Source organism: Poecilia mexicana, unplaced genomic scaffold, assembly GCF_051168715.1.
Source record: "Poecilia mexicana isolate PSO_F unplaced genomic scaffold, ASM5116871v1 scaffold_4, whole genome shotgun sequence".
NCBI classification, from domain to species: domain Eukaryota; kingdom Metazoa; phylum Chordata; class Actinopteri; order Cyprinodontiformes; family Poeciliidae; genus Poecilia; species Poecilia mexicana.
This window is the reverse complement of record NW_028263373.1, coordinates 12,066,611-12,178,480: the sequence shown is the minus strand read 5'-3', so window position 1 is coordinate 12,178,480 and position 111,870 is coordinate 12,066,611. Positions and strand designations below refer to the sequence as shown.

The 111,870-nt window shown below is 40.1% G+C and overlaps 9 protein-coding genes across 16 annotated transcripts; 4 read left to right on the top strand and 5 right to left on the bottom strand.

Annotated features, from left to right (window-relative positions):
- Nucleotides 1-3,469: 3,469 nt before the first annotated feature.
- lpla (lipoprotein lipase a) lies at nucleotides 3,470-11,879 on the bottom strand. The gene is made up of 10 exons (XM_015005654.2): nucleotides 11,530-11,879; nucleotides 10,630-10,835; nucleotides 9,266-9,445; nucleotides 8,683-8,794; nucleotides 7,726-7,968; nucleotides 7,087-7,329; nucleotides 6,343-6,463; nucleotides 5,016-5,198; nucleotides 4,824-4,931; nucleotides 3,470-4,737 (listed from the first exon to the last, which is right to left on the bottom strand). The coding sequence occupies exons 1-10, from the start codon at nucleotides 11,633-11,635 to the stop codon at nucleotides 4,686-4,688; spliced, it is 1,554 nt and encodes a 517-aa protein (XP_014861140.2). The 5' UTR covers nucleotides 11,636-11,879; the 3' UTR covers nucleotides 3,470-4,685.
- A 17,115-nt stretch (nucleotides 11,880-28,994) lies between these two features.
- safb (scaffold attachment factor B) lies at nucleotides 28,995-39,549 on the bottom strand. 3 transcript variants are annotated; one of them, XM_088004973.1, is made up of 20 exons: nucleotides 39,250-39,549; nucleotides 38,909-38,999; nucleotides 38,470-38,531; nucleotides 38,361-38,372; nucleotides 38,106-38,318; nucleotides 37,083-37,116; nucleotides 35,910-36,261; nucleotides 35,370-35,586; nucleotides 33,835-33,984; nucleotides 33,150-33,223; nucleotides 32,942-32,988; nucleotides 32,758-32,843; nucleotides 32,461-32,603; nucleotides 32,275-32,368; nucleotides 31,971-32,164; nucleotides 31,758-31,884; nucleotides 31,477-31,541; nucleotides 31,338-31,396; nucleotides 30,452-30,506; nucleotides 28,995-30,340 (listed from the first exon to the last, which is right to left on the bottom strand). In XM_088004973.1, the coding sequence occupies exons 1-20, from the start codon at nucleotides 39,400-39,402 to the stop codon at nucleotides 30,223-30,225; spliced, it is 2,346 nt and encodes a 781-aa protein (XP_087861099.1). In that variant the 5' UTR covers nucleotides 39,403-39,549; the 3' UTR covers nucleotides 28,995-30,222. The 3 variants fall into 3 exon arrangements, with proteins under 3 accessions (XP_087861099.1, XP_014863561.2, XP_087861098.1); XM_015008075.2 differs by having other exon boundaries at nucleotides 35,370-35,458; nucleotides 35,543-35,586; nucleotides 38,106-38,372; nucleotides 39,250-39,547; XM_088004972.1 differs by having other exon boundaries at nucleotides 38,106-38,372; nucleotides 39,250-39,548.
- Nucleotides 39,550-41,051: 1,502 nt separating this feature from the next.
- malt2 (MALT paracaspase 2) lies at nucleotides 41,052-52,529 on the bottom strand. The gene is made up of 17 exons (XM_015008074.2): nucleotides 51,549-52,529; nucleotides 51,061-51,215; nucleotides 50,711-50,877; nucleotides 49,219-49,349; nucleotides 48,975-49,131; nucleotides 48,694-48,872; nucleotides 47,459-47,555; nucleotides 47,114-47,164; nucleotides 46,842-46,934; nucleotides 46,557-46,760; nucleotides 45,557-45,734; nucleotides 45,407-45,481; nucleotides 45,178-45,305; nucleotides 44,326-44,475; nucleotides 44,074-44,231; nucleotides 42,629-42,766; nucleotides 41,052-41,923 (listed from the first exon to the last, which is right to left on the bottom strand). The coding sequence occupies exons 2-17, from the start codon at nucleotides 51,180-51,182 to the stop codon at nucleotides 41,492-41,494; spliced, it is 2,460 nt and encodes an 819-aa protein (XP_014863560.2). The 5' UTR covers nucleotides 51,183-51,215; nucleotides 51,549-52,529; the 3' UTR covers nucleotides 41,052-41,491.
- Nucleotides 52,530-52,661: 132 nt separating this feature from the next.
- mrpl54 (mitochondrial ribosomal protein L54) lies at nucleotides 52,662-54,861 on the bottom strand. The gene is made up of 3 exons (XM_015008069.2): nucleotides 54,633-54,861; nucleotides 54,262-54,418; nucleotides 52,662-53,160 (listed from the first exon to the last, which is right to left on the bottom strand). Exons 1-3 carry the CDS (start codon nucleotides 54,757-54,759, stop codon nucleotides 53,028-53,030), a joined length of 417 nt encoding a protein of 138 aa, XP_014863555.1. The 5' UTR covers nucleotides 54,760-54,861; the 3' UTR covers nucleotides 52,662-53,027.
- Nucleotides 54,862-54,949: 88 nt separating this feature from the next.
- Nucleotides 54,950-58,012, top strand: fam32a (family with sequence similarity 32 member A). Its single transcript, XM_015008071.2, has 4 exons — nucleotides 54,950-55,104; nucleotides 56,281-56,428; nucleotides 57,524-57,577; nucleotides 57,797-58,012. Exons 1-4 carry the CDS (start codon nucleotides 55,031-55,033, stop codon nucleotides 57,863-57,865), a joined length of 345 nt encoding a protein of 114 aa, XP_014863557.1. The 5' UTR covers nucleotides 54,950-55,030; the 3' UTR covers nucleotides 57,866-58,012.
- A 69-nt stretch (nucleotides 58,013-58,081) lies between these two features.
- fh (fumarate hydratase) lies at nucleotides 58,082-59,966 on the bottom strand. Its single transcript, XM_015008068.2, has one exon. It carries the CDS (start codon nucleotides 59,932-59,934, stop codon nucleotides 58,435-58,437), a length of 1,500 nt encoding a protein of 499 aa, XP_014863554.1. The 5' UTR covers nucleotides 59,935-59,966; the 3' UTR covers nucleotides 58,082-58,434.
- A 1,463-nt stretch (nucleotides 59,967-61,429) lies between these two features.
- Nucleotides 61,430-68,616, top strand: hdgfl2 (HDGF like 2). 2 transcript variants are annotated; one of them, XM_015008067.2, is made up of 16 exons: nucleotides 61,430-61,668; nucleotides 62,088-62,164; nucleotides 63,074-63,215; nucleotides 63,572-63,760; nucleotides 64,006-64,128; nucleotides 64,227-64,295; nucleotides 64,398-64,578; nucleotides 64,696-64,780; nucleotides 64,898-65,195; nucleotides 65,302-65,432; nucleotides 65,534-65,601; nucleotides 66,134-66,204; nucleotides 66,289-66,390; nucleotides 67,073-67,229; nucleotides 67,300-67,417; nucleotides 67,548-68,616. In XM_015008067.2, the coding sequence occupies exons 1-16, from the start codon at nucleotides 61,597-61,599 to the stop codon at nucleotides 67,645-67,647; spliced, it is 1,983 nt and encodes a 660-aa protein (XP_014863553.2). In that variant the 5' UTR covers nucleotides 61,430-61,596; the 3' UTR covers nucleotides 67,648-68,616. The 2 variants fall into 2 exon arrangements, with proteins under 2 accessions (XP_014863553.2, XP_014863551.2); XM_015008065.2 differs by having other exon boundaries at nucleotides 63,569-63,760.
- A 1,061-nt stretch (nucleotides 68,617-69,677) lies between these two features.
- Nucleotides 69,678-96,217, top strand: ap3d1 (adaptor related protein complex 3 subunit delta 1). Of its 5 annotated transcripts, XM_015008058.2 has the most exons (34): nucleotides 69,678-70,026; nucleotides 73,207-73,302; nucleotides 74,037-74,117; nucleotides 74,268-74,348; nucleotides 74,463-74,570; nucleotides 74,771-74,900; nucleotides 75,523-75,662; nucleotides 76,063-76,136; nucleotides 76,245-76,294; nucleotides 76,522-76,571; nucleotides 76,893-76,941; nucleotides 79,692-79,837; nucleotides 80,294-80,442; nucleotides 80,539-80,769; nucleotides 80,856-81,087; nucleotides 81,181-81,326; nucleotides 81,462-81,603; nucleotides 81,946-82,017; nucleotides 82,339-82,414; nucleotides 82,593-82,792; nucleotides 83,155-83,228; nucleotides 85,233-85,398; nucleotides 85,584-85,733; nucleotides 86,935-86,988; nucleotides 88,540-88,641; nucleotides 88,901-89,056; nucleotides 89,344-89,391; nucleotides 89,952-89,972; nucleotides 90,340-90,529; nucleotides 90,609-90,697; nucleotides 91,078-91,163; nucleotides 91,566-91,687; nucleotides 93,394-93,473; nucleotides 93,786-96,217. In XM_015008058.2, exons 1-34 carry the CDS (start codon nucleotides 69,931-69,933, stop codon nucleotides 93,879-93,881), a joined length of 3,783 nt encoding a protein of 1,260 aa, XP_014863544.2. In that variant the 5' UTR covers nucleotides 69,678-69,930; the 3' UTR covers nucleotides 93,882-96,217. The 5 variants fall into 5 exon arrangements, with proteins under 5 accessions (XP_014863544.2, XP_087861094.1, XP_087861096.1 ...); XM_088004968.1 differs by lacking the exon at nucleotides 93,786-96,217 and having other exon boundaries at nucleotides 93,394-93,764; XM_015008061.2 differs by lacking the exon at nucleotides 89,952-89,972 and having other exon boundaries at nucleotides 69,679-70,026.
- A 91-nt stretch (nucleotides 96,218-96,308) lies between these two features.
- cdc34a (cell division cycle 34 homolog (S. cerevisiae) a) lies at nucleotides 96,309-111,236 on the top strand. Its single transcript, XM_015008064.2, has 5 exons — nucleotides 96,309-97,237; nucleotides 106,261-106,347; nucleotides 106,894-106,991; nucleotides 108,430-108,564; nucleotides 108,659-111,236. Exons 1-5 carry the CDS (start codon nucleotides 97,055-97,057, stop codon nucleotides 108,879-108,881), a joined length of 726 nt encoding a protein of 241 aa, XP_014863550.1. The 5' UTR covers nucleotides 96,309-97,054; the 3' UTR covers nucleotides 108,882-111,236.
- Nucleotides 111,237-111,870: the final 634 nt, after the last annotated feature.

Below are 111,870 nucleotides of genomic sequence, written 5' to 3'. Positions count from 1 at the left end.
TACCTAAACCCTGAGTAGAAGTAAAGTAAAAGGAGAAAAAACAATTGAATGAATTAATCACAAAACATAGCAAAAAACATATCTAGTTTAAAAGCCTTTGTCTATTGTGAGTATCTATAAAGGAGCATTAATCAGTGCTAAAAACCTGTTTTAAAGCCCATTTATTTTCAAAGCTGTGGTGAGATTTCAGAAAAAATATATAAAAAAATAAGTTGGTGTTGAAGTCATGACAAAACTGGAGAAAATCAAGTTACTTCTCAAAATACATGAAAAATCGGCCATAATTGAACATTTGGATGAGATTTAAATTGGAGTTAAAGTAGAGAAGAGGATCACATTTATTAGACATTAAGTGATTAAAGTTTCTGTGATAAGAGCAGCAGCCTTTGACAGACAAAAATGCATTTTTTTAATACAATTTTTCTATATCTCACAAATTGTTGGAAATAATTGTTGGACCATATTTCTTGTTTATTTCACATTCATTAAAAACTCTCTGGTGCAACTATTTTTTAATATAAAATTGTTTAAAACCAACCCAGACTAATTTGCTGAAACAAATTCAACCACTCATGGGCCGGGATGAATCCCAGATGTTTCAGGATCATGACAACACCTCTGGGAATCACCGAAGGCCTATTATCTCCTGGTGTGACTAAGAGTCGTTAAACAACTCGGCACTTAACACCACTTATTTTGTAAACTTTTTTCCAATCAAATGTTATTCAAGGAAAAATAAAAAGCGTAATCTTTCCCAGCCCACAGCTGGAAAAACACCAAAACTTGAAATCACAACTTTAAGTGAGAAATGAAAGACCTCATTTGGACACCTATTAACAGTGTTTCCCCCATTCATTTGCCTGAGTTGTGATGTTCATAGATTGCTTTTAATTTGTTTATTATTGTCCCTGCAGTGCCTCAACTCCTGTTTTCTGCTTGGTTGAAGTTTGCAGAATTTTTCTTTAAGATATTAACTCTTCGTTTTGCTTTTTCTGTTCTATTATTATGTTGTCTATCAGTTACCCAAGACATTTTTTTCAATACTTTTCATGGTTAGTTTTGTTGATACACCGGATTCTGGACCATGCACTTCTGCTCTGTCTATTCTGGTCTCCTGTTTGTATTATTTTCAGGGAACATGATGAACATGTCAGCTGCTACTCTGATGACACCCACATTTATTAATTAATCAGTCCTTACTGACCAAATGAGTTAGAATATCTTCCATCTTGTTTTATAGGTTCCAATTATGTTTTAGGATTTTTTTTTCCCCCACTCATATTTGTCACGGTACAGTTTCATTACTTTTAGATAGAATTGGTTTTCTGGACCACAGCGATGAAACGTTGGATATCGGATTGTCTTTCCGTTAACAGGCCTTCGGAAAAGCAGCCTTTTATCAGCATCTCAAGTTTCCTGCACCAAACAAAAGCTAAAAACATAAGCTTTCATATTTTTATGCTGCTTATAGGTGCACAAAAAAACATCTTTTAATAAACAGTGCTGCAATGGATCTGTCAGCTTTCAGATTTTCTCTGTTTTTTCGTCACATTGTCGCTTTTGTCACGTTTAAATGATCATCAAAAAATCCCATCCATCCATCCATCCATTTTCTTTACACCTTTACCCCAAGAAAATACTAAAGGTTTTCAAATCGTCATTTAATTTCGGAAAGGAATGAAGTTATTTAAGCTTTAAATTGGTCCCATGTGAAAATGCAGTCACCACTCTTGGTAAATCATAAATAAGTTGTAATTAACCAAATTAATTGAGTTCAGTGACACCAGCCACACACAGGTTTGGTTTATTGAAACTGTTTTGGTCTTAATGGGGTTTTTTATGGTTGCTGTGGTTTTGTTCCGTTTTTCATGATTTTGCATATTTGGGCCCGTTTCTGATTTTTTGTGCAGCTCATCATAATTTCTGCTTAGTGCTTTTGTTTCATGTTCTTGTTTTCTTTCATTTTCCAGCTTTCCTTTTTTCCTGGTTTGTTTGGGAGCTGCATGGTAGACCTGGAGTCTTCTCTGTGGGTATGACGTCTTTAATTTGTTTTGTATCATTCATATTTTGTATTATTTGCAAGTAATTTTGTCTATTAATAGCCTTTTTGTATTCACATTGTATGTTATATAGTTTTGTATGTTATACAGATATGTAAATCTATTTAGCAATGGTTGTAATTAATGTCACAATGTTTGAAATGAATCTTGAATGGTGGTGCACTTCTTAAAACAGCTGCTTGGCATGAAGAAGGCCTCGGGTTCGAACCATATGGTGGGTTTGTAGGTTCTTTCTGGATACTCAGACTTTCTCTCACAGTCCAATTATTTGCATCTTAAGTTTCCTTGTCTCTTTCCGTTGTTTTCTTGTGAGTGTGTTCATGTTTCTTTGTGTTATCTTGTGATTGGTGACAGGCACCAGGAGACGGGCACTGGGCCCGCTGTGACCTTACATGGAGAAGTGGGTACAGGCAGCGGATTGATGGTTTGCATATATGAAGTACCAACCCTTGTTAAGAGGAAGCTGAGCCCTGACTAAACCATAAAATAACCTCACATAACCCATGCATCACGTAACTGAGGAGGGAGATTTTTTTTTTAATTTTAAATTCAGACTATCTTCTGACTAGAAAGCTGGAATGGAATAACCCCAGATTTTACTTCTTATGAAACGATGATTGCTTAACAATGATGTTTTCATATTCTTAACATAACTGTGAACCAGTCAAACTTTAACCCCTACTTAATGGCACCAACTACAGACATCGACACATGGCACCGACTGTCCAAATGCTGAAATTAATAATCCAGAACCTCTACACCAACAAACAAAATGCCAAAATCAGGCCATTTGCACATAGAAATTAATATCTGGTTCTGATTGGAACCAGGCTCTCAGAAACAGGCACCCATATTGCACATAGCGATCTTTAGTACTTCCTGTAGTAAATTTGATCTGTTTTGAGCTGCGATTTTTAGCCAGACATCCGTTTTGGGTTTGTTTCAGAATCTTGGCCTGCCGGAAATGGAGAAAAAAAAAGCATAAAGTTCTGGGATATTTTTGACTTTGTGTGCATATTACAAACACCAGTATCTTCAAGGAGTCCTTCATGAACCAAGCCTTGGTGAATTTTATCATTGGTGTTTGAAGGTCAAAAGGCACACAGCCTCAACTATTTTACAGATGACATGAAATTGTCCTCAAGAATTTCCTGATACTGGATAAGAGCTCTTACCCTCATTATCTTGCTCAGACTTGCAGAAGCTGTCAAGTTGTCGAGAGGTGAGATGAAAAGGCATGTATACTAACATTTTGTTCCAACTTAGAGCCTGTTTTGTTCATATATGGAGGAAAATCAGGGTCCACCTGATGAAAACACCACTTACACAGGCCCCTGGCAAACATCTGTGTCCAGCGTATTTATAAATTCAATAATTTTTCAAAAGCAACTTGAGCAGGAGAAAATATCTTGATCTGGGGTGTAGCTCTTTATTATACCATTCCTGGGCTCTTTCTATGAAACAGTGCACCGGATTCCGGTTCATTAAAAAAGTCAATGCTCTCGATAGCTGGCTCAGTCTAACCAACGCTCCCAAAGCTGTTTCCATGAAAAACATTTAAAAATGCTTCAATTATAGAAATACAAGCAGCATTGCAAGCCTGCCAACATATATTACAGCTTCATATACAAATATATAAATGTACAATCAATAAATACAGTGTGACGTCTTCGTCTTGAGATGTATGGAGAACATTAAGGCTTGTTTAATGTTTGGTGATTTTTTTTTTTTCTTTCTTTCTTTTAGGCTCAATTTGTGGTTCTGCGTAAAACTATGAGTTGGAACTCTGATTCTGGATAATTAAATGAATGGCTGTGATTCACTGTACTTAAAAATACTGAAATGAAAGAATGCAAATCACTAATATGGTGCAGTTTGACCATTCTTCACATCTTAAATGCTGACCAATGACACAAAACGCAGCAAAATCAAAGAACAAACAACACTTCAAGAGATTAGGTGTTAGCATGTGGCTCATGTTCAAAAGGAAAAGATCGCTGATTCTGATTACAGTATTTACAAGGAACACTACGATCGACTTCAGTAAATAGCGAAAGTTTCTTTGGTCCCTGTCGATTGTCGGTAATTAGTGGTTTAAAAAATGTAACTGTGGGCACAAAATGGTTGATTAGAAAACAAAAGCAAACACAGAAATGTGCCATGATTATGCCTATCACTAAGAATCATTTACAGGTCATCAATAATCCCAGTTCACATAGGCAAAGGAAACACAACATTTCAGGGTTGTGAAATTACATCAAAGTCAGTAAAAACAGTTCATACATGATACACAAGCATAAACAATGATTACAAAGCAGCAATAGCTACTTAAAATGGACAGTTGTTTAACAACAAAACAAAACAAGCACATCCTCAAAAACAAAACCAGTAACTTTTTTGCAGCAGCAGCAGAATTTGAAGAGAGACCCATGAAGTCAGAAGAAGACTGATTTCATAAACTGTGGATGAGGTTGGGCTGGTTTCAGGGCAGAAGTAGGAAGACGGGAGCTTTCACTAAGTGTCCAGGTGTCTGCACATGGTTCCCCAGTGTTTCTGTGTGCTGTCCATCTTTGGCTGCGCTGCTAGAGATGGATGATGATTCCGGTGAGTAATTTCAAGTTTTCTTCAAGCCTCGTTCTGACCAAAGAGACTACCCTGCGTCTTGAGTCTGTGCATCCTGGCGGGAAGAAAAGATTAAAACATCAGATTCGATCGGGTTTAGGTTCATCAGGATTTGAGTCTGTTGGGAGATGAGTGACTTACTGTCTTTCTTTACGGCTCAGTGTGTCTTCTTTTGACTTGACAAAGACTGCATTTTCCCCTCCCCTAACAAGGTAAGCAAACTCTCCTTCCTTTGCGTTAAAGATCACCCTGCAGTCACACAGATAATATATGTTCAGTCAACAATAAATACTTAATTCTTGAGTAAGTAAATGTTAGAGACCAGGAACTCACTTGGACTGAGTCTCGCCACATTTGATGCGGAGCTTTCGGAGGTGAAACTTGCTGCTGCCCCAAAGGTCGGACCAGCTGAAAAGTGCGTCCTTCTCCCAGCGAATCTTGACGATCATCAGGTCACCGATGTCCACGTCGGTGGTGATCAGGAAGGACGAGGTGCTGTTGCTGTCAAGGGAGGGCCTGATGGGTTGAAGTGGGAAATATGATCAGATATTGGCATATTTGATTAGTATGTATTAATATGTAAAGATTCACTGAGAAACTGGCTGCTGACCAGAATTCATACATTTTAAACTTAGCCTAAAAAATGAAATAATTTTTCTTATTATTGAATCCATTTTATCTATCGGATTAAGCTGATCACATTTCTCTTCACGGTAGAAGTAATGACTAGAGGAAGGAGATTGAAAGTTAGCTGTTTTTAGTCCCACTGACTTGTTGGAGTAATAAAACGCCTAAAAGCTGCAGGAGGCTTAGGTAAAGTAAGGGTCTACCTTTGCTAAAGGGAAAACAAATGGACAACTGGTTGCATTTTGTTATGCTAACCAAGATAACTCTGATAGTCGCTCTAACAGAAGATGCTATAAACCATTTAGATCATCCATTCTGCAGTCTTTTTGACTTTGGTAATATTAGTGAAATCCTGTTTAACTGTGAAACATCACCCATTCTCTAACACACACAGTGTGACGTCCCCTTCGGGTCCTGCTGTGCATTATTAATAATCGACCGTAGAAACACTGATAAAGGAATGAGTGATTTTACTAACATAAATCTAAAATCACATCCTCTTAAATATGAAGTTGTTTTTATTGTTAAGACAGAAATTATTTGTATTAAATGAATATATAGAGAAGAAAGGAATATATTTTGTTACAGTCCACTTCTGTATTTTGAGGTATACAAAATTATTAGCAACCTATAATCTGTATGTAAAAGAGTAAATTAAATACACTAATTTTGTATTATTTTTGCTCTGATTTTACTTATAGATACCCTTATCCACAAACATATATCCACAATATGTTTGTGGATTTTCAATGATGCAATTGAGAATTTTGCTTTTTTTTTTTAGTTTACTATGAATGTTTTATTATTAGGATATTTGTGCTTTAAGTTTAGTTTTCTTGGTAAAAAAAAAAAAAAAAAGCAGTTTGTAGTTTTTTTTTTTTAGAAATGATCTAAAATCAGAATTGCCATGTTTTCACAAAACCTGAAACCTGAAATCGGTCTTAGACCCTCATTTCCACCAACAAATGCTGGTGAACAACACTGTTGCAGAGTGGCATGTCTTTGTGTTGCACGCTCAGCTTCGTGTACGTACAGGACAAGCGGGATGTCCTCCTTCTCTCCGTGGGTTCCGTACAGTGAAATCTTGATTGGCTGCTCACTGAAGCTCTGTTTGTCCTTGCTGAAGAAGTGTGCCTTCACTTGGTAATGGAAAACTGCAGGATGGAAAGAAGATTCACTCTCAGTGAAATGATACATTTCTACTTAGGCTTTATTTAACCCTTGACTAGAGCTTTAGACACCGATTAGTATATTCTTGTTTGGCTTCAAGCATGCATGTGCAGACCCTTAGAAGCTCTTGAAACAGCTTGCTATTTATCAAGTAAATGTTTACACATTTGCTGATTTGTGATTTCTAAAAAAAAACAATGACAAAAAACTTTTCCACTGCCAAAGTAATGCACAGGTATCACTTTACTTCAGCATACTTTAGCAACTAAAATACCCATGACCTCATGAATGCACCGAGCTTGCTGTCCTTGTGAAGCTGTATCAAGTTTCCACAATCACTGTCGGGTCCAAGGAGACGCATTTACTCTAACCGCATCGAGTCACGGTAGCAAATAATCTGAGGATTACTTTTAATGAAGGCATGTGCACGATTTAACTCCCAATGATGCAGACTAAAGCATGTAAATCCAGGAAGACTTTTCTACTTTTCTTAGATGTTAAACAGATTCCCTTTCTGTTCTTGCAGTCAATATTCAAGTACAAATTTCCGTCTCCGTGGAAAAAGTCGAGTTTACTTTAGTTTCACACCGTTTCTGTGGAGATTTACCTTTGTAAGGCATCATATCCCGAGTCTTGAGGTACATCCTGGCACTGCGGGCCGTCCGGACCTTGTTGATGTTGTAGCCAAGCTTGTTGCATCGGTTCTTCCTGCAGCTCAGGCACATTCCCTTGTTGAAGGCGTCCTTGGAGTTGCAGCGGTAGGCCATGCTCTGCTGCTGGGTGTTCAGCAGCGAGTCAATGAACAAGTGGATGGAGCGCTCATGGGAGCATTTGATAAGCTGATCCATATCTGCAAACAAGAAGGCAAGAAGACTCTTCGGTTTTTGCAGATAAACGCTGGCGAAGGCTAAAAATTACTTCCTGGTGTTTGTTCTCCTTTTTTCATTCATAAACAGTCACAAACGAGGACCAGAAGGCATCCAACGCTATGTTCTGGTTTCTAAAAGCATGAAGCAACAAAATATTGAGGAAATACACCAGATATTTTTGCTCACTTCATGTTTTTAGCTTGGAATGTTATGATTGGAGGCAAAGACACTTTAACCTGCAACCATTTGTTTTAGCAAGCACCTGCCTGACTTCTGACTGAAATCTGCTAACAATATATTATTCCTAAGACTAGTATAATTAAAAAACAAAGCTAATTCATTGTCTCTAGAAGCCTGGGAGATTTTGAGTTACATACTTTGGAGGCCCTTGATCCCTTCTGATGCAATCCCCAGCAAGGTATTCTGGATGTCACAACCCGGTTGGAAGGTTCCTCCGTTAGGGTAAATGTCAATGTGGCCCACTGGCCTCTGGATGCCAATGCTGCGGTCTGGAGAGCCTCTGGTGTTGGTGTGCAGGACGTCCACAAACTGGGCATCGCCTCGGGACAGAGTGCTCTGCTCGTCTGCGTGCTCAAAGGTGGGACCGGCGGGATCCAGACCTGGGCACGAGAACAAAACAATCGATCAGCTGTGGAGATAAACGTGACTGGAGATAAAATGCTACCATTTGGAACCGTTGTGTTTCAAAGCATTAAAGGCTTGAAAGTCTGTTCTCAGTCTGACCTCCTTCTGATTGGTGCAGGCAAAAAAAAAAAAAAAAAAATGTTTGATGGTGCTTAATGGCCCACTGCTCTCAGATCTAGTAAACACACCATTATTTGAAGGAGGTCAGAGAGATTTTAAAGCTGGATCAACTTCATAGGAGCAAATTGGAGCTCTAAATCTGAAACAAATTGGCTGCATGCACACACACACACACACAATGGAGGCCTGGAATGTAGAGGCTGACAGACTCGGACGTACATACATGAAAGTACGCACCAATAACCTTAAGAACTCAATTTAATACTAAAATAACCAAACAGCATGTTAAAAACATGTAGTTACAACATTTTCACAACTTTATCTAGGTCTTTTTTTGAATTTAGATTATAACCCAACGTTCCTATATGTCAAAATTGAGTCAATTTTTCAAAGTCCTCGGCCGCCTTTAACCATTTTTAGCATATAAATACCATAGATCTAATACTTTATATGAAGTTATGTCATTAACGGATGGATTGATACTGAACCAAAACTGCAAAACCTTTAAATCAAACTGCTAACTTTTTCAAACTGTACAGGAATCCTGGTAGTCATTTAACAGGAGTCACCTGTGATCCTGCTGATCTTATGGTCAGTGAGGTCTCCAGCAATGCCGGCCACATGTGCTCCCAGACTGTATCCCAAAAGATGAATCCTCTCCCAGGGCAACTGCAGCTCTTTCTGCAAAGCAACAAAACAGGTCAGGCGTGTGCAAGGAACGCCTTAACACAATCGACAGGGAAGCCTGCAGAAATGCAAGCTGTACTTGGCAAGGCTCTGAAGCATTCTGCCCCAGGAATGAATGTGGGAAACAATCCAGAGAAAGGATTCGGTGCAATTTCATGCTATGCCAAATTCTAGACTGCTTTTAAAGTTTGAAGTTGCGTAAGCAAAGGGAAAGCTTTGGGCTGTTGCAAAAGCCGTGCCCTCACTAACACTAAGCCTCGCAGCGATAGCCGCAGACATGACTATAAAATGTGTTTATAGCCATTTAAAATCTCATAGCGTAGACAAACGCAACCACATGGCCTCATTGGGAACAGAGCATTACGGAGCAGATTTTAGCCAATAATGTGAACTCAACAATTGTCACATGTTATATTTACAGAACTCAAAAAGCTAATGCAGAGGGAGGGCGATCCAACGGCTCACCTGCAGCCAGGTAACGAACTTGGCCACGTCTCGGCCAACCAGCTTGGTGTAGGCTGCGGAGGTGGGGTAGTGCTGGTTGGCGCGGGTCAGCCAATCCACCACGATCACGTTTGCAGTTGGCACGCGCTCATACAGGGCGGACACCAGCTTGGGGACCCAGCTCTCAAACATCCCTGTTACCTGCAGGGCAAAACATAAAAGCAGCAGGTGAAACTGTGGCCCATGATGTTTGAACAAAAACATTTACCTGCATTTTTACAAAGTTTGCAGGTAAATGCCGATAGTCACGTTTTGTGCTGTTGATGCCTTATGTTTCAAAGAACTGTGAAACATAAGACTGTATTAATGTAACCAAGTAACACCAGTTTCTCATCGCGTTTGCACTGTCAAGGAATCGACTGGTATGAGAACCTTCACTATGCTAAATATGAGTAATAATCCTGAGCATCAACATGGTGTAGAAAAGGGAAGCAAAATCACTCAAACTGCTGTTAAGATTATATAGCATGTAATAGTTTGAGTATTGCTATCACAGTTTTTGTATTGTGCATCATAAATATTGAATGTGCACTACTTTCTAAGAGGTTATTGGACAGTATTTCATCCCTTTTGGTTTGCCAGTCTGCATTTTAAATGCCCAACACATGATGTGAGCTGGTTAATTAGTCAGGCTATCTGCTCTGATAGCCAAACTGAAGTCAGCTGGTGACCAGACATGCTGATCACAGCAGTGTGGGACTTTTTCATTTTCCACATCATAAACTGTCCACGTTTTCTGAGATTTTAACTATTTCTGAAATATTCCAAATTTGTCTTTTTTGTAAGCAAAGGCGTAAAACAATTATTATCGCCGTCTGACAGGTGGTGAACAGCAGCAGGTTAAAGGACAAAGCAGAGCTGGAGAAGACTCAACTTCTCTTGCATTTATTATCAATATTTCTTATTATTTGAGTGAGATCATGTTTTCATTCTCCCATTTTGTTTTACTTCCATAGTAGTTTAGCTTGTGCTGCAGAAAACATGTGACTGACAATGCACACATGGTCAGGTCAGTGTCTGAGGTCAGCTGCCATATGGCGTGGTTTATCCAGCACTGCCTCTGTGTTCTGTTGGAGACTGGCCAAGGTATCATCAGGTTCAAATTGTGCAGCATGACTGGTTTTAAATCAAATTACAGCAGAAGATGCATGCATGGACTGTGTGCCGTGTCCCCTCCACAGCTTGTGCTTTTTGCCATCATATGTTGCAGGACTTCTTTTTTTTTTTTTCTCAGTATCTGTGATGCATTTTTATGTTGCACTGCCTAAACATATCTGCGCAGAAGCTTTGTGCACACAAAAAAAGTTAGTTTCAGTGTTACTAACCGTCCAGCCATGTATCACAATGAAGGTCTGGGTTTCTGGGTTGAATGCGCACTCGGTGATGGTTTCTGGTCTGCCGGCCACCATGTAGCACATATCATCATCCGGGAGCTCGGCGGTGCGCAGGGAGAACTTGGACACGATGTCAGTGAAATCCGTCATCCATTCAGTGGTGGTTGGCACAGGCGCATCGGTGACTGTGCTGTTTCCTGTTGCAAAACAAACGGAGAGCGCAGCGGATCGTTGGGGTTAATCTGTTCTGTCAGGTTGGACAATTGGGATTTGTTCACGGAGAAGCATTTTAAATGCTAGTTGGCTGATTGTCCTTAATTGTGAACAACGTATTTTTTTTAAGTGACTAAATAAGGCGTGACAGTGTCGCCCCCTTTTGTCCTTTCTGAATCTTTACCGGGAAAACTCAATTTCTTGATATCACGATAGCATTTCTACATTTTTAATTAAACCAAATAACTGAATGCGGGTTTTTCAGTTTTCCTCTAAAGGAATCATTCTTAATGGGTCGGAGCGAGTGTTAAGAAGAGTCGGTCTAATTAAAATTCAACGCGCAAACTGTGCTCAACCTGAGTAAAACAGTTGTGTTTTATTAAATTCAAAGAAGAATAAACATTATTGTGTGAAGAAATTATTTTCTGTATCAACTTCAACCAACGTTTCCTCCCTCCTCTTATCTATCCTCAGACCAACAACAAAAAAAGCTCCTGCCTGCTGCTTTTCGTCACGCACACATGGAGCTGAATGCAGACCTGCGCTCTTTTTAAAGACGGGTTAATATCGGTCAAAAGTGGAGCAGCGTGCAGTAATAAACCTGCTATCCACATATTTATAACCTGCTTCTCGTTTTGTTCTGTTTAAAAGTCTCATCAGAATAAATGTGAGTCTTACCAAAAGCAGTTGAGTTGGCGGTGGGTTCGACATCTGAAGAAAAAGTTGCGTGGATGCTTCCCAAAGTTATCCAAATAGTCACAAAGCAAATCATTTCTTTTCCCATATTGTTACTGAGTTTTTCCTCTTGATTTGGATTTCTTGATTTTAAAGTTTTTTTGTTGGTTTTGGTTTTATTGTTTGTTTGTTTGGTTTTTTTTTGTTTTGTTTTTTTTGGTTGGTCGAATAGTTATGGATCCACTTAAACCCAAAGCACCGGTGACAAAGTGGTGAGCTGTTTGCGGTTTAAGGGTGAAGTTGCTTATGATCTGTAACATTTGCCGCTGCAGGTCATCTTAATGGGTGGCTTATTTGAATACTCAAGCGTGATTGGCTGGAAAGTTTTGGGGGGCGGAGACTAAACGCTGTCCCAGCTCTAAAAAAAAAAAAAAACCTAAGGAGGTTGGTCATCCTGCTGTGAGGAAAGCGGGGCCCCTGGCAGCCAAGCAGAAGGTTTCATTTACGGAGCAACATTAGTGTCAGCTCCCAACTGTCCGTGTGTCTGGTTTTAGTGATTACCCGACACTTTCCTTTGATCTGCTGCCAAAATGATGTGGTAATAGGTATTTTTGTCATGCATTAGGATATTAAAAGGTTTCTAACTAATTTAAAAAGCGCTCTTTGAACAAGTTATTGAAAGAAAACCTGATTCATTGTGTTTGTAGGAAACATTTTATTTTTAGGACAGCAAGGTTGTTAGCGCTGCTGCATTGCGGCAAAACAGGATGGAATCCTGGCCAAGACATTTTCTGCAGCAGGTTGGTTTTCCCCAGGTACTCCAGTTTCCTCCTGCAGTCCAAAAACCTGACTGTTGTTGGGTTAAATGACCTCTTGAATTTGTCCTTGATATGAGTGTGTGTGGTTTGGTTGTTTGCTTAGTGTATATTTGACTGTCCTGTGATGGACTTGTGACCTGTCCAGAGTGAAGCCCAACTCAAGCCTTGCACAGACATGTAGTCGGTTTAGACAATGGATGAATTTACTCTCAATTCTTTCATTTTATAAATATCTAATTCTGACAAAAGTGACAATGTTGGAAGAGATGCACCCAGGAGACCTGCAGCTATAATCGCAGCACATGTAGCACAGATTTTTATTTGGTTTTAAAAAACACATATAGTATGATCATCTCCGTACTGGACACTACTTTGTATAGGTATGTCACACAAAAACCCAAATAAAATGTTGTAAAGTTTTTTGTTGCAACATGTCAACATGTGGAAAAGTGTCAATAGTTTTCGAAAGGCACTGCAAAGACGTGCAACGAGCTCTAGAGCAAAATCTTGAATGATATTAAGAATTTATTATTGGGAGATCATGGAATAGGGCAAGTTTTCTTGATTTATTCAGAACTATTTAAATTTTCTGTTTGGCTGAAAAATCCAATCACTGAACAGCCGTAGTAATTCATTTTCTTCTGACCCATCTTCACCACCAGCCTTGGACCCAACCCATCACCCACCAGCCTCATCAGCAGCACATATTTCCTTGATGATGTACTGGTCATCTAAATTTTAAAACTCATTCCTCCGCAGTAGCTCTGAGGTCCCCAAACCCAAGCAGAACAAGTGATGGACATTTTCTGGCAGAAAGCTTCTCCACTTCCTTCAGCTCCTTCGTGTAACAGAAGTGAATCGGGAGTTTTGAGAGTCCCGCTTGGTCAGATCAGCTTTGAGCTGTGAGCCATGATGAGGAGACATGCAACATGAACCCATCAGAAAACTTTTATTGTTAATCATCTGCTAGACCACATGTCAAACTGCAGTCCTCCAACTTTTAGATGTTTCTCTGCTGCACCACACCTGAATAGAATAATCAGGTCATTAGCAAGGCTCTGGAGAACTTATCTACACAAGAAGGAGGCAATTAAGCCATTTGATTCCGGTGTTTTGTACCTGTGGCACATCTAAAAACTGCAGGACACCGGCCCTTGAGTGCTGGAGTTTGACACCCCTGTAAATCTATAAATGTGGACACTATAATCCGAAGCAGTCTTCTCAGACTGAGGAAAATATTCACTGTCCAACTGGCAAAGCTCCACTGCTCTGTGGGGCCTCACTGTAAGTGTGGGGGGGCCCAAGCAGCTGCTCTGTTAGCCTGAGCCTCATGTTCTATGGCATACACCGCCGCAGTTGCATTGTTACCCACTATAGAAGGAAGACAGATGTTTCCTGTGTACATTGACAAGAGGCAAAGGTTTAACATCACGTTTTCATGTTGAGAGGACTGTGTCACCTGAAACGCACAACTTATGACCTTTACTAAATGCAGAAATTACAGGGAAGACGAAGCAGAGAGCAACAAAATAAGATTAAAAGAAAAAAAAAAACTGTCTGTCTTTTCCCTTTGTAAAGAGGATGGGGCATTGTCGGTGGTGTGCTTTCAGACTGGGGCCCACTAATCCGTCCATACATTCAGGATCTCTCACATACATGAGAGCCGGGTGGGTGTGGAACACAGTCCCACTTTCTTATTGGCTGACCAAGACTGAAAGGATTTCCAGAAGAAACCTTCATACCTCTCGAGAAGGACATTCTCTCCTCATATCATGTCACGGGAAATAAAAACAAGATGTGGATACAGACACCATGCACGCTCGGTGCCTGCGCTTCAAGCGTTTTGCCCCGTCAGTTCACAGAGCCAGCTTCAGAACAAGACGCGAGTGTGAGTTACGAGATTTAGAGTTTAAAATTGACTGTTATGTCATTACATCACCCTGAAAGCGAAAAGCAGAGACTGATGGGGAATATAAAGTAGATGAAGCACTTTCATGATATTGCACAGAAAGATGCCATGTTTCTTAGCTGTGACAGTAAAGTGAAATGCGTCAAATGTGTTGTGCAGAAACACAGACATGTGACAAACCCTATCAATTACAAACTAAATATCACCCTCATGTCATGCTGCACAAAGCTTTTAACCCATGCCTCTTTCACTTTAGGCATTCAAAACCCATGTTGACGCTATCGGAGCTTTGGGGACATGGTGCATTATCCTGCCAGAAGTTTCCATCGGGAGATAAACTGTGTTCATAAAGTTAGCAACAAGTCTCAGGTAGGCTTTGAGTTCAAATCAGTATAGATTCATCCTACCCTGTTGTTTTATGCCAAATACCGACTCTACCATCCAAAAGATGCAGCTGAAAATGAGGTTTTCCACACCAGGTGGTAATCTTCGTGAACCTTTGTGAGCTGCATCAGTTTCTGGCTGTCTGGCAGCAGTGGCTCTACAGCCGCTGTAGCCCATCTGCTTCAAGGTTCGACATGTTCTTGGTTCAGAGACGGCATCCTTTCTGCTCCGGCATCTGGCATCAACAGGGCGGTTTTACCCGGTTTGAGTTTCAACGAGTTTCGCCTCGTCGAGATGCCCAAATGCTGTAATCTAATTGGCTAAATTGCTATTTGTGTTGTGTTCTTGCCTAATAGCGCGTGAGTCAATTCTGTTGGCAAAACATTTCTGACCGGTCAGGTCATGGGGTCACTGTGGGCCTGTTTTCTACTGACATACATCAGAGGTCGAATGAGCAGCTCACACAGGTTGATCCGAGTCACCAGCAGTCATGCGAACTCAGAGGTCCAAGCTGCTCTGGAGGAGTCAGGGGACGCGACGTTTAGCTGTTCTCTGCATCTACTGTAAATGACTGCAGCATGTCTGCATGTGTCTGTGGGGAAGGTAATGCTTATGGGCCGAGCAGAGGGTCCAACCCAGCAATTAGACAGAAGAGAAACGCCCGTTCCTTAGTTGGTGATTCCAGGTTCGATCTCTGCTCAGGGAAAGGCCAGCAATGATAACCGGCTAGGCAGAAATCCTGCGGTACACACCCAGCCTCCAAGTTATGTTGAAGTTCAGAGATGTGGGTTTTTTTGTTGTTGTTTTTTTTTTAGCTACTTTACCCAAACCTTTCTCAGCTGCTGGGAGGTTGTTGTGGCTCAGAAGAAATTGTGTCAGATAAATACAGTGAAAGCGGGCGGGTCAGAGATAGCGAGGGACTCAGAGGCCTGTAAAGACAGCTTCGTTTTTTTTTTTTTTTTTTGTTTTTTTTTTAAGGTCACAAATCACTCAGTTTGCTCTTCCTTGAAGGAAATCAAAGGGATCCTGACGGGAAAAAACACAGATTACCTCTGCTTTCCTGTTGCTCCTTTTGTCACGAGATGCTCACAAACCCAAAGAGAGCACATTTGTTTCACATTTACCCCATCTGCACAATCTGACTGTCTGAATCTGCTGCTTACCCGATCCGAGCCGCGCATCCAAACCCCATAAATACTGTGTTGGCTCTGTTCCGAGATTTTCAGATCTAGTTGCAAATATTTAAATTAGCAATAAATATTTTACATGTGTCCCTTTGTTGCCTCTCTCATGCCTGCAGGGTTTCCATGTGTTTACAGGATGTCAAAATGCTCCCTGGAGACACGCGAGCTCTGTAGGTGAAGCTGCAGGTGCGGCTGAAGTCTTTGTGACAACGTAGTTAAGTTATACGTTTTTAATGTGAGATGTAAACCTCGTGAACCTGTGTTGACAAACCTGCTGCCAAACACCCAAGGCTTGGAGCAAACAGCTATTTTGAAGAGGTGATTCTGGGAGAAACTAAAAAAGGGTTTCTAAGAACCATGCGGGTTGATTTTTTACTTCGTCACACATGGAGTGTGTCACTGTTTAAAATGCTACTCCATCCATCCAGCTTTCTTCTGAATGACAAAACCTCTCTCCTCCACATGCAGTAAAAGATAAACTTCCAACTCGCTTCCTCTTTTTTTTTATTTTTCATCTGTCAGCCCATGTCAGTATTGTAGCGGGGTGAATTCACACACAAAAAAATTTGATATCTAACTTGCGTGCTTGACGTAAAACACCGTGCTGCATGTGCAAGGCCATCCTCTGTTTTTATTCTCCTGTTGGGACTCTTGACACTGCGTTCCTCTTTATCTGGGTGTCTCCACCTTCATTTCTGTCTGCATATCTTCCAGGACACAACAGAAAACGAAAAAGACCTTCAAGAGAGGAGGTGTTAAGGTTGCATTTCCAGTGTTTGCTCCAATTAGCAGCAAACACGGTCCTTCTTTCCAGTGGCTCGTTCAGAGAGAAAAAGTCCCTCTGTGGGACAGAAAAGAAAGAGCGTCAGCACAGCAGGAGTTTACAAGCCCTTCACTAAAGACTCAATAAGGCTGCAAAATAAGCTGAACAAAGGCTATGAGAGAACATCGCCTTATTTCAGTCTTTTCTTCCCGGCTCGTGTGAAGACGTTTTAGCAGACCCTTTGCCAGCAGTTTAACAACTGAGCTACTTGTTGCATGAAGTTTAGTGGGAGTGCATGGGTTGATTGAATGCTTCAGAGTCACTTTCCTTCTTTTTTTTATGATCTCCCTTGTCAACACTTTGCAGTAAATAAACCAAATTTTCAGGTGGAAAAACGGCTCACAGGACACGGGAAACAGCTCAGACATATACACACACAGAAAAACTGTTTGGTAAATGTCCAAACTAAACAGAGAAAAAGAAACACACACACACACACACACAGCTATGCTTGAAGCATGTTGAAACTGACATCGACACACACAAATGTTATGATATAGCCACAAATTTCAATGTATTTTGACAAAGTAGAGCAAATTAGTAAAACTATTTATGTAGCATAATTGAACAGAAAAGTAGAGAAAGCTTTGCTTAAATAAAACATCCATGGGTCTTCCTCCAGATCACTAAAATGCTGTGAATTATCAGAAGCTTACAAAGCTAGGACATCATCAACATCATCGTCGTCGTCGTCGTCATGATCTGGGTTTCCTGATTTATCGAAAGCGGTGGTGCCAAACTCGTTTTCATTTCGGACCACATAAACATCACAAATGTCCTCAAAGCCTCCCAGTGACATGGCAAAATGTTTTGATGAAACCACCTGTTACCAAACTGCAGAAATATTATGCCCTCCTCTCCATTCGATGAGTACTTCTAAAAACAAAATAATATTGAACATTGAAGTAATTTGGCACTATACAAATAAAAACAATTTGATTTGACTGAGCTGTCCAAGATGTGAGCTGCAGGCTTTTAGTTTGGCACATTTGACCTAAAGGCGCAGTAACTTTATGTAGACTTCTGAATATGAACCAAGAAAACGTATAGAGTCATCCCAATCCCATCAGGCTTCAAGCAAAATAAATCTCTTTTAGTAATCTTAACTAAAAGACACTGATTTAATGTCAGACAAGTGACGAAAAAAAAATGTCAGTTTACACGGCGTATGCAAATAACTGGTTTTATGAGCAAACACACAGCGTAATGTACATGTTTCTGGCTGCATGTATGTTGTTCAAACATCTGCAGGCAATATCTCTCTCAGGACACACAGAGCTCCCTCTGTCCTTTACCCACTGTGACCAGTACACAGATACGTGTAACACACTCTTGCACGGTTGCATACATATCGATTGTACAAGCATTTTAGCACTTGTGTGGGCAGACCATCTGGATGTGCAGCCTGACCACTGCCCATATTTCATCAATGCACGCAGCTGTGCATGCATGCATGCAGCCCTGAGAAACCAGAGTTTCTCAAGCTACTTCTGATGTCACAACTGGAGGGACAAGAGGACGTTTCGTAAACACTCTGGTTTCATTTGCTCCAGAGGATGCCAGCGTCCGGGAGGCGGCGGCGGTGGAGGGCTGAGATTACACACAAGGACCTCTGACAGGCCTGATCAGCTATGTGGAAACTCATCTTATCTGAGTTGAAATTTTACATAAGCTGCTCATTTGATTTTTTTACTCAGTCAAGAGTGACATGTTCTTAAAGTTCAGGGTAATCCATGTGTGACCCTGGGACTGATTTTGTGTCCGGGCCTTCCAGCACAGGTTGGTTTGTTCAGAAAAATACTTAGAGTAGAAAATAAAACCTGCAAATCAAAATCATCTTATGATAGAAAATTTTAGGTATAAAACATCATTTTTTCTCTTTTAATAAGCATGATTTGTACATTTTCCTTATATTCTTGGAAGAAAAGGACTATATTTATCCAGGGATTTTTACTCAAAGCAAATTTTGGTGTGCATCCAAATCTGCTTGTAACTAACTTATTACACTTGAGTAAATCCACCAAGCAAGGCCCAAAGAATGGGTGCAAATCCTGCTCTTATCAGTGAGGCAGTTTTCAGTTTTCGCTGTTTTTTTAATTCTTGGGATGCATTTCATTTAATAAGGCAAACATGCAAAATAATTTTAACATTTTGGATCAACAACAATTTACACATCCCTTTCCTACAGAAAAATAACATTCTACTTAATCATTGTATGCTTAGTTTATTCCTGAGCAGGTAAAACAGGTCATAATATATTTTTCGTGGTTTTTGGAAATTACGCTCCTCCCTCCAAAAAATAGTTTTAACCTGACAATTTTGGACATTATTACAAAACGTTTGGACACCACTGTTACAGTTCCTTTGAAGAGTTTAAAAGGCATGCTACTCTGTGTTACTGACATCGTGGGGATTCCTACACACATCTACATCCCAGAATAGCACCCGACCCAAACTCTTGCCCGAGTTGTTCTTGAAATCTGCCTTTGAAATACAATCATGAAGCACTTTTATCCCCAAGGCTCCTGAATGACACAAGCCAAGAACTTCTGGGTTCTGGACCTCAATAAAAGAATCTATAAGTACGTGCCTGGATCGCTCTTCTGCTTTTGTTTCTTATGTTTGGTAAAATAGTCACAGCATTAAATTGTCTGCGAAAATTAATAAAAATAAATATAATAAGTTACAGACTGTTCCTAGCACTGTGCAATGATTAATACATGAATAATCCTCATGAATTAATAGTAATTAAAAATAATAGTGGATAAAAGGCTTCAGAACATTTATACCACAGCAGGTACGGAGAACCACAAAAGCAAAAATTAAATCATATACAAATCTATTAATCTCTCCATGTTAAATAAATAAAAAGTATAACATTTTATTTAAGTATTTATGTCAGCTTGAGTCATGCAGAACTGATCTGATCATTCCCATAGCAACAATCAGAAGCAAGACGTTGCGCCAGAAGTCCAGTGAGCTCACTGATGAGGTCATAGATGTACATCACAGTAGATCAAAGAAGTTCTAATGCTTGAATCCTGGAATCTCTAAGCATCAGTCAGGATCCAGACATTTCTTGGAGTTTCAGATTTGTGTAGAGCAGCAATGTTTAGTTTTGCGACGGCGCTTGTTCCCCTGATATTCCCGGTTGGTTGGGGCATTGGATATGCTGTGACTACTGGGATGAAGAAAGTGTGCGATCGTTTCTTTCCTGGGAAGGATGGCAACAAAGAATACGATCAGGATGAAGAAGACGATCTGTTTTGGAAAGGATTTCCATCCAGATACAAAGACCAAACCGACCCGGCTGGGGAGGATTGTTCTGAAAAGGCTTTGGACGTTGGGACCTCGGACTCCATCTCGTCCTCTGTACAAAACAGTACAGAGGATGACAGTACTGTCTCTGGACAAACCGACCCGGCTGGGGAGGTTTGTTCGGAGACGACAGTACACCGTGAGGGTGAGACAACAGTCGCAGAAAAATCTGACCTGGCTGGGGAAGATATGTCTGCGGCTGATCTCACAGCCAAAGCTTTGGTTTCGCTGGTCCCATCGCTTTCCTTACAGAAGAGTCCTCTGAAGGGCACTTTCTCAGGGTCCTTTGAAATACAAAGCTCCCCAGATAACAGTGTTGCTCATTTGTCCAACAAACCACCTCTAAATGTAAAGATTTCCGTAGCTGTCGATGTTTCCTGTTCTCCTGAAGATAATTCAGCAGCTAGCGTTGGCTCGGATCTGCCAGATGTAGGGAGGACATCTGCAGGACAAGGACAAGCTGAGGTGAACTTCTTCAAGTTCTCCGATGAGCTCCAGAACAGCTGGGTGAACGCTGCTTTCCAGAGCATCCTAAACCTGAACGTCACCAAGCGGTGTCTCGCTCAGGAAAGGGTTTTTCTGGAGGCATCGTCCATCCCCTGCTGTGGAAGTCTCATGGTTTCAGCTGTCCGTCAGCCCGGCAAGCATTTTTGTCAGAAAGACCTTTCCCCAGTTCTGATGGAGCTGAGGGAGAAGAAGCTGCCATCTGGCGTGGGAAAGGACTACGACATCAAAAGTTTGCTGGAGTCTGTGCTGGTCTGGCTGGATTCGTTTGGCGGCGACACAGAGAGAGAGTTGTACGACAACGACTCTTGCTCTAACTGTGGAGCCACTTCCCTCAGGCTCCTGAACAACGGCGCCCTGATTGCCCTTCCACCGATATTATTTTCAACCAGTATATCTATACTGCTTGAATACTGGTTGGATGTGGCATGCGAACGCCGTTGTTCAGGCTGCGGGTCACCCTGGCAGAAAAAACACTGTCTGGCCAATAACCAGGTGCTGGTGTTTTTTCTGCACAGGTTTACCAGGGAGTACCAAACAAAAGTCACTCAGACCATCGATGTGCCTGCAGAATGTGGGATGGAGACGTACCACCTGTCCTCCGTCATCTGTGGGGATCCAAAGCTAACAGACTTCTACTGCTATTTAATGAAAGGAGAACGAACCGTAAAGGCAGACAACGAGCATGTCTTCACTGCAGACAGTGACTGCAGTGAAGACATGTCCAAAAACGGTTTCATTTACATTTATGAGAAGAAATGATCAGACACCAGAGGTTACAGTTTCTCCAGCCCCTCCTCTAGAAGGTGATAAAGGTGCCTTTGGAGAGGAGCTAAAAATATTATAATTCGAAGAAGAAAAACATCCTAGAAGGCCTAATTAGTAACCATTTTGAGGCTGGAGAAATGTGACTGGGACCAAACGTGTCTGATTTAAATTTATAGGACAAAAGGATAAAAAGATTTGACAGGTTTCCTGTTTGCAGGTTTCTCTCCAGGCACTCCGGCTTCCTGCCACAGTCTGAAATCTCCACTGAAATGATCCAGTAGGTAGAGGTGGACCCGTGGATGTGGGTCTGGCGGGCGGCCCCGGTGCAGGGGACCCAGTCCCCCAGCAGCAGACTGGGCCCAAAAGGCCCAGTCTCCTGTTGGGGGGAGCACTGGGGTTAACACTGGGAAGCGGAACCTCGGACAGAGCACAGGGAGGCGGAGGAGCAGCAGGAGACTCTGGAGACGGCGGAGGAGCAGCAGGAGACTCTGGAGACGGCGGAGGAGCAGCAGGAGACTCTGGAGACGGCGGAGGAGCAGCGGGAGACTCTGGAGACGGCGGAGGAGCAGCGGGAGACTCTGGAGACGGAGCAGACTCAGGAGCAGCGGGACACTGCTGCTCCTGAGTCCTGATATATATATATATATATATATATATATATATATATATATATATATATATATATATATATATATATATATATATATATATATATATATATAGAGAGAGAGAGAGAGAGAGAGAGAGAGAGAGAGAGAGAGAGAGATATTTGTGTGTGCGTGGGTGTGTGTATGTGTTTGTGTATATGTATGTATTATATGTGTATATATGTGTGTGTGTCGATAGATAGATAGATAGATAGATAGATAGATAGATAGATAGATAGATAGATAGATAGATAGATAGATAGATAGATAGATAGATAGATAGATAGATAGATAGATAGATAGATAGATAGATAGATAGATAGATATCTACAACTAGACACATATGGAGAACCAAAACCGACATAAGAAATAAAAACATAAATATATGAATAAAAGAATAAATATATATCCGACATATATGAATAAAATGATAAAAATATAAATAAAATAAAATTATATATCGCCGACATCATAAGAAATAAAATAAAATAATAAATATATAAATAAAATACTAAATATATATCTGACATATTAAGAAATAAAAAAATAAATATAAAAATAAAGGAATATATATATATATATATATATATATATATATATATATATATATATATATATATATATATATATATATATATATATATATATATATATATATATATATATATATATATATATAAAACGGGCTGCACAGTTGGTAGAGCTGTTGCCTTGCAGCAAGAAGGTTCTGGGTTCGATTCTTTCTGCATGGAGTTTGCATGTTCTCCCTGTACATGGTGGGTTCTCTCTGGGTTCTCCAGCTTCCTCCCATAGTCCAAAACATGACTGTCAGGTTAATTGGTCTCTCTAAATTGGGCCCATGTAGGGCCCATGTGGGCTCTGGCCCTACACGGGCAAACCCATGTGGGGCCATCGTGGAAGCCGCGGACAAACCCATATGGTCTGCCCTCCTTTTCCCCACATGGGGCCCACCTAGGCATGCTGGCTGGGTAGCAACACGAACTGATTCGTATTTTTTCATAGTTAACATTTTTAACTGAATAAACATAATAATGACCTTTATATATAATAATAAACATTTCCACATATCTCCGATATCCACCGGACCCTCAGTTGCGTGTTATGTCAGCTGTTTGGGATTCCCCTCTGTTCTTACGTCACCGCGCTTTCTGTGGCTACCTGTCACATTCAACAGGTTGTATTCTCGTTCCCAGTCAGGGAAAACCCCCACAGGCTGCGATAAAAGAGCCAAGACAACCCAAATAGGGCATATTCAGGATTTAGTGGGAACACCAATATGCAGAAGCCTTATCTGATTGTTCATCCCCCAACCCCCAGGGTGCAACAAAATTTCCAAGTCTTGACCGGTCCGCGGTAATAAAAAGATTGGGGACCACTGATTTAGCACATGCTAGTGGCAGACACACGAAGGATCAGCACTTTTACTGTTACAGTTACCGTTTGAAAACTACCATAATCAGTTCTGTTAAATCTAATCTTGGCAACTTTTTCTTTTTCAACCCTAACAAATGTGATATTCAATTGACCTGTTATGACTCAAATTTTGGGTGTCCGCCCCCCTCTGCTGCTGCTGCATAGTTGTGGAAAACCCGGAGCGGCAGAGATATCTGCGGCTTATATGTGTATGTTTACCTGTTTATTAAAAAAAAAAAAAAAAAAAAAAAACTTTGGGGTTGTGACTCATAGTTTGGAAAATACAGACTATAATCCTTACTGGATTTTTTTCTGTGAAGAACTCAGAGAATATTATTTGATTATGCTTTCTAGAAAACAATATATTTTTACATTTAGGCACTCCTGCAAATGTCACACTTTTTCTGTTACAAACTGACTCCGGCCCCCCACCAGAGAAAGGAAAAGTTATGTGGCCCTCACAGGAAAAAGTTTGGGGACCCCTGCCATATAGGATGGGTGGCAACCCTAACTATAGTGTCTATTCTATGCGCCTTATAATCTGGTGCGCCTTATAGTGTGGAAAATATGGTAGTCCCAAGTTTTGTCTTTTATTGAATGTCCAAGACAAAGGTAAACAAAGGTAAAATAACTGAATAGGTGATCAACTCAAAACCACTTGCACCTTTTTACTCTCTCTGTCATTTAAGCACACCCGTTGCCATGGCAACCGCCTGCGCTCCACAAGCCGACCAGAGATTACGTTAAAAACATAACATTCAGTCCGTTACGATCAGGGGTGAAAATAGTTTTAAATTCTGAACACAGCGGTGGTTGATTAGTTAATTTTAAACTCCTGCTCTGCTAGTTTTTTTTGGTAATGGAACCGAAACGCACAGAATTGCGCAACACCTTGTTGAAACACTAATCACTGAGATTGTTATTGTTGTTGGGTCATTAATTTGAGCACGTTTTGCTGATTTTTTGTTGTTGTTGTTGTTGTTGTTCTTTAATAAAGTTATGAACGTTTTGATAAGGAATCGGAGGACGTCCTGGTCTCAGAATCCTGGCGGCGTTCAGTTTGTCACCCAGTGCCGAGATCGACTCAAAACCTTCCGTGATCGACTTAATGGGCCGCTGCTCTAGTAAAGCATTTCATAAACAATATGAAATGGGGAAAAAAAGTTATTTACTAACTGATTAAGTCGTGTTTTAGATTGTTCTTGAAAAACTAATCAGTCACGGCTGATTAGTGGCTGCACAGTGAACCCACTGATTTTTTTTACAGCAGACAGCCGCTCCTCTCTCTTGCAGGTACTGCGTACCCACGCTAAATCTTTTAGGGGTACGCAGTACCCGACAGTACCCTCTTACTTTCACCCCTGCATTTACATCCATAGACATGATCAGCGCACACAGCTTCAGATCTCAGGATGTGACGATGGCTGAATAGTTTATAGAGGACATCAGAAATCCCAGGAATCAGCTCTCACTGTGGATCATTCTTTGGGTGCAATATGGACAATAAAAAAAGCACACGTAAAAACAATGGGTTTGCAGACACATGCCAGGAAGACAACCGAGCAATCAAGGGTGGGAACAGGTAGGCAGAAAGGAAACATCTGTGTAGAGATAAACAACAACCAACAAGAAAAAAACAAAAACATTCAAATCAATTAACGCTGGATGAAAAAATAAACTATAAAGGCCGTTAAGAATAGCTCAGCATAAATCACTCAAAAACTTAAAGTCACCTCTTGAAATTAACCAAATAAACTATAACGTTTCAAAAGGATGCAGATCTCAAAACTAGACACACCAGTAACAAAATGAGGCAAAAAAAAAACTATTTTACACATATATTTAGACAAATACTTTGAACAATTCGAGTGGAAAACAACATTTTAGATCAAAGATAACAAAAAATAAAAAAGGTGTGCAACTGCATCTTTTAGATAGTCATAAGTTGTGAAGAGATTATAAATAATCTAAAGGATCTCCTGAAAACAAAGGTACCAGTTAGGAGGAGGATGGGGAAAAAAAATTCTTACAATTAGTTAGTAAAGTCAAAACAAAGTTTTGTGTTTTGTTTTGTTCAGCAGGGATGACTGGAGAAACTCTTCCACGGGGCTTTTTTTTTTTTTTTTTCTTTTTCCAGAGGTGGCCATTCCGGCTGCTTCGCATTCAACTGTGAACTGTTCCAGTTAAAGACGGATATCAGGCCTGCCAGGTCCGACCGGCACCCTCCTCCATCATCAGAGCCAACTCACCATCAGGCAGTGATCAGCTGACAGAGCCGGATCTCTCTTCACCCGAGCATCGCCCGCAGGTCGGATGAGACGACTCCAAAGTCTGCGAACAATTGTCTCGAGAACATCGGATTTATTCATGATGAGTGATTTGAAATTGATTCGTTTACTTATAAATCCTTTGCGCCATTTTTCTTGGTTTCGGTCATGCCAACAGCTCCTCTTCCTCAGCTGTGGAAACAGCAGGTTTGAATCTCAAAAGAATCCAATGAGCCACTTAGTCTGAAGTTCGCTGTCTTATTCTCACAGCAGGAGGTTTATCCTTCTCGTGCCACTCTGGCAGTCTGCCGCAGGGTTCCCACAAGAACTACTAAAATGAGATTATTTGCTTGTAAAAGAAAAAAACTGCTGTGTGCTCATCTAGTAACTGATGAATTTCTTGTTTTAAGGATTCAAACAGTTTAAAGTTCTCAAACTCAAAAATCCAACAATATTTTTTCAGTATGTAAGGAGCTACTTTTTTTATCCTGTGTGATGAAGATCCAATTTCAGCTTCACTTATAAACTCCCAGAAAACATTACAATTGTGAGAAAAGAACCTAATTTCTGTGTAGGCCTTTAGGCTGTTCATTTCCACCGCTGTCTCTCATGGAACATGCTTGATTTGGAAATCTTAGGGTTAGGACAACTATAAAAACTCTTTAGGCCTGCCGTTTGTGACGCTTACCATATTAGTGTATGATATGAGATGCTAAACACGCAGCAAAAATATCAACCCTTTAGCATTTTGCCTTTGTTTTTAGATGTTAATAAAACCTTCCTTACTAATAACAGAAATTTGGCAAAACTGAAATCAGAATCTGCTTAACGGTACGTTGAATCTTTTAAGATTTTAGATTTGAAATCAAAACCCAGATCAGTGAGTGTCAAATAAAAACTCACAGCCCAACTTTATTTATTCTTCAATGGGAAAATACATGTCACAGCTGCAAATGAAAAAAAAAAACCTTAAAAAAAAGAAAAAGCTAAATGTAAATTTGTTTAGAAATTATTTCCATGTGGTTTAGGGTGAAGAAGCGAACTCAGATTTTTCACTCCATCCCACGCAGACCACATGCAGTTGATGCTGTCATGATGAATGTGCATCTCCGACTGGGTGAGTCAAAGGCCGCGCTACATTTTAGCTAAATGTATTTTCCCTTCTTTCGTGTACAGTGAGGAGCCAGAGGACCAAAGTCTTTACAGCTAAACGCGGGAGCGCCGCCGCTCCTCTGACCTCTGCCTGTGTTGGAAGGATGTTGTCTCAGCTTTGTTGTGGTTCTGCTGGTGAGGAAGCTCCGGGCGGATCCTCCTGCGGTGGATCACACTAGAGTAACATTTAGGGCATCAGATCACATTTCAGCAGATTCTGCTGCCCACATGCAGTGGGAAACTGCTGAGATCCATCCGAACTGCTTCAGAAAATCTGATTGGCATAATGATATCAATCCTCGCATACAGCTGCTGAAGATTTCAGATTGGGCATGCCAGCATCAAATATTTTATTTATATATATATATATGTGTGTGTGTGTGTGTGTGTGTGTGTGTGTGTGTGTGTGTGTGTGTGTGTGTGTGTGTGTGTGTGTGTGTGTGTGTGTGTTGCAACAAATATCTGGCTTTTTGGATGACTCGTATCAGCTTCCCACTACTGTTGCAGATTAACCCATTGCACAGAGTAAAAGTGGTATAATTAGAAGTGAGCAACAGGAAATCATGACCAAATTAGGCTTTATGTTTTTGGTGCGTCTCTTGAAGGGAATCAATTATTAACGTTCCCATATCAGTTTGGTTTTAATGAAACACAAACATTGTTATTAAATCCATGTGTGCCTTGATGGCCCAGAACAATTAAACTAGACCAATGAAAACACAAAACAAAAATAAACCATGAGACATGAGTCACTACAGCTGATTATTCTTAATTAATTAATTGGAAACCATGCAAGTTGTATTTTTGCAGCTGCAGAAAAATTAGCTGCCCCCCACCCCACCGAATCAGAAAACACATCAGAGAAAAATAAACACAATCATGTTGAAGACAGCAGGAATCTGAGAAAATGAGGTTTCACAGCGAGGAGCCGACCCTGATGATCAGCCAAGCTGAGGTCTTTGCTCTGACCTCAGCTTGGCTCAATGGATGGACGCAAATTTCTGTCTTGTACCTCTGAGGAATCTGCAGCCATTCTAGCTGGTGTTTTTCTTCTCCCAGCGGTGCTTGTCATGTTGACCCTCCTACATCTGGTGGATTATTTGTAGTTGAGGAGTGGTCAGTCAAAGCCCTGCTTCTAAAAACTAACACTTTGTCATCTTCATAACATGCCCAGTGAGCCCCCTCCCTGCCCCCCCAACTCATTTCTCCTCCTTTTCTGCAGGACAGTTGCAGCCAGACTGGCGTTTTAGAGTCAGACACGTCGAACCCATGAAATGATGCTGGTTTAGGCATAACAGCATGCCTGGTTTAGGCATAAACAGGCATATATTTGAATCCTCCAAATATATTGGAGATTCAGCTTCTCCAATATATTTACATCAGGTGATTCCTACAAATATATGCTTGGTTGGGGGATATATTTATGGTCAGACACTGCTCTCTAGTGGTGGAAATAGGAAGTCAAACAGGAGATTTTTATGGAAAATAAATATAAAATAGAAAGAAAAACATTTGCTTTACTTCTTCAGTGAATACATAAATAAGTCCTTGCCTATATTTATTTAATTGTTTCGATTTGTCAGATAAATATTGAACTATTTCAGTTTATTTAAGTTTATTTCTGAATGACATGGTTAAGTTTATTCGCTAAAAACATTAAGGATTATTTTAGTGTCAAATTAATATTTTCTCTGCTGCACTGAACCATGAAATAACTCAGTTTGTCACTCTTGTGTTTCATGAACACCTTCTGATTGGTTGATCTGCACAAGTCAATTTTAGAACAACTATAATGTCCATGATTTAACACTGTCTGCTTTAATAAGTAGGGTTGACATAAAAAGTGAATTAAATAAAAACAGACAACTTTGAAACATTTAGCTGTACAGTTGAAGAATATATACAGGTTTTTAATTAAAAATACTATATTTTTAATCAGCGGACTTTTACATAAACCATAGAATTAATGAATCATACAGGTATTTGTGTCCAGTTTTAAATTGTTTGTGACACATCTAATCATTTATTAATAGAGTTGTTTATTGATCAAGTCCTATTATCTCAATACTTTGTGGATTCAAACAATGAAAAGTGTGTGATGTGGTTCAAATGACTGAAAAAGCCACGCAGCAGGTTAAAGACTTTTGTAACAGTAAAAGCTTTTCACAGCTGGTACATCCATTTTTGAGAAATTTCACCATAACATAGCATTTCAATTGACATGGAAAGCCTGAAGTTGGGCGTAGGTGACATTTCAAACTTTTGTTGATGAATTTTCCATTTTTATTTCAAAATAGGAATTTAGAGGAAGTTATACAAATGACTAAATAAGGTTTGATCCCATTTGTGTTTGTAAATTGTGAAACAACTCTATCTGGATGTCATTACAAAGCCAGCGCTCAACATGAATAACTGAGACCAGAGGTTAACATCGTCATACATTAACTTCAAAAAGCTAATTTATAAACCACTTTGTTTATGACAAAATTCAGAAGGCTGGGTTAAATGTAATGCTAATTGATTTGCACACATTTTACTTACAGTTCAACATTGACACAGACCAATCCCGGTTTCTGGTAGAAAATGTATTTCTAATAGGGAAATAAATAACGTGTTGCTGTAGCAGAGCTGCAATAAAACAATAGTCCTTACAGTTATAACACATCCGCTTCAGTCTGATGCACTTCAGTAATTCAAAAGGCCAGATACTGAGTCTAGCAAATTCATCTTTTCTTCAACAAAAACAAAACCTGTGCCTGAGTTGAGTTAGAGACTATAAAGTGAAGATTTGGAATCAAATGCTATTAACCAAACGTTATTGTTTCTCTCAACCAAACCTGGGAGAATTTTATTTTCAAGACAAGCACTACTAAAATGATGAAAATGTTTTTACTTTTTCCACCCTGTAAATTTAACAAGACATCAGCCTTTCTGAGCCGATTCAATTTTAAAACACTCTTCAATGAGAAACGGTAATACCCAAGCATTACAAAGTCAAGACAATCCTGACTTAACATTTTTTATTCATAATTCAGCATAAATTCCACTTGTAAATGGTGGAAAAAGCCAACAAGTACAGTTTAATGAATTGTGACACTTAAAACTCCTCATATAAACCTGTATTTCCTAGATTCAAAGTAAAAAAAAAGTTCCTGTTTCATAAAGAGAAACTTCTATTGATTAAAAATAATAAAACCTTGAACAAACAAAAACAGGGAGGACACTGGTGCTGAGGTTAGGTCCATGAAATCCAGGTGTTATAAGCATCTGAATTTATTACAGTCGGGGTGGATTCACAATGAAAATGGTCAATTTGTACAACTGACAACTACAGAGAAGATCACTACCAATTAAAACAAACCTAGCAGGAAAAATCATTAAAATGTATGGCAAAAAAATAAAATAAAATAAAAATGTTGTGACATCCATGAAAAAAAAAAAAAAAAAAAAAAAAAAGACCATTCAAAAACTGTACAACATCATGGGAGTCAGTAGCGTCGACCGAAAGCTCCTCCCTGGATGCCGCCGCCCTGCATCATCTGGTTCTGTCTGTTCAGAGCTCCAGACAGAGACTGAGACGTTCCTGTGTTCATGTAACCTCCACGACTGCAACACACGAGACACACACATGACTACGTCCTGGAACCTTCCAAGCCTCTGGGCTGCAGACGAGCAGACGAACTTAATATATGGAGTAAAAGCTCATGATCTGCTCACCCTGCCATTCCTCCACGTGGCATGTGGCTCTGGCCTGGAATGCCACCATCTCTACCTGGGTTCAGGAGAGCAAACAACCATCATCAGACGTTTTGGTCCAACATAGTAAAACTACCAGAACCAGTGGAAGTATTCACAGCCTTTACCATTTTTAACATTGTCATGCAAGAACAGAAGCTAGCATCCTTTTGTTACATTACTAGACTGTCTGCAGGTAAATAGATTAAAAAGCCTGTATAACATATATTGTTAATTATTTAGCTACAATTACAAATATATTAACTACGTGGCCACTTTAATATTGACAAATTAAATGTCTAAGTCATTAATTAAGAATTTAGTTCCTGCTTCTCCTCTGAACTGTTGGATACATTTTCTTTTCTTTATGTATAACAAGGTTCAACTCATTAGTCCATAGACTATTTTTAAAGAAAACGATGTGACAGAGCAAACATTACTTTCTGCAGAAGAGGCTAAATTCTGCTGGAGGCAGAAAACAATGAACACTAATATTTCATTGACAGAATCATGCAGTGGGATTTGCTTTTCCTTTGCACGAACATGGAAGCTGGTCAGAGCCTGATAGACTGAGCTAAATACATAATGAGAATCTAAGAGCGTCTGCAAGAGATTGAAGTTTTTAATTTCCAGTAGGACAATGACTAAATATACAGTTAAAGACACAATGTGAGTCTTCATGTGCTAGAACAACCAGTTGTAGCTTAACTGCAACAACGAAGAGCTCAAACAGAATTAACATGAATGAAATGGGTCGTTTCTTTTTTTATTTTTGTTTAAGTTTTCAAGGTATTGAAAATGCAGCCACTTATTTTACATCATGTTCAGTTTCAGGGTATGCAAGATATACAAGTTCACCAGCTGCTACCTTGCCACGGTCTGTCTCCATCCATCTTTCGGCCAGAGTCCCAGTCGCGGCCACCGTCCCTGAAAGAAAGAGAATTGACCTGGTGAACAGCAGATCGGAGCTTAACCAGAAGCTGGGGTCAAATCCAAGTGCTGCTCACCTTGGGTTCATGCGCTTGTCGTAGCCTCCGCCCCACGAATCTCTGCCGTGTCTGTCTGAGAAGTGCTGCACAAGACACACAAGTTATCGCCTTGCATTTCCCCGTGCATTTCTTCAAACCAAACTAAGCTGTTTTAAAGAAAGCTGTTCATTTTCTAGTTAGGTGTTCACAGCACTGCTGTGAGCTTAAAAGATTCAGAATGAAAGAAACGTTGTGATCAGACCCTCTGAACCTCGTTTTCTCCTGTTTTTACTACAAGATGAGGATCTCAGTCATCTCACCTGTCCGTCGTCTTGGAAACGGCCACGGTCTCTGTGGTCGAAGTCCTGGTAGCGATCCTGGCGACCGAAGTCTGAGCGGCCGAAACGGTCATCCATAGCCATGCGCTTGTCAGGCCAGTCGTCTTTTCTGGAAAAAAAAAGAAGTGACTACTGTGAGATGTATCTCATTTTGTTGACACAGATCCCGCTCCGGACGGTCACTGTGCTGTCTACCTGTCCATGTCGTACGGCCTCTTTACGGGCCGTCTGTCCTGTTCAAAGCGCAGCTGCTCCTGCTGCCTCCTCAGCTCCTCGCGCTCCCTCATTATCCTCTCCTGCTCGCGCCGCCGCTCGTACTCGATCCGCATCCTTTCCCGCTCCAGGAACTGGCGCTCCATCCGGTCTGCCTCCAGCCGCTGCTTCTCCACCTGACGACACAAACGTCCCCCATCAACAAACGGGTTTTTAGGATTTCATTATGAGGTGAAGTACGATTAAGATGTAAGGATATTTTGTAAAATTGTTACTCTGATCGGACCTCCAGCCAGCGCCGGTTATTCATCATCCTTTCCTCTCTTTCTCTGAACATTCGGATTCGCTCGCGCTCTGACGGGTTGTCACGATTGCGATCACTGTAGATGAAATGGAAATAAATTTAACCTCGTACCCCCAATGATGTTCAAGCTAAATAAAGCTCTTATTTTTATTTTTTACTTATCCTTACTTGAATCTGAATCTTTCAGCCTCCCTCATCTCCCTCTCTCGCTGCTTCTGTTTCTCCCTCTTTCTCTGCGCCTTGATTTGGGCAAACGTCAGGATGTCTTTTCTCTCTTTGCTGGAAGAGGCACGACTCCGGCTCTTAGAACTCTAAAGAAACGCGACGTGAGAAGCGTTAAAAATAAAAAGTCATCATATCTGTACACCATGAACTTCATAACAAGACATTTTCAAAATGGTAGAGGAAAAAGAGATCCAGAGTTTAAATATCTTTCAAAGTGAAGCAGCTGAGGGATTTTCTTACCCTCTCCCTGCTTTTGCTTTTGGTCTTGACGCTGACAACAGGCTCTCCCTTAGACTTGTCCATGACTACAGTCCTCTCATTTTGATCTGTGAATAAAAACAAATTGCTAAACTTTAGATGCTAAGTGACTTTTTATTTAAATTTGATTAATTTGTATTGAAGTTAAAAAAAAAAAAAAAATCACCTTTGTCATCTTTGCCCTCTCCTTCCGGTTTGTCATCCTTTTCAGACCTAGACAAATAAATGAAATCATTTTCAGCATCAACCTCATGCTTGACTTCAGTTTTCTGTAACTCATTCTTAATTTTTTACAAGATGAATAATTGGTAAAGCACCTTTTAAACAAACATTCAAGGCGAAGTTAGCACACCAAATGAATTTTGTATTCTTACTTGGAGTCAGTCGAGTGCCTCCTGTCGCTGGCAGCCTTGTCAGCCGGCTTTTTTCCGGCAGGCTCATTTTTAGCCTAAAATGAGAAAATATAAGTTCTTAAATAAAGAAGTCTTTTCTTTGCTTAAGAGTACTTTCTACTGATTTGACCTAAAATAATAAATATTCTGATTAAAACACAGTCACATAGTGAATATTCATATAGCTCCCAGCAACGTATGAGAAGAGGGAAACTCCCTTGGGGCATCTGAGCCTGCACAGTACAACATCTAGTGGAGATAAACGATGAATATAATATGCAACATTTATCCCCATGTCAACAGTTGATATAAACATTTTATTGATGTTTACAGGTACACAGGTATGGCCTGTTTCTGGGTATCATCCATGAAGTTGAAGAAAAATACTTGAAACATTTTTTAACCTTTATTTGAGATGCTGTCAATAGGACACTGTTTAGTTCAAATAAACAGGAGTTTAACGGCTACATTTCATTCTAATGTAACCATTAAACAAATTATACAAAGACTATCAGAACGTCTTCAGAGAGATTGGTTTGCGTGTTACTAAGGAGGAGTTTAGAGTGTTAAATTTGTTTCTGTTGTACAAATTCAAACCCGTACTGAAACGTGCAGCTGTCTCCACTACTATTTCTGTGAACGATAAACGTGACATTCGTATTCTTACCCGCTCCACAAAGATCATCTTGCCGTGCAGCTCGGTCCTGTGAAGGTGACTGATGCAGATGGTGGCCTCGTCTGAGGTAGACATGGTGACAAAGCCGAAGCACCGAGCCCCCGGGCTCTTAGCATTGGTCACCACCTTTACGCCAACAACCTGCATGGAAGACAATAAGACCAACAACAAACAATTACAAGTTTTAGTTTAGTTACATTTCAACTAATGTAGGATGGACAAAATTCAAGTGTAGAGTGCAAACTTTACTGGTTGTTTTCCTTAAAATGTTTTGTCTGAATGGTTGTTGATGGATTTTCATGTTTATATAGTAATATTTATTCAGAAAACCAGAGCTGTAAAATAATTCATAAATAGCCATAATTTCCAACATTTGTTTAATGTGTAAACATTAGACTTGTACCTGTTTGACAGAATGGGAGCACGTTTAAAAGGGTTGAATGTGAATACAGTCTCTGTCACAAGATGGATATCATTGGCTGAAGTGATTCAATTAAACATTTCAGAACAAAGAAGTCTGAGACTCTGAGAAACAGGGAAATACTTTTATATTTCATTACTTAATATGACAGCTCTCACTTTATGCCCCAGTCTAGTTTTGATTGGCCGAACAGTCTGCGAGGATGACTCCTCTCCCAGAAGCACATTTTTTCCGAGGAGTTAAGTTGTGAGACTCACCTGACTGCCTCAGGCAGACTGAAGAGTAATTGCAGAATCTGTTGCAAGATTTCGGTTCAGTTTTTCTTCATACACACTGAAGCTTTAGTAGCCTAAACATATAAACCTACTAAGGAAAGATTTTCTCTTTAGTCACTTGATTCTGATGTGATCCAAAGTGAGGAACCCTTTGACATCCACAAAGCCTGTATAAGGAGAGATAATTCACCTCGCAGCCTCATGAGCACCCTGCCGTACGCAGACCAAACCCCTGTTAGAGCAAAAAGTCAAATACTAAAAGTTGGTGGTAACCATAACAGGAAAGACTAGAGGCGATTCTGTGAGTGCTAAAATCTGGTTAAGTACGACATTTCTTCCTGTTCTATTGTGTCGGTTCTGTTGCTGAAAGCTGATGGTTTAAAGTTGGTTTCGAGGACTAATCTTCCATTTTCCACCTTTCTCCCTTTTAATTTAAGTAGGAATAAGAACTCAGTGCTTTAGGATTTGAACAGTTTAGGTAATAAGTATTTAAACATTTATTGCAGTTTACATTTTCAACTTATACAGAGGTTCGCAAATTAATTTGCATTGTTCATCTTTAGATTTGTTTGCCAAGTTAGTTAGTGCTTGATAATTAAATGTAACGAATGATTCTGTTATGATAACCCTCTCAAATACACTTCCTTTTTAACTGAATTGCCAATTATAAATGAAGTCTATAAATATGCAGAATTCTCCGGATTCTTCACTCAATGTCTAAGAGATTGCTCAAAGGGAAGGAAGTGAGTTCATCCTTTAGATTGATTTAGTAATATCCCTGATTTTTGGCCCTGAATTAATTTAGCATGTCTTCGCATTGCTACACTCACCTTGCCGTGTTTGCTGAATAGTGCCTTTAGATCAGTCGCTCTGCTGGTGGAAGAGAGACCACTGACCCACAGATTTCTGCTACTGCTCGCTGCAACGACAGATAAAAGATAAGTGAGCTTATGTACGCTAAAGACTTGGATGACAGGGAGAGAGAGAAAAAACAATCCTTCACCTTTTTCATCCTTTGTCTCCGTCTTGCCGTCTTTTTCTTCAGAGCTAGAAAGAAAGGAAAAAAATGTGAATAAACAAAAATAACAGAGCGTACCGGAACTCCTGACATATTTACACTTTTGTTATTAAGCGTTCATGTTTCAGTAAAGTGATTTAATGGTGAATAAATGACAATACACTCTCACATTCATTACTCATTAAATAGTAAAGCGAGACAGGTGAGTGCAGGGAATGACAAAATCATCACAACGCCGCAGGAAATGTTTCTTTTTTTTACCTCCAAAGAGCATCCAAATTTTTGAAATCACAAAAGGGCCAATGCAACAGAGATAGCCATTTTGGTTTCTAGTAGACAGAAAGCAACAAACCTCTTGTTCTGATCATCGCCCTCTACTGAAGAGGACTCTTTCAGTGCTGAGGTTGAATCCGCGGCAGCCTTATCCACAGTCTTCTCGTCCTTCTCACCCTTCTTAGACCCCTTTTCTGAATCAACAGATTCACCCGAGCCGCCCTGTTCGCTTACACTAACAGCCTGTGAGTTTTTGTTTTCAGAGTCAAGTGTCTCTTCTGGGACAGTATTCACATCCCCGGTCTCTTTGGCGTCATCCCCATCGGCAGATGCAGCGCTGCTGGCCTTGGCACCAGCGTTGGACACGCCATCTTCCCCTCCGGCGGCTTGCTCTTCTTCGGGGCTCTGGTCCTGGTCTTCTTTTAGTGGCTCTGATAAACAAGACCCGGCTACTTTGTTATTTTCTACGGATTTAACAGGAATAGAATGGCACAGAGTTTAATCACTTCTGAAACACATCAATGCTTAACGAGGAACTGGCAAGGCCTGGATTACGAAACTCATGGCCACCTGGCTGCGCTCTTAAAATGAAGTATTAAAACGAAGAAGACCCTAACCTAACAAAGAGACTGGAAGAGACCCCAAAGGCTGCAGAACGACCAATCAACTAAGGTGCGGCAAACACTTTGGTTCGTCTCTCGAGGAGAACCTCCCAGCACTAGTCACCTGATCCAACACACACAGATCGTGTTCAGCGCTGATGAGAGCCACAAAACCAGCTGTGCAGCAGCAGCCAAGGCTCGCTGCAGATCCGTCTTCTTCCAACAAGGCGCATCCAGGGATCCACGTTTTTTTTTTCTCAACAGAACTTCAGATCAACTTGAGTCGATTCGTCCAGATCATTTATGAATCACACAAATCTTATGGGATCTTCTTCATCTTAGTCTTCATGTGGCAAACCTAGAAACACTACAAGCAGCTGCAAAGGCTCAGTCGGCCCTCACCATAAGGAAAATGCAATTGCTGACCAAGTGCGTAAGACTGTTAACCACAGCTGTTTGAACAAATCAAAACAAATAATCTGTCCTTCTCAAGCAGTGATGATTTTTATTTCAATAGGTTAACAAACCTCTGGCGCAAAGTCAGCAATTTCCTTTGGGCTTCCAGTCTCTCCTTCTGGTTGTAACTAATCTGTTTGCAAATCCAAACTTGACACTAAAATGGCCCCTTGGTAGACCTTCTGCTTCAGTACCTGTCAGTCCTTCTTCAGCGCCGTCATCTGGATTCTGGAAGAAACCAAAACAGACTGATGAGGCGGTGGTCACTTTAACGTCTTTTCAGAACTTTTAGATGGACGTTAAACCAGGTTCTTCAACATCTTCAAAACGTTCCTATATTAAATGCGTTACATTTTTCCAGAGGTTGGTATAATATTCTGGAAATGTTTTTCAATACACACACACACACAAAAAATGTTTCCTTGCGTTCTTTACAATCTATACTGGACAAATTTTAGGACGTATCACTTCTGATGTGGTCTATGAAAAACAGAGGAAGACGTGTGAATATAATTAACAATAAAATTCGGTAACACTTTATTTGAAGGGGTATGTAGGGGATTTGAAGACTGACATGACACTGTCATAAACATGACATAATATCTCTCATGAACATCAAGAAGTCTTTATGAATGTTTATGACAATTTTCATGAAGAGTCATTCGGTAAATAATGACACTTTTAATGCAAAGTTGCTCTAAAAGTTGCATTGAAAGTCCATTAAAAATGCCAACTTTGCATTAAATTATCATAATTTACAAAATTATGCAAAGTTGGCACTATTAATGGACTTTCAATGCAACTTTTAGCGTAACTTTGCATTAAAAGTGTCATTATTTACCAAATGACACTTCATGATAACTGTCATAAACATTCATAAAGACTTCTTTATGTTCATGACAGTGTCATGTCAGTCTTATGCAAACCCCTTCAAATAAAGTGTTACCAAAAATCTTTGCGCTTTCAAGAAATTTTGATTTTTATCTTAAAAGAAATTGAGTAAAGAACAGCCTGAAAACAAACAGTTTTTCCTATTCAGTTCTCTTTCCTGCACAATTATCCACACAGTTGTAAAACTACAGTGGCAGATCTTATGCTTCTAACTTAATTTACTAGAACTTCATCCCTTTTACCCAACTGATAAATATGAGAAGTGAAATCTGAGCCGTTTTGATTAAAAGTCTTTGTAAGTTAAGCTGATAATCGTATCATCTTACCTCTGGACCTTGAGGCTCTTGTCCTGACCCAAACTCAGTGAAGTCGTTTTCATCCTCCAGCAACGCCTCGTCGTCTCTATCGTAATTTCCTTCATCGTCCATAGGGTCCCCTGTTGGCATCCCGCTTTCGTTCTCAGTCTCATCCAGAACATTCATGTCAAGGATGTCCATGTCCTGCATGTTCTCGTGGTCGTCCTGCATGTTCTCGTGGTCGTCCTGCATGTTCTCGTGGTCGTCCTGCATGTTCTCGTGGTCCAGAAAGTCTTCCTGAAAAGGACATATAAAAATCAATCCCACTATTTCTGCAATAAGAGCAGCATTTTAACTCGAGTAAAAAACAATTACTTTTCAAAAATAAACTTACTTGTCCATCACGCGAATCCTCCTCAAAAGGAACTTCTTCTGCTTCCTCGTCTTGCCGGGAATCTGGGGAGGAAATGTGTTTTTTCACACAGACATGAGATGGTGGTACAGTTAGCTATTAAACAAAATAAAACAGTACACCATCTGCAAATTCTAAGACTAAATTGTATTTTATAACAAGGTAAAATATATATATATATATTAAGGTTTTTGGAACAATTTTTAACACTCTACATGTCTGCCAGATTGTTTGTGGGGAAAAAACAGTATCATTACATGGAGATAAAAATATTCCGCATCACCTAATGGGGAAATACAAAATACAAAGTGTGCAGGGTGGCTGACAGCAAATATTCCCTCAGTAAATCACCAGCTGCAGGCCTGATTTATCCAACCAGTTGAATGACGTTAGCTAGTTACGCTTCCAGCAGTTGCCTTACCTTTGGCGGTACGCTTGGGTGTCGATTTTTTAGGGTTCGAGTCCGGAATGAGGACAATCTGATCTGGGTCTCCCCCTTCTTCCTCAATTGCCTGTTTGTGAATGATAAAGTAAAACAGATTAGCAGTGTGACTCTATAATAATAATAATACATTTGCAGACTCTCGAGATCTGCCCAGCTAGCCCAGCAAGCTAGAGGTGATAGCTTTCCGTTAAGATTGAGCTTCGAAAAATGCACTTGAAAAACTAACAGAAATACGGAGTCAAATACTGAGTGCGTTTTGCATAGCATTGCCTTCATAACACTGCGCTACAGTTTCGTTGAACAGGACAGAAGCTTACCCTTTTGAGGCGCTCCGACAGCACACTCTTTACGCCAGTTGTGTCGAGGTTTCGTTTCTTGAGCTCGGCCTTTAGGTCGATGACTCGCAGCTCCGACAGCTTACGGACCTCTGCGCCCTCCGGCATATCCACGTCACCGGACGGGTTTGCCATAGTTCTGCCCGAAAATATTTATAAACCCTTTAAACAGCCCTCAAAATAAATGTATTTTTCTTAGCGCTGCCTCACAAATGGAAGCACCGGACTTGCAAAACCGAGAGCAAAATGGCGAACGACTGGAGCCGAGATGACGTCAATGCGCATGCGTAATTCTGAACTGTTGCGGGAAGCCCGTCTGGGAGTCTGAGTAGTCAGACAAGAATACGGTCCAGATATTCTTCTTCTTCCACCTAAATAAAACTCATTTAGAGCGGCAAATGACTCAATTTTATTTACAATGTTAAGTTTTTTAAATAAAAAAATACACTTTTGCAAAAAGTGGAGACATATATTTTTCTTCTGTTGATATTTGTGGAAAATTATAAGAAACATAGTTTTCAACCTAAGAAAAACAGATCTAAAATATATATTTGTGGCACTTTTCGTATTGTTTACAATTCATGCAGTTACTCAGTGAAAAAAACAAACAAACAAATAAATTTATCTATTTTTTTAACTGTTTTTTTTCTTTATCATTTTTAACCAAAATCAGTAAGAGAAGAAAGATCATAAGATTCCTGCAAGTTGCAGACCCGTGGCTTCGCTAAACCAGGGGTCTCAAACCTCATTCCTCAAGGGCCAAATGTCTTCCTGCTCAATATTAGCTCATTAGAGGAGCTCTGCATGCTACTGAAACAGTTTCACCTTTTAATACAAGCGTGACAAAAGATACATCTATCATTAAAGAAAATACAAAACAGCAGATAGAGAAGCAAAGAAGACAACAACAGGGCAAGTCAGTTTTACAGTAAATATAAGCAAATCAGAAGCAAAAAGTATAATTAAGCAAAAATTGTGGCAGAAAGAAAAATGGAAGAATGGGATGAAGATAACAAAGGATAGGATTCAAAAGAGAGTAGAAAAGAGAAAAAGAAGAGAGGGGAAACTTTTAGTAAGATTAAGATTTGGACATACTGCACTCAACTACAGTTCACCTTTTAGAATACAGCAACATTACACAGGATACTGTGGAGAAAATGAAACAATGAAACATGTTATATTAGTTTGTAGAAGATGAGATAGAAAGGAGATTAATGGAGGAATTTAGAAGAAATAAAGAAGCATTTAATTTAATAAGAATACTATAAGGAAATTTAGATAGTAAAAAATATACAAATTGTAATTATTTTTTTGGGAAACAAAGTTAATTAATATAATATGATAATGTAGTATAAAAGACATTTTGAGCCATAAACAATATCAGCAGGTGGCGATAATGCAACCAGAAAGTTTATTGCCAACCAGCTAACTAAAATAATAAGCTCTTTCGGCTTCTCTTCTTTCCAATAACTCCCAGTTGGTATGCATTGGTAATAGCACTGAATTATTTTATGTGCATTATTGTATGCATTATTATCCTGGTTTTGTAATTGAAAAGGGTATGCAACAACATCACATCCAGTCCAAATGCATAAGAAGCTTGTAAAATGATGCTAAACTGACCAAACCAGATGAAGTCATACTACATTTTAATTGTTTAATTTGATCTTTAACTCAGTGTATTCAGTGTAGTATCATACAAATAAGAACAGGCTTATAACAAAAGAGGGGAAGTACAAATAAACATTAACTAAATGACAAAAAATATGTGTAGAAAAAATATCTATGTTGTATTTTTTTTATTTGTTATGCAATGCTTTTTATCGTATACAAAACATGGGAATAGTCTTAGTGCACATTATAAAATGATAATCTATCCATGTTCAAACATGTGCAATATGATCAATGCCATTTTTATACATGGTATGTACTGAATGCAAATCAGCAATTAGCCCCAGCCCAAAAGCATACGTTCATTTTCTATGAACCTGTGAGACGTTGGAGAGCATTGCAGAAAAAAACACATCATAATTAAAAACACTTGTGATTAACACCATACACAAAGATAATATTTATCTTTTACTCACAGTCTGTTTCATACATTTCATATTTTTGTTTATATTTAGATGAAAAAAAAAACAACAAAAAAACAACTCAGTATTAAATAGTTTGAAATGTTAATTTGCACAGAAAAACATGGAAATAATGTCCTAGAGTAAGATGCTTATAAAGAATGGAGGTTGTACATGTCACTAAATTTGTAGTTAATGTCATTGACTTGGCTGTGGGGCAAGCTTTTGCTGGCAGTCAGAGGTTGATGCGAATCCAATTCTCCCGGACTGTCGCTCTCCTCTGGTACGTTGGCACCCCTGAAAAAAGTCAGAGAGTCAGACTGGGAAACTGCGCTGCCAGTGTCTCCATAGTGTGGCCACGTGTTTGAGGGAGAATCGATGGAGGCAAAGGAGGAGCTCTCCGGGCAGCTGAAGGAGTCGAGGCTGGGGCCCGGGATGGCAGAGCAGCTGCTAGACGTTCGAGATTCGTGGAGGTTCAGCTTGGAGACCAAGGGTTTGCCCACCGAGACTGGCAGCCGCTCCACCACCTCTTCGTCCATGTTGGAATACGTGTAGTGAAGGCAGACGGTGAAGGTGAGGTCCCTCTGTGAGTTCAATGAATAGCAAAATGCCTTCTTTAGAAGAACAGCCTTGTGAAATGACTCAAACAAAAATATTTAACTGTGTCTTTATGAAAAGAATCATTCTAGAAAAGGCACTTCTAATTTTGCATCAGCATTACATCATTTATGTATTTATTGTATGTCTATATCAAATTATTGATTTTTTTCACTTTACACAATGAATGTAAATTTTTAAATGTCACGGTGTTGTGCAAAAGTCTTGAGTCATCCAATGTTTAATAAATGTATGCATCGCAAGAACATTGCGATTTTTAAGCGTAATACATTAGAAATAAACTCAAGGGACATAGAGTACAACTAATGTTCTGCACAAGGGGGTATACAATAGTTTGCTAATTTGCAACACCAGACCCTGGCTGGGCTTTTAACAAATAATTTAGCAAAGGTCCAAATTTAAATTAGATCTTAAGACCCTTTAACACAACCTGTATGTCAGAAAGATCAGGCTTTTCTTTATTTAAATGAATAAAACACAGCCATTGTCCAAGGAAAGCTTGGACAACAAATTGATTATGTCAACATTTAAAGATTACAAGAGCATCCGGGTCCTTGAAAGTAATGTATAACTAAATTCAAGGCTGGAAAAACAAGCTGCTGCAGATTTTTTTTCAAAGTAGACATTTTAATGTTTTCACCAAGATTTGTAAACACAAGCAGATGTCTGACCTTGAGTCTCTGCAGACTGCGGATGCGTGTGTAAAGACTGTGCTCCTCCAGTGAGGGGAGTTCCTCCTTAATCAGCAGCAAACAGCCGGCTTCAAGCAGAGTCTCCTGGTTACTCTTCTTCAGGTCAATGTCCACTTCCTGTGAAAGGAAAATCAGAAACATTGTGAAACTCCTGGCCCAGTTTTTGTGCTTTTTAAAGATGCACATCAGGTCTTTAAAGACCTAAGAGCGACCAAATGATTTTTGCTTTGGTTTTACTGGTTTTAAAAAGAATAATGTTACAAAACTCTCTCTATACACATTCTTCACGGAGTCATTCTTCTGTCATATCAAAACAGTTTAATGTTATTTTTCTGGGATGCTTAATATATTAGTATGAAATGTTAAATAAACTCTCAAAATTGTTAAAATCAAACATTAAATCAACTGAGCCAGTGTGTATAATTTTAAGCTGGTGGAGGTTCTGTCTGTTGACAAAATTCTTATCTTGGTCGTAAAAACCAACAGCAGAAATAAAATTGTGTGTCTTTAATTCAACTATAAAAACTTTATGATTATTTGTTCATCATGATAAGCTAATTCCTCTAAAAAGGTCATTTAGGGTTTTGTGGCCCAAGATAAAATTTTATTTGGTAGAAGCAACAACAAAAATGGCTTTGGACTGAAAAGAGTAAATAACATCTGCTTTACTATAAATTACTTTGAGTAATAGTCAATATGTCTAGAGGATGGATGTCTAGTAACAATTTATTAAGCTAGAATAAGCTTTTGGCACTTACTCTTTGCTACTTTGGTTATTAACTTTAGAAAATTGAGGTTTATAAAAAGATAGGGGGAAAATATTCCAACACAAGGTAACAAGAACTGTTGTTAAAGGGCAACAAGGAAGTTCATAAAACAAATAACTTTACGGTGAGTACCGTACAAGAAAGAGAAAAAAGATGCTCATAAAAATAACCTGATCTATTTTATGTGTCATTTGGGGCCATTCTGGACAGGCCAGTAGGTCTCTATCAGAATGAGAAAAAATAAATATATCCCTCCTAGTTTACTTCGTTTGTCTCCCCAAAGTCTTATTCATGAACCTCTTTTTGACATTAATTCATTAATAGTAAGAGGCTCTACCAGCAACGCAGCAGGATCCTTTTACTGGTTAAAAAGAAGTGCAAACATTTATAAAGATACCTTTAAAACAGGATTTAAGCATCAAATTGAAAGGGAAAAAAAAACTGCAATTAGTATTTTATAAACTTCCATGAAAATAGAAATGTAGGACATTACATTACTAAAGGTGACATCTTCCTCATACCCACTAGTTTTGATGCTTTTTATGATATCACTGAAACTTGATGAAAATAAGATTTAGTTTGGTGTTAATTTAGCTTCTATTTTGAAGTGCATAAAAAATCCTGGATCAGAATAAGTCGCCCCCAGGAGTCGCACACCTGTGGGAAGTCTGTAAGCTGAGCGCTGCAGGAATCTATCTCTGCAGGTTTCTCAAGTATCCGAGTGTAGATGACCATGATGTTGGAGAATTCTGCCGCAAACCCGAGCTGGACCTTCACACCGCAGTCAAAATTGAGGGAGCGACTCTCAGGCAGAACTGTTAAAACAAAAACATCCTTAAATTAGGCGATCTAAAAGTATAATGAGTAACTTTAGTAGCATGTAATCAATTGAGTTTTTCAATTTTCTACCATGAGCAATGGCCCACTGCAGATTCCGAGCCGAATCGGAGGCAGAACTGTCCAATGACTGAATGCGGTCAGTGAGGGAACGCCGCTCAGACAGGTTGCTGCGCAGCTCCAGAGCCTGCCTTCCTCTTGTAATCGCGCAGCGACCCATGTCTGGAAAGAATCAGCAACTTTGAATAAAAAGAAAATCTAAATCTCACCACCCTCAGCAGAACACAGGCACATTAGGATTTATATCCAGATTCATCTGAGTGAGGCAAAGATCCTATAAGAGGTGCTAAACGTTTTTAATTCACAATATACGCATAACATATTGAATATATCGTCATTAACTCTTGCTTAGTTCTGACGCATCATTCTGTCTGTCTGATTTCCGCCTCCTCTGACTCTGCACTAAGTAGCAAACAGAAGTCCACCCATTGTGATAACATGATCCACTTATCATGGACACATTAGAGGGACATTATTATCACAAAGATCGAAAAATAATTAGAGGATTTGCAGAAGTCTTTCTCTAGGTCACCAATATGCAACAGTGCATTCATTTGAAAAGCTTCTTGAGTTTTTGTGTTTGGTATGCACTGACCAAAGACACACCAATAACAAAGTAGAGTGTGTTATTAATGCTTTATAGTCATAAAACATGTATTTAGATGTGGTTTAACGTCTACAGGATCAATACCTGCAGGATACAAATCAATATCAGATCAATGTAATGTCATGAGGATCAGTCTTGGTCTAAGTGTGCTCTGTGTGCAAAAACGTCAGATATCAGATAACACTATTACACTATTATTACTATTTTGTAGCATAAGATGTGCAATATGCAAGCAGTGCTGACTGAGAGAGCTCTACCTTCGGCAACTCTGTCCAGCATCACGGTGACCTTCTCATCCTCACATACGTGCCGTTTGAGAAAGCTGATGAAGATGCCATTTGACACATCTTCTCTCTTTACCTCATACGCTTCAGCATCCACACATCTACACATGGCAAATTACACACAGGTGACAAGAAAAACACGCTAAAAAAAAAACAGACAACAATTTTGCATCAGAACAAGAGATCAAAACCAGCAACTTACGTGGCATAACCAAACACTATGTTGGCCGTGACTTTAAGTGTTCCCGGTTGGACGATCAACCCATCGTTTGGGTTTCTAGGAAAAGATGGGATTTCAAAAGTAAGCTGCATGGCATACACACATACTTTAATGACTAACCTATAGGCACACCTTTTGCGACACATGTCCAGCAGGAAGACATTGAGTCCAGTCTTTTTCTCTTGCATCCTGGTCAGTATGTTCTGCACACACAAGCAGTGTTTCGATGTGTAGGAAGCCGGAGCATCAATAGGAACCATGAAACTGTTGCCATAGTTCTCATAGCCATGACCGGCAAAATACAGCAGCCCTGCAGAAGTAAAGAACAATATCAAAAACATGCAGCTTAGTTCAAAAGTTTACATACAATTATCATAGATATGGACGTCACAGTAATTTTAGCCTTTAGCTTATTTATTTGAGTAGATATTTTTGAAGGGGAATGATGGTGCTGAACTCTTGTCGTGATTCTGGGGTGCTTTGAATGATTTGGGTTTCTACTTTGTAAGAATTACTTGAAGAAAAAAAGTGATTGGGGGATTGAAGGCGAGGCTTTGGGCAATCTTAATTTGACCTAAAATAAACAAAAATGATCTAACAGATCCATAAAAACTAATAAATAAGCAGGCATTAACATTCTGGGACCAACCTTAACCCAGTAAAAAAAAAATTGGGGTCTACGTTCAAATTTCTATCAAACATTTTAAATAAACTGTAGCAGTTTTACCAAGAACTAGTACCGTTTCCACTCAGCCAGATGTTTGTTGATGCCTACAAAAATACAATGGTTGAGGTGCAACTTGCTTACGAATATTTAATTAAATACAGGTGGAGACGTATTTGTATTTTTGAGCTCGTATTTACAAATTTCACCAGGTGTTAAATAGAGAAAATTCATATTAAATTCCAACTAATTCTTCTTTTGTAGATCATTGCAGTCGTGTGTTGTATTATCAATTATGTAAAAAAAAAACAAACAAACCAAAACACATTTCAAATAAACAATGAGTTTTACTTTTAAATGAATCCTGTTTAAAAAAAAAAAAAAAAAAAACTCATCCCACATTTTATTTAGCTGGACACAGACTCTCGAAGCATCCATTGCCGCATGAACAGAAATAAGTGGACTGACCGTAAACGCCCTTGTCGAGCAGCAGCAGGAACTCAGTAACGGCGCTTTTCATCTCCTGGCAGTTGAGGTCCAGCAGGGATACAACCTTAAAGTCCATCTGCCTGAGCAGGTTGGTCAGCTCGTGGACGTCAGAAATGGGAGCACTCAGCTGCTGGTGGTAGTGGTAGTGCATGTTGCCAATCAGGAGAGCAACTTTGTCTGTAGCTGAGTGGAATACGATGGTGGAACCGTGAAACCCACGACTTTTAATGTGGAGATACTCCATGCAGTTTGCGTAAAACTAACCATAGAAATTCTTGGCTGCTGGGGGAGGACAGGCTATCTGCTGCACTGGGTTTACTCCTGATCTGGTTGTCGACCTCTGGACTTCCTGAGACTCTGGCAACATAAAAAAAAAAAAAAAAAAGAAGGAAAGATGCATACCCATGTCTGTGTTACAGTTCTGACAAACAGAACATGAGAAACAGGAATACAGTATAATGAAGGGCAGAGGAAGTATATTACTGATGTAGTTCCTATATTTCCCCCTAAATATTCTAGCAGAAAGTACAGCATACCTAACCCCCGATCAACTTCTACCCAGGAGGCGTCTGTGACTGAACTCGGGCCTGCGTGACAAAACGGGAAGAGTTAGCTGTTGCAAAATGGTTCAGTGTGAAGCTGAACATGTGTAGTGTCAGATATTCGTTGCACTACTTAACGACAACAGTATGTTGTTGAAATCACTCAAATAATCATTGTTTTATATATATATATATATATATATATATATATATATATATATATATATATATATATATATATATATATATATATATATATATATATATATATATATATATATATATATATATATATATATATATAGTGATAGATGAGAGACAGGAGTAACTATGCCTCACCAATTGTCACTGTTGCCGTGTTGCTCCAGGCCTCGTGATACAAATTAAACACCTTGCATCTGTACTCCCCTCTGTGCTCTGTGGTCACACATGGGATCTAGGAAACAGTAGCAACTTACAGGAACAAGCTCATACAGAAACAAGGCCATCGTGTGACTTAAGTCTGGAAAGTTTTTGCTATTGCCCCAGACAGTCAGTCCAAAACCAAAACCACCTTGAGCAAATAACATAACTAAACAGGTAAATGGAAACAAACTGAAAGTATCAAGGAAATGGAGAAAAATCCATTAGCAACTATCAAATCTTTCACAAAAGCTAATATTAGAGGTACAAACCTTGGAAAAGATTGAGGTTTTTCCAAACTAATTTCAAGTAACAGAAACAAGGTTTCTGACAAGTAAGCTAAACATTTTACCCACCAATATATCCACTAGTTAGAAATGTAGTCAGTTTGCTGTCTAAAACAATTCAGGTCGCAAACTTAAAGCTCAGACTCAGCATGAGAATTTTGTCCTAAATGTTGCTCTATGGTCTCAATACAACTAAAGCTGTGAACTTATACCCAAAAGCAGAATTATGCTTTAAAATATTCCTTGACTTTCTTTAAATAAATAAATTAAAAAAAACATTTGGTGAACATTGAAAATTATTTCCTTCAGATAATGGTTATTCTCAGTGCTTTTAGGACAGCTTTTGATTCTTAATAACTACAAACTAATTTCATTTCTAATTTACTATGACTAAGCTTTCCTTATTTTAAGACGAGGATTTTAAACCAGTTAGACCTTTTTATTTTAACTATTATTACAAGATAATTCCAGTTAGGTCGAGTTATGAAACATATCCAGGGTCGTTGATTATTACGAAAAGGTTAACCTGGATTTTTATCGGTATTGTTGATCTTAATGCAGCAATTGATTCAGTCAATACAAACAGTTTACTTCATGGACTGAAAATAACTGTTCTTAAGTCATTTAAATCATATCTCACAAAGAAATTGTGTCATAAGCACGGAAAACTCGGCCTCTGTAAGTAAAATTTCCAATAATTAAGTGTCCCAACTTTCAACATTAATTTGTAACATAACAGCTCAATGAGTATTAATACTTTTGCAAAAAAAAAGAGAAAAAAAACTGCTCTTTGTTGTCCAACTTAGAAGATTTGACTAGCAACAAAAGGCATTAATGCACAATAATTAAACTTTACCTCAATGTAGGTTTTCTAAATGAACTTACCCTGAGGGAGCATGATTTTTGTTGAGGCATGGGCACTTTGTTGTGATACCACTCATACTGGGGGGGAGGGTTAGCCTCTGCTCTGCACTTCAGGACCAAAACATCCCCTTCAGATGCTGCCTGGGAGCTGGGCTGCTGACTGATTTGCAGTCCACTTACTGGAAACATACTGCTGCAGCCTGCCATGACAGTTGTTTTCCATCACACTGCACCACATGCTGTGAGATGTGGGTAAAGGCGGGAAAAGCAGGAAGTAAAAAAAAACAAAAAAACAAGCATACCTGGACTGGAGCCGGCAGAGTGAAGCAGTCGAACACGAGCCCACGTGGAGAAGATGCATTTTTCTCCATGGTTGATCCTGCAGATGTACTGACCCTGGTGGGCTGGACCCAAAGGGCAAAGGACCAACTCTGGCAAACTTCCCGTCTCGTGTAAAATCTAAAGCACAGAAATAATCCACATAGACTTAGATGAAAACAAGAAACAACGGAGTTACAAAGAGGATTTATAAGCCACTGCTCTGACCTCCTCTTTGCCTTTGAACCACTGGTAGCTCAGTCCAGAAGGTCCGGAGGCCCTGCATGTCAGGACCACCCTGCTCCCCAGAGGAGCCTGTTGAGACTGTGGCTGGACTGTGATCTTAATCTGCTCCGACACTAAACAGTGGCACACAACACAAACAGCGAGGATTACAAGAAGGAACACACTACTTCTATTAAGACATGTTCCAGCATAAGATAGTTAAACACACCGTTACGCGTAGCATGTAGTAACTTGTAAGTGGTATGATGAAGCATGTCTAAAAGTCAAATTTCACAAACTATAAAGGAGCACAGGATCTAAAGCATTTTCTCTTTATGTTGTTTCCCTCTGGAAAGTCAATTATAACTCATTAAGATTAGTTTGTATATTTAAAAATGTTTAGTCTAAAAAAAGAAGGCAAAAGACATTGGGCTTGAAATAGAAAGTATTTTTCCCACAACTACTTAAGGGAGAAATGTTGATCCCTCTGGCTTTAAAAGCTTTGGTGCAGAAAGGTTTTTGATCTACTTTCTTGGAAATGTCTAAAAAAATCTTTCATTACAGTAACTTAATTTAAAAAAAAAAAAAAGCACAGTTAGCAGTAGCCATTTTATTTTATTCTTTTAGACAATGAATCAATGTGTTGGGATTTTTAATAAGTAGTTAATGATTTAATGTTTCCCCAACATTAAATCATGACATTAAACGGGGATACATCTGGCTATTGGTTATCTTGCCGGAACACACAACGAGCAGGATGGCAAGGAAGGAAAATATTAGCAATAACCAGCAGTAGATCTTATCTACTTTTGTGATAGTATGCCTTTTTTTTTCACTAGCATCACAAACAAAATGCTACATTTTTTTCCACAAATAAGAATCTAGAAAGTCAATTCTTTGTAGAACTGCCTCTTTCTACAGTTGCAGCAACAGGCCAACAATGCTTGCACAATTTTGATTTCAAAAAAGCTCAAACTCAGAAAAAATTTAAGCGTCTGCAGAGGGGAATCCTTTTGGCTTTCTTTCACTTTTCAGATTAAGGTCAATATAACATAAATAATAGTTGTCGTGCCAACAAATTCTCACACCTGAACTCCACAAAATTCAATATTTCTCCCCAGTCTATTAGTTCAGTTGACAGGTTTACAATTGTACCATACGCTCTACATTTTTAGATGATTAATTAATGGGTGATACGTTTTTATAACATAACCAATACAAATGCATATCTAACTTTTTATCTGTGCAAAAATATTTGTCTATTCCACTTCTACCTTTGACTTCTTCTTTCTATTTTTTTTACACTAAAAATAAGTGTGTGTGTGTGTGTGTGTGTCTATCTCACACACACACACACACACACACACACACACACACACACACACACACACACACACACAAACAACTATAAATATTCCAATGGAAATGTGTTAAATTTGTGGTTGTTAAAATGTCAAAAAGATCTTGAATGAATCGCCTGCCGTCTCCGTTGTACCTGCGGTGGCGAGAAACTGCAGAGCTTCCTGGTGGTCCATCTTCCTCAGATAGTGCTGGAGGAAGTCAATGGAGCAGCCACGATCCGCTAACCATGCCAGGAGGGTGCGGGCAGGGCTGCCTGCAGCGTTCAGCACCTGAATGGAGCAGCTGGTCAGCTCCTTTTCGCTGCAAAGAAAAATTCGGTAGAAAAATGATCAGGGTCATGCAGACCTGGAGCGGCAACTCCCTCGAAAATTAAAGAACAGATATTATGTTTGGAAGAAGATGAAATAAAGAAGGTTTTGTTTTTTTGTGAAATGTTTTGATCATATGAGGCTGCTGATTCACGATGCCTTCAGGGTCTCTCACCTGCAGCGGAATTGCGGGTGCTCAGTCGCCGCGTTGGCCAGCTGCCTCCATCCACAACTGGAGTTGTCCAGCATCTTTGACAGCTTGTTCATCCCTTCTTCACCGAGACTGCTGATGTTCATCTTTCCAATCTTCTAATCCCTTTTTTTTTTACCCTTCGCAGCAAAAATCCAGACACAGGCACAAATTAAGATGGCATGCGTTGAGTTCACAGGAGACACTGTACCTGGCAGCACATAGAGAACGGTAAACATACGGAGCCAGAAAAACTACCGGCGTTAAGAGCTTATGAAAACCCGCCTGTAAAACACTAAAGAGCAAGAATTCAGGGGAAATGAGCACATGTAACGCAATAAGACAAACGTGTTAACTTAAAACAAGAACGAACAAAAGAAGCTGCAGTCCGGATTTACAGCTGAGCTGCCGCTTCCGCCATGAGCTGCGCTGAAAGCAAAGAGTACTACTGAGGGAAATAAGTTTGAGTTTACTAGAAAAGTCCGGGCTGGAGGTAAATCTCGTAGCGAGTGACTGAGGAGCAGGTGGCCTTTGAGTCACACAGATATCCGCCGCATTTTTTTTTTTTACACCCTGTCGCTCTCCTAATCTAACCCGATTTGGTTCCTCAGATAGTTTGCTTCTCATTTCGGTTCCTCTTTTTTTTCTGTCATCCCTGGCACGTATTACGATCATTTGCATGAGGCGTTTCCATGGTTACGCCATTCATACGGCCCAACTTTAAAAAAAAAAACAAACAAAAAAAACACACACACACACACACACACACAAAAAACTGTCCTGTTTAATAAAAGCTTGTTTACGGTGTATATTTTAGGACATCCTCAGGTCTTACGAAAACATCCTCACACATTTAGAACAAATGGCGCCAGATGTCAGACCACAGACAAAAAGCCAACAGAGTAAACGGTGTCAGAATAAAAAGTTTTAGCAAAAACGGCTTCAGAAGTAAAAGCGTCTGAATAAACGCCGTTAGAACAGTAATAGCTATCCATATTTATGCTGGGCTTTGTGTAATTATGCACTCCCTCTTTACATTGCCACACTCAGTATGAAAAGTGTGGCGTGCATTTAATTTCTGAGTCAATCCTGTTGAGCTATCTGCCATTACAATTGTTCACTAGTTTTTCACATGAAGAGACTGCGTTTTTGCCATTTTTCTCTTCCATTGAGTAATTCTAACACACACTGAACGGCTTTTATCGAAACCATGCCTCTATAGCTATGGCTGAATGCATAACTAGTTTCATATTGGAAGATGAGCAACTCTTTTGCAACCTTAAAAATATTTTTTTTCTTCCAGGATGGCCTCATATTCAGCTGTGAACAGTTTCACTGCCACTGCTGAGTAAAAAAAAAAAAAAGACTCCCACAGCATGATGCTGCCACCATCATGCTTCAACCGAATGATGCTCAGTGTTACTCTACAGCATTATGCCAGATTTGTGCAGCTCCTCTACTTTACCACTATCTGGGACATTTGCATTGTTCTGTTGCGATGAGGTGCCAAATTAGTGAGACGCAGGCAGAATGGCACAGTCAAAATGATTTGTAAAAACAAAACAGAAGTTACAGAAAAGAAAGCATACGTTTTTATATCTCATATTTTATTATAGCAGTAAATCATAAGTTTTGTTATCCAACAGAATCTTTCACTATTTTGTACTGAACGTCTTTAATCGAACTGGACTCCATTGTCTCGTTGGGTAGAGCCTTTCCTCAACAGCAACAACCAGAGAAAAAAATCCACTCATTTGTTCAGTTTTTCACTACAGTTCACATGTAGCATGATTTCAGCTAACCTGGAGAGTAAATGGCATGTTACAAATAGTCCTTATCATTACAGACATGAGTTGTGAACATGAGTCATATCACTTTTATAGTAATTCACTCCAGAGTGTGAAGCAGGTCCCTGAAACACAGACAAGCTGCAGGTCAATAGAGTCCATGTTCTACATCTTCTTCCCCTTGCGCAGTTTGTTGTTGCGCCACATGTTCTCCTTCCTCAGACGCTTCCAGTACTGCCAGGTGTCAGGTTCCAATTCGTGCAGCTTTTTGGCTTCTCCCAAGTTCAACTGGAACAACCTGAACAAGTGAGAAGAGAAAGTGGAAGACGTTGACACATGACCAAACGATGTCCAGGAACGTCCACCTGCTGTAAACAGTACAGGCTCAGACGGCACTGATTTTGACACGAGCAGAATCAGAGTCAGCTTTATTGGCCAAAACTGTGTGCAAACATGATGAATTTGACTTCTGCTTTACACGCTCAGTGTACAGACGTTAGGCATTAATATATAGAGTTTAGAGGAAATAAAATGACGTTATGAGCGCGTATGTGTTTGTACAGCCATTTCTATGAAGAAAAGCAGGTTGTGGTATTGCAAATAAGCATATTTTATGTACAGCAGGGTAGATGATTTCTCAGACTGTAAGGCGATCGCTGTGTTCCTCAGAGACAGCCTGGGGGAAGAAACTGTCTCAGCGGTGACTGATTCTTTTCACACAGCGCTCTGTAGCGCTGACCTGAAGGTGACAACACTTTGTGTTCAGGATGTGTGGGATCTGCGGAGATGGTAGCTTGAAAAGTTTTAAAAGATAATAAAATGGCACCTCACATGCCATCTTACATTGTTTAACAATGTTTGTCAGTATTCTGTATAGCTCTCTCCAATAACAGGGCACAGACACAGATTGCTTTACCGCCCTGAGAACAGTCACAATACAGAGATGGAGAGCCATCGAGCGCGATGTAGAGATCCACCATAAAATTGGCCAGGGGTATTTTCAACTTCCTTTTCATTTTTTTAAAAAATCCACCTTCATCAAACATCTTGTGACATGCTTTTAAAATGTGTTGTGTGTGGTACTTTTCACAAAGTTGAGTTTGATCAGAAAAGTCATTGAGCAGACTCACAAAGGAATCACTAGAAAAAAAGACAAAGTCAAAACCTGACAAAAAAAAACTCCAAGGAAATTCTCAAATCTGAATTTAAAGTCTTCTATGGGGATTTGAAACCAGGACACCACAAAAAAAAAATACATTTTATTGCTTAAAGAGTTTTATGAGGAGAAAGACCAATAATGCAAAATGCCAAACTTTTTTTTTTAAGTACTGCTTAGTAGTGACAACACTGATCAAAATCAAATCTAAACTGTGAAGAAGACAGTAACATGTGTACTCACCACTCAGGATATTCCTCTGGAAGCTTTATTTTAGGGTCATCCCCTTGTTTGTAGATGTTAACTCCGACTGCATACGATGTAAGTCTTACTGGGTCTTTACACACCTCTGGACCTTTCAGTTCTTCTTTTATCATGCCTTTACCTTTTCCTTTGGGAGCTGAAAGACGGTGTACAAAATCTGATTAGGTCTGAGGAAACTTGATTACAAGTAGTTAAAATCACAAAGAAATAAAAAAGCAATAAACATTTGGCTATATAATATTACCATCTAACACACAACACAAGATTAGATTGCGTTAGGGGTAAATAGGTTACCTTTAACAGTATGGTAAATAACTAGCATGTTGACAAGAGATGTTGCATTTACTCACCAACTTTCTTAGCATATCCACATGTCTGTATACTGTTTAGCGTGCTTATTCTGCTCAGGAACGCTCCAGCATTGCTTTTTATGCACTGAGTGGACGGTGCTATCCGAAATAAACAGTAGGCAAACATTTTTATTTAGGGTTACCTACAGACATAGCATACCATGCTACTATTTGACATTCATAACCGTATTCAACTTCCGTTTTCTGCGTTCTTTCTTTGGCTCTGTAGGGACAGTATACTGCACCCCTCTGGATAGGATGAAACACTACAGGCAAAAGTACTCGGGTTCTCGAGCGTGCTGTTCCTCTTTTTTAAGTCACTAGGTGGCAGCAGTGATGCGCTCAGTTGACTTGCATCATAACAAAGGAGAAGAAGACCGTAGGAAAAGTTCTCGAACATGTCCGAATACGATCAGATCCAGAAGAGCTCCCTAAAATTAAAGGGTGTAGGAGAGCTTTCGGCAGGAAAGAAGTAAGTGTTCTAGAGTTAATGAAGCATTTTCACAACTCAACAGTTGATCGCTGTCTCAGAAACAGCTGGTGTTAACACGTTAGCCTCTGAAACCAGTCAGCTAGTTAGCTAGTAAGCTAGTATCACATAGTATTTTTGTTAACGTTTGTGATTAATATTATTATTGGGCATGAAAACAGCATTTATACTAAGAACATATAAGTGTTTATATGTCTCTCCATGACACCATTATGAATTGCTTTTACGGAAAATTTTTTATCTTTTTATTTTTTAGCATTAGTACCAGCAGTCGCACATGCAACAGAAGTCATAGTTTCGACTATACAGCATAAGACAAGTTTTGAAATACAAACAATACACTTGAGTTTTCCTTAAAACGAACACAAGTTTGATTAGTGAAACTCTTATTAATTTTGCTAAAATCTCCAAACGGCATTTTAATGCTTTAGAAGAAGCTAAGCCTAGAACATTTCGCATCCTTTTAAAATCACACGAAGCTGAAGTTGGCCTCCGATTCGGGAGTTCCATCTAATTTTATTTAATCGGCTGTTGTTTAAAAACTACAACACGTAAACTCTTCAAACCTAGACTAGGACATTTCTACACAATTATCAGAATAATTTAAAACCAACATGTAATTTGTAAAACATTTGATTAGATTATTTACTTTACACAATTTAAAAATGAAAGTGGTCATCTTCTCAGCAACTCCTATAAATCAAGCCTAATACTATTGCATTTACCTACTTTAAAAAGCATATGTTTGCCCAGACGGTGTTGTTGTCTTTTACATTTTTGTTTACTTAAATCCATAAACAAAAGATACAAAAAATCTATATAAATCTCTTAAAGTTAACAAGTATAAATTAAAGCATTTTTTAAAGGAAATCATCTTACATAATCTAAATCAATTAAATAAATAAATAAATATGACCCCAGCCTTTAGATTTTGTGCTAAATATAGAGTAGCATACTGCATGAAACCTATATACTTTTTTGCATTAACAACACATGTGTTTTAGTTTCCTCAACAAAGTTTTTATATTTTTTGTTGTAATTTAAAGTAAAAGAATGAGACAACAAAAACACCTTTGCCGAAAGTTTTGAAAGGTGATGTCATGTGGTTCACATAACTTAAGAGTAATCTAATTTTTTATCTTATGTTTATTTTGGAAGGAAGAAGAAGAAGAGTAAAGAGAGTAAGCATCGCCTGGAGCAGGTTGTGACGAGCCAAAATGATGACGAGGAGGTGAAAACAAAGAAGGCGTACATCGACAAAAGGACACCAGCACAAATCGCTTTTGACAAGATGCAGGAAAAGAGGGTAGGTGAAAATCCTGAGCATCTCTTGAGCTGGTGTCACTGGTTTCAGGACATAAACAATGAAATCACACAGCAGAACTAGGGTTTGGTACAAAGCCTTTTTGGCTTCCATCGTTTAGAAAATTGCTGTCCCTAATATCTGTGTAACATAATTAAAAAGGGGAATGTTACAGTGGCTTTGTAGAAAAAGTGATAGTTCCTTAACCTCACAGGAGGTCCTTAACAGCAGCCACGTTTTAACAGGTGTTTGAGTTTACCAGCAGTGACTCTTTTTATATTACTGTTGAGGAATTTTGGTCCAATTTTCTTTGCAGAAATGTTTCACTTAAGCCGTATTGGAGATTTTTCAACTACCTTTATAACCTCATGCCACTGCTTTTTAATTATATTGAAGTAGTGAGCTAGACTAGCCCAAAAAAACTGTTTTTTTTTGTTTTTTGTTTTGTTTGTTTTGCAAGTTGAAGGGGGACTGGCTCGATTGTTTTGAATCTTTCCCATGCGCATAACCCAAATGCATCTGAGCTAAATAATAATGTCTAAACTCAACTGCATTTTTTAAAATTCCTCAGGTTATTTTTGTCTGATATTAACATTTGTTTCACCTGAAATCTGACAAGAAAGCAAAAGCTAAGTAGAAAATACTTATTTACTGCAAAGTATAGCAGTATGCTATTGAATATTTTCAACATTAGTCAAACAAACCCTTTTGCCCTCCCAAAACCAAACAAGCACTTTGACTGGTGCAATAGTTAGGAACTTTGTTGTTTTGCAAACTATTGATATATTCTGCAGGACTAAGAGTAGAAATCTTGCAACAGCTGATCGGTTTTATTTAACTTAAAGTACCTCAAGTATAGCTTAACTTCTGAAACAAATACTGATTCATTGGTTTACCAACACACACACACACCTGTGTGTTTGAAAATGTCTCGTAGCAATGAAATTATGAAACTGCGTAAACATTTTTAATAAAATATTTTGGCAATTTTTTTAGGCTATGTCGTAATAAGCTCGGTGTGTGTTTAGAGGGCATCACATTGGGGGTAAATTGATCTTTTATTTTAAAGCTAATTTTGCCGTCTCTCTTTTCTTGCAGCAAATGGAGCGAATTTTGAAGAAGGCGTCAAAGACCCACAAGCACAGAGTTGAGGTGAGTCGTCTCAGGTCTATCCTGCTTCCCAGACATCTAAAATGGACCTCAGGCAGGTTATACATATTTAGAGAACTATTCATCATCACATGTAGATTTTATTGCCAGTATATTTTTTTTTTAGCTTTGTCATACATGGAGATATAAAACTGCCTTGATTTAAATTATGTTCAAATGTTAAGTGTATATTTTTAAAGCTGCTGCTTTATTTCTGCGCAGGATTTCAATCGCCACCTGGACAACCTTACGGAGCATTACGATATTCCAAAAGTCAGCTGGACCAAATAAAAGACAAGATGGCTTTTTTTTCCCCCTCAAACCTTGTACTTTTTTTTTTTCTTATTATTTTGCATGTTTATAAAATGCCATTGTTAGGCTTAAACTGGCTTTCATTTCTTGGTTGTTACTGTGCACAATAAAGTATTTAATATCCTTTTTAATGTGCTCTTTTTTTCCACCTCCTCATACTTTACTGGTATAATGTTTCAAAGAAAACAAATGTAATCAGGGTAAATAATATATTTTTTTTAATCTTTCAATGGGACACTGCTAATATGGCACATCTGCATATTCTTTAAACATGAAAAACTTTACTGCAATTCATATTTAAAAGAAAAAAACCCATTGTGAATTAAAATGTACAGAATACAACTTTGTGTACATTAACGGATTTACTGACACCACATTCTGGATGCTGAGGTCTTTAAATCAATACATAAGAGGTTAAGTCTCAAAGTATGCAAAACGGAAAACAAAAAACACCCTGAAATCTTGCTGTTTTTATTAAGAGATGCAAGGATTTAGAACGTTATTTTCGAGTTCAACTATTTCCAAAGTCGTGGTAGTGCTTTCATAGTTCACTTTGGCCCAAGCATTTCACTGGGCTTTACCCACTGATCGAACTGCTCCTCGGTCAGGTAGCCCAGCTCCACGGCAACGGCCTTCAGCGTGGAGCCCTTCTTGTGAGCCGTCTTGGCGATGGTCGCGGCTTTGTCGTAGCCGATGTGCGGGTTGAGGGCCGTGACCAGCATGAGGGACTCGTTCATGAGCTTGTTGATCCTCTCCGTGTTGGCCTGGATGCCCACCACGCAGTTGTTGGTGAAGGAGACGGAGGCGTCGCCGAGCAGGCGGGCGGAGTTCAGGACGTTCTTCACCATCATGGGCTTGAAGACGTTGAGCTCAAAGTGTCCGTTGCTCCCCCCGACTGTCACGGCCACGTGGTTCCCCATCACCTGGGCGGCCACCATGGTCATGGCCTCACACTGGGTGGGGTTCACTTTGCCCGGCATGATGCTGCTCCCGGGCTCGTTCTCCGGTAAGATGAGCTCCCCCAGGCCGGAGCGGGGTCCTGACCCCAGGAATCGGATGTCGTTAGCGACCTTCATCATGCTGACGGCCACCGTGTTCAGAGCTCCGCTCAGCTCCACCAGCGCGTCATGAGCCGCCAGGGCTTCAAACTTGTTGGGGGCGGTGATGAATGGGAGGCCGGTGAGGGAGGCGACTGTAGCGGCCACCTTCTCTGCAAAGCCGATGCGGGTGTTGAGTCCTGTCCCGACCGCCGTACCCCCTGCTGCCAGCTCGTACACCCTGGGCATGGCGGCCTTCACCCTTTCGATGCTGTACTTCACCTGCTGGACGTACCCGCTGAACTCCTGTCCGAGCGACAGAGGGACGGCGTCCTGGGTGTGGGTGCGTCCGATCTTGATAATATCTTTGAACTCTTCAGCCTTGGCAGCTAGGGCATCGTGCAGGGTCTGCAGGCCGGGCAGTAGGACATGGTGGACCTCTGTAGCCACAGCTATGTGCATGGCAGTGGGGAAGGTGTCATTGGAGCTCTGACTCTTATTGACGTGATCATTTGGGTGAACTGGATCCTTGGAGCCCAGTTTTCCTCCCAGTATCTCAATAGCCCTGTTGCTGATCACCTCATTTACGTTCATGTTAGTCTGAGTCCCTGATCCGGTCTGCCACACCACCAGAGGGAAATGATCATCCAGTTTACCTGCTGAAACCTCATCTGCAGCTTTTACGATGGCATCTGCCAGCTTAGGGTCCAGGCCGTAGTCTTTGTTTACCTCAGCAGCTGCTCTCTTCAGGATCCCGAAGGCCTTGATCACTTGGATTGGCATTCTCTCACTGGGTCCCCCAATCTTGAAGTTCATGGTGGATCTGACAGTCTGAGCGCCGTAGTACTTGTCAGCGGGGACCTTGAGCTCGCCAAATGTGTCCCGCTCAATCCGGAACTCCGAGCCGGCCATCTTGGAGGTACAAATGAAGAGTTTTGAGTTGGCGTGGAGTCTCTGAAGAGTCAGGAGGTTGCAGTTAAACTGCTGGACGCTTCTTAACGAGCGAAACATGGCTTCTCATTAGAGGTGAATTTGGGGGGAGGTCAACGCAGTTTTCCACATTGTAACCTGTCATTGGGCGAGAAGAAGCCAAGAAGGGGAGTCAACCAATCGTGGCGCAGGAGAGGCGGGATTTCCGACTGCTTCATTCGGTTGTGTGAAGCTCTTCAAAATATTTCACATCTGTACTTCCTGTAGTAAAGGGACTATTCGACTGGAACATAAATCCGAATTTTTTACTGACTGTAAAAGTCTGCAGCTTTTACAAACAAAATAACATTTGCTGCCTTCTGTCCTTCTAAATAAAATTTTAGAGTTGCAATTTTTTAAGCCCCCTAAAGAGGAAGCTTAACACTTTTCATAAATATCTGTTGCTTTAAAAGTACCAGAACTTTATTTCTATTTTTAGGTTAAACAAACAAACAAACAAACAAACAAACAAACAAACAAACAAACGCAAAACTTTTATAGAGAATGGATACATTTACTTCTATTTCTGTCGTTGAAATCCATTGCAATTATGTCAATAAAAAAACAATAAAACATCCATTTGTTTGTACATGTGTATTTAAAAACAGTTGGTTTTTTAATGATTTTTAGGCTAGTTTTTAAGAACAATTCTAGCTCAGAAGTGAGCTAAATGTATACCATAATTGGCTAAAATTATGATACACATTTTACAGTTGTACTTTTTTTTTGCTCTGGCAGGAATTAATCAGCAACTAGCAATAATGAAGTGAAGTACAATTATGCCAAGTTTCACTGTGATACTAATTTAAACTTAGGAGCTTTTCCTTTAAATAATATTTCTTGTGACAGAATACCACTCAGACACTCAAACTAAGAAATTACAAAATATTTGAACACCATTAAATGTCTTTCTGGGTTTAGTTTGTTTTTAAGGAGTATACTCATCAATTTTGTCATTGTTTATACAGTGTGTGCAATTCCCTCGCAAAACTCCCAAACTCATTACCTTTAGTCAGGGCAGCCAGGATTTACAAGAGCAGATCTTTTTAATTCTTTAGGGCAACTAGTTTGATTTATTTATTCATTTACTGAGACAGTTCTTGTACATTACATACATGTTAATAAACTACTAGACTACAGCAGCTGATTAACAAATTTCTGTACTGACTGGTAGGTTGATGCTTTAAAACATTCCTATTCCATTTGTTTCCAAAGTGAAAAATAAATTCTTGGATTGTGTGTGTAAAGTAGTCAATTGGTATTATAAATACAAAAAAAGTGCATATATGGCATTCATAATAAACGGTAATAAAAATGTTAAGAGCGTAGGCCTATTGCTAATTAACTTTTGACAGTCTAATAATGAGTTTTAAAACTAAAATATTGTAAATAGAATGCTCTATTTGTGTTTCGGTTAAATTAAACCAAAGCAAAATCTGCTTTACACGAATTTCTCAAAAGCCTTTTATTTTGAAGGCAATTTATGTTCCCTGAGCGGAAGTACCTGCTGCACTCCGTCTCTCCTGCTCTCGCAGTCTGTTCTCGCGTTAACGCCGATCTCGGTTAGAATGCAGCTAGCTCGTTAGCTGACTCCATCGTTTCCAGGTTTCATGTCAACCTGAAAACATTAGACCAAGAGCGACACAAACAGCAAATTGACAGTCGAACGCTTTTAAAACCCAGGCTGCACGGAGAGGTGGGACAATGCCACACAACTTCCAGGCCGGAGACCTGGTCTTCGCTAAAATGAAGGGATACCCCCACTGGCCAGCTAGGGTAAGTAAGCAGCCGGAGGAGGAGGGGGTGGGCTGCTCTGCATGGGACGCTGTGGAAGCTTCTCTTCTGTATCTCTTCAATATCTAAAATACATAAATAAACACATACGTCACTTAATTTGTGAGAGCTAGCAATTGCTTTTTTATAAAAGCCTATAGTCAGAGTTAGGGCGGCGAAATTTGCATGTGATGCTGGCCTAATCTGCTGGGGGAAAAATATACAAGCGGAGCTAACGTTGTTAATTTGGAAATGACGTTTGAGATAACTGTGGCTTGTTTCCTGGACCATAAATCCCTCTCTATGGTGTCCAGGCGCGTATATCTGAGCTCTTCTCCAACAACACTTTTTATTGATGGGGATTCGGACATCATGACAGAGTAATGTTTGAGTTGTTGCTTGGATATTGTGCTTGGTTACAGATTGAAGATGTGGCTGATGGAGCTGTGAAGCCACCACCTAATAAAATCCCTATTTTCTTCTTTGGGACTCATGAAACGTAAGTGCATTGTTCAGCAGCTATATATATCCGTATATATATTACCTTTTTACGTAATATTGACTAAAATTGTAATTATTTTTAAAGTGTTCTATTAAGTCTTTCATTTCATTCATGAAAAAACAGCTCTGATGTAATGATAAAACTTTTTCTGGCATTTATGATGTTCTGTTTTTTTTTATTTATTTACTTTGGACTTAGTCAGATTTTCTCCCCCAAAAGAACTCGCACAAAAATAGGGAAAACATGTTTTGAATGTTCTTTGATAAGGGCAATTTTGAATCCAAAATAAAATGAAGAAATCACTAGATTACAACTACTTATTCATTGAAACTTCTATATCCCATTTTTAAAAAGCGTGTCAAAATACACAATCACGGTTGGTGTGTTTGTACATCAAAAATGGAGGGAATGATTAGTTTTGATATTTATAATAAATGTTATTGTAAAAAAAATAATTTTAGTATCTGAGTGTAAAGCAAATTGGTCAAATCCAATTTCTGCTTTATTGACTAGTGCATCTCTAAAATTTTAAATTGCTTGGCTAAATATGGTACATTTATAAGATGTAGCATTATCATTTATGCCTTTTAGATAAATTTATTACAAATTTATTTAATCCTTTTTAAGTCTCTGTGAAAATTACAGTTGATTAAATTGTGACTTGTAACGTATCATATTAACTGCTCAAATGGAGTTTTAATGGTGAAACAAAAGAGATTTTTTGACAGACAAGATGGCACATGCAATTCATAAAGCCACCAGCAGGGGACAGAATATCCCGCTTCAAAGTCTCATCAGTATAAACCTTTCTCTATGCAAGTTCAAACATTCTGCCACCTGAACTGCTAGCATATTTTTTCAGCCATTTAATTTTAAACTGTCTTTATGTTTTTGTCTGTGGCACAGAGCATTCCTTGCAGCAAAAGACCTTTTCCCATATGAAAAGTACCGAGAGCGCTACGGCAAGCCCAACAAAAGGAAGGGATTCAATGAAGGTTTATGGGAGATCCAGAACAATCCACATGCCTCCTACAGCGCTCCACCTGCAGTAAGTCAGCTGGATCTTAAAAATCTTGAAACTTCCAGAAGTGAGAGTGAACTCTCGTATAAGGCACCGGTTGTTTTTACTGCTGTCAAAACAATATATTCATCATTAGATTTATTATCAGGTTGTCTGCCACACTTTAAGCCACAGAACCTGAATAACGGAAAATTTTAATGATTTAAAATCCTAACTTTTAAAACTTTAGTACATCCCGAAACTGGTAAGCATACCAAGCCTAATGCTGACTTTCCATAAGAAAAAACAGTTTTTGCTTGTTTTAAATATTCTCCGAAGTTTTGTTGGGTTGTTTTCGGACATACATGTTAGTTAATGTCTTTACTGGTGTATTTCTGCAGCAGGCTAGCTCATCTGATAGTGAGGGCAATGAAGCAGCAGGAGGAGAAGGAGGGGCAAGCGACGAAGAGGATGACGACGAAGACGCTCCGGTTCCTCAAAAAGCCGACTCCGGCAGCGAGGACGAGTCAGACTCTGGGAGTGACGACAGAGGGAGGGGAGGTGGGATAAAGCGAAAGCCGCAGGCTCCCAAGGTAAGCAAAGTGTTTGAAAATTTAGAATGGAAATACTTTTCTAATAATGTTTTTGAGCTCAAGAGAAAGTGGATGTGATTTTAGAAAAAGAGACGGGGGTGGGGGGATACAATAATGCACCTATTTTTCAAATAAGATTTTTTCCCCCAACCTTTATTTGCTTATAGAAGAATATCCACAAGAGGAAGCCATAAAAAAAAGCAAGTTAATTAAAAAAACAACTCTTTCTTAATATTTATTTTAAGCGGCCTCCTCCTCCAAAAAAAGCGCGAGGCTCCTCCAGCGACAGAGACGAAGAGGAGAGCGGGTCTCCGTCTGAATCAGACCCGACGGCTTCAGAGTCTGACTCTGGCAAAAACAGCGACAAGGTAATTTGCTCACTCGCACACATCGTGCTGTGAATGCTAACTGTGGAGACAAAGAGTAGTTTGCAGCATGAATTTAGACTTTATTTTTCATTCTCTAGGATTTTACTCCAGAGAAGAAATCCGGTGGACGAGGAGGAAAGAAAGCCGGAGGCAGAGGGAAGAAGAAGGTGAAGCATAAACCCCGTTTTACTCGTGACTTTAATTTATTTTGTGTTTGTTATCAAGAAACGTTCCACTTACTCTCCACCGTATTCTCTCGGGTTCTACAGAAAGGTTCTTCTGACTCTGATTCAGAGTCGGGGTCAGGGTCAGAGAAGAAAGCCGCAGACAGCGACTCTGAGGACGAGAAGCCGCGGCCGGCTCTGTCCGGCTCCGAGTCCCAGTCCGGCTCAAAGTCCGAGTCCGAGTCTGATCCGCCTCCCCGCAAGGGCCCGCAGCCTCGCAAGAAAGGTACGAGTTCTGAATCCGCTTCATCCAAAATCGCTAGGAAAAAGATTCTGAGCTTTTCTTACTTATGAATTTGCGTTGATATATTTATATTAAGTGCTTGTTTTCCTGGGTTCACAGAGAAAGCTGCTCCAAAGCCTCGAGCAAGAAAACCCAAACCTGCCCCAACTAAACGAGCACCGTCATCGTCCTCCGACAGCGACAGGTCAGGCTGCTCTTTTTATTTTTTTACTTAGTAAATTATTACGTTAAATTGCTGATTATTTTAATATGAATATCAACTTAAAGCAGCTGAATCTTCCCCCCCCCCCACTGCATACAGTGACAGTGAACCGGACCGCATCAGTGAATGGAAGAAACGAGATGAGGAGCGCAGACGAGAGCTCGAGGAGCGGCGGAAAAAGGAGGAGGCTGAGGAGCTCCGCCGGCTCCGTGAGAGAGAGAAGGAGGAGGATGAGAAAAAGAAGAAAGACAAAGAAAAGGGCAAAAAAGAGAGTGACAGTGACAGCAGCAGCAGCTCGGATGAAGGTATAGACGATCATCCGCTGAAGAAGTCCAAGAAACCACCTCCGCCCCCGATCCCCGCACCCTCTGACTCTGATTCTCCACCTCCAGCAGAGGTAAGCTTCCTTTGTGAATTACCATAAATTATGATTTTTTTTTTTTTAAAATTGCGTAATAGTTCAGATAAAACATTTTCTTTCTCTTTTTTTTCCTGTCAAAAAGGTGAAAAAAACACCAAAGAAAGTAGACAAACAGAAGGCAAGAATAAAAAAGGAGAAGGAAAGAAAAGAAAGAAAGGAGAAGGAGCTGAAAGAGAAGAAAGCCAGACGGGCGGAGGAGAAGTCCAGAGCGAGGTGAGCGGACAGAGAGGGAACAGACCACAGAACGCAAATGTCATGAGAAGAACTTGATTAAATATTAAAGGACACTGATCACACCATTGTGTCTGACTTAGATCTAAGCCTGAAAAGCCCAAACGCCGACCAGAGAGGCCACCGGAGAAGAAAGTGGAAAAGAAAAAAGGTCAGAAGCAGTCATAGTTTCATCTGCTCTGCATCTGGTTATCATGCAATATCAGCAAATTTATTAGGCAAAGAAAACTGCAAATTCTTCTCATTAAAACGCCTTTTAAAATATTCATACCCACTGGAGCGCTTTTCATTTAGTCACGTTGTATCTATAAACGTCTCCTCCTGTTTATTCTGACGCTGGTCAAGTGCATGATGTATTATCTTTAAAAGTTACCTATTTATTAATTAGAATCCTATTGAGAACAAACAGCATCATGAAGACCAAGGAATGCAGCAGACAGGTCAGAACTACAGTGGGATGGTTCAGATCAAACATATTCATTTGTCATGTCTGCCTTTTCATTCTTTTCACAAGTATACACTAAATTGTGTTTGTCCATGATAAGAAATACACTGACAAAATGTGAAAAGTCCAATGGGTATGGATTATTTTGCATTAAATTGCAAAAACATTATGGGAAAAGTTGAAGAAATAACTGTTGTATTTTTTTTTCTTTCTTTTTTTTTTTTTTATCAATATCTAGAGTCATCACCAGAGGAAAGGCTACAGAAACTCCACACAGACATTAAATTTGCACTTAAAGTGGACAACCCAGTAAGTGGCACAAAAATGTTGCTTCCTTTATGTCTTTGTGTTGCCATGAAACATTAATGGCTGGGTGTTTTTGTTGCATTCTAGGACATTGAGCGTTGTCTAAAAGCACTCGAAGAGCTTGAAGCTGTACCTGTCACCAGCCAGATTCTCCATAAAAATGCCGAAGTTATTGCCACACTAAAAAAGGTGCTGCTTGCTGTGCATTTTCTGTGGGATAACTCATTCTGCATTCATGCATAAAAAACACAAAATGGCCTCCAGTTGAAACTAGATATTTACATACACAGAAAAAAAACGTAAATAGCATTTTTGTCTAAATATTGGGTTTATATATATATATATATATTTTTTTTTTTTTTTCACAGAATATTTCAGTTAAGCAAAGAGACCTCAGTGAAGTGATTTTTGAAACAAAAATTCAAACGTACTGCTTCCTTGTGCGGCAAAATTAAAATAAATCTGTTGGGATACATGGACATTTTGGACAGATAATTCCAGAAGTCTGAAGATTTCACATTGAACTTATAAACAAGTATAAACATCATGGGAATGTCCAGCCAGTGTTTTCTTTGCAAAGGAAATGTGTCCTGTGTCCCAGAGATGAGCGCGGTTTGTTGTGAAATGTGTGTTTTCCACTCCAGATCAATAGCACACATTAAACACGCTAAAACCAGCCCTGTAACGACATGGGGCCGCTCAGAGAGGAAGAAGCCATCACAAAATGCAGTTAGCAGAGGGAGTAACATGCTGCAGAACGCATGTAAATATCTAATTTCAGCTGGACATGTATTGTTTTTATGCTGTATATTTTCATCTTGTGCAACTTGACTGATTATTGTATAATAATCTATTTCTCATCACTTATCAGATTCGGCGGTATAAAGCCAGCGCTGCAGTCATGGAGAAGGCCAGCGACGTCTACAACAAGTTAAAACTTCGCTTCGTGGGAAAACCAGAGATGGCAGCTAAGCCTAAAATAGAGAACAAAGAAACGGAGAATGATGAAAAGCAGTCACAAAACACTGGTATGAGAAACATTTCAGATTGAGTTTTACTCTCACTGCAGCCGTTTATAAATCTGAATGTCTTTTGTAGAATCCACACCTGTGAATGGAGAATCGGAGGAGAATAAAGAGAATGCAGAGGAAGACGAAAAGCCCAAATCGCCTCTGAAAGAGGAGAACAATGACGGCCAAGGTTCAAGTCCAAACAGGTTTGGCTCAACGTGCATCAGATCGCGCTCATTCATCGATGCCATATTGGAACATTGTTTTAAAATGAAAACAGATGCATGGCATCTCGGTACACTTTTTGCTGCTGCTGAAATGTTGTTTTCTGTCTAGGCCCAGTTCAGACAGCCCAGCTCCACAACAGACACCCACATATGAGGAAGCAGACGGTACCGTCTCAGCAGAGCCAGAACCGGCCGCTGTAGAAACCTAAAAGACTCTCTGCAACCACTGGCAGCGGACCAAGCGCTAAAAGATGGTGGCCTCTGTTCGACGATCAGACGCCGCTCTCGGCTCAGCAGCATCGCCACACGCACCCAGCATTTCCTGCAGCACCCGTTACAAAAATAGATGATGCTTTGGACTGTTTTTGTGGTGCACTGGTATCAAGTCAGAAAGCCATCCACTCAGTCTGTTGGTCCATTGTTTCTCACCGTTAAATGAAAACTTTCTTTTTATCGTCTATGAATTTCCTTCTCATTTTGTTCGACGTTCAACTTTAAACTCCAGCTCCTGCCTCGTCGTCTGTCTACTTTCAAACTGCCCACATGTTAAAAAGAAATCACTTTTTCCTTTTTTTAGCTCTCGCAACCAGAATGAAATGGAACAAAACTTATTTTAAACAGAGACCGGGACGACTTGAAGAGAATTCTTTTCTTTTCTTTTTCTCTAAGGACTTTTTGTGTAAACCCTTACATCTGTCTACTTCCTTTTATAAAACCTGCCAAACATCACCAAGGCCTCTTTTCTGTGTGTGGCAATGCCAGAGTGGTACAGTCCTGTTTATGAGTCTTCTGTGTTAACTATTTAAGTATCTGGTCTAAATACAGCTGATACAGTCTGAAATGTAAAGAGTCACTAAAAAGCTGTTGTTTTTTTTAACTGAGGTCCACCTCCTTTTTAATTGCCTTTGTTTTCATAGGATCACAGTTTTGTCTCTAAAAATAATTGCTGTGCAGTTGAGCACCATACACTCTCCTCTTTAGTGTCTGCTTTCAATGGATCATGATGAATTGGGGGGGGAAAAAAAACTGAAAAATGCCCTCAGAAGCTATTGAGATCTCATGTAGCTGCAGCCTATTTTGACTTTTTTATGTGCATACATCATGTGTTTTTAGTGCTATGTAAATTGGTAAAGCATTTCTATAACGTAGTTGAGACTTGAATAAAAATCTCAGCATGGTTTTGTTCACTTTGCTTCTTCTCTGCTCATACATTACATTGAGGTTATGATAAATGACAGAAACAGTTGTGCAAACTCATGAGTTACTGAGAACTATAGAAAAATTCAGAGGAAATCTTTTACTATATGTTAATCAGAAAATCTGGCCTTTTAGGGAATATTTTAATGCTTTTGATGGTTTTTCTATTGCATGAATACCTTTAATAAGAATATATGAAATATGTGGTATAAAAAATTGGTTTTATTTTTAGGCCTGCATTATTTGAAAATTATATTTTAATGAATAATCTAGGGTTTTTATTTTAATTTTTTAGTTTTATGGCAGTATTCTTTCTATTTCTATTAAAATATGTTGTGCTATTGAAAAGAGTCACTAACTGAATCCAAAGACAAGTACTAGAGCAGTAAAATTATCTTTCTATAGATGGACTTTTTGGGGTTCATTTTAATATAGCATTAGCATTTATGACAAAAATAAAAATATCTAGTTATTTAAAATGCTATAGTAAAAATATACAAATAATGTCATTGTATGAAAAATGTTTATATGCCTATTATTTTTGAAATATCTCAAAAGTAATCTTGAGATGTGACACTTGAACTTTTTCAATTTCATGAGTATTTTCTTTGAAAATATTTGAATACAAATTCTTAACTTTATACATAGTTCCTTTCTCTAAAATTTCAACAAGAACATAAAGCATTAACTTCAGAGTTAAAATAAGAAAAGAAATACAAAACAATTTCACATGCATATGCATAAATTTATATAGGGACAAAGAAAAAAAAAGTTAACATTGTAAGCAAAATGTTTTACTTATTGTCTCACCCTTCAACTTCAGACAATTTGCAAATACATATAAATCGTTTTTCCCAAATATGTGAAATTTCCCATTGAAATTAAATTACAAATCCTCTTGCTTATTAAATAAAAGCACCAAATTTAATAATATCCACCGTCAAAAAGAGGCAGACTGACTTTTCAGGGCTCTGGACCTTTAATTCCTCTGATTCCCACACGAGACTCTTCAACACTCCAGTCAGCTGACTTTAGACGCCATTTTGTCAGCCATTTCCTACGCTGATCCATTGCCAGCGTCTCTGCACAGCTCAGGACGCCCCGTCCGGCCTCAGCAGCTTCACCTACCCACCCGGGCTCGGTAGATTGTAGCGGACCGCCAACGCCACTGTTCCCGGGTGGATGAGAGACTAAACCCAGCGGGTCGGTCGGTTCGGTCTGCACTCAGAAGGACCGTCTCTGCAAGGCGCTTGGCCCCGAGGGACAGAGCGAAGCGGCACAAGTCACAGGCAGACATGGCTTTGAAGATTGTCAAAGGGAGCATCGATCGGATGTTCGATAAAAATCTCCAGGATTTAGTACGTGGCATTCGGAATCACAAGGAGGATGAGGTAAAACGAGCACACTCGGCCACCTGGAACACCCAAAAGCAAACATTTAGCAATGTTTTTCCTAATTCAACTCATTTTAGCATCACCGTTATACCGCGACTAGCTAACCAACGTTAACGGCTAACAGTGGGTAATTTAGCCAGACGTTAGAGCCAGCGGTTAGCAAGGTAACCAGCCGGGGTTGGGCAGCTGAGTTAGCTTTGCTTTCATGACTTTTTTTTTTTTTTTTTTTTTTTACAGAATGAAACCCACAAGGTACTTTTCAGAACCGTGTCAGGTGTTTGACGAGGTGGCTTATTGCAGGGCTGATACTGACAGCTGGCTAACAGTTGGAGGAAGAAGATGGCAATGAATCACAGTTTACCAGGAAATTACTGCTCAGCATAGCTGAGATCAAAACACACTGAAGGATTACTGAACTGGCCTACAGGCCACACACACACTGGGGGCAGAGCAGGCTTCCCACTGGCTTTAATGTTATTACATGTATGATTGTGGAGAAAAAAACCCCGAATTAATAAGGTATACTAATATGTTGGTTTGGCCTCTAAATGTATCAACAATGTAAAGAAAAACATGCCTCCTCATTCTTGTTGTGCTGTACCTTGCAGCCAAAGCTGAGGAGCTATATGACGGTCACATTTTGACCCCCCTGTAGCTACATTATTGTGTATTCTTATTTAACCTTTAACCCAGGGCGACAAACATCTCCATTCCGCTAAAACAGAATAAAATCACAAAAATTAAACCTTTTTCGTACACATAATCTGCCTCTGCAACGAACTCGAAGGCAAAAGTCCTAAAAAATGTTTCCGCAGTTCACCAGTAATTTCCTGGTAAACTGTGATTCATTGTCATCTCCTTCCTCCAACTGGTTCTTAAAGCGAATGATGTGGACCTCGTTGAAGCAGCGGCTTTAACATGCACAAAGTGGCCTAGCAATCAGGCTGACTCCGTGTTTGATGATATCATCCATGTTGCAGCTCTGAGAGCGAAGGCAGTGGGAGCTCAAACCGAGCTTTTAAATCATCTCGTGCTGCTGACGCTTAGCCTGGGTGTTGATGTTGAAATGCTCAGTGGGTACTAGGCGGTATAATTGGTGTATGCAGTCGTTACTGTTGGTTGGTGTTGGATTTCTGTCTGACTTTGGCCTCCTCACAGTCTCATCTGACGGGCAGAATTTTTTCGCAGCAGCTAAACCGGCAGTTTCTATTAAAAAAAAAAAGAAATCAAATGTTCTAAGTAAAATTCTGGGACCTGCTGCATCCTTCAAGCCTCTTTGGGTTTGATCTCTTGACTCGGATCGTGGTTTTGTACTCGGCGACAGTTGTAACCTAACCCTGGTCGCCCAGATAAGTTGCCGGTTGCCCAGCCGACAGTGGACAGTTTGCTAAAATATTAATACTACGTCCCTGTGTTCCTGTGAGTGTGCGCTAACCGTGGGCAGCCCGCATTTTCTCATGCTCTCCGTTTGCTTTTCACATGGGAGCGACATCTTTCACACGGTTCATTCATTCGTTCCCTCTTTGGTGCTTCTGCACAGACGGCAAATTGAAGAAATGCGTGAGGATGCCACTGAACAGTTTAGGGAACTCGTATAGGAAATTATTCCGAGCCGTTTGTTGGTTTCTTCTGTTCAGAGAAAGGAAACGGGGCGACTTGGAGAACTCGCACGCTCTAGTAGAGTTCCAACCCTGTTTAGGTAGAAGCCACTGGCGCCAGTGTGCTGGCCTTGGCCCAGGTATTTGAGTTATTTTGATTGGTTCTGCGCAACATTGAGTAAGACCGTCTCTTCTTGTGCGATCTCTGCAAAACGCAGCGTCTCATAGATTGTCAGCAGCAGAGCTCAGCAACCCTTGCCCCCCCCCCCCACCCTCCCCCTCCTGTCACTGTGCTGTCTCATGACTGCATACACATGACCAGCACACTCCGCATAGCTATATGTGTTTGTTTTGTGGGGTTGCCCCTCTCAACAATGGCTGACTTGGTTTCTTGCATGAAAGCTGTTGACTCCACACTGCTGAATTAAATTGATTGTTTTATTAAACACTAATTGAATAATTTATTCTATTTATTTGGAGATGATCTTTTCAGGATTCTAATTGTTTTAATTTGTTGGTTTGGTTCGAGCTTTTTGCAGTTGCATTCGAACGATTCAAAGTATTGCAGAAGTGGTAATTATTTCAGTAGGTTAAAAAGTAAAACTTGCTGAATTGACCATTGTCTAGCAGAGTCCTTATCAGCCCGTCATAAGAAGTGTAAGCCACAAAAGCTGTTCCTAAAGAAATTGACTTTTCAGTGCTTTGTCCAAGTATAAGAAAGGAAAGTTAAGTGGAAGGAAAAGGTGCTGTAGCACCCAGGAGTCAGGACATTCACCTGGATAGATTGCTGATGTGTTGTGTGGTAATTCTCCAGTCAGAGCACTGAGGTCAACATCTCAGTTGCTACTGAAAGACCTGTGGAAAAATGAACGGTAATCAAGATTCTTCATTCATCATCATTAAGTTGTAGAAGGCTCCGCCTCCTCATATCACCGTTTTTAAATATCTGCTTAAGAAACTCTATTTTGTGTTTACTATTTATTTTTTTAAAGAAATTGTTGGAACTTCAATTCCAATTGAGTTTATTTAACTTTTTAATGTCTTTTTTTTTTAATTCAGTCTAAATTTACTCATTTGGCCCATTTAATAATAAGCTGTATTTCAATGTGCTTTTTGAAAAAAAAAAAAAAAAAAAAGTTATCATTCGACACCAACAGCAGTAATAACTTTCACTGCAAGTTAAATTTTTGAAGTAATAAACCAGACACAGATTAAACAATGTCCTCTTCCATGTTTTCTGCTTTATTTTTTTTACTGCTTTTTAAAAAATTTTTTGGAAGACAATTGTATTCGATTACGGCTTGACGTGTGACTCAACTGCCTCCCTGAGCCAACAGTAGGCGCGTCAATAGATGCAATCTTGGATGGAGAGCGACATGACGGGCAGGACTTGTGCAAACTATTTGCTTAGTTCCCCCTTCTGACGACTCGAGAGCGACAACAGAACAACCGGGATCGTTGCAGCCGGCTTCTGTTGCTCGGCCGAAATGTGCCGCTCCGGATATTGCTCTACCTAATCTGATCTGGTGTCTTGCTTTTGTCTGTTCTCCCCTCGCCCTCTCCTTTTGTCTGTCCGCAGGCCAAATACATCTCCACATGCATCGACGAGATCAAACAGGAGCTCAAGCAAGACAACATTGCTGTCAAGGCCAATGCTGTGTGCAAGCTCACCTACGTAAGATCCCCTCTGCCTGCACACCCTGCCGCCGCCTGTCACTTCTGCTCCACACATATACACTCACGCACACACAGATGAGACTCTGTGTAGCGCTGGCAGTTTAATCCATTCCCTCCCTGCTTCTTCTGGTGGAAGACCATGTCCTCATTTTTAAGCGCCTGCTAAAAATGAAAGCGTTGCTCCATGCGGTTTGCAGGGTTAAGTATTGATGCAAGACACGTGAGAGAAGCACAGAAAACTGTAGTCAGTTTTGTTTTTGTCTTGTTAGACATTGTGCAATACACTGTTAATCAATTAGCAGGGTTTTTTTTAAGAGAGGAAAAAAGTGATAGAATCTGATTGTGTTCAGCTATTATGATTATATGGTGTTATTTATCACTGGAAGGAATGATGCAGATGGATTCACCTTGATATGCAAAACAAAATGATGGTGAAATAATTCTCATGGCTTCTTGTAAAGCTTTATCAGGTGAACTCTGTAACATTGTAGCTGCTTGTAATGTGTTGCAGCTGGAGATTTCACCACTACTAGCAGCATAATTTCCAATTAAAATGTAATCAGTTTTTTTTATTTGTAGATTGCAAACGCATCGAGGTTTAAACCTCCATTCATTTTGCCGCCTTTGCTCACATTCAAAGCTTTACAGTTTCCGTATTTATCGCAGACACAGTTTAAAGCCGCCCCCTCTTCTCCTCTCATGCCCACCGTCTCCGTCCCGTCTGTGTTACAGCTTCAGATGCTGGGCTACGATGTCAGCTGGGCCGCTTTCAACATCGTTGAAGTCATGAGTTCCTCCAAGTTCACATACAAGGTAGGACTCCGGTTGTGTTATTGCTGAGCTCATCTCGCAACAGAAAGTGGCTTCTCTGAAAGTGGTACCGTGGATCCTCTCTGGGAAATGCGCTGCTCAGGTACATTCCTGTCAGCTTGCTGATGAATGCGTTTGCCTTCCTTTTTGCAGAGGATTGGTTACTTGGCAGCCTCGCAGTGCTTTCACGAGAGCACAGATGTCATCATGCTGACAACCAATCAGATCCGAAAGGTCAGCGATGCACCTGTTTTTGTGCGCCTTGATGCTCATGCTTTGTTGTGAGCTGACTGGTTTTTATTAAATCAACCATTTTTCTTTCTGTTCTGCCTATTTTTCCCCCCGAAGGATCTCAGTAGTCCCAACCAGTATGACACAGGTGTTGCCCTAACAGGCCTGTCTTGTTTTGTTACCCCTGATCTGGCACGGGACCTCGCTAACGACATTATGACACTGGTGAGTCACAGAAAATGTCAAGTTTATCTGGATGGCTCATCCTCCAGTGTCCTGTTTTGTTTTGTTTTTTTCTTGCCCTGGATGTCCGGTTTTCCCTTGAGGCCTTTTTTATTTCAGAACAGATCAGAAATGTATATTCTTTTTTAAAAATTTGAATAAAACTATTGTATTTCTCCTTTCCTTTGCTGTTTTTTACGCAGATGTCCCACACCAAACCCTACATCAGGAAGAAAGCTGTGCTAATCATGTATAAGGTATTTTTAAAGTACCCAGAATCTCTGCGCCCCGCTTTCCCAAGACTCAAGGAGAAACTGGAGGACCCAGATCCAGGTAATTACCAAGACATGCATTTAGTTTATTGTACGGAAAGGCAATTTCATTTTCAGTTTGTGGTGCTTATTGGAGGCGTATGTGATGGCACTATGATATGTTGCCATCTAAAACATTTTTTTTTGATCATAGATGAATATAATCAACAGAATGATGGGAGCCCGGTGTGTCTTACCAGGAGTGTTTTGTAGTGAACGGAGGGAAATTAAGGTTACACGGTGCTGCTGTGGTGTTAAAATGAACTGGGGTGTGGCGTTTTCAAGTGTTAAATCTTATGCCAGCACCCAGCTGAGGGCTGCCGCCTCACAATATAACACATTAAAAATACTGGCAAACAATCTCCCAGGTTTCAGTCCTGCTGCTGTGAGTGTTTTAAAAGTCAAACATGAGCTGTAATGCTAAACATTTGTATGCTTCTACCCATCCATTAATGGAACTGAGATTCAAATGTGCATTCTGGCTTTACCTGCTACACATAAAACATAATTGTTATTCAAAATTTTGTTTTTCGTTGCTTTCCCACTATGCACAATATACACACTTTGAATCGCATTGACTTTGCAGTCACACTGGCTTTTTTTTACCGCCTCTGTTTAATTATTCTCTGCTCTCTCTCTCTCAGGTGTCCAGTCAGCAGCCGTCAATGTGATTTGTGAGCTGGCGAGGAGGAACCCAAAGAACTACCTGTCTCTCGCCCCCCTTTTCTTCAAGCTTATGACCTCCTCCACCAATAACTGGGTTCTCATTAAGATCATCAAACTGGTAAGTGAACAGGACGACTGGAGCAGGCGCAGCAAACGGAAACCCTAGAAACACGAGAATTGTCAACACTAGTAGGTCCGGAGCAAAGAAATAATGCGCTCCACTGCTTTTTGTTCTGGTGTATTTTTTTTTTTGTGTGCGTGTGTAATGATTTTTAAGTATTTAGCTATTTAAAAGAGCGCATGTACACTGAAAGAGGAAATGATGCCTCTTCTTCCCACAAGATCACATGACACGTTGGATACTACAGATAAAGGGTTTCCAACAGTCGTGTCGTTTGTAGCTTTGCAGTCAGGTTTAATCTGTGCTGAAGCTTTTGCATGGAAAACTGGCAAAATCCTCACACTGTAACTCCAATATTTAGTTTGACAACATTGTCACCCTTTTCCTCTCCGAACAGTTTGGTGCGCTCACGCCTCTGGAGCCAAGGTTGGGGAAAAAGCTCATTGAGCCTCTGACAAACTTAATCCACAGGTGAGATCAAAGTCCTGCTTGTATTTTTTTTCCTATGGATGCTAAAATGTTCCAGTTTGAGGCAAATGAATCTGTTCTTGCTCTTTAACTCATCTTTCTCTCCCACAGCACCTCTGCCATGTCTTTGCTGTATGAATGTGTCAACACTGTAATTGCAGGTGAGTACTGGGAATCTGTAGGGAATGCATTCAACAAATGCTTGCTGTGTTTCTAAGAGATTAGACTCCTAGATTTAAACCACAACTCCTACTGTTGAGTTTGTAAGCCCTGAAAGTTAAAAATGCATTTTGCCATCCAGTAAATCTCAGTTATCTAAATGTGTGCAAGTCAGACTTCTGTAAAGATTCCAGACCTGAGCTAATCGCCTTGTTGTCCGTCATTGCAGTGTTGATTTCTCTGTCCTCTGGGATGCCCAACCACAGCGCTAGCATCCAGGTAGGGAGCTCCAGCTTTCCATTGCACCCGTCTAAGTTTGCATGGAAATTATGCTCAATGCAATCCTTTCCACTCCAGCTGAATCATAATGCATGAGGAGCAATTGGTCTGTCTGATTGGAAGGCCAAAAGACATTTTTCATCCAGTCCATTTTTCGGTGATCCAGAAAGTTAGCTACTCCAGATTTTTTTATTTATTTATTTATTTTTTTTTACGTATTTCCTTTCAGACCTGGTGTGGAAAGGTTTAGAACATCATTAATTCCTCCGCTCCCTTTGTTTTTCTCCTGTTCCTCTCCTTCTTTCTCTCTCTTTCCCACAGCTCTGTGTGCAGAAACTGCGAATCCTGATAGAAGACTCGGACCAGAACTGTGAGCCCTCTGTCAATGCCTGCAGTGTGTCATTTTCTCATTGTCTGTGTGTTTCTGACTGTGGAACAGTCGGCCCTCGTAGATGACCGGACCGTAGACCTCCTGACTCTGGATAACTCGAACCTTATTGCACTTTTACTAAATTAGAAGGCCTGCTTGGAATACCATTGTTCCTAAGCAGCATCTGCAAATTGCTGAGTATGACTGTGAAGAAGCTTGGAGGGTTCATTCTCAGACTGCTTCAGTTCGTAGCTCTATAACCAGCCAGTTTGGGGTTACATTGTTGTAGTCAGCCATTCGAGTTATCCGGACATCCATTTCTAGGTAGTTGTGTGTGTGGTGTAGACAGTGGATCTCTGGTGGTAGTATACTAGAATTTGAGGTTTAACGTTTTGTTTATCCTTTTATCTTCTCCCTGGTTTTTGAGTTAATGAGAGGAAAGGAAAAAAAAATATTCAAGATATTTTGATCAAATGTGGCTTGGTTTTAGAGCATCATTGTTGCTCCTCAGAACCAGATGCCTGGTACGTCTAAACAGCGGCCTGTACCGTGACGCAAAACAAATACCTTATTATGGTAACTAGAGGTGGTAAACCTCGCTGCTGAACCTGCTTTGTAACAGAGCTTTGGAGATCAGAATAAAGATACTGGCTGAGAAAGCACTGCCTATCAACCAGAAATGGAAAAAATGTAAAGCATGCATGAATATCATGACTTTTCTTTTTTTTTTCTCCCCTGGTCTTCAGAGTTGGGCTCTGTTTTAGTTTTGCTACTTGCTTTTATCAATCTTTGAGATTTTACAGCAGAACAATGCTAAAGTTCTGAAAATGAGCAAGTTTTACTCAGTTTTGTGATCAGCAGGTCAAACAGTGAACTATTATGTTTTCTAATGTATTAAAATTAAAGTCCCACAGATTCTCATCAATAAACATATCAACCAACCGCTTAGTTGTAGTTGTTGATAGATGTCGGATAAAAGTTAGGTAAATTTGCTTTTTATTCATAAATGAGGATAATCTTAAAAATCCTCATTTAATGTGAATTAAATGAGGATTTAATTCTTTTTAAGTTCTGTGGCCAGACTTAAAAATACATACAAATTTGAAATCTGCATGTGTAATATTTTGTTAGAAGCAAAGATTAGGCTCTAACATTAATCTATTTTTACTTAAATTCTTAGCTTTCATTTTAGGAAGACTTACTCGTAACCAGTTTTTTTGATGCCAAATAAAGCAATCTTAAGTGTTTTGTTTTCAGCTCCATGAAGAGAAACGGCTCAAATGTGGAGCTAATGCAGCGTCCTAAAATTATTAGTTCCCCTTTGGGAACGTGGTTTTAATGTTTACAGAACAAACTTACACACTAACAAGAGTGTAACCAGCAGACTGGCAAACTTGTGTCTTAAATATAAATGAACAATGACAGGGTAAACACTAATACATGTTCAAGTTGCATTTCTTTCTTTTTTTTTGAGCTACACTTTGAACTTTTTAGCTTAAATTTTGAAACTGAGGTTGTGTCTGCATTATTTCAATGAACAGGAGTAAGAAATGACAATGTGGGAAAACTGGCTTTAAATGATTTATTCATTTTGTTGCCCACAGTAAAAGAAAATGCGTTGTGCAAAAATGGATCCCGTTGCATGATATAGACTTGTAAAAGATGGTATTAATCGTTATCTGCTGTTTTTGTGAAGTGGCGACGTCAGTGGCTGGCCGTTTGTGTGATGGTATTCGCTGCACCTAGCCTCTCCTCGCCCCAAGGTCACTGCTTCACGTTTATTGATTGAGAAAGCTGAGACGCCTTATTATTCCCTGCCCGATACGATGACTGACAGAATGCCTATTTTAGAAATTCCTTTTGGTGTGTGAGGAACATCTGTCAGGGACTTAAAGGATAAATCAAAACAAAGCTAGTCTCCCATGTGTACGTGTGTTTGTCCTTTCCATTGTCTTGTGTGTTTTGTGTTCCTTTTTTTCCTCTTTTTTTTTTTTTTTTTTTTTTTTCCTTTTTTGAATACGTAGCTTGTAGTAGGACTTAGGTTATATACAGGATGATCTCAGTGAATTAGAAAATCATGAAGTTAATTTATTTCTATAACTCTGTTCATGACAGAGTGATCTAAGTGTTTATTTCTCTTTAGTTGTGATGATTATGGCTTACAGCTAATGAAAACGGAAACTTCTTGAAGAGTCTTTCCTTCGCAGTCCTCTTGAGGCTGTTACTTATGCATAGTGTTCTACCGCACTTTTTCCGTCCACTATCCTTTCCAGCAATGTGCTTTTCTACAAGGGGGTGTGGGTGACTGCAGAGTCATGCCTCTTCCTATTATTGTGCACACGAGTGCAATATTCCTGTATAAAAATCCTTCAGTTGCTCTTCGGTAACATTCACATTTTCTGAGAAATGTCATTCTAACGTTTTCCTCAGTTGTTGGCCATACTCATTAAAATGAACTGAAATATATTTTTTATATCAGTCTATGTTAAAGTATTCTCATCGAGATGAGTTTTATTCCTTCGATGGAATGACTGAAGTATTTCAACTTTAAAAAGCCCTTTCAGGGTGAATGCATTTGCAGCTGGACTGTAACGTAGCTTAAAATGACTGAGATTAATAATATCCACATAAATTAATAATTGGCTATCTAAACGAACTGCATATCAGCAGACATAAGAACTAGTAAAACATTAGGAGCTGTAATCTATCAGGTTCATTGTATGAGGTTGTGCGTTTTCATCTTTGTGCAGTGAAATACTTGGGCTTGCTCGCCATGTCCAAGATCCTGAAGACGCACCCCAAGTCTGTCCAGTCTCATAAGGACCTCATCCTGCAGTGTCTCGACGACAAAGATGAGTCCATTCGTCTCAGAGCGTTGGACCTTCTCTACGGCATGGTATGGAGCCGAAACGGCACGCCACACTGTTTGACCCATTTATGCCATGCGTGAACATGCATGCAAAAGCCATTTTCATCTCGGTGAGATGTGTAAAGTGAAGCGGGAGGGAGCACAAAGATGTGGAAGCTGATCTTAATATCAGTGAAAGTTGATGACACAGCAGGATGGTTTGAAGAAAATGGTGCTCGTCTCATCCAGAATAAGGTTAAATCTCTACCGTAAACTCGGAGTTTTACAAAAATTGGAAGTTGGCAACAAAACCGAGCGCATCTTCAGTTGGTTTAGTTTCCTGCATTATGAGGTTTGTTCAGGATGAATAAACGGGAAGCTCATTGAGCTCGTGCATGAAGGAAAATGTGTATCGTTAGCCTCAGCAATATGTTTTTATTAAGGTAAGAGACGTTAAATCAAACCTTAACTCGTCATTACGGATTGCATTTCTGCTTCGTCCAGGTTTCTAAAAAGAACTTGATGGAGATTGTGAAGAAGCTGATGCTGCATGTGGACAAAGCCGAAGGAACCACTTACAGGGACGAACTTCTCACCAAGATCATCGATATCTGCAGCCAGAGCAACTACCAGTACATCACCAACTTTGAATGGTTTGTTTTGCCGTTTGCCTGCGCTCTTTTCTGCCTCGCTCAGAGTTCGACTTGGTTGGATTGAACGTCACTCGCTGCCCTGTGCGTGACTGACAGGTACATCAGCATCCTGGTGGAGCTGACCCGATTAGAGGGCACACGACACGGCCACCTCATCGCCTCTCAGATGTTGGACGTCGCCATTCGGGTGAAGGCCATCCGAGCGTTCGCCGTCGCTCAGATGGCCACTTTGCTGGACAACGCCCACCTGCTGACGGGCAACACGCAGCGGAACGGCATCTGCGAGGTTCTGTACGCTGCGGCCTGGATCTGCGGCGAGTTCTCAGAGTGAGTTCGCGTTTCCACACACAAACGCGCCGAGCGGAGGACGACTCCGAAAGCGGGCGGTTATGTAAATCGTATCGTTTTGGCAGACACCTGGAGAACCCGACGCAGACGCTGGAGGCCATGCTGCGGCCCAAGGTGGCCACGCTGCCGGGCCACATCCAGGCTGTGTATGTTCAGAACGCAGCCAAGCTGTTTGCAACGGTGCTGAAGGGCGAGGAGGGGAACACGGACAGCACAGCTGCGCAGGAAGCCAGCCAACTAATGATAGACAGGCTGCCTCTGTTTGTGCAGAGCGCCAACCTCGAAGTCCAGGAGAGGGTGAGACAAACGGGGAGCTGAACCGGTCACACCTGGACCAAACTAATCTGCTCGAGTATGTGCGATGCTGACTGGCTCGCCTTCTGTCCTCAGGCGTCCTGCATCCTGCAGCTGGTCAAGTACATCCAGAAGCTTCAGCAGAAGGACGTGGAAGTGGCAGAGGAAGTCAACGCGCTGTTTGCAGGAGAACTCAACCCTGTGGCCCCGAAAGCGCAGAAGAAAGTTCCTGTTCCTGAAGGGTCAGTGCGTTTTTTTTTGTTTTGTTTTTTCTTTTCCTTTACCATGTACCAACATATTTAACTACAGCTAAAATTTGAGCACATTCTCAATTATTTTGGCTACTGAAGTGTGAAAATCTTTGTATGCCTATGAAGCCTGGACCTGGACGCCTGGATCAACGAACCGCCTTCTGAAAGCGAGTCTGAGGACGAGCAGCCGAAGGCGATTTTTGCGAAGGAGGAGCCGAAACACTCCAGACCTCGTCACACGGAGGTGGACGAGAAAGAGCTCGCAAGGGTACGCATGGAGGAACGCGGCAGCTGCACATTTTACCGGCTTCATTTTGTTGCAGAAGACTTCACTCCCGTTGTCTGTATTTCATTATTTAGTATAAGGCGGTGGTTGATGCAAGTCCTCTTCTTTTCACTTTGCTCGTTTGACATTCTCAATTCTCAAAGATATAGCATGGATATATTCCCTGGCAGTGATTGTTTAATGAAAAAAAAAAAGTATTGATCTTTAGCTCAGGGTTTAAACATTATTTATCTGCCTTCCCCTGTGGATCCCTGCGTGTGCTAAAACGGAGTAAGGAGGTTATTCGTGGATTAATTCGTGATGCGGATTTTGTTTCTTTCCCAGAGGAGGGAAGCCAGAAAGCAGGAGCAAGCCAACAATCCGTTCTACATCAAGGCTTCCCCGTCCTCTCAGAAGGTACGTTTTCACTCATCTTTTATGAATAATAGTGCTTCGTTTTACACTCTTTAAAATGAAACACTGAGTTAATAGGCAGTTTAGAAACTTAAGGATATATTTTTTTAATCATTGTTCATTTGTTCAATATAATTTTAGAAGAATGTAGAGTATGGGAAAAAAAAAAAAATTTGTATGCCCAGATTTTATTATGTCTTTAGCCGTCAGTGGGATACATCCAATGTTCTGCTAATCCATTTGTGCATCGTCCAAGTTAACAGATATTAACTGCACTGTAATGAAGTTTTTTCTTTTTTTCTTTATTTATTTTAATATCTGTAGGTGTACCAAGAAGCTCCTGGAGTGGAGCACATCCCAGTAGTGCAGATTGACCTCAATGTGCCTCTCAAAGTCCCAGGTGTGGTCAAATATCATAACATTAATGAAAGAAATGTTAAAAAAAAACATCTTAATAGTTTAGTCACCAAAATCATATTTAAAATGACTATTCCACAATGGGTTTTTTTTTTTGTCGTTCTCTTGCTTCTTGCCTTCTTTCATTTGTCTCATTTATAAACGACGCCCCTGTTGTTCAGGTCTGCCCATGTCTGACCAGTACGTGAAAATGGAGGAGGAGCGCCGTCAGAAAGAGCGAGCAGAGAAGAAGAAGAAGGAAAAGAAGAAGAGGAAAGAAAAGCGCAGCGGACGAGGGAAGAAACACGATTCGGCTCCGGAGAGCGAAGAGGACATCACTCCGGCTCACATGGTGGACATCGTTACAGAGGAGATGCCAGAGGTAGGCATGCTGGGAGATCGCAATGGCCAATTAGAAACGCCATGAGTTAAGTGTCGACCCTGACATCAGTTACTACTACCACTGTTTTGCTTTTTATTTAAACTCTTCGCTCCTACCTGAGTTGATGCAGGAAGCCACTAGTAAATTAGGAAAACGAAACTGATGCATCGACCTGAAGCAGAGCAGTAAATTCACGAAGATATGAAGTATTTTACATAAAAGAAAATACTTTGGGGAATAAGTTGCATCATTACTGTTACATTTGAGCCTTACAGGGTTATAGAAATCAAGATTTCTTGTTAAAATCGATATTTTGCCAAGGTACTAAGTCTTGTGTTAATTGCTGTATCCTCTTGCTGCAGAATGCCTTACCCAGTGATGATGATGAAAGAGACCCCACTGACCCCCACAAAGCTCTGGACATCGACCTGGACAAGTGAGTCCACACGGCTCTGATCCTGCTTCAGTTTATGTTCTGACTAGTTTAACTCTTCGTTTCGAACTTCAATTACATCTACAAAACAATCAACCTGCTTGGTTTTGGTTTTTGTCTTTGTTTTTGAGGGCTGGGAGGCAACTTGCCAGGAACTGTGTGTGTGTTTTCCCCCCCTTTTCTTTTTTTGGTAATAATTTTTATCTTAATCTTTTATTTTGAAGTTCTTTGCTTTTTAGCACAGGACTAATTACATTTATCAAATCCCTACATTTTCTGTGTTAAATTAGTCTTAAAATAGGTTTTCTTTTAATTTTCTTCCCACTTTAACTCCTGTTTCCCAACATACTAAGGATTTTAGCCTTGAAACACCTGATTTTTTTTTTTTTTTTTTTTTCTTAAATACTTTGGGACTTCTCTCAGTGGTCCTTGATGGCCCCCCTGTGCCACTAACACGGCTCGACGGTCTGGAGCAGATTTGAAAATCTCAAAACAAATGTTTTCTTGCAATAAAAAAAAAAAAAAATGATGCGAGAACCACCGAGACTATTTAAGCTCAAAGCTGTTTGACTGAGCTGGAGCCATACACGTTTAAACAGACGAGCTACAACGTCGTTAGAGAATCGTAAATAGCCTGAAAGCTTCGACGCTGCACTTTGTGTTGAGATTTCTGACCAAAGCATCAAAGTTGATGCCACTTGGCCCTATCCTTCCTCACACTCCTCATTGCTTTCTGCTTCCTCTTTCCTGTGCTTGCACACAACCATCACTGCCTCTCGGGTGTGGGCAGTTTGATGGAGTCGGCTGGGCGCAGGTGAGTAGAACCCCAGCCACAGGAAGTGGGCTCTGACTGCACACAGACGGGCTTTACCGGCTTTGACTTTCCGCTAATAAATGCCTTTATACTTATAATGCAGCTGCCTCGTCCTTTTCTAGTCGGAGCTTGCCCTACCCGCTTCCTTTCTTTTCGCTCCCTGCCTTGTGTTTTCTATAACTAGCAGCTTTGGACAGTTTATCCAAGTCCTTGTTCTCTTACCCTGACGCCTCCTCCCTTCTGTCCCGCGCCTTTGCACTTAACTTGACAATATCAGCATCTTTTAATTCAAACAAATGTTTAGTTTTCTTTTTGTGCTCTTTAAATTAAGACTATCAATAAAGAGAAGCATACAAACACATTCGTTGGCATGTTGGTGCTGATATTTTCAGGTCTTAATCTTTAGTAATCTGTCCTGCTGGTATAGGCTCCCAAAAAAAACGTATTTATTTATTTTTTTATTTCCTTCAAATGATGATATGGCGCATGCTTTTAGAGGCCTTATCACATGCGGTACATGCCTTAATGCTTCTGTTCACAGTTCTCAAGTCATACCTGCTTCTGGTCCTTTGATGTGCCCTTTGATCAGTGCTAGTGTGTATGTTTGAAAAGCATAACATCAATTGGTTCTCATTAAATTTTTCTATTTAACCCTATCTGTAAGTCATCCTGGAAGAGGTTGAGTTAGTTAGTTTTAGGAGTAGAAGTTACTTTCAAAGGAAGAGGTGGACAGTTGTTTACGGATGGATGCGAGGCCTGCAAATAAAATGTGTTTTAAGCCAGTGCAGTATGTTTTCTGACTTTTAAATTTAGTTTTTATCAAAAAAAATTACAAAATGGCGTCTGACATCAGACAGAAAGCGTCGTCTGTCCATAGATCTTCGCCAGCAGGGGTACACACTGCATGCTGGCCTAGCTTCGAGGGTGAAAAGACACGAAGACTTGTGTGGAGAAATCTTCCAATGTATAACTGTCTAATGCTTCAGGCTTAGAGAAATAGCACAGCTCTGCATTTTGGAAAACCGGAATGTGCCTGAGTATTGCTTTCTGTTGCACCTTGTATTGTTGGCTTGCAAAACAAACTAATACTCAATAGTTTTCCAGGCCTTGGCACCAAATCCAATTGGGTCAGTTGCGAAACAAGGTCTTGTGAGTAAAGTGATGGGTTTCTGTACGTTTTGCTTTTTGTCCAGGCCGCTTGCAGACAGCGAGAAGCTGCCGGTCAGGTCACATCGTGCTGCCGAGGCCCAGAAAAGCCCAACGGATGGAGAAACTGAAAATGCGACTTTGCCGGAACCTAAGAAGAAGAGCAGCAAAGAAAAGAGAGAGAAAAAGAAGGACAAAGAGAGAGATCGGAAGGTGAAGGCGTGGTTTTGATCACAAAGACCCTCACTCTTCAGGCTATCTAGTATCATAAGACAGACTGAATATTTAAAATTGTTAATCAGATTTATTAAAGGACATCTGTAAGCTGCCAACTGCTTTGACTTTATTCTTTAGCCTGACTGAAACATAAATCTTTTTTTTTTCTTTTGCTTTCTCAGAAAAGCAAAGACAAGAAAAAGAAGAAAAAACACAAGCATGAAGACAAGGAGGAGGATCTCCTCGGGGGTCAGGCTGACGAACCTGTGCTCCAAGCAGAAGAAACGAGTCAAGTGGCAGAACCGCCCTCTTCCTCTTCTACCGCTGCAGAGGTACTTTCAAAACAAGTCTAAGCCGAAAAATGACTAGCATCTAATAGAAATTATAAATCATGAGGCCTTGCAAAAGTTTTTAAACCCCTCAGACTGGTTTAGGGTTGACACAATACAGAAAATGTCAAACTTGATGCCAATACTAAGAAAAAAACGCAAGACTGGATCACTGCGACTATTTTTCTTTCTTTTTGAAATTGTCGACTTCAGTCTAGAACCACTGTGTTTAAAATGTAGTTTTATCGGCCACACTGGCTTCCAATTCATTTGTCACTGAATAGATGAAGTAATGAAAGGGACGTGCAGATCATTTCGTCGCTTAACTTGGTCGAAAACGGAGTCTCTGCTGAGGCACGTTACCCTGCAGTTATATCACAATGTGCAGGAACTTTACAACTTTATTATTGCGGTGTTAGTTGTAGCGTTGCTCCTCGGCTTTTTTGTGTTTTGCCGTTTGTCAGCCTCGTAGGCAAAACGAGTAACAATCAGGTTGTTACTGACGTTTTAAACGTCCAGCGGCAGCAGCTCAATGTTTTGATTCTTTGCCCTGATTGTTCTGATGATCCTCAGAAGGAACTAAGAGTATCTGTAGCACTGCTGTGTGACAATGACTTGTTTTCTATCGATTTTGACACAATTGAATTTCATTGAAGACTGTTTTTTTTTTTTTTTGTTTTTTTGTTTTTTTGTCTCTATTATATTAAAAGAGCTCTAATTTTAACAACCCCAATTTGATTACATTAACACACCGGTGGACTCAGGTTTTCCTTCAACTTTGATATTGTGCGCTACTTTGCTGTCCTGTCAGACATTAAACTTCTCTAATGTCAAAAATATGAAGAAGTTTAAGACGTATGAATACTTTTGCAAGGTGCTCCAAACGAACCCACGTAATCAGAAACGCTATAGCATAAATATTACAGCTGCTCTGAAGAAGATCGCATGTAAACAGATGTTTTGATTGTTTTCCCTGACTCAGCACTTCCATTGCTTCTTCCTAGCCTCTCTTTCCACCAGCTCCTCTGGTCTAGTATCAGCTTCCTCGTAGCTGACTGCAGTCTCTTGCCAAATGCTTGATTTATTCATGAAATAGTGCAGTGTAGTCTCTTGTCTGTTTTCATGAATAGTGGTAAGATACAGAAACTGTGTGCTCACCTCCCTCACCTCCTGCTCCCCCCTCTCCCCTCCCTTCCTCTTTTAGGTATCGGATCTGGATTTCTGGCTCTCAAACGCTCCAGTGTCCTCTAACACCCAGGTTGAGTCATTCCCACCCTCCCTCTCTCCACGTCCTGCCCTTCTGTTCTGCACATCCCTGTTTCATAATCCCGTGTTTCATGGACCTTCCTCACATGTTGGACCACACACTGTTTCCGTGGCTTCTTCCCTTTTTGTTTCCCTCTTCCTACTCACAGGTCACATAAAAGTCTATCCAATCCACTCCCATTTTTAAGTGCACATCTTTTTTTTTTTTTCTCCAGCATGTATGTCTGTGTACTGTATGTGTGTGCTAGTGGTTCCGCGTTAGTTCCTGTTTTGCCCAGCGGGTGTCCTTCTGTTATTGAGGTCAAAGTGGGAATTTGTTTTGTTGGTGTCCACGCTGCATCGTGAATCTTCCTTAGCAGTAATGTGGATTTTTGTTTTTGTATATTTTTTTTTTCTTGGTCCGTTGTGTGTTTTAATATTAGTTTCACCTAGTGAGAGGAAAGCCCTATTTGTGAGACTAATTTTGTGGTTAAAAATGTGTCTCATTAGATATTTTCTGATGAAGTCTTTCATGATCTGAGAAAAACACCTAAGCAAGGACTTACCTTCAGAGGACTCTGGATTTTGTGTATATTCAGCCTTACAATAGGCATGTTTACTTAAAAAAAAAAAAAACAATACAGCATTTTGCAGGTGTTTATTTTATATTTTCAGGAACATTATTACAACCTTTATAATTCTTATTTTTGGCAAACTTATGAATAATTGTTTCTTTAAAGAAAACGTTGTACATAGAGTGGAGCAAAAATGTACAATAACATTTTCAGGTAACTGTGCCTTTTGCACAGCTTGTTATTCCTATTTGACAAAGTAAAATTAACCTGTTACGTCAGGCTCAGGTGCTGCTTGCAACTGTGACGACAGCCTGATGACTCCTGTCATTTGTCCTGTCATTTTTCTTCTAAGATCTCACTAAAGTGACTTTAAAGCATAGGAGTGATATTACCGAAATTCTTAGCGGTTTTGAAGCTGTAGCTCTTTAAAACCTTTGTCCACCCGTTCTGCTAACCGGGCCTCCACCAAACACGCGTAAACTTTTCATTTTGCCTTGTTCCTTTTTTTTGCGTCGTAGAATTTGCCTTTTGATGTCCAGAAAAACCTACTTTTACATATTTAGTAGACTGGTTTGTGAGGACTTGCTAAGTAGAACCGGTGCTGTCAGGTGTCTGGATCTTTATCCTGGAGCTCATCAGCCCTCAAGAAGAAAAAAAAAAAAAAAGCAATCTAGAAATGGGCCTTAACGTCGTTTTTGTTTCTGCATCGACTGTCTCTCCAGCAAAACAGATCGTATCGGTGTATATTACATATGTTGCTTAGATCCCGCCTGGCCGACAGTTTCAGTGTTTTCACTAGTTTGTGTGGCTTGTTAATGCAGTAGTTTTATACGGCATATGACGGCAACGAGGCATGTTTATTGTCCTCCCTAATCCACTTGCCTCTTCCGACACAGATGTGGCAAACTCGGCCGTATGTGTTTGCGGCCGCTCCTGCTAATGCATTAATCTGGTGCTTTGTGTTTGGGTGTGTTTGTGTGTCTGAGCAGGAAGCAGCAACAGTAGCAGCAGCAGCCGCCGCCCCAGAGCCCTCCGTCACAGCGCCAGACTCCGAGCCAGACGAACCCAAAGACACAGAAATGGAGGAGACGGTGAGTCACGCTGATAATGTGATCAAAGTTAAATGTTTGGCCGCAGTCCTCAAGATCCCAGTTTGCGACACCCTGGCAGGGTTTGTCGCATTGGCAGCTCTTCCTTTCCAACAAGCTGGGGTGGGTGATGTGACATAAACCTGATGGCATCTGTCGTGTTCCTCTGCTTCAGCCACTTTCACTGTTAAGTGTTTACGTATTTACTTATTTGTCTGGCCTAACAGTAATCCGTGGCTACGTTATGTGTTTTAATGATTAGAAGTCCTCAAAACACAAGAAGAAGAAGCAGAAAAAGGAGAAGGAAGAGAAGGAGAAGAAAAAGAAGAAGAAGCATCACCACCATCATCACCATAGTGATGGTGCTGGAGACGAGTCGGTTCAGAACGGCACCGTTGAGGAGGAAGAGCCCCTCCCGGTCAGTGTTAAAGCAGCAACTGTAAGGTTATTTATGTGCCAATGAGGTTTTTTTTTTTTTAAATACAACCCATGTATTTTATCTGCTAAGTTAATTATTATAACATGCTCCTTTTTCTCAATTAGCGTCTCTCATCCCAAAGCCAGAAGAGCTCAAGGAGAATAATTTATCATCATTGTTTTGCTAGCTCTGTTCAAACTCACTTCCTGCTACAATCACACTTTTGCATATTAAACATCAGTGGCACAAAATGGCTGACGTGACCTGAGCTTTTCCTCTCCTTTCAGCCAATGTCCAATTACTGCCTGCTGGCTGAGAACTCCTACATCAAGATGGTGAGTGACTGGGACGTTTTCTTTTTAAATCTCATTCACCGTTTGGCATCAATATGTTATTTAACTCCTCAGTTTGATTTCTAATGAACACGAACAATTTTCAGAAGTTGGATTATGTTTGGCCTTCAGTCTGACATTAAGAAACAGTCAGTACATTTGTCTTTGTTGCTAATTGTTGTTCATCTTAGTTTTTTTTTTTTTTTGGTGTGTCATTAGCTAAGATTACCCAGGTTTCAGCAGCTGGTATTTCATGTGATGGAGCTACACAAAGTGGCAACTGTGTGAAGTGGAATGAAAAGGAGACATTGTTTTCCACAACTTTTCATTCCACTTCCCTACTGTATGACATTTTATGTTAGTCTGTCCAGTCCCAATACAATGCATTGAAGTTTGTGAAACATCGATGTACTGAGTAGATGAGCTGTTTTCATGTGAAAATGTTACCAATGGTATTCGTGTTCTGGATTTTCTAATTATGACCTAAAAAAACAACTATTATAAAATAAGAGGTGGGGAAATAAAAGCCTAAATTACTTTCCGGTCTCTTGCTCTTTTTAAAGATGATGGAAGATGCTGACGAGGTATTGCTCACCATTCTGTCAGTGACAGAGTATCTTCTAAACTCCTTCCTAGATGTGCTGTTCTCTGTCCTTGTTGTTTCTCACAGACTTGCCCTCTGGGTCAGAATACATGAAAGCCTCTGTGGAGTGTCGCTTCAGTTTCTAAGGCTGATGTTTGTCCCTGTGTTTCTTATTGTGTTCAGACTGGTTCTATGAAGCCCTGCGTCCTCTCATTCCAAACTAATTAATCCAATTTCCTGTGTTTCTTGAAAGTCTTTTGTTTAAATTTATTTATTTTTTTTATCCAAGTTCTTGAACTGCTTCGCGAATGAATGTTGCGACTGTGACGTAAAAACCTGTTTGGTTACCTGTCCTGTGTGTCCTCAAGGTGTACGACATCCAGGGGAACCTGCAGGATGGCAGCCAGGTGGTTGTGTCTGTTATATTTGAAAACAAGTGCAACAGCTTCCTCAAATCCATGGAGTTCAACGTCTTGGACTCTCTGAACTCCAAACTACAGAGGCCAGAAGGCTCGGGTCCTCACGATGGCCTCGTCGTCCCCTTCCAACTTCCTCCAGGTCAGAAGGGATCTGCAGAATGCCGCCCGTGAAAGTCCACTTGGGCTTTCTAACAATTTCTTTTTCTCTGTTGGTGAAGGTGTGTCCAATGAGGCACGGTTTGTCTTCACTGTGCAAAGCATCGTAATGCCACAGAAACTGAAGGGAACTCTAACCTTCATTGTTAAGGTCGGTATTAATATTCACACGAACAGCACTGTGTCCATAAATAAAACAGAAGCATTATAGAAGAACCGCAAGAACATTTCTACTGACACTGCTTAACTTATTTTTGCCAAAGGTTTATTTATTTATTTATTGTCTCTATTTTCCTTCTTTTTCAATTTTTTAGAGTCAGTTATAGTCTACAGATTATTTTTTGTTGTTGTTTCTACATTTATTTACACAAATTTCTAATTCAGTCCTCAGACTTCTCGGTATACAATTTAGAACTTAGTTCATATCCATTTTTGGATTTTTAAAAAAAAATTAAATACCACAGTGGGTGTCATTTATATATTTAACCAAAACAATAAAAATATATTTGTGTATTGTTTTTATTTTTGCAGAATGAAGACGACTCCACTCATGAGAAACTGGACTTCAAACTGCACTTTACCTGCACCTCCTACTTAATCACTACTCCTTGCTACAGGTGGATGATTTAAACGCACACACGTGCAAATATTTAAAAGCGATCAATGTCTTTTCTCAGTTCAAAAAATAAAAATAGTTCAATAACATAATTCCTGATTTATTTGGGCCCTCAAACCACTTTAATGGCGACACAGTCTCTGATGTCCATGTGTTCAGCTGAAGCTGGAAAATAAACTCGCCTCACCTTGAGCAAGACTCAGGGTCGTGAACTCTGTGTGCTTGTGGGTCTAAACGTTTTGTAACCTTCAGCCGTGTTCGTCATGCTTTTTGGGGACTCTTTGAGTTTAGTCGTCTCTCTTTGGTTTGACACGAACACTTTTGGAATGTGCTTCGCCGATAACTGCTGAACATTTTGTCTGCCGCCGCAGGTATGTCTCGTAATCTGGTTTGTTCTTTTCAGCGACGCTTTTGCAAAACTGTTGGAGTCGGGAGACCTGAAGAGCAGCTCAGTGCGGCTGGAGGGAGTCAACATGCCCTTCCACCATCTGCTGGCCAGGATCTGCTTCCACCACCACTTCTCAGGTAGCCTTTCTGCTTTTAAAGTTTAAATCACTTTTTTTTTTTTTTCCATTTGTGCGAGACCGTAAAAGCACCCACTCCGAGTTATTCCACCAACTCTGTTGTAGTCTTTTAAGTGGGCAGGTGCTTGCTTAGCACAAGCGCCTTCAGTTTCTACTGCCATCAGCATTAGCTGCAGCGCTGACGCTTCAGTGCTGCAATAACTCCAGTCGGGCCTGAGGGAAAAAAAAAACAAAAAACATGCAGTTGTTGAAGACTTGAAACAAGTTCCTGGAAAGTAGTTGAAATATTCTGAGGTGAAAATTTAAATTTCACAAAGTAGTTTTAGTTTTTATTTAACAGGAGAATAATAGGAACTCTGAGCTTCAGCTTTAATAAAAGTTATATAAGAATAGCAATAATGAGCTCCGTGTCTCAATTGCTAGTCCACATTCAGCTCTTTCTTATTTTATCTACATTTGCCACTGATGGTTTTTTTTAAACATAAATACTGAGGTTGTTTTATGTCACAGGTTGGTCTTTATAAATCCCACCTAAAATGACAAAACTCCAATTCCTCAGCACTATTTATCAGTTCAAAAGTAACAATGTATGATTATAGATTGTTTAAATCAACTCTTTTAACTCATTGAGCATTCTTTAGTTGAACTATGCCGAGAAAAATTGTTTTATTCTGGCCTCTGATGTCGTCCTATTGGTTTGGCATGAACTTTGACATGCACATTAACAAAGGAACCTGCTCTTGTTTTTTCTCTTAGAAATATTGCCAAAGCTGGAAATGATCAGTTTCAGGATCCTTTAAAAAAATTCTCATTATTATAGAGCCCTAAATGGTTCAAAACTTCTTATCTGTCTGACTTGCTTCACTTGCATGCTCCAAGTAGGTCCCTGAGGTCAGCTGATCAGGGTTTACTGGTTTTCTCTCATAGAAGACTTAAAACTAAAGAGGACAGAGCCTTTAAGGTCTGTGGCGTTGAGATGGTGCAATGCGCTTCCACTGTGTGTAACGAGATTCAACAACTTCAGACATTTTTAGAAACGGCTTAGGAGTTTTTTTTTTTTTTTTTTTTTTTTTTTTTTCTCAGCCATTTATAAATAAATCCCAAGTCATTGCATTTCACATGCTTTGAATTATCTTTATTTGCAGGACCTTTTTTTATGCTTGTATTCTATACGTGTCTGTATTCTGTATTTTAACTTGCACAGCGCTTTTATGTGTCTCCTCTTTGAGAAGCCCCACATAAAACTTTTTTTACTCGTTTATAAGTGAACAAACAAAAACCAATGCCAAAGAGGGACCATACCAAGAAGTGACTACAGAAGGTTATGTTTTTTCTGAGCTAAGAATCTTTGCACAAGTTTTACTTTTCTTTACTAGGTGTTGGTTTTTATCAGTGCCCCCTAGTGTTTCATGTACACTAAACTTTGTAAGGAGGCTTCGATTATTAAGAAATTAGCATTTGAAGCTTATGCAACTCTCCATGCAAAAGTCAGCCTTTTCCTGTCTTGTCGGCAGTATTTCAGCATCAGGCTTTTACTAGGAGAGATGCTCTCAGTGACATAATGAGGCTTCTGTCTGAAAAACCGATTAAAATCTTACCCGTCAAACCAGCTGGGAGCAGCCGTGGGTCCACCACAGATGCCTCTTTAATGGGGAAACAACCTGAATAATGCTGCTAAGTTTATTCCCCTTGTGATTCTTTGACTAGTTGTGGAGAGGATCGACTCCTGTGCCTCCATGTACAGCAGGTCCATCCAGGGTCACCACGTCTGTCTGCTGGTCAAAACTGTAAGTGACTCTTTGCTTGTTAGCTGTGCCTTCATTGCCATAGTTTATTTCTATGTAAAAACATGTAAACAAAAAAAAAAAAAAAAAAAAGGAGATGATTAAAAGCTGATGTAATTTTAGGGCAACCACTTTTGTTTAATTAAAACCAGCATGGAGTTTGCTTTAATGTGTCCCAAGACCTTTTAGATTTTGCATCATTTCAAACAAAATCATGCTGATTTGCTGTTTCTTATAACTAGAGCCTCAGATCTTTGTTTTGAAATGTTAAACCTCATCATAAAATGTTGTCTTCGTTGCTTGTCCTCTTCCCAGTCTGCTCAGACGGTGTCCATCGACGCAAAATGCGACGAGCCGACGCTGCTTGGGAATGTGCTGGATGAGATCAAGCAGACCTTCTCTCAGTGCTGATTGTTTCTGACGGCCCCAGGGTACACCCGGCCCCCTCCATGCCACCCACTCCCTCATTATAGCAACACAATCACATTACGAAACACTGCGGCTGGCACCTCCAGCTTCACCCTATTTATTAGTCCTCAAATTTTCAAGATTTCTTTCTCCTCACATCCGCTCCGATTCCTCTACACTTTGCTCTTTTTTTTCCCTTTTTTTTTTTTTCTTTTTCCTCTGCACTCTCAGCTCTGTGGTCACTCAGCCTCGCTCTACGTTGTTTTACAGACTCGCTGTCTACATGCATCGTCTTCTCTGTTGTGTACCATGATTTTTACTTGTGTTTCCCAGCTCCTCCTTGCTCTGGATTGCCTCAAATCCTCTACTCTCCCAGGCCTTATCCCACTGCCTTCCCGCCCTGCTGGCAGTTCATTCTTTGACAGTCGTGTAATGTAACAACTGGATGTTTGCTGTTGATGGTTGAATTGTATTTTTACTGTTTGAGGTTTTATGTTTTCATCTGTAGTTTGTTTTTGTTTGGCGTATGGGTCTCTCCTCCTCTTTTGTTTGAAGCCTGTCTTCGCCTTCGTCTCGACTCCTTACATCCCTCTTACTGAACATCATTGCAGCTCTGCTCTGTGGGCCTGGAAAAACGGTGTGACTGACTTTTTTTTTTTTTTTTTTTTTTTTTTTTTTTCCACCTGGGTCCTAGCTGGAAAAAATGTAGTACTCTAACTTGGTCACCTCACCTGGTGTATGAAGACTAAACATTTGGGGGCAGCTGCTTTGCTGATGGAGCAGAGAGAAAACCAAAGCTAAATACACTAAAAGGCAGGGAGGCTTAAAGGTTTAATAAAATGCTCTGTCCCTAATTTCTCATTGGTCATGCTCAGAGCAGATGTGGTGTTTTTAGAAACAAAGAAACTTAGTGGGTCAATGGTTCTTTTTTCTTTTCTTTTTTTGCTCTGTGCCTTTTCTCCTACACTCTACTCAAGCTCTTCTGAAGGATTGACATGTCGTTCCTTCCATGAATTAAATGGATTCGAGTAGTTGATAATAGTGAAAACTAGCCACCAGGAAGGCGTATTCTGTGCTAGCAGACGCCGTTCAGGCTCTCTACGGTACAGTATTAGTTAAATTCCACCGGGAGGAAGCACCTGCTTCATCTTCTTGTGTTCTTGCGAAATATTTCCGCCTGTGCCACTCGAGTGTTTGCAGCACGATTGTTCCAGCCATGTCAGCCGGCACCCAGGTGACAGCCCCGATGTTTCCCTGCCCTTCGTAAAACCGCCTTGCCTCTTTTCATGCTCTGTTGTCATTTTGTTTTTTTGTTTTTTTTTTCCACCCCAAGGAAGAATTTGCCTCCTCTCACAAAACCTTTTTTTTTTTTTTCTTTTGAATTGAGTTGTTCATTTTTGACTTCTTACCCCGTTTAGCAAGATAAAAAAAAAGCTAGTTTGTTCATATATACTCTTAAGGCCCTCCTTTGCATCAGTCTGCTGTTGTAGATAATTTTGATGTCTGTGACCATCGGGGTCAGCCATTCCACTTGATATTCAGTCTAGTTGTAGAGTCTGAATACAGAGGTGATCTGTTGTTTTTCAGGAATGTCAAAAGAAAACGATCATGTATGTATTCCTCGTTCCTGAAAACAACCTCGCTGAATCCAAGAGAAATCGTTTCCTCATTCATTATTATGATCATTGTGTGCATAATATTAGATTAAAATGTGTATATTGCATGATTAGGAATGTAATTTTTATTTTTTCCTTTCTGTTATTCTATCACAGGACACGGTTAAACAAAAAGTCATTCCATACTGTCTTTTTTTTCCCTTTCCCCTGAATATGTTTTGTTTACTTGATCATGCTCTATTTTCGATGGCATTGTGTTTTTACCTGTTAAGACGTGATATCACTGAATGTTTTAAATTATTGAACACAAGGGAAGGAAGGGTTGGTGTCATGAACACCGAGGGCACGGGGCTCAGAAAACCAGTTTAAAAGTTCACCTGAAGCAGTGTACGGAGAAGCAAACCGCTGTCTCAACTCTCTTTGGTTAGTTCATTGTGAGGTCTTCTTCCACGTTTGGCTTGTTACAATGAATATATACACTCGAATGAAAGATTTTCAGCAGTTATTTTTGTTTTCCTTTTCTTCTCCATGCTCAGCTATCAAACATGCATTGTAAATGGTCATGATGTCAAGAGGACGACATAAATTATATACTCTCCCTAGTTTTGAAATAAATTCTAGTTTTGAATTTATTTCAAAACTAGAAATAAATTCTGGGAGAAGCTTCTGTAGTCTTTTTTTTGTGTTACAAAAGATAAATCAATAAAAACTTGCATATACCAATTTTTTTTTCTTCGTCTTCTGACTTTATCTGAACCCTGTCTTTCTCCAAGCGGTGTTTTTTGCTTTTCTTTTCCTTTTTTTTGTCACCAAAATATTTCAGATCATCAAAACTTATTACATAAAAACCCACAAACATCTAAAGGACACATCATCACTCGCCACAGTTATGGTCAATGCTCGTGATTTTGCAAGAAAATGGTTAAATCCATGGTGAAAACCAGTGCTAACAGAAAAGACAAACCCTTGAAAAACACCTTGATGATCCCGAAGACTTTGGAATGTTTCGAGAGACAAATGTGGAACTGATAAGAACACATGCGCTCCATCACATTTGGTGATGATACACCATAAGCTAATACATTTATAAAAATAACAAAAATATAATACATTATTAAACTGACAGTCCAACAGAGATCATAGCTTGACGGTCTAGACCTGCTTTGTTGCTTCAGAACTTGGATAACTACAGTAAATCAAATGTTTAAGCTTTATTTTGAAAAATCGTAACCGGAAATGAGGCAAACTCAGTGTCTGACTTGATTGGAGCAGGTTTATTTAGAATGTGCTGAGCTCCCCGGGATCCTTCACAACAAGAGAGGAAGAAGGCGCTCCAGCTGTGGCCAAATAAAGCCCACTCGTCGCGGTTTTTTAGAGCCTGTTCTTTTTATTTCCCCCTTTCTTTCCCCGAACAACCAACGGAAACCAACGTTCACTAACACGCTCGGGGGGCTTCGTTGTTCCGTTGGCAGCCGTTGTTCGCACCGACCTAGCTTTGTCCTTCGCAGGCATAGTTGGCAGTGGGTTGCCGAAATATATTAATATTATTCGTTGTGGAATATGGCTCAGCATGGGCACCATGTAGCCAGTTCACAAAAAGCACTGATGCTGGAGATGAAGAGCCTCCAGGATGAACCAGTGGAGGGATTCAAGATAACTTTGGTGGACGAGTCGGACATGTACAACTGGGAAGTGGCGATATTCGGACCCCCAAACACGCACTACGAGGGTGGTTATTTTAAGGTGAGTGGCTAACGTTAGCTAGCTTCACATCTATTGTTCTTCAGCGAATTTTATCTTTCCTACCTTTCCCACAGAAGGAGCAGCACTCCTGTTGGCTTTACCTTTTACGTATCAGTTCCCAACATAAGCATGTTAAAGTTATTACTGTGAACTCATTGTTTAACTAATAGTTGTTTCCTGTTTCATCGTTGCTGTGATACAACACAGCTCTTTGTTCAACTTTAAACCAACTCTGCTCAGTCAGATGTCTTCAGGTCTGATGGTGAGTGCTTACTTCTAAAGAAGCTCCTTCTTGTGGCTGATTTCTCTCAGAAAATTCATATTTATTGACCCTTACAGTTACAGTCGGGATATGATTGATACCTTTACTGTGGAACAAAAGGCGGTGATGTACACCCGCCTCTATGGGACTCCTAACTAATTCAATCATCTCCTTTGTGCTCAGCGCAACCCTGGCTACATTTACCTGGCAATAATACAACCTAATCAGTTTTATCATACAAATCTGATGTAATCAGGATTACTTTAGCATCAATATGCATTTAACTTGTGAGACATTGTTCCCTATTCCTCAAAATGACTTTAACTAGTAACTACACAGCAATAAGTTCAGCAAAGATCTGTTTCTCATTTTAGTATGTCAAAGCGCTTTAAATGCATTTAATTGTTTCATAGTCAGCATTTGCAGTTTGTAAATGAAAAACGATGTAACAAGTTACACATATGCAGGAACAAAATCAGTACTCATTGTCAAAGATAACCATCCAGATATTTACATTAGGTATGCTGGCAAACATTACCAATAGTTTTATCACAAAACAGATCATTTCATTTGAATATTAAAGAAAATATATATTAATGAAGTTGCAGATTTTTAAAACGTGTACGTTCAGTTTTGCAGAGGGTAAAAGTGGTTTGTTGTGAGTGATGTACTGGATTTGTGTCCTTGTATCACTTTCTGGTTTTCTTGGAAGGTTTATTTTGACCCACTTCTATTTTTCTTATTCTTTTTTTTTCTTCCCAAGAACTAAAACCGATAACCATGAACTACAGGTATTTTTTCTCAATCCACCAACCCAATTTGTGTCCAACTTTTTTTTTTTTTTTTTTATCAAACTAATCATTTACCAAACTGAAAGTCCACCCAAGTAGATTTTGTTGGTTACGGATTTGTAGACCAAACACAGAGGCAGTTCTTTTAGTGAATAGAAAAAAATATATATATGTAATTTAGCCCCTGACCTGCTGATCATCAGTTAAAGCTGGTCTCTTGCCAATTCATCGATGTGTGTCTTTTATGTATTTACCTGAAAACATGAACTATTGGGTTGTTTCCAAAAATCCTTTGAAAGACCTAAATCTCTGAAGGTCTTCCATCATAACACAGCTAGTACTCAGTTTAGTTTTACTCATTTGTAATACAGTATTTTCACCTGTTTGAAGAAATGTTCACGGTTTATTGAGCATACCTCTTAGGGTAAAGCTGGGCAAACCAAGTGACTCAAACAAAAATATCAACGCATTGTCTGCACATCCACTTTCAAAGAATTTTCTCTTCTTTGTAAGAGTTTGTATTTGGTCTGGTGAAAACGAATCTCTCTCAAAACATCACCAGTGTCTCACCGTGGCTCATTCTTTAAACATGTAACCTTGCAAGCCCATCTGGATTGTTTTCATGTGCAATCAGACCCAATCATACATAAACCGACAGCCTGTTGATGCATTTTGTAACCCAACAGTTGAAGCTAATTACAATAGCTGACTCACTTTAGATCCCACTGAAAGCTACACACCTACTTTGTAAAAGGTGTTGCCATAACAAACAGCTTTCTGTCAATTCATCTCAAACTTAATAAATAACATGATCATCAACTAGAGATTCAACAGCAAAAAGATTATCTTATTCTGTTTCTGGCTGAAACTTGGCACTGATGCCAAATAAAACATAATGGCCCTTTTTATTAATCTGGTGAAACAGTCCAAGTTTGAAAACATTATTACATGAGTGAATCAGCAGAAGATTTAAATTTAAACTACTGCTGTCGTGGATGTGTTTGCAGTGTCCAACCCAGTTTGATGGATGTGTTTTTGCGAAAACACCCCTTCAGCTGTTTGGGATTGAGTAATTCCAGTACTTGAGAAGCACACTCAGGCCGCCTCTGTTTTTTTGTTTTTTTTTGTGGAGCCTGTGAACACAAGCAGAGGGCCCCAGTGCCTCTGGGGACGGTGTTTCTGTGTGTCGGTGTGGGTGCTACAGGATTCCTTTGTCGGAACAGGAATGCACATCCCGACTGTGAAATCCACCACATGGTTATGACTCATTGTTCTTGTCTGGGTTTCCACCCAACCAGTTTGCCCTACTCTAAACGGGCAGGAGGAGAGAAAATGTTTTTGGCCGGGTTTCCTTGCTCAACTGAAACGGGGCAGATACTAATGAAACGTGGCTGAGTCAGCGTTTGTCTTTTTTTTTTTTTTCTTCTCAGTGGGTGTTGCTTTCGACCGCACCGTCACTATAGGCCACACAGTGGATTGAGACATATTATCACATCATTCAATCCTGATTAGGTAACTGGGCTGTGTGCACAGTGACTGGGGCATTAGGACTATAAACTGACCGTTGGCCTGCAGGTTTCAGGTGCTCCTCTAAACGGTCGCTGTGCGCAGCAGACACATCTCAGGTTTCTGTTCGTCTTCTGCCTTGTCACATGAGGTATCCCCAATCATCCACCCCTTGCTCCGAGTGTCTGATTACAGGCAGAGGACCATTTTGTTTCATAGCTGGCAGTGATCCTGGGACATGTACAAGGCAACACCAGCTGACTTGGCTACTCTTGTAGTACAAGCATGCTGCCCCAGGTGTTGACTGATACTTTATTTGAATGTTTCAGGGTTCTTAAAGAAATGGAAATGTTTCTTGTCTGATCACAATACACTCTTCAGGTAAAAATAAGAGTAGTTCTGGTGAATGGAAAAACTGCTACAGCTTTAAACTGGATAGATATTTGACATACTGATCAAGAAAAAAATGACTAATTCTGATCTCTTGCGCACTGATTTGTGCATCCCTGAAAGCAACAAATCATTCTCATGAGGGCTGCGCGATATTGGAAAACCCTGACATTGCCTTTGCACATGTAACAATTTAACAATCCCATTTGTCAAGAATAGCATCAAATGAAGTAAATCGTACAACTCTGTTTCCAGCAGAGACGTCTGCTAACTGGGTCAAGCTTTTATTCTGCACCTTAATAGTTTCAATCAAATGACAAACAGTGCTACTGAACTTTAAAAAAAATAAAAATAAAAAAATACATATTTTAAAATTAATCACCTGGGATTAAGTGGCTTTTCTTGTACTTCCAGCTAATATTAGACAAACCTGTTGCCTTGCCATGTCTGAGTCTGTCTCTCTTTCCTTCTCTCCGTCGTCACAGCTGAATAACAAACTTTGTGTTAAGCATGTTTTAAAAAAGTCAAACCACATGATTAAAAAAATATTAAAATTTAGTTTTAAATGATATCCTTGTTGGATAACAGTTACTGGATACTGCGTCTGATCAGACTTATCAGATAATTCTCAACATTACTGTGGTGTAAAGACATTTAAACTCAAGTGTGTCGCTGGCAAGTTCATTGTCTGTTTCATGATTAACCATCTAGTTAAACACATGATCAGCTACTGCCTGAACAACAAAATAACCACAAACAAGTTTCTTTTTTTCCTTCTCATCTGTTGTAAATACATTCGCTTTACTGGACGTAATTTCAGCTGACCTGAATATTTCCTCCCCTCCTCTTCACACACTGGCATAACTTAGCTCTTGTTTTTAAACCACTTTGAAAATCTACGTCTTCATTCTCTTCACTCTTCTGTTTTTTTGTGTGTGTTTTTTTTTGTTTTCTGCTCCCGAAAACATTCTTTCCTGCCTCTCCATATTTTGCTCCCTGTCATCAAATAACACGATTCAAATGGGGAAAAAAAAAAAAGTGCTCCAGCTCTTTCTTGAAGCCCCTATTTTATTGACGAACATTATACACACATGTATAATGTGTGTATTATACATTATACATGTCCATGTAGTCCATGTCTACATGGACTTTTCCGCCATTGCTTTAGCGCCTTGTAGCGCAGAACCCCCATGTGTCTCAGATGGTACCTCATCATGAGGTGCATGCGTCATGACGAAACATAGCACATCACCTGAGGAGCTAAAGTGGCTACCAAAAAAACCCAAAATGACAGCAGTCTCCTCCAAAATATATTTTTTTTCCCAAAACAAAGCAGTGTATATTTAGATTAGTGATGAATTTTACAGTTTTTGAATGTTTATTTTCAGTTTCTCTTATTGATCAGCGAGAGTCCGTCCAGGGTGTGGCTGTGAGGCCCAGGTCTATTGTAGAGTGAACTTAAGAAAAGTGTGTGTTCTTTTCCGAGCATTGTGTGGTCTCAACATCTCACACTGTATACGGAAACTCTTATCACAATGATATATAATAATATATTGTTTTTTGTTTTTTTACTTGTGTTAACATAAGAGAAGAGTATTTGGTTTGGCTGATAATGGCGAGCTCTGACAATTACCCAACAGCCACCCTTTCCTGTCGAGCAGTTGTCTTTGTTTCGTCTTCGCTTGCGTTCTTCTTCAGCAGCAGTCGAGGGACGGGTACAGACAAGACGACCCTGCCCAGCTGCACGAGGATCGGCTGGGCCGAGTTTCCAGAGTCATGTTTCCCCCTCTGGCTGTGTTACAGCGAAACAAGAGCAGGGCCGAGGAAAAAGGAAGGAATACTGAAACGGCTCACTCAAGAGCAGACAGATCCCTTCCTCACAGTGCAGCCCCCCTCCCATTAGAAAGCAGAGCTTGGTGCAGGCAGGGGTGAGTGTGAGGCCCCCGCTAGTTATAATTGTCCCCCGAAGCACTGGCAGTGTTTTTGTTTCTTTCCTGTTTAGGCTAGCTGTGTGATAATCGTATCTCTGAAACATGGCTGTTTGTGCAGCTCAATGTCATAAAAACCCTTCTGACTGTCAGTTCAACTTATTTTTTTTTTTTTTACTTCTTTGTTTTTAGAATTTAGATAACGAGTTGGAAGCCTGTTTGATTAGCTATACCGTAAACTCTGGAACATGTGTGTGCTTGACATTAGCTCTTCTCTCTCCTCAAGGTCTTCCTCTGTCAGGATGACCATAAGCAGTGCGTGTGTTAAGGTCTGTAGAGACCTTGAAGAGGTGCAGAAGGAGAACAGAATGATTTGTTCCTCTCAGGGTCTCTTCATTGACCTGCTTTACTCTGCCTTGCTGTCATTTTTCTGAGGCTGGGTGTGTTCCCTGTCTCATTCTTGTTTTGTACTCGAGGCAATTTTTTAGGTCACACAGTCCAGGAAAGATTTTCATAGAATGATCCAACTAAGCTCGCATTCTGGATTCCTAGTAGCATAAGTAGGAAAAATCTTTCCTGAATCTTGTTTTTGCATGTTTATCAGCAAATTGGCTTCCCTCATGTCTGCTGCTCAGATTTTTAACCCTCAGATGCATAAGTGGTTGAACCCTGGTTGCACTCTTCCTTAAGTAGGTCAACAATTAAGGTGTTTTTTTATGCAACTTGTATAATATTAAGAGTAATCATTAGCATTATGTTTGGATTTCTTTTTGTCCAACAAAAGAATATCGGTATTTCACAGTTTAGCAATTGTACTTTTTTTTTTTTAAAACTTTAAGTAAGTTGACAAATTTTGGAATAAAAACAATATTTGCATTTAGTTTTGGGGCTTGGGGCTTTGTGTGCTTGTGTGTATGTCTGGGTACATGTATCTTTCCAAACATTTGTCTCCCTTCATGCCTCCTCACTGTTTGCTGTTGTAACAAACTTTTTTTGTCGAGCTGTGATTCTTGCCTACAGGTTCGTTGGATCTGCCTCCCTGTCTATTGATTTCACAATCTTTGTTTGACCATTCCAGCTGCACACCTTGCAGCATAAAGGGAATATAACGTAAAGCAACTGATCAATATGTGGCCATATGTATTGATCAGGTGGTGACATTATCACCATAGAGATCAGAAGTTAATAATACTCGTTATCAAGCTATTGTCTATATCCTTTCTATCTTCAGGAGTCATTGGGTGAAAGGTGGGGTAAACCTTTAGTAATCCTTTCATAATAGCACCTGTTAGTGGGTTGGCCATATTAAGCAAGAAGCAAACGTGGACAAACATGACTTCAGCAGTGTGGTGAAGGTTGAATTGTGATGACTGGTTCCTGGTGCGTAGTGGTCTTTATCCATCGAAGGTAGAGTAAGGCAGGAACAGTGATGGACCGGAAACATGGTGTTAGGGTTACAGATTCAAGGCGCGTGGCTCCGTTCAACAGATAGGGTTAAGTTTCTGAACAATCAATCAGTCTCAGTGTCTGCTGGGCATGAGGGTTATTAAAACCTAAAATGATAGAAACTTGTATTTTGTAGGAAGGAGGAAAAGAAACACAAACTAGAGAAAACTTTAGTACTTAAAGGAATCCTTTTTGCACCACTGCATTTCTCCACTTTACACAGTGTTTGCTTGCGCTTAGTCTGGCGGGGTTGTGATGAATGAGGCCTTTTTCACAGGACACGCTGTGTAAATGTGCACAGGCCTTTCCAGAAAGGAGCCAAAAGAGTGAGATATTGGCTCTTCTATGAACAGGCATCTACAAAAATAAGTTTACTCGCTGATGCGCAAATAAATACAGAAAAACTCACTTTGCCCTTCAGCAGTCAGTTGTGTAGGGCTTCTGACAGTTAATGCACTTGGCTGTTTCTTTTCTGAATGTCTGAGGAAATTGGGGCTTGATTTGTTGACCAAAAAAAAATAAAGGCAAACATGTAAAATGTTGAATATAAATTCACCTGAGCTTTTGTGTTAAATCATTTAGAACAGAAAGTTAGGTGGTTAAATTTGATTACTTTTTTTTATGTGCGTTTGCTAATGTCTAGACAAACTATTAATTCTTGGACTGTTTTTGTTTTCAAAGACCACCATCCAGCAACGGTCCCTGCTGCTGTACAGTTTTTGTCTGCCTCCCCTGCAGGCTCTCCGCTCTTTGCTGCACTGCTGCCAGCCTCTAATGTGTACAGTGTTGCCTTGAACCCTGACCTCTGCTTGTCGGCCAGCTTTCTGCCAAGACCAGGCAGAGCCAGGGATTTAATGTTTTCCCTATTTGTGATCATGTCAGCATTTTCTCTCCACCGCTGTTTCATGAGGAAGAGCAGATCATCTCTCCTGATTGTTGATCCCCTTTATGTAATATATGCCAAATGTTTATATTCTACTGTACACTGGATGGATCAGAACATGCATACACACACACACACACACACACACACACACACACACACACACACACAGTTTTAGTCACACTTGTACAGCTGCTGAATTAGATTTTTACCTTAATTTGGCTTAAGTTACGCAACACAGTCAAAGAAGGCTAACACCTTATTATATATAAATATAACCCAACCCCCTCTACTCACTTTTTTACCCCCCAACACAAACACACACACACACACACACACACCATCTGACCATGCTAAATCAACAAATGTAGGCAGCCGTGTGTGTGAATCTGACATGGGTATCAGCAGAACGGTTCCTGCTGCGTTCTGTGCATACGTGTAATCGGTTTGGTGCATGATCCCCTGCTGTGCCCGTCTCTCCTGACACTGTTTGTGTAGCGGAAGGGATGAGGGGGGGCTCTCTGCACACTGGTTCTCCACATTACGTGTTCTTGAGGCAGTGCTTCGCTGTTGGGACATATAATAGCAGAACATGAATGCGAGTAGTCTTTATGTGCCGTCTTTATGTGAACCAAGCTCCCCTCCTCCCAGTCACCGCCGTTTCCCTGAGCTCCACATGCTGTGTGAGCCTCCATCTCTCCCTTCCTCCACACCGTATTCCATTACTGTCATTAGCTCCTCCGTATGCAGCCACCCTGGAGTGGCTTACAGTGACTCCACAGTTACTATTTTTTTTCCCCTCTAAGTTGCTGTTGGAGGTGACTGGCAACATATTAAAGAGTATTTCAGCAGCCTTTTGTTGTCTCCAGTTTTTGCTGCAGTTTGACGAGAAAACGGATCGAATCCCTTTGTTCTGACTGCTGGATAAGTGTTTCCATGTGTGCATTCATATGGCTGTCATTGTACATTTTTGAAGGATTAAGGCAAATAAAATCAAAATCCTGACATCCATCCATTTTCTTTATACCCTTGTCCCTTAGTGGGGTCGGGAGGGTTGCTGGTGCCCATCTCCAGCTAATGTTCCGGGCGAGAGGCGGGGTCACCCTGGACAGGTCGCCAGTCTGTCGCATGGCAACACAGAGACACACAACTATGCACACACACTCACACCTAGGGACAATTTCTAGAGTGATGTTTTTGGACTGTGGGAGGAAACTGGAGTACCTGGAGAAAACCCACGCATGCACAGGGAGAACATGCAAACTCCATGCAGAAAGACCAGGGCTGGGAATCAAACCCAGAGCCTTCTTGCTGCAAGGCAACAGCTCTACCAACTGCGCCACTGTGCAGCCCCAAAATCCTGACTTAAGCAGCAATTATAAGGAAGTGGTTTCTTTTTAATGAAGGAAAAATTATTCCAATCAAACATGCAATAGCAACATTAAAGCTAAATATTGCTCTGGACTTTTACCTTGGTTACAATGTCCTAAGCACTCTTTGTGAACTTCAGCATGGTAGGCTCTAATCAAATGGCCAAATATATTATCATGCAGATTGCATATGCTTTATAGCAATCTACCAAATATAGCCTTCAATCAGTTCATTTTGATTTAGACTTTTTATTATTATTATTTTTACTTTTTTACGTAGACTGCAGTTCAATATTTTGTGCAGCTCAGCCCACCTCAACTGGTTGGAAAAGTTTCCCAAAATGCTTCTGTCTGGATTCTGGAAGTACTTGTGATTTACTTGATGTCGGCAAAGAAGGACAACTGAACTTCCTGTCACATCACCGACGTTTCTTCTCTCGTCCTCAGGCTCGGATCAAGTTTCCTGTTGATTATCCGTACTCTCCACCTGCCTTTCGCTTCCTCACCAAAATGTGGCATCCCAACATCTATGAGGTAATGAATATTAAACTTATTTTGTTTTTACAGTTTGTGAACTCCACTTCGAATTATGCTCTTTGTCTTCTTTACTACTCGGTAATAGTGAAGTCAGTGTTCTTCTTAAATCTGATTGACATTATGCAGCACTGAAAAGCCACGTTGGGGACTGACAGAAGGGCTTCAAGTTTTCATGTTAAAAAGGATGGCATAGCATAACTAGGAGTAGCGGCAAAAGCTTGGAAATGCAGCATGAATTGTTTCTGACAGATATAAAAAGATGCTCTATTTGCTGACTGATATTCTATGCGTTATCACAGCTTGGTCTTCAAAGCTTCAAATGTATTGACTCATGTCTACACCCCCTGTGCTCTAAGGCTGCAGCCCCTCATATTGCACAATAAGTCAAGAGAATCGCCACTGTAAGGCTGCATCTCTGCAGAGAAATTAGCTCAAGGTCTTTAGAAATAAACAAGCTAAGAAAAAAAAATATCTTCTTCAATTGCATTGTCTGAATAGTTTAAATTCCTTGTGTAAGCAAGCTGTGTGCTGTTTTCTTTGCAGAACGGAGACGTGTGCATCTCCATCCTACATCCACCGGTGGACGATCCTCAGAGCGGAGAACTCCCTTCAGAGAGGTGGAACCCCACGCAGAACGTCAGGTAATCCTCAGATGCATGAAATAAACTCATCAGAATTGTTTTCAACAGAATATGTTTTTGCTAGTTAAATATTTAAACCCAAAACTATGTGGGCCATTTGGCAAAAATAAACAGTTAACTGTCCTGTCACATGACTAAAAACAGGTTGTATATCAAAAGAATAAGTTACTCATGGATGATGATTAAAACAAAACAAATTAGTTGGTCTAAAATGAAGGACCTGATGCTGATCTCCTTTAAATAAGATGAAATCTTACCTGCATGTTTTTACTTTAATATACTTGTGAGAAATTGTTGAATACAAACTGAATACCAGTTTGTATTCAACCAAGTGGTGTTAAATTACACCTCTAAGTAGTTGACACCACTTAGAGGTGTTAAACTACGTGATTCATCTAGTTTGTCTAAAGAATTGTTCCAATTGGTGTCACCGTGACTTTGACAAATTGGTTTTGATGAAGCTAACTTGTAGAAAAGAAACGGTTACAGACAAACTGAGAGTTTGGGATTCCATGTAAAGTGATTCGTTCATGATTCTGTTTGAAATGGTTATCAAACCTGAACAGAATTATCGTCTGCCGCTAAAGAGTTCTTTAAAACAGTTTGTGGCTTAAAGCTTCATTCATTTGTGAAAATCCAAATTAATATTTTAACATTTAGACTCAACACTAGAATTAGAATTGGCAGAGTCTCTGATTTGACTAAAAACCGAAAGACTGATTCAGTTTCTTTAGAAATCTAAGCTATACACAAAAAAATTACAACAGATTCAACATCTTCACTAACCAGAGAGTCTTTAAAACTCAGTGTATAATCTATAAAAGTTGATATGTTTTGAGAAGATGAAAAATACAGTTTTTGGGTTTTCAGGATCACCATCAGTAGGGTGAGACTGGTTGACTGTAGAGCCTGGAGAAGTCGGGGTTCTTTAAAATATACATGTTACATCATCTGACTTACATTTGGCTAAAGAGATATTTATAGAAGGCGACACTATAAATTTTAATTTTATCCCCCTTCTAATCAATCTGTTGCAGATTAACAGCCAAATTAATCCAAAACTGCATAAACAATGCTCCAATACTTTAGATGATTTATGGTTGAATTATTTTTGAGTTTTTAACACTCTTTAGCTGTTTTATTTTTTTCCACTTAGTTCAGACATAATTTCTAACTACCTTGCAGAAAAAGAGTGTTTTACATATTTCTGGCTCCGTGCTGTACAGGCTGCTGATGACCGATTACCATCTCTAACGAGAGACTGTAGGAGCTACAATCTCCCTCTCGTTCTTTGTTACTGTTTATTTGTTTAGTCCTGTTATGCGTTTTTTTTTTTTTTTTTGTCTCATCTTACCTCTCTGTCCTCTTCACCTCAGTTTTCTACTCATTCTGCATTACTGTCCTCCATGTTGATCCTCCTCCTCTGCCTGTTCCCCAGGACCATCCTGCTCAGCGTCATCTCGCTGCTGAACGAACCCAACACGTTTTCCCCAGCCAACGTGGACGCCTCTGTGATGTACCGCAAATGGAGGGACAGCAAGGGGAAAGACAGAGAATACATTGAAATCATAAGGTACCGGGAGGGGAGAACACGCAGCGTCATTTAAACCAAAGCTTGCTGCACAGTGGCGACTCAAAGCTTTTGCTTCCCCCCGCCCATTTTAAAGGAAACAGGTGCTGTCGACCAAAGCGGACGCAGAGCGGGACGGCGTCAAAGTCCCCACCACGTTGGACGAATACTGCGTCCGCACCCAGGTCCCGCCCACAGACGACGGCTCCAACCTCTTATACGACGACTACTATGACGACGAGGAGCTGGACGAAGATGAGGAGGAAGACAATGAGGACTGTTGCTATGACGAGGATGACTCTGGCACAGAGGACTCCTGACCACGCCTCCTTGTGGCCTCACCCACCCCTTCCCCTGACCACGTCTCGATCGTACCCGCACACACTCAAGCCGCCCCCTCGTGTCACGGACCGAACTTTAACCCCCTTCCTCCTGCTAATGGACACACTTGGCACGGGGCTGCTTGTCCAGCGTCTGCTGCGTGCAATCACAGAATGCACACTAAAGCCTGGGTCATTGACAACGCAGCAGCAGCAGCAGAGTTATTTTGGGTCCTTTCATGTTCTTTTTCATTTTCATTATGTTATCTGAGTAGAGGTTACACATGATACACACACAAACAGCAGGACAAATGTAAAGAAATACTTCTGCACTGTGTTAGCTGTTAAAATGTCCAGAAAAGTCTCTGAAAGCCCTGAGACTTATTTCCTCCACAGATGTCAAGTTTCTCTCTTTTGCAACAGATCAGATCACTGTAAAACAGGAACGTGTCCACAAAGGAAGCTAATTAAGGCAAACTGTTCTGCTTGAGCCATATTATGCGTGACCTCCAGTTAGCACGAGGTTCAAAGCCCTGACACGCTTTCACCTTTGACTTTTAAAGCCGCGGGGCTTGTGCCGCTCAGAACGGGGAAGTTATCCATTTCTGCAAGCTACTCACACTTCCTTGTGCCTTCCTTTTATCCTAGATCTAGGTGACCAGTCCGAGCAAGCCCCCGACCAGAAGAGTGATATTCAAGCTCTGACTTAAGGGTTCAAACTTCTGTCGGATAACCTGGCTGCTGCTTATTTATAGAGGCACCTGTTAGATTTTTCCGGGGTGTAAGCTGAACTCACGAGTCAAATGTAGATCATGCTGCCAGTGTGCTGTTTTAAAATGAAAACAAATCTATGCAGTCAGAGCTTGAGTTGGTGTTACACGCAGTGCTTTAAGTGTGGCAGTAAAGCAGAGCCTTGCAGCACTTAGACCAAACTCCAATCGGAAAGGATCTGAGGGTTTTTTTTTTGTTGTTGTTTTTTTTGGAGTGGCGCTTGCAGCTGGATCCGTCTTTATGTTCGGTGTCGGTTCGTCATTCCCACTCAGATCAGAGTAGCACAGACGTCCACAGCAGAGGAGTTGCATCGCAATCTTTCGCCGAGCTCGCCTCCTACTGGCGACTGTGTGCACAAGCAGGATTGCTGTTCTTTTCTTACCCCCGAACTGCTGGACTGGGCTGCAGCCATCTTGACTCGCCCGAATCAGTGAACCCAGTCGTCTCAGCTGGGATCGGGCAGAAGGATGAATGACGGGCGGTTGGATTTCTAGACTTATTGGTTAGTTTTCAGCCTGCTTTTGTGCCAGCAGAGGACTGGAGATTGTACACCACTAACAACCAGCAGTATTTCCAGTGAAAAGCTGAACTTTACTGTAACCGTATCCGTTGTGTGAGTAGCCGCAGATCGTTTCAAAGATGTGCTGAAAAATGTGAAGAGGAAGGGTCTTCATCTGAGCATGAGCAGGACATTGGTTCTTCACTAGCATGCTGATAGGTGTTTGTGGTTTTAGGTATGATTTTACGGTTGGGAATGTGTGCAAGGTAAAAAAAAGGTCCTTGAAATTGATTTTTATTCAAAACTGTCATATTGTGAATGGGCCGAGCGTTCACTTCTGTTTTAGTTTTACATTTTTATTTTTATTTTTTGTCTCCTCAGATTTTGATATGAGTTGCAAAGATTTCATAAGTATTTTTTGATTATTGACTTGATCTTTTTTTCTTTAGTTTTACTCACGTTTGTTCATGGAAGTGTGGAGAAGTAAAATGTTGAAGCAGAATCAACCAAAATGTTGTATCGATCCAAACGGACAAAGCACACAATATTTTAAGAACGTTTTTCTCCACAATGAGTTATTAATACCGGATCACTAACCGATTCCCATTTTGACCTTTAAGGGTCTCCAGCCCTACATTACGTTTTTGGAGAATGGAATTCATTTGGGTTTTTTTGTAAGACTACTGTTTTTTTTTGTTTTTCTTTCTTTTTTTCTTCCTGTCATCTTTTCTTCCCAACCCCCCCCCCCTTCCTCCTTCCCCCCTGAGTTTTATGATCTCTGATTGGTTGAAACACCAATGAGGGAAAACCCAGCATTTGATTTCTAATAAAAAAAATAAAAAAAAAAACTAAGAACCTCAGGAAAAACAACCACCAACAAATTGTATTCCAATTGAGTGAACCATGAGGTGGGGATGGGGGGAGTACATACTTTTTGGCTTCAAAGGACTGTTTACAATCTCTACCTTGATATGCACATGTGGATAGTTTGACGATCATTTGATGTTTTGTTTTCTTGTTTATATTTTCTTTTCTTATGGTTTGTAAATCTATTTAAATTCTGAAATAAAGCTCTTTATTAGAAATTGATGATTTTATTTATTTTCAATACAGTTCATGTTTTGTTTTTTGTAGTCTTTTTTTTTTTAACTCTCACTTCTTTTCATTTTCTGTGCTCCTCTGCAGGTGCTGAAGAGGATGAATATGTGAAACCCAGAGTAATCTCTGACATGTAAGAATCGGATCTTACTTTTTATTTGGGGGGTGGGGGGATTTTCAATTTGTGTCAGAAGTTTACATTTATAACTCCCTCTCCTTTTGCCATACAACAAAAGACTTTAATCAATGTTAATATTCTCTGACTGCTGTTTTTGGCATGATTTGCTGAAGCTCATTTCAATTTTTTTTAATGTTCTTTGCTCAAGCTAAATGTCGGCATGCTTTAGATGGATTTAGACATTACTGATTTAGTTTTGATCTGTCATCTTCAACTATTTGACCAAAGCTGGCAGTCTGAGATGAAAATCAATGGCTTGGGGTATTCAAGAATCCACCAACCGTAGCGCTTACACGAGGTCTGAATGAAGTTTGTCAAGCTCCAGTCCTATTCATGTCCTTGCAAAGTTATGTTTTTTCAGGTTTTAAAACAAAGAAAATCATGAATTACTTACAATGTGGATTAAAAAAGTGCCTTTTAAAAAAAAAATCAATTTCATACCA

Bases quoted from the DNA above. Each gene is read 5' to 3' on its own strand.
- lpla (XM_015005654.2), bottom strand. From the start codon at position 11,635: ATGGGAAAAGAAATGATTTGCTTTGTGACTATTTGGATAACTTTGGGA. The intron at 9,446-10,629 runs GTTAGTAACACT...TTTGCCCTGCAG, and splicing joins TTGTGATACATGGCTGGACG to GTAACAGGGATGTTTGAGAG. The intron at 5,199-6,342 runs GTACGTACACGA...TCAACCCATCAG, and splicing joins GAGGACATCCCGCTTGTCCT to GCCCTCCCTTGACAGCAACA.
- safb (XM_088004972.1), bottom strand. From the start codon at position 39,402: ATGGCAAACCCGTCCGGTGACGTGGATATGCCGGAGGGCGCAGAGGTC. The intron at 32,844-32,941 runs GTGATTTTTTTT...TTTTATTCACAG, and splicing joins AGAGGGCAAAGATGACAAAG to ATCAAAATGAGAGGACTGTA. The intron at 31,885-31,970 runs GTAGACAGCACA...TTTTTTTTCCAG, and splicing joins AGGCCGTACGACATGGACAG to AAAAGACGACTGGCCTGACA.
- malt2 (XM_015008074.2), bottom strand. From the start codon at position 51,182: ATGAACATCAGCAGTCTCGGTGAAGAAGGGATGAACAAGCTGTCAAAG. The intron at 45,482-45,556 runs GTGTGCCTATAG...ATCTTTTCCTAG, and splicing joins CTGGACATGTGTCGCAAAAG to AAACCCAAACGATGGGTTGA. The intron at 41,924-42,628 runs GTCAGACATCTG...TTGAACTCACAG, and splicing joins GCAGTCTGCAGAGACTCAAG to AGGGACCTCACCTTCACCGT.
- mrpl54 (XM_015008069.2), bottom strand. From the start codon at position 54,759: ATGTTTGCCTACTGTTTATTTCGGATAGCACCGTCCACTCAGTGCATA. The intron at 54,419-54,632 runs GTGAGTAAATGC...ACCGTCTTTCAG, and splicing joins TGGATATGCTAAGAAAGTTG to CTCCCAAAGGAAAAGGTAAA. The intron at 53,161-54,261 runs GTGAGTACACAT...TCACTTGTTCAG, and splicing joins CCAGAGGAATATCCTGAGTG to GTTGTTCCAGTTGAACTTGG.
- fam32a (XM_015008071.2), top strand. From the start codon at position 55,031: ATGTCCGAATACGATCAGATCCAGAAGAGCTCCCTAAAATTAAAGGGT. The intron at 56,429-57,523 runs GTAGGTGAAAAT...CTTTTCTTGCAG, and splicing joins ACAAGATGCAGGAAAAGAGG to CAAATGGAGCGAATTTTGAA. The intron at 57,578-57,796 runs GTGAGTCGTCTC...ATTTCTGCGCAG, and splicing joins CCCACAAGCACAGAGTTGAG to GATTTCAATCGCCACCTGGA.
- fh (XM_015008068.2), bottom strand. From the start codon at position 59,934: ATGTTTCGCTCGTTAAGAAGCGTCCAGCAGTTTAACTGCAACCTCCTG.
- hdgfl2 (XM_015008065.2), top strand. From the start codon at position 61,597: ATGCCACACAACTTCCAGGCCGGAGACCTGGTCTTCGCTAAAATGAAG. The intron at 64,296-64,397 runs GTGAAGCATAAA...CGGGTTCTACAG, and splicing joins GAGGCAGAGGGAAGAAGAAG to AAAGGTTCTTCTGACTCTGA. The intron at 65,433-65,533 runs GTGAGCGGACAG...TGTCTGACTTAG, and splicing joins GAGGAGAAGTCCAGAGCGAG to ATCTAAGCCTGAAAAGCCCA.
- ap3d1 (XM_088004968.1), top strand. From the start codon at position 69,931: ATGGCTTTGAAGATTGTCAAAGGGAGCATCGATCGGATGTTCGATAAA. The intron at 82,018-82,338 runs GTACGTTTTCAC...TAATATCTGTAG, and splicing joins CTTCCCCGTCCTCTCAGAAG to GTGTACCAAGAAGCTCCTGG. The intron at 90,530-90,608 runs GTCAGAAGGGAT...CTGTTGGTGAAG, and splicing joins CCCCTTCCAACTTCCTCCAG to GTGTGTCCAATGAGGCACGG.
- cdc34a (XM_015008064.2), top strand. From the start codon at position 97,055: ATGGCTCAGCATGGGCACCATGTAGCCAGTTCACAAAAAGCACTGATG. The intron at 97,238-106,260 runs GTGAGTGGCTAA...TCTCGTCCTCAG, and splicing joins ACGAGGGTGGTTATTTTAAG to GCTCGGATCAAGTTTCCTGT. The intron at 106,348-106,893 runs GTAATGAATATT...TTTTCTTTGCAG, and splicing joins GGCATCCCAACATCTATGAG to AACGGAGACGTGTGCATCTC.